The sequence below is a fragment of the Canis lupus genome, chromosome 24, assembly GCF_048164855.1.
Source record: "Canis lupus baileyi chromosome 24, mCanLup2.hap1, whole genome shotgun sequence".
In the NCBI taxonomy this organism is placed as follows: Eukaryota; Metazoa; Chordata; class Mammalia; order Carnivora; family Canidae; genus Canis; species Canis lupus.
This window is the reverse complement of record NC_132861.1, coordinates 42,876,191-43,003,131: the sequence shown is the minus strand read 5'-3', so window position 1 is coordinate 43,003,131 and position 126,941 is coordinate 42,876,191. Positions and strand designations below refer to the sequence as shown.

Below are 126,941 nucleotides of genomic sequence, written 5' to 3'. Positions count from 1 at the left end.
ACCCTGGCTGACAGTTTAAAAAGGGGAAGCCTTCATTCTACATCCATTAGGATCTGACAAATTGGGGGAGAGGACACCAAGCTCCTGATGAGATCTCAGCCCTCCAACACCTTGATTTTAGTCCTATGAGGTTCTGAGCAGAAAACTCAGTTATGTTGTGCCTCGATTTTGGACCTACAGAAACAGAGATTTTAAATAAGTGATGTCTTAAACCACAAAGTTTATGGCAATTTGTTATGAAGTGATAGAAAATCAATACAGTGTGATATTAACAGGTACCAATTTTCCTTTCCCAAAAGGCAAGCCTAACAATTTGCTAACATTCCTCACCTCTCAAGCCTCACACCTCTCAAACTTCCAGAATTTCACTTTCAAGGGAAAAGACAGAGAAGGCAGAGCAATCACAGGCTCACATGGGATATTTTTTCTATAATTGCCTTGAAGAATACCTGGCAGCCAGAAAAAGGTCCTTCACTTACACAGGGCCCTCCCCTTGCTAAACACGCCCAAGCTCACCACTTCTTGGGGATTGGGCTGGTTATCAAACACATGGAGCAAAATAATGCCACCTAGGCACTAACTCCTGACTTGAGGATGGATGAGGTAAGTTGGCTCCCTTTGTCTCAAAGCTTCTTAGAGTAATGATGTTTTATGGCCCTTTATGATAGCCCATTACCCCCCAAAAAAGGGAGGACAGCAGAAAATGAATATTTTATTGGCTCCCATACAGTGGGCATGGCCTGAAGTAAAAATAAATGTTCTATGACATTCATCTTTATAAAATGCATTTTCTATAACCATAAAAGGATTCAACGATTCATCTTTTTACATGTCTCTCAGCAGTAATGATAGTAAATAATAGTAGTCATATTCTTATGCTGGGAAAAGTTTTGCTCAGGTAGTAACAATTTTCTCCTACACAAAGAAAAATTATGAACACACTGGTTGGGGATGGACTTCGTTTCAATATTGCTGTTAGATTTTTCTCAGACAAGGATTGATTTTTGGCGAGATGACCGAGAATTTTCTACAGAATAATGACTTTGAGAGCCTCAATATTTCCCCAAACTAACAAACAACAGTTAAAAGGCCAACATGGGGGATCCCTGGGTGGCGCAGCGGTTTGGCGCCTGCCTTTGGCCCAGGGCGCGATCCTGGAGACCCGGGATCGAATCCCACGTCGGGCTCCCGGTGCATGGAGCCTGCTTCTCCCTCTGCCTATGTCTCTGCCTCTCTCTCTCTCTCTATGTCTATCATAAATAAAAATTAAAAAAAAAAAATAAAAAAATAAAAGGCCAACATGAAAAATTCACTTTTCTACAAATGAGTTGCAAATGACATTGAAAGAGTACACGTGACATAGTGTGTGCGGAGGGTACCACTGACTATCTGGCAATGGCTTTGAGATGAGTCTCCTGGAAGGCGAAAAAACAAAAAATAGAACAGTCAAATCAAGGGAGAAAAAGTGATACTTAAAAGGAATTCATGTTGCAGTTGCAGGAAGGGTTGAAATTTCAAGTAGGACAAATTTTGGTTGCTATCCTTTATCTGATCCACTTGCCAAATTCTCCTATGCATTGTATTAATTTTTACTTGTTTATCTTGGCTTTCTCTAGATGGAAAATATTAACTATTTTTATTAGCTTCTCAACATCATTTAAAATGATTAGCTACTCCTTCTTTGTTGAAAACATTCTCTTTGCTCACCTTTTCTCCCTGCCCACTCTGCTATTTTTCTTCCCCAGCATCTTCGGCTCCTCATTCTCATTTTATTTTCCAACACTTTCTTGTCTAATCAGTCAATTTTGATGTTGCTTAGGATTTGTCTTTGGACATACTTGCTTCTTGCTCTGCATTCTGCCTTTCTGTTTCTCCTACACTTTAGTCCCATCACTTCAATTAACACTTAAAGTAAGAAAGTAGTTGCAATAGAGCTGCTGTATCTCTAGTTGTATCATGGTTCCTTTGGCAGAAAGAAAGAGGAAGGACACATGGGCAAAAGGATGGTACATGTGCCATGAAAGCAAACACTTTCCTTGTAGTTCCCAGAAGAGTTCCGTTTATGTCTCATTGAACAAATCTGAGTCATGTGACCAACTCAATTTGTTAATAAGTCTGGAGCAGTGTACATTTTTAGTTGGATGTGCTATCTCTGAACAAAATCAGAGTGCGGTTAGCACTAGAGAAATGGAGAATGCATATTGGGTAGAAAATGACTCTGAAATCTGTGTCTTCAGTCTTGATCTAATTTTGGAAATCCAAACCAATATATGATATGTTTATTTAACATTCTCAGCTGGATATCTTTAACACTTCAAATGAACTAGTCCAGTGATATTTCCCACTCAACTTTTTTTCTGCCTCCATTTTCCAATGTCAGGAAATGATTGGATCAATCATCTAGTTAGTTAAAGCCAAAGTTTCTGCATTACCTTCACTTGTCTCTCACCAGTTCTCTCCACCCCCCGATTATCATGTCCTGTTTCACTTTGAATATATCTGCTTCTCACTAATGTTAATCCTCCCACCCTGGTCCAAGATACAATTCTCTCTTGCCTAAAACATTGTGGTAGTTTCCTAACTAATCTCTTTGCATCAATTTTGGCTCATTTCAATAAATTCTTCCTATTTTTGTTTTAAGTAACTTTTAAAAGTGTGAATCTGATCTTAACTCTTCCTTGGTTAATGTCAATTAATAGCTTCTAAAATTCTTAATATAGCCTAAAAATCCTGTCTAGCTTGACTCTTACTTTCCTCTGCAGATTCCATTACACCATGGCTTACTTTCTCCACTTGAACAGTATGGGACATTCCTCATTTTGGGGGGGTAACAGTGTGCACTGCTTTATTAGTCAAGTAGAGATTAGAAAAATTAAGCATAGATATTATTCTAACCATAACTAAATATTGCCGTTAATCACATATGATTATGATATTCACGTCAACCCATTTGTGACTATCCTCTGATGTGCCTTTAGTCTAAAGTTTAGCCTTTAGTCTAAAGTTGAAGCAAAACTCAACATTTTGTCATCTTAACCAACCTCTCTACAGCTACTCAAGTGTACACATACACATTTACTCACATTTCTCAAAACATAAGTGAGGAATATATATTTTGATGGCTATTTTGTGAGAAATATGAGAGGACTTCCACTCACTTCAACAAATGAAACTGCTTTAAAAATGCCCCTGGATGTACTGGTAGGTGCTCTATCACCTGCTATGCAGGAGTCCTCTTCTCCCTGACTATGAGACCACACAGCATTCATCCAACTTTCTTTCTGGCTCCTTCCTGATTGGCACTAGCCTTACCCCACTTAGGCTTATCACATCCCCACAGAAGCTTTCTCTATATGGTTTCTTTGTGTTCATAGTTTGACTTTCTCAGTTTACAGACTTTGCTCAAGTAATGTCTAAATTATTGAAGATTAGATTCCAACCCCAGGAATTAAACTTCCCTAAAGCTCCTCTGTGCACATTGCTTTAGCTGCCATTGTTCTTCAAAGCAGACTGTGAGAGGGTCCTCTACCTTTAGCACTAGCCACAAATTACATTGAAAGATCTTTACAGTTTTGATCTTCTATCTTGCCAAGGCTTATTAAATATTATTCTAAAGTAGTAGGCCAATATTTTAACAGATGTCTCTAACTTCAAATCCCTTGTTAAGCATGCTCCTGTTGCAAATCAAATAGTAATTAATGGTTGAAAGTTAAAAGATAAGTTACCACTTTCTGACAATAAAATAGGTCATGGGTTGAATATTCAGTAGAATCCATTACTAGAGTAGTTAAAAGAACTGTTGACTTTATTATTATTATTATTATTATTATTATTATATAAGAGGAACAAGCTTTAAAATAAGGTTATTTAACTTGTATGTCCTAAATGAAGTGAATAAATTACGTTTTTGAGATATGGAGGAGCATTTGGCTGTCAGTATCATGCCAAAGTGAAGGTGGAGACACTTCACTGGCTATAAATCTTAGCTTGAAGCTAAGAGTTTGAGGGGGTTGATAAAGAACCATTCAAGAATGTGTAAGCAAGGGATGCAATTGCAGATTCTAGTGTGGCAACAAAGGTATTATGAAAACAACTCTTAGAGAAAAAAAAAAACTACATAAATAAAGATACCAAAAATACTCATGTTGAAATTAATGAGGTTTTGAGATATTTAAGATGAGCTATTTTGATGAGCTAATTTGTGCTGAAAGAGGCATTGATGTTCATGATTATAAATCTCCAGAGTTTGAGCAGAGATACTATTTGCAATCCAGGCAGAACAGAGCCATTGCCCATGCTTTGGAATCTAGATCATATGACCCAGAGGACAACATGTTATCAAAATGCAAATTCAATGATCTTCTTCTGGAGCTAAATGTCAACTGGGAAATCAAAACAAGTAATATCTTATTTTAGCTATTCTCACTTTGTTATTTGCATTATTGAGAATGTTTTACTTTTTCTCCCACTTATCTCTTTTTTTTTTTTCTTAACCAAAATTCTTCATATGGAACTACAAAATAATATTTTTGGATACTTTTCTATCCGTATGCATGGCATAACTAAAACTGAGCTCCTGATATTCTGCTCCAAAGCATATCTTCTTGCAGGCTCACTCATAACTTTATTCATCTAGATGCTCAAACTGATGGCCTCATTTTCTGCACGGACCTTTCTTTTTCTTCTACAACCCACATTGTTTTCCACCACTAAATATTTTTAGTTCTGCTTTTAAAATATATCTAGAGTATGACCATTTTCCACCACCCCCACTGACACCACCCTGAAATAAGTCACCCTTCCTGTTGATTATTATAATAGCCTCCAACTAGGGCTCCTGGCCTTGCCTTCCCAAAGCAGGCAGAAGATCCTTTAAAAAAGGATTGCTCTACTCAAAACTCTATTTCATCCTCATTTCACTCAAGATAAGTTTCAGTCCTTACCATGACCTGATCTACTGCTGCCTCCTTGGCTTCATCTCTATCCCTATCCCACTTTTCAAGACTCCGGCCACATGGGCTCCTGGGTGAGTATAGTGCCTCTGAGAAGCAGACACAAAGATGGAATGAGATGAGCAAGAGATTTGCTGGTAGAAGTTGACAAAGATAAATACAGCTGGACACTAGTTAAAGCAATGAAAACAGAATTTATTCAGTAGCTGTTGACAGTAGAGGAAAGAGCCGAGCTCTATTCGGATGTGTGCAGAAGTGATTTGAATATTTTAAAGTGAGAGTGAGAGAGGCGGGGGAAGGGACATAACAGAAGCAGAGAAGTGAACAGTTAAAAAGGGTTGGTCAGTGTAAACGCCATCAGGCCCACTGTGGTGGCTAGCTGCTGGTTACCAACGTTAGGATTCTATCCTCCCAAAGATCCTGGGAGACAGAGGCTCTATCTTTGCTGATGATAACATTTTATACGACTGGCTTTCAGGTCCTTGAGGAAGATGCTTCTGAGTTGTAGGAGATACATATTCACAATTGTAATCCCTTTGTAGCAAATATACTAAGAAAGGGAGATCTGGGCCTAATTTTGGATGTTGCCTAGAACAAATAGAAAATTTCCGTGACAGACTTTAGCTTTCTCAGGCGGGCATTTTAATGGAGGGCTAGACTCATCTTAGGGACACAACCTTATGCTGCTAGACGCCATGCTAGAGTTTGGTCAAGTCTCTTCATGCATGGGTTTGGACAGAGTTGTTATGTGCCTGCTGAGAGTTCTGTTCTTTTTTTTTTTTAAGGTTTTATTTATTTATTCACTAGACCCACACACACACACACACAGAGACAGAGAGAGAGAGGCAGAGGGAGAAGCAGGCCCCATGCTGGGAGCTTGATGGGGGACTCCATCCCGGGACTTCAGGATCACACCCTGGGCCAAAGGCAGGCGCCAAACCGCTGAGCCACCTGGGATACCCCTGAGAGTTCTGTTCTTATAATGCCTGTGAACTGAGTGGGGAGGGTGTAGCAGGAATAGACAGTGTTCATATCATGATGCATGCCTCTGAACTGAGGGGGGAAGAAGGAGTAGGTAGGCAGTGTTCACATCATGATGCATGCCTTTGAACTGAGGGTGGGGAGTAAAAGTGGGTAGGCAGTGTTCACACCATGATGCATGCCTGTGAGGGTGAGCAGGAGTAAGTAGGCAGTGTTCACACCATGATACACATCCACTACAGGGACTTAACGCAGGGGACAGGAAAAGAAGGAGGATTAGGTTAGAATTATGTCTGACTGTGTGGTGAGTCGAAGAAAGCTTTTGCCAGGCTGATGGAGAATACTCAAAAGTCCTCAAAATCATGATTAGAAGAGTCCCCCCATCCCATAGGAAGGGACCTGCACTAATGCCACCACCATGATCAGACATCAGCTGGGAGAAGCCCATAGGAAGCATGACCTCAGTGTGAACATCCTGGTGAATCCAAGGGAATGGCATCTAGGGCTGTACCAACTATTGCCCCCGCCCCCGCCCACCAGGAGGAAATCCAAGCAGTGTGTTTCCGTGGCCCCCACACCTCTTACCATTGCTCAAGCACTCCAGGGCCAGTCCCATGTCAGGGCCTCTGCATTTGATGTTCCCTCTATGTGGAGCACTCTTACACTAACACCCATAGGGCTCCTTCACAGTGGTGAGATGCCTTAGGCTGTACTCTGAAGTCTCCATCCCTGTGAAGCCTCTCATTCACCCTGGTTGAAATGTTAACCCACATATGTTTGGTAATACCACTTTCCTGTTCTTTTTTCTCTTCCTTAGCACTTATTACTATTTAACATATATTATATTTCATTGTTTATTGTCTCTTTTCTCTCCTCCACTAGAATATAAGGGATTTTTTGTTTTATGACTATTCCCAGCATCTAGTATGGTATCAGAAACATAGTAGGTGCTTAATAAATGCTTGAAACTAATTTTAACAAAAACAATGTGACTACAGACTTTTTACCTCAGAACATTATCTCCTTTCTTTTTTTTTTTTTAAGATTTTATTTCTGAGTTATCTCTACACTCAACATGGGGCTCGAACTCACAACCTCCAAGAGTCACGTGCTCTACTGACTGAGCCAGCAAGGTACCCCTCTGGCCTTTCTTCTGTAGTTGGAAAAAAGTAGTCTTCTCATAGACCTCAAATAGTGTTGGCACTAGGGTTATGTATAGGCTAAAAAAATTTGACTGTGTCCATGGTGGGGCTTTTTACTTTTTATTTTGTAATCTTCAAAAGTGCCTCACCAGAAAAAAACAAAACAAACAAACAAAAAAAACAAATGCTAACCTCCCACCTAATGAAACTGTTCAGAATCCGGTAATTTCTGGAATTGAGACCTTCTTGGGAAACCACCTGAGAATCCAAAACCTATTTGTATTAGGTGTCTTATCCAAGGATTATTCTAGGATTTGTCTTCCTTGTCTGATATGGCGGAGGTGGAGGGGAAGGGGCTTGAGATGGGATGGGAAAAGGTAGTTTCCCCACTACTTGCTCAGTTTTATAATTAGTTTGCTTTCCTAGGTCTGTAGGCTTGGAACGACCTAGTTTGCTGGCTTGTTAAAACAAAAGAAAAGAAAGCAAACAAAACCTACAGGGATCTGAGCAATTTTTCCATAATGTTTTATGTCCACTGCAACTTACTTCTTTAGGTTCTGCTATATTCAGCATCGAGGTACAAATTATTGTTCTATTTGGAATTCAGAGAAAAGTCAATAGATGACTTACTAAGATAATTGATGAGAATGAAAAAAAAAAAATCCCAGGACAGTTGGAAGAATTATTTTTATTTTTCCTAATTTCTAGAATGAAAGACAGAGAGAAAATGATCCTTGCCAGATGAATGAGGATTAACCAATGACCTCTGAAGAAAATATTTCTCTTTCAAATTTCATTTTCAACATCCGAAGCAGAACTGAACCAAGACAATAAAGCAAGTTTGACATGTATATTGCCAGTCTGTTTATGGATCCCAGTTTTATCACAACACAAATAGATAAATAATAGAAGACCATAATGCTTGTCTCTGAAATAGTAGTTAAACTGAACTCAGTATGCAGGAAACAAAAGATGAATGGTCTTTCATAAACATGTTTTTATAACATAATCTGCACATATAAACAACTGGCAGTACATCCTTTTGGGATTCTTGTGAGCCAGGATTTTCAAAGCTACAGAGAATGGATTGAGTTTCGGAATTATTTCCCAATTTTGTGCTGTTTGGAGGAAACATCTGTTTACTGTATGTAAATGAACAAGACATTCTGTTCTTTTAGGGACGCAACAAAGAGCCCTTAAAGTGAGCCAATTTGGCAAATACGGAAACATAGCCTCTTGAAAAGGACAACAAATGAAGTCTAGCAAGAGATTTTGTAAAAGATAGCCGCTATTTTCTTTCTTGAAAATTTCTATATTTGGATCAAACAAGGAATGGATATTTCCTCTTTGATGAAAAACCTGTCGAGAGCCTTTTGGCCTTTTGCTCTTCTTGCTGCCCTTTTTTTTTTTTTTTTTTTTTCTTCCTCTTCTAGTCATCAGACAGACTGAAGTTAGAAAACAGATTTGCAGCGTGGAAGAAGTGTGTGGCAGACGGCGAGGCAGCTCGGCAGTAAATCTTAGCTCAGTTAATATTTCCACATGTCTGGTGGATAACCTTGGAAGGCCAAGAGTCCAGACAGTTTGAAGCAGGTGCGTTAGCATGTGCTTTCCTTTCATATTCTATTTGGCCTCCTTGCACCAAGTTGATGTGCTTGTCTTGTACATACTAATTTTACATGAGCTGAACTTGGCTTGAGGGCAAGAAATAGCCCTGATGTGCTGTTGGCTGGAGACAGCATGCATAGCTATGGGAGTCAGTCAGATACAACACATGTGCAAAGACTTTACAAAGAGCTTACGGCTGTGCCTTTGTAACTGAAGGGGACTGGTTGCTTTCTTAAATTCTAACTCTTAGAAGGGGGTGCGCCTGGGTAGCTCAGTCAGTTAAGTGTCTGCCTTCAGCTCAGGTCATGATCTCGGGGTCCTGGGATCAGGCCCCATGTCAGGTTGCTCAGCAGTGAGTCTGTCTCTCTCTCTGCCTCTGCCCCTCTGCCAGCTTGTGTTCTCTTGCTCTCACTCTCAAATAAATGAAATCCTAAACAAAAGAAAAAGTTCTAACTCTTAGGGAAAAACTAAAAATTGACATCATAATGATGCCTAAGAATATTTACCTTTTTGGGTTACACTTCAATATCTCAATTACTCTAATATTTAATATATGAATATTTATGTTTTATTATAAACACTGACATAACAAACAATGCACCATAATGAGAAATTTATGATACCTTCTTTGACAAACATGGGAATCTAACTGATACTCTTCCATTCTTTTTTTTCCCATTTAAGAAGGCATATCAGGTAGCCATATCTTAGAATAATGGGTTTCATTGAAAGTGGAGACAATACACGTTGCTGGTGTTGTGAAAATTATCTAAACATTCCTGATAAATTTCTCCTGCTCTTCTCTTCCTCCTCTCCCCAATTGTCCTGACCCTCAGGACCCTCAGGACATAAAATTATGACTAATTTTACTTAGGGGTGATCCTGTGAAGAGCCCTGTTTTTGAGCTTCTGAATCCACCCCATTTTTCAGCAATTTAGGTGTATGTTTTATAGTCGTAATGAAAACTCTTTCCAAATTATATTCTCTTCTCCATACTGATAAGCTTGAAGGAGCTTTACCTTTTTTGTGGCCACGTACCAGCACACTTGAACTGAATTTTGGTCCTGCTGTTTATAGTTCTTAGTTTCTTATTATGAATCTCCTCTGAAGGGACTCTTATCAATGATTTTAAAGTAATGCAGATATCAGTAACAAAATCTGCCACGAAGAACATCCAAAATAAAGAATACTCATGTCTCCACCAAACTCAGAGACAAAAAACTGAAATTTGGATACAGAGGGAGAAGGGCGATAGTTGCATAAGAATGTGTGTTTGTTTAGATTTTTTTGCTTCAGATTTCTGCTATGGCCACTGGCTATCCAGAAATATCGGGAAAAGAATGGTCTTTCTTTGCCCTTCAAGAAATATCTGTCAATTCTGATTACACAAGACTAAGAAAATCAGAATTAAAGGTGACCGCATCTTTGTATTGACTGTCATGGTCCTGTCCACAGGTGGTGCTCAGTCATCTGAGCCTAGCCCTAGGTCATTACCCTTGTCTCTCTATCTGGAATTTGTGTTCCTGATCATCCCATTTAGTTCCACCTGATGCCTTGAATGCAAATCCAGATGTCTTTAGAAAGAGCTAACTTCCTGCATGTTTCTACGTTATACTTAGAAACTTGACAACCTCTTTCAGCATCTACTCCCTTCCTGACATGACCTGGTTTTTATAAATGATAAGATGTTGATATCAGTCTACTTATAAATTTTCTTTCTGTCTCTTCAGTTTCTTCTTCCAACAGTATAGAACTCTGACTCGGAACCTATTGGTCTTTGGATTTTATGAACAAACCTTCGTCTAAATGAAATTGATCCATTAGCTAAGTCCATTGTCTAGCATCTTGTTTATGTGGCAGTCTCGTCAGCTCAACAGACCTTTCTGATTTTATAAAATTGCACACAGAGCAAGTCATGTTGTGTGACCTGGAAAAAGGTCAAATTACCTTTAGCAGCATGGGTGTGCTGAGGAGAAATGGTGAATGTTGTTCACGCAAATTTCATGAAATAAAATTAGGGTGAGTCTCAAATGCCAGGCTTAGGAGTCTAAATTTTAACTTGAAAGAGAGGAGGGTGAAGCCAATGTTTTTGGAAAACTGAGCTATCTGTCTGCTACAGGAGAGCAACATAGTGGAGAGATCAGATAAAATACCAGGTGCTTTATTCCATAAAATGTGATTTCAGGGAAATCATTTCTGTGGTTTCAATGCCCTAATCTCTAAATTTAAAAGTTTGAATCAGATTTATTCCTAAGATCCTTTTCAGAATCCAGAGACTACATTTTATTTTATCCTCAATAAGGTCATTAACCAAACTTGTGATTTCACCAGGATAGAAAGAAGTCTGTGTAAGTAAACAATGTGTTTGGAGCAGAATTTTTAAAAAGTTGAGAAAAACATAAAACCCACTGTGTTGAAACACTGTTGATGGATTTACCTGATGTAATAATTTCTGTATCCAAAATCATCACCTCTAAGTTGTTCTAACTTCAGGGAAATTTTATAAGCAAAGACTAGTGCATTCTTGTAGGAACAAGGACTATTCGCAATAATATTTTCAGGGATGAGTCACTGTAATTACAGGTCTCATGGGCATTCTGGCTGAATTTTAGCAGCATAGAATAAGTTTTCTTATTGATCAAAGATGTATTTTGGTGATTGCTGAGCCCTATATAATTTCTATAATAATAATTGTTTTTATTTTTTTTTAATTTTTACTTATTTATGATAGTCACACACACACAGAGAGAGAGAGAGAGAGAGAGAGAGAGAGAGGCAGAGACACAGGCAGAGGGAGAAGCAGGCTCCATGCACCGGGAGCCTGACATGGGATTTGATCCTGGGTCTCCAGGATCGCGCCCTGGCCAAAGGCAGGCGCCAAACCGCTGCGCCACCCCGGGATTCCTAATTGTTGTTTTTATAATTACAATAATACTTACTTTGTTACTATTAGCAGATGTTTTCAAAACAAATAGTTAACCATGGGACCTTAGGTGAATTATGTGTTCCTCATTTAATACATTACAGGACGCCTGGGTGGTTCAGTGGTTGGGTGTCTGTCTTCAGCTCAGGGCATGATCCTGGGATCCTGGGGTCCTGGGATCGAGTCCCACACTGGGTTCCCTGCATGGAGCCTGCTTCTCCCTCTGCCTGTGTCTCTGCCTCTCTTTCTCTCTGTGCCTCTTATGAATAAATAAAATCTTTTTAAAAAGACATTTTAGACTAAATTATTTCTTATAAATTCTAAATTGAGATCTTGTTTTCATATATCATAAAAATGTAAACTTTGCAATGAATACTTTTGATCTTTAATGTTGGCTATTCAATCTTTACTCATCCAGGAAACAGATGTATTGAAAAACTGCTCCATGTCCTATGAGGCTTTAACACTTGAGAAACAAAGATGTGCAAAGGCCACCTGCCTCCTTTTCATATCAAGAAGTGGGGGCTTTCCCTTTTCTGAATCTTATTTTTAGATATATGGATGCAATACCATTCTTGTTAGAAGGTACATTCCATTGCTTATTTGTGGAAATATCTGATTTTAAAAGGGAGCATCTGTGGAGTTTCCTTCTACATGATGAGAGTTATCTTCTAATGACTAACTTAAAACATCTCTTAAATTACTTACAAAATACATATTTCATACATACAACCCTGCACAGTGATTCTTATATACACTGTGTTTTGAGAATCATTGTGCTAAAGGACAAAACAAATCTATAAATCCAGATGTATTAGTGTTCTACAGAGAAAGAGAACCAGAAGGAACTATATATATAAGAAGAAAATTATTTATTATGGGAATTGGATCACCTGATGATGGAGTCTGAGAGTTGCTGATGTGCCATCTGCAAGCTGGAGAACCAGGAAAACTGGCAGTATAATTTAGTTCAAGCATCAACTGATGGTGTAACTCCCAGTCTGGAATGAAAATCTGAGAACCAGGGTAAGGGGAGAGGTTGGGTACTTGGATATGTCCCATAATCCAATGGCCTAAGAGCCACGTGCTCCAATTTCTAAGAGCAGGAGAAGATGGGTGTTCCAGCTCAAGAAGAGAAAGCAAGAATTTACACTTTCATTATCTTGCTGTTCTATTTGGATTGGATCATGCCCTCAATAGATTGGATCACGCCCACCTACATTGGTGAAGGAATCTCCTTTCCTCACTTACTGATCTAAATGCTAATCTCTTCCAGAGACAGTCTCACAGATACACCCAAAAATAGTTCTCCCAGCCATCTGAGCATTCTTTAGGCCAGTCAATTTGACACAAAATTAATCATCACATTGTGCCCTTAAAACAACTGTCAGGTCCCTAACAACAAATGTGAGACAGGAAAGTATTTACCACAAAGCTAATAAGATACAAAGTGCACTGCCTCTCCCTTGTACAAAGAGCTCTCCAAAGCCCTGGAAATTCATATGGTTTTGTACAAGTTGTAAATGTTAGGTATTTAATTCTGATTGGTCAAGATTGCCTCCTCTTTCCACTCTAACTTATCCTTGTCATACCTCCCCTACCACTAGGAAGTACTGGAGCAGCCAATGAAATTTGGAGGATCCACATAAGGGCAAAGTAAGTTTGGGTACATAGTGTTTGAGTTTGGTACTATGTGGTTATTATGATTCTCAGTCATTTCTTGGGTAGAGCCAAATTATTTCTAGCTATTTCAAATACAGAATGTCTTCCAGGCATTTTTCTACCATCCACTCTGCCAGCTTACCGAGCACCATGTTATGAACATGCCAGGCCAGAGGTTATTCTGCAATATGAACACCAACCCTGTATCTGGAATTCCAAAAAATGTAAATAAAGGAGGGGAAACAAGGTTTGAAGTTCCCAGAACCTGGAGCTAATCTGCATAAAATATCTTCTGGTCATTAGACATGCAAAATTTTAGTGAAGGATTTATTTCTCATTAACACTAGTCAAAATAGATTCTTTTTGTCAAGAATTTCAGCAATTTAATTATACACAGACACACATACACACACAAGTATATATATGTATATATGTGGAAATGACATGAAATCATCCATAACAGCCCAATAGGACAGAAACTTGATCGTGTCTTTCTCAAGTTCAACAATACTGATTATTTTTATCACATTGCCGATAATGAGTTGTGAAGCTAAATTATATATTTTCTAAATTCTCTATAATACAAAACAAATTTTAATCAATCTTACTAGATTAATTTCCTAGGGCTGCCATAACCAAGTAGCACAAACTGGGTGACTTAAGACAACAGAAATATATTGTTTCACAGTTCTGGAAAAGTTCCAGAAATCCAAAGTCAATGTGTTTACAGAGCCATGCTCCCTCTGGAGCCTCCAGGGCAAGATCCTTCCTTGCCTCTTCCAGCATCTGGTGACTCCAGAGATTCTTTGGCCTGTAGCAGTGTCACTGCAATCTCTGCCCACATCCCCACATGGTCTTCTCCCTATATCTCTGGGTCTTCACAGGGATACCCAACATCTTGGATTAGGGGTCCATTCTACTCTGGTATGACTTCATATTAAACTAATTACATCTGTGACAATTCTATCTCCAAGTAAGATCGCATTCTGAGATACTGGAGGTTAGAACTTCAACATCTCTTTCTGTTGGGGATACAATGCAACCCATAAAATTAAAAAAGACTAAATTATCTCCTAATTCTCTCCATTGAGAAAATGTTACTAACTTGTCATACAAAGATGTGATCAAGAGTAGTCAGTCAAAAATATTGCTCCCTCTCCAAAAAAAGTAACAGAGGTATTTCAAATACTTCATTTAAAAATAAGTATTTTTAAAACTTTTTTATGATTTTGTGTTATTTAAATACTTTGAAAGTTGTTGTGATTTATTCTCTTGTCTAACAAAATCACCGTTATACCTAATTGTTATTCATAAACACATACCCTTTTTTCTTACAGAAGTCCCACACAGCCAGAAATTGTGTAAGATTCAGAGCAAACAAAACTTGGATCTACCCCTAGGAGTCAGGTAATTTGTTTCTGTTTCATTGTGCTTCCATCATTCTAACTAATATGGGGGGGGTAGGGTGCTGGATTCTGCACTGCCTCTGCTCACAGCCCTCCCAAGGCTGCCTTCTCTACGGTGAAGAGCTGAGGTCCTAACAAAATTTTATCTACATTTTCTTACCCTTGCCCTCTCTGTTTCCACACACTTATTGTTCAGTCAAACTGGCCATCTTGCCTCTAGGTCTTCCCCACTGCTGCCATGCTTTTTCTCCTGGACTCTCTCACCTGTTACCCCAGAGGCCAATGCCTCCTTTCCTCTAGATTTGTGTTCAAGTGTCCACGCAACCGAGGGTGACATATGAGCAGCCCCACTACTGCCTCCATACCAGCACTCCTGGCCTGCCTCTACCCAACTCTATTTTAGCCATACATGTAACACCATGGACATAGCATGTGTTGACTTACCTAGCTGACAATAGTCTCTTACCCCCATTAAACTGTCAGCAGCATGAAACTGTGTCGTCTGCCACTGCCCAGAACAGTGTTAGATGCATGGTAGGGCCTTGTAAATAGTTGATGACCAAATAATAAATTTAGTTGTTGTCATTGCTGCTAATATTAAACCTGAAATAGGAGCCTTATCTCATGTGGGCGTTAAGTGTAAACTCAGAAAATGAGTTAAATTGAACTGAGATGTGAGACATAGGATGTAACCCCATTCTCCTAGTGATGCTCCATTTGATGTTGGCTGCAACTAAGCACTCCTCTTGTTTTGGACTACTTTTTTAGTAGTCTGTAGTAATATTTCGTATTATTAGTATGTATGTATGTGTGGGTTATGCCTGAGGAGAATCTGAAGAAGAAGACAGTCTTGGTCCTTCCTAGGAGGTAGGAGTTAATTACCAGAATAAATAATTGTCACTGTTTGACCCATAGACTCACACAGAGTGGGATTATAGCTCCTCCATGCTGCTCACACTCCCCAGGAGACTGCAAGAGCAGGATTTGTGGCTGAGCTACTTTAGCAGATACAGTTGTGCAAAACAACAGGGATCCTCTGAATGTGGCCCCTTGTTATTGTCCTATTGGTTTGAATCAGCATTAATTGCTTGGAAAATGAGGATTCGATTTGAAGAAACACCTGCAGAGTCTCTAATGCTCTTTTTGGTATCAATTCAAGCTGTTTTCATCCATGGTTTCCAGAGAATAGTTAAGCTTCCATGCCTGGTCAGATTTCACCATCATTCATAATTCTTGGGAAGAGATATAGTGTCTATTTTTATAAACACTTTTCATCCTGGTAGAAAGTCATCCATCTTCGAAGCACTGTGACATAAAACTGAAATGAAAATTTTTGTGTGATGAACATCCAGTCTCCCATGATTATCTAAGTTTTGCTTTTCTGTTAAAACAGCTTTCTATCAGAAGCATGGATCTTTAATGTCTGTGAAATAAAACAGGTTTCAAATATATGCATGTAAGTAGGTAGGTATGTTTGTATTTTGACTGGAGTTTTTATGATTCTTCGGAAAGTTAGTTTGTGTCAGGTTGTTGGCAGTCTGTGCTCTTATTTGTGATCACTCTGACTCCAATTCCAAATTTTAACTATCATTCATTCTAGCATATCATTCTGAGACAGAAGCATGGGAGATTGGAAGGGTGCTATACTTGCTCATGCTGACAGTGGGCTGAGCCAGATAGTAGCCTCATATGGTCCTCAGAGATTGTGGAAGGAAGCAGTGCATGAATCCTAGAATATAGATAGGCATTTTGTTGATTTTAATTTTAATTTTATTTTGATGTTCTTTTTTTTAAAGATTTTATTTATTTATTCATGAGAGACACAGAGAGAGAGAGAGGCAGAGACATAAGCAGAGGGAGAAGCAGGCTCCCTGTCAGGAGACCGATGCAGGACTTGATCCTAGGACCCCAGGATCATGCCCTGAGCTGAAGACAGACGCTTAACCACTGAACAACCCAGATGTCTCTATTTTGATCATGTTCTAGAGTAATCAGTCGTATAGTAGGAAAAAAAAAAAAAAACTTTTAAAAAGGCAGTTAGGAGTTGCTAAACAGTTTAAAAAAAAAAATCTTGACATGTTTGATGTGAAATCACTATATTCCAGGCCAACCTGACCAGTTAGGAAGTCAATAACCTGTCAATAAGACAACTGATTTGGGGGCAGGAAGTCATAACCAGATTTGTTGAGATCTAAATCTTATGAATCACATGGTTGGTTGGTTGGTTGGTTGGTTTTCCCTTTACTATTTTCTGTGCGGAAAAATAAGCACTGGAAAATATAGTGATTAGAAGAGACAAATGCTTTACACACTTTCTAGAAATTAGCAAACCTCCCATTCTCTGTTGGGAAAAAATGGCCAACCAAATTAGAAAGAATTGACAGTATCTGGCAAAGTCATAAACATCGGTGTCAACAACTAAGAAAAGACAACAGCTGACAATTCACAGCCAGGAGATCTGGGAGGGATGAGAGATTTGCCTCTACAGTGAGGCAGAAGTGAGCACCATTAGGGGGTAAGCCCTGCAAGTGAAGGGGGTGGGGAATCAGGAAGGAGAACCTTCAGGATGCCTCACCAGATGATGCTTCCCTGGGCTGACCAGTTTTAGGAAAGAACTCCTAAGGAAGAATCAAGGATCTGAACACTGATGCCATAGACCTGTCTGTGCCCATACCAGCACTACAAAGTCTTGGTGTAAACTCAGGGCACATACCCAATGTATGAACCCCTGCTCTAGAAGTGTTACGTCATCTGTTTGGTAAAAGCCCAGGCATTTATCTAGCTGGATTTGGGCTTTGATCTAGCTTCTGTCACTTTTAAGATCTGAGATGCTGAGTATTGTCCTTGAGTCCCTCTGAAATGGGAGAGGGGCAGAGGAAAGTGACATCTACCCACACCCACAGGGTTGTTGGGAAGTTTAAACTAAATGAGATAACCCATTTAATCCATTAAGGACAATGCTGGGCACAGCTCAGTGCTCAATAAATGATCGTTAGCACAAACAACAAACAAAACTGTATGTGTAGACAGAAAGATAGACACACACACATGCATGCATGCACATGTATATGTGTGTATTCTTTGCCTCAATATCCTCAAAAGCACATGTTGTCAGAGGCAGACATGATATGCATACAATTTTACATTCACTCTCATCTTTTCTAATCAAATGTTCCCAGAACAGACTGTAGGCTGGCAAAGTTACATCGATATTCTTTTGATCTGTGCCTATTTGTACAGCAAATCCTAGCAGTGACCCTGTGAATGTTTATGCAGAACCAGCACCGATTCTACCTACAGACCACTCAGAGGATACAGCATAAATGCACTCTGTCTTTCATACAGACAAAAGCGCATTCTTTGCAAATAATTACACAATGTGTAATGTCGTCAGCATTTTACTGGAAATGGTTCTCATTCCACATCGTTCAGAAAGCCAGCAATGACAATAAAAACACATATTTTAGGAAAAAAAATACATTATGTGCTAAGTCCAACTGTGTCAACCTTGCTGCATTACCCAACTGCTTCATTTTCAGGGTGATAAAAAGCCCTCCACAGTGTTGAAGGAAGGTAGACTATTCTAGTAAAACAAAGTGTCTCGAGACAAAGTCATTCTTGTTTTCTTTGTGCCTGATGTTTCCAAGTTGTGTGTCTGGCCTGAAGCCAGCCCCCTGTCAAACCCCCTGGGCTCAGGACCCTGTCCTGTTGGAGCACTGTTCCCATGTTCCCATGTTCCCATCCCTTGTCCAAAGGCACCTTGAGAGGAACATAATCCCTGCCATCATTAAGCCACGGCCAATCCCAGAGACCCCCCTGTTACCAAAAGCTTGACCCAGAATTAAATAAAAATCATAGCTTTTAATATAGGATGGGACCTCAAGGCTGTCTGCTTCCAGGCAAGTATGATATTCACAACTCCATCTCAAAGCCTAATCAACTAAGGCTCTAAGGAGACATGACAACTAAGGGTAATATGCTCTTCCTGGATGGGATCCTGAATTATAAAAAAGAAAAGATTAAAACCTAAGGAAATCTGAAAAAATATGGACTTGAGTTAATAAGAATATATCCATAGTGTTCATCAGTTGTGACAAATGTGCCACATTAATGTGAGAGGCTAATAATTGGGGAGGTTGTGTGTGGGGTGTATGGGAACTGTCTGTAGTGTCTGCACATTTTTTTTCCTGTGAATCTAAAACGTTCCTAAGGTTAAAACAAAACAAAAGTTTACTAAGAAAAACAAAAACAAAAACCAACAAACAAAAAAACAAAACAAGAAACACAAAACAAAACAAAACACAGTGGCTTAAACTCTGTTCTGTATTCCAAAGAGGAGTTATAAAAGTGACCTTTGATTCTAATTAGTTAAAGTTATGTTCCTGTTACAAATACTTGAAGTATCAAATGTGCAAATTCCTTGCTTCCTAGTCTGTAATCTTGTCCTTGCTGAAATGATGTCTGGCCAGAATGCAAACAGGACCAGTGGCAGGCTGACCACACCCAGGACAGGCATCTGTGGGGAGTGTCTTACTAAAGATCCTCACATGCTACCCACACCAGACCCAGTGCTCTTATGACATCCTGCCAATAGGTCTCCAGTAGGTGTCCCCAGAGTTTGGGCTCATGATGAGAGGTGGAAAACCCCTTGGAGAGTCATTTGGATAGCCACGCTCTTGTGTACAGGGTAACCCACAAGGCTTGTGTCATCCCCCTCTCTTCATACCACTTTACCTGCCCTTGGGATTCCCCCAATGCCAAGAAATCTCCAAACGTTACACTGTCCTAACAATTGGTTCCATGGGACAGTAGAAACTTGGATCTTCTAGTCCAGCCCTGCCATCCTGCAGCGGAGGAAACAGGGGCCAAGAGTGAGAAACCCTTAGACAACTCCGGTGTTAGAAACACTCAGGCAACCCAGAAGCTCATATTTTAAAACAAAAATAGGAAACTGATATTGACAGAAAGGAACAGAATTGTGGGCTCTTCTTGCATCTTTTATTGTTACAGATAAAATAAGGCATTACTTTTGGGGGTGCCATATTAAATCCCAAGGGAATATCGATTGGAATTTCCTCAAGTTCCCAATAATGTCTGAGAAATATTATCTAGACATTGTTAATGTTATGTTTTTCAATTTATTCGGCTGCCTGAAGCTATACAGTGCTGAAATGAAGCTACATACTTCTATATAATCCATGAGTGCTATGGGATATTATAATTGAAATCTGAAAAGATTTTGAAGTAAATGATAATGAATATTTGACACATCAAAACATATGGGACGTGGCTAACACAGTGCTCAGAGAGGAATTTATAGCTTTAAATGCTATTTTAGCAGTGTCATTTTCCTGAAATATTTTAGTGTTATTGCTCATATTTGATTTATCAATGTCTCTGTGTATCAGTCTGTTTTCCTCTCTAACATTCAATTCTCAAGTTAAATTCCCAAGGAGAATGCTCTACTCAGTTACTAATTTAATGACCAGAAGCTTAAGGGTTGGTTGAACAATGAGATACAGGTTAAAATAATATAAGTACTATTTTTTCTTACACAGTGCTCTTTGATAGTTTTTATAAGTCATACAAATAATTAAGAAACAAGATCACTATTGCCTAAAAGTAAAGAGCAAATTTGAGATAACTTGAAATAAGTTAACCTGAAATAACAGAACAAGGCAATCTATTACTTCAGTCTTATGAGGGTCTTAAGAGATTGGGGCATATTTCTTTAAATTTAATACATTTGGATTCCATGGTTGCCCCACGGATTCCAATTAAATTCTCCTAGGTATTGTGTCTATCATTTGGATATTGTCTTCAACAGTTAAAGTTGATGATATGATTCAAAGGCCCTAGCAATATTCAAATCACATACACTATTTTCTATAAATATACAACTTCAAAACATTAAACATTACTTAGGTTGTTAATATTTATTTTAGGAAATTGGAAAATATACACAAATAGAGAAAATGCCATCTATAATTCCATCACACGAAAGTAATCACCTTCAGTAATTTGCTATGCATCTCCAAGAGTTTATACATATTTTTATTAATTTTTATCAAAGGAACAGATTAACTGTTTAGTACAAAATGCTTTAAAATGACACACCAGTTAAAATGTGATTTAAAGAAACATCTAGGTACAAATTGCTACTAGGTTGCTCAACACTAAACCCAACTGTTATCAATTAAAGCTTCATGAAAGGTTTTCTCCTTTCAGCAAAAGTTTGCATATCAAGGTTCCTGGCTATAAACAGATAAGCATCAAGGTAATATATTAGAAAGCTATTAGGAACCACTGAGATGGGGAACTAGACTTGACAAATGATTCCGAACCAAAGGAAGCAAGTTAGCCAGAACTACTGCCAGGCCCTGCCCTGGGAGCACACTGGTACCAGAGCCATCGCCACCACGCATGGGTCAGCGACATGGCCACCACCACATCTGTGCCTCCAGCTCCACTGACTGCTTCTGCTCTCACTGGACATCAGATGCTCCAGATTGGATGATTAAAAGATTCCAGCAAATTCAAAGGAGATACAGGAGAATTGTTTCAGGAGGTGAAGAACCTACAAAATGGCCTGTAGAGTTTGACACAACATCATTCAATATATAAGAGCCAAAGAAATGTAACACCATATAACAAAATCAGCTATAGTCCTGGTGGAGCTTTCAGGCTTTCCCTGACAAATGGAAAAATTAGGTAACTCTAAGTTTTAAATGTGAGGACGTAAACTACATGAACTAAGAGAGTAGCCCTCTTTGGAGATTTGGACTTGGTGACCGTGGAAGGGGACCCCCGCAGGTATGATGGGAAAAAAATTTCCTGTGCATACAAAGTCTCACACCTCAAACTCAGCTGAGATCTTTGGTCAATAAATAACCCCAGTCAGGATTAGTGCCTCTCTAGTATATAAGGATCTTTTAATCCTGGGAAGATCTAATCTCCTATGAGAACATTCAGGGGAATCAGACTGATACAACTGGCGTTTTTGATCATATTGGCATTTTTGTGTTAAGGATTCTGTGCAATTTAGCATGCTCGATATTTATATCAAAGATAATATACTATGACAGAGTAATTCAAACCAAAACATGTTTAACTGGATAATTTGTCGGTTGAAATTTTAAGCAGAAATTTACTATGATGTTAGAACATGCATGTTAATTTAAGAGTCACCATCTTGAGAGAGTTGTTCCAGTCCTGAACTGAGGCAGAACTTTGTGGTGTGATACGATCAGGAGCCCCTTCTGGGAGGTATTTATTAACATACATGATAAAACGCTTGAACAATTTTCTGATAGACATTAATTAGCTTAAGAACCTCTTCTAAGAACACTCCAGCTAACTTCCTACCCTGCAAAATGCCTCAGGACCTGTAATCACTGTTTATCCAGCCTGCAGTCTCCCTAACAAGAATTTAAAAAATCCAGTCTAAAATGATTCTCTGGCCATTTTTTTCCTACTATAAAATGCCTCTACTAAGGTGAACTCTTTGAATTTCTTAGAAGGCTTATTCCCTTGCAGCAAAACTTTGACCCAAGCTCTGAATCAATTTGTCTGAGAAGTTACTTTAATAATATTTATGCTCAACCCATTAGCAAAAATTTACCATAGTACTTGATATTTTTTTTTCAGTCAGAAAATAGCACTTAAAAAGAAAATCAGCCATACTAAATTTAGAAATTCAGTTAAAATTGTTTCAAGGGCTGTGATAAAGCAAATTTGTGAATAAGACCATATATACTACTCATTACCTTAAAACCTGTCATAGTTTTATTGATTTATGCGTAAATTAATAAGAATCATAATTTGAAGTGAACGTTCAAGGGTGAATTAGGGTTTGGAATTTGGATGTTTAATCATAAAGATTAATTCTTTTATTTATTGTAAAGAGGTTCTCTTCTGAATACTCTTTTTTTGCACACAAAGGCTGCCTTCAAAAGCATTGAAAATACTCACATTGTGCCCACCGAAAACGGTGTAATGAAGAATTCTGCAAACAGAGAAAAGCTAGGATACTGAGAAGCCAAAATAATGAGTGTGATGAGAGTTTCCTTTTTGTTCCCCCCTTTATGGATGCTGTCATGGTTCTTTTTAAATGCTCCTGAAAGCTTATTCATTTCCTCAGCTCCCCCCCCCTTTTTTTAATAGTAGTACCCCAAGTGGAATCATGAGGCAAATCCTTTCTCAAAATTGGTACTTAAATCTCTCCTTTTCAAGTTAGGTCCTCCAAGGAAGAATTAACATAATCAGCTTTTTGCACCAGCCCTGTGGTTTGTTGTTTTGTGGGGAGGATTTTGTTTTGTTTTGGTTTTGGTTTTCTTTCACTATGGGTGTTTTTTGGTTTTATTTTCTATGGTTGCTCTTTCCCTCGCGAACGGAATAGAAATAATAGTTTTATAAAAATGAAGGAATGCAATGTACTGTCTTCTTCAGCTTGAATGTCTCTACCCGTGTGTGCCACAAAGACCTTTGGGTTTTTGTTTTTGTTTTTTTCCTTTTCACCATTATATTCCCAGAGCTTACAACGTTGAAGTCACCCACATAATACTTTCTGGGTCCCCCTGAATGACAAAAAGAGTAGATGATGGAAAGATTCCCTTAATGGTTTCCATCCTCCTACTTGCTCAACCTTATTTTCACCCTCCCGGGCTCAGTACATCACTTTCTTGTCTGCACTTCACTCAGAGACCCGTCATACCTACATTCACTGCTGAGATACCAAGTAGCCCGGAGGGATGTGTCGATTCCTTGAGTCCCAAAGACAAAGCTGACCTCAGATCATCAGACATAGCAGGAGAAGTTTCAAAACAAGGGTGGGCTGTGCTGAGTCAAAAGGCCAGATCTGGCATTTGGGGGGACTCTGGTGAGGGGGAAGGCGGAGAGTTTGGGCTGGCACCAGCTATCTCCGGATTTGAGTCAGGAGATTCAGCAAGGCCGGGCGCTCCGCCTAGGGCTTACTTCAGGCCAGAAGAAATAGGCAGGGGAGAAGGATGAGCCTGAGATTAAAGGAGATCTTAGAATCTGGAACAAATAAATTGCACATCCACGCAAAGGCATCGCTGGTGCATGACTGCTAGGTGTGAGCTGTCTTTCTGCTCTGGCATTAAATAAGCATTGCACCTGCTGAGGACATTTTCTGGAAATCAGATATGATGGACTCTGAGATGAAGAAGGCCTCTGTGGTTCACTTCTCTCCTGGATCCCACAGCATTTCCTTGCTTAATAATAGGAACAAAGAGAATAAGAGGCAGCATATTTTGACAATGATTGTAATGTGTTTTGAAACCACATGGCAAGGGGTGTGACATGGGAAGGGAATCAAATGAAGCACTACAGTAAATACAATTAAAAAGGCCAAATTTCAGCCTTTCAAATGAATTACCATCCTGACTATTTATTACTTAGTATGGAATTGAAACTACATTCACAACTTTTATATTATTAACTTTCTGGAAAGCAATGAAGTAGAGCCACCCGCTGTAACTGTGTGTGACGTGTTCATTGTCAGTCAGGACTGGCTACATAACTCGTAGGGTCCAGTGCAAAATATAAAAATACAGGAGCCCTTTGCTCCAAAAACAGGAAAAAGTATCATCTTTTAGGTACGAACATCTAAAGCTTTTTCCTTTCTTCTGTAATTTCTCTGTTGACTTGTCATGGTGCTTTCATTTGCTAATTAATGTCATTCAAAGTAAGGAAAATTAAAAATTTAAATTATTAGTATGAATTTTCAGCTCATCTTTATATTGAGCAAGGCCAGCTTTCGATGCATATTTTAGAGCATTTAACTGGGTGTAGAATCGTCGAAATGCCACAAAGGCTCTTTGTTAGCACGTACATGCATATGTATCACGTTCCTACCAGAATGGTTGGGGAATGCTGTGGAAAACTCACTCAGCTGTCATAGCACTTCTTGACAGGCACACATTCCACCAACATTCTCTGCCTTTGGTGTACTGGTGAGTGATGGAGGACATCAGGAAAAGGAGCCGTGGGCTGCTCCATCTATAGGCTGTTAGCTAATTCAGGGAAGTAACACAAGAAAAGATGACTAGTTAAGGTGCCTTGGCCATTTGTGTTTCTTAGAATGTATTGCCTTCTTTTTTTTATTTTTTATTTTATTATTATTTTTAATAATAAATTTATTTTTTATTGGTGTTCAATTTGCCAACATACAGAATAACATTGCCTTCTTTATGGGTTTGATATAAGTTTGGTTTGACCACAAAGTAGGCCACTTCTGGCTGTCAGTGTTTCTGTTTACTCAGTCACAGACTCCACACACTTACTGTGTGGTCTCTTTGAGTCACGCCGAACTCCCACACATTTGGAGTCCACTGGGTTTTTATGCTCAAGGCACCTTGTAAATGTAGTACTTAAAGGGGCATCAAGGATCATGGATCTGCACATTGAGCATACCTCTCCTGACCACAGTGTGCCCCGCTATCTCATCAGACTTCACTTACAAAATGCAAGTCCAAAGATAAATTATTGAGAATTTCAAGACTACCATAGCAGAGCATTAAACCAAACGTGGGGCCCTTAGGAGCACAGGTCATATAACCATGAAGGCAACTCTGTTGTTGGATTTTTTTTTTTTTTAAGATTTTATTTATTCATTCATGAGAGGCAGAGAGAGAGAGGCAGAGACATAGGCAGTGGGAAAAGTAGGCTCCCTGCAGGGAGCTTGATGTGGGACTCAGTCTTAAAACCAGGGGATCACAGTCTGAGCTGAAGGCAGACACTCAACCACTGAGCCACACAGATGTCCCCTATTGGATTTGAAGGAGAAATGAAAACTTTACTGGAAGGAAAAGCAATCAGTAATGCATCAGAGCTTGGATGGGTAGGAGTCTCAAGATGTTTGCAACATATCATGCTTGTATGCATGGAAAAATGTACTATACTCGTCAATAATTAGAAGTGAGGAGGAAAGCAAATTTCTTCAGTGGATACAAGTATCTATTTTTAATCCCAGAGGAAAATCAATAATGGTTCTTCATGATACAACTGCATTTGAAGGTCAAATTTCCAGAAAAGCAAACTTTGGATTTCAGAAAACACCAGTATAGATATATCTAAATATCTGATTTTTTTGAATATGTGATAAAACACAGATTAAGAGTAGACTCTGGTGTGAAAGTAGAGTCTGGTCAAGACATTGTGTTTTTTAAAAGTCAATTTTTCAGGAACGTCTCTGGCAAAACCACTTTTCCTTAGAAATAATATGATTAAATAATGATCGAGTCTCCAGGGTAGTCTAAAACTATAGACCTGATGTTATACTTAGAATGTAAAGTTAATAGTATGATTTACTAACCAAAACCTCATGTAGAATATTTTTTTTTATGGGAAATACATTTCAAAAACATCAGGAACACATTTCCATTCAACTTACCCCATAGAAACAGGGGGTTCTCTGAGTCCTATGATGGTGGAAGAGGAGCCTAGGAAGGTTCCCTGATCCCAAAAAGTATGTTGGCAGCTGTGGGAGGTGAAAACTTAGATTGTGCTTGGTACTGATAACTTCCTAAATTTCTACATGTATTTTTGAAGCAAGGTGTCTGTGGAAAGAAGATAATGCTTGTCTGTAAATACTCAGGAGAACATGGCTTTAGAAATACTTTGAGAATACTGGGTGGACATCCCTTTACTGATATCCTAGGATGAGTTCCTTATCCTGTATGCCTCTCTCTAAGTAGAAAAATATTACTTTCTCATGCTGTTATAGCAATATAATTTAAAAATCTGCTGCCTTGTGATTATGGGAGAGGCTGAAATGTGTCAGGCCTTCTGCATAGTTCCTTTCTGTTCATGACTAGATGATAAGCCTAGAAATATTTAAGGAAAAAAAAAAAGAACCCAATCCAACAGAATATTTTCAACAGAACAAGACTCAAAAAAGAAGAAATTAGAAAATGGTAAACATATTAGAGATTGACCTATCAATGCTTGGAACACTTATGTTAATAATAGTGGATAACATTTACTTAGAGTTCACTCAGTTCATGCAGGCACTGAGACTGCTTTTTTTTTTGTTTTTTAAAGATTTTATTTATTTATTTATTTATTTATTTATTTATTTATTTATCTACTTGAAAGAGAGAGGGAGAAAGAAAGAGAGAACAAGTGGGGAGGCGAGGCAGAGGAGAGGGAAAGAGAATCTCAAACAAACCCCCCACTCAGCTTGCAGAGTCCACTGTGGGGCTCCATCTCCTAAGCAGGAGATCATGACCTGAACTGAAATCAAAAGTTGGTCACATAACTGACTGAGCCATCCAGGAAGCCCCAGGCACTGAGATTTTTGTATGTTAATTCATTTACTTCTCACAGTAATTCACTGATGTGTTTATTTTATACAATAGTTTCACTTTACTTTTATCAACGTATGACTAACATATAATGTTATATTATTTTCAGGTGTACAATATAGTGATTCAATAATTCTATACATTACTTAGTGCTCATCATGATAAATGTCCTCTTAATTTCCTTCACCTATTTCACCCATTACCTTACCCACCACCCCTCTGGTAACCATCATTTTGTTCTCTATAGTTAAGAGTCTGTTTTTCTGTTTGTCTCTATTTTCTTTGTTCATTTGTTTTGTTTCTTAAATCCCACATATGTGTGAAATCATATACTATTTGTCTTTCTCTAACTTACTTCACTTAGCATTATACTTTCTAGGTCCATCCATGTGGTTGCAAATGATAAGATTTCGATTTTTTATGACTAATATTCCATGCATGGGCATGAGTTGCTTCCATATCTTGGCTATTGTAAATAATGTTGCAATAAATATAGGAGTGGATGCACCTTCCCTAATTAGTGGTTTTGTTTTCTTTGGGTAAATACCCAGTAGTGGAATTACTGAATCATATGGTTGCAAACAATGTTTTAAAAGTGAATTAAAGAGTCACCAGGTTAGGAAGTAAGACCAAAAGCTTCTAAGTAGTGAAAGTAAAATCCACACTTAGTGTGTCTGATTCAGGCGTAGTCTATCTCAACATTATATTTTTATGTTCTTATTTCTGATATAGTTCATACATGGTAGATGCTCAGAATTATAGATGCTTTGCTGAATATTTAATGTGGAAGTTATTATTTTAATGCCTAATTTAAATAGTGCTAAGGAATGTTAGGCAAGGATGTATGTTCACTTAAAAGTGAAATTTACTGACACATTTTTTAATAACTGGAAAACAGTTCATATCCACATGGTAGACTTAGAGATATTTGAGCCACAGTAAAACTTTGGCTTGTTAGGAAATGAGGGATTAGGTTTTTAAATTCTATTTATCTCAGATTAAAGCAATTTAACCCTTCTCTCCCCCTTTAAAGCCTTTTTATAGACAAAGAAAAAAATATAACATCAGAATTTTTGAGGTACTCTGAATCTTGCGTCATCCAAATGGTCATGCCTTAAAATTATATTTCCTCTTAGGTTTCTAAATAGCTTGCAAATGCCATGTCTTCAGAAAATGCATACTCAGCACCAAGCAAAATAGTTGGCAGGTCGTATATGTCTAAAGGTTGTTTATGAATTAAATAGATTTATTACTGGATGCTAATTATAATGCATAATAATTGCTAGAAAGAAATGCAATGAAGCCTATGTTGAATGCTTTTGTCACTACTTGTGGCAAACTAGAAGGAGAATAAAAATATCACGTTCATTTCAGCAAGAATTTGGAATGAAGAAATAGCAATACAAGCTACAAAGCACATAAAAAGTGACTACTTGGAAGAATTAAGATTTACAAACATAGAGACACAAAAATATGTAATGAAATGGAAATGAATTTCTGTTGGTGTAATGGACAGTATGGGAATGTGTACTGAGATTTAGAGTAGTTTAATCCAAAGTAAATAGAGGCTTGCTGTTGTCTTACTGAGGAAAAATGGATTTCTCAAAATAAAAGACATTTTTTATAATTATGGTATTAAACCCTAATGGAGAGTAAGGATGCTGCTCTGATGTTTTCAGAACATCACTGAGTATCTTTCTTGTCTATGCCAAGGACAGTTATTTTCTCTTCAACTAAATAAAAGATTCACTGGCAGAGAAAGAGCTTCTGAATAGATTAGATATTGATGGTATCCTCTGCATATAATGAAGATGTGTTTTATCCTGATACTGAAATATATAATATTCCAGAGTAAAGGTAAGGTTCAATTTTTAAAAGGCTATTTAAAACATGCTTTTATATTTAAAATAAGTTATGTACCATGAGGGCTTTTGTTTTTAAATTTTCACTAGATGTAAGGTATATACATGTCTATATATCAATATCCTGTTTCAATATATAAAAATTTATTCTTATCAGAAAAATATTAATGTTTTATGGATCTCAAATGCCATATACATATGCTCTTTCTTCTTTTTTGCATTCTTTTATGGTTCATATTTATGTTCACAATAGTAGCATTAAATTTATTATTCTTTATGGAATTTCATTTTTGACTATGTTAAGAAAGAACTTCAGTTAAAAACTACCACAAGTCTTTTCTTTACATTTTTTTTTATCTCACTGGTTTTTTTTGTTTTGTTTGGTCTTCATTTTTTTGGATTTTTTTTGCCACCATACCTCACCATCTCTTCCCCCTTTCTCCACTAGAACAAAATGGCCTGAAAGCTTTTAGTGAGAAAGCAGTCTTCCTTGGACCTCCATCAGCTATATGGAAAAATATTTCCTGTCCCAAACACCTATAATAGTAAAAGTACATCCTTGCCTTTCAAAGAAATTAGATTCTAGTTCTAGAAGTTTTACTTTAATTTAACATTTAGTTTAGGGTCTTAAAGACTGGGAGGATTATGTTAAAAATCTTAGTCTAAAAGGCAACTGAAGAAAGCTGAATCTTTAGAAGAAATAGCCCATTCAAAATCAGGCATGTCATTTTGTAAAACTTTCCTGTATGGAGGTACATGGAATTACAACCAACTCAGAATGCTTTCAAAATATGCTAAAAAATGTATGTATTCAATCAAAATGCAGGACATAGACAATGACATTTTTGCAACTTCTAACAGTATAAGGAAAAGATTGTATTGGGGTGGGGTTCCCAGATTCTATAATCAACACAGAAAAGATTTCACATATCCAATCCACAATTGTAGTATTGTGATACCATAAGAAATATACATTTTGGTCTTTGTCCTGGCTCCTGACTAGACCTCCTGAAGCCTTTATAATTTCTTAAATTGATCAGGTGTTAGAAGCATTTTTTGTTTTAGTATATGGTCTTTGACCCTGGTTCCTGACACAAAGTACCTAAAACTCTTTGAATTTCCTGCATGAAAGGAATATCTCCTGGTGAGCTCCTGGATAGCTTCATAACGGAGACTGGTCATCAGAAAGACCAGACCACAATTGGAAGCATGGAACTTTCAGTCCCATTCCTCATCTTCCAGGAAAGTGAGAGGTGCTAGAGATTGAGTTAATAATTAATCATGCCTATGTGATTAAGCCTTCATAAAAATATTTACAGGGTTTGGAGAACTTCTAGATTGCTGAACATCTCCATGTGCCAGGAGGGTGGTGGACTCCAGCTCCATAGGAACAGACACTCCTGTGCTTTGGACCCTTCTGGACCTCACCCTATATAACATGCCCTCTGTTATATTCTATGAACTGTTCTAGTAAACGTACTATCCATTCAATCAACCCAAAGAGGCTATGCCCAAACAATGGAATACTAATTAGCACTAAAATGACCTATTGAGCCATGAAAACATTATGTATGAAACTGAAATGCATATTACTGAGTAAAGAAGCCAATCTGAAAGACTACTTACTGTGTGTTTCAACTATATGACATTCTAGAAAAGACAAAACCATGGAAGCAGTAAAAATAACAGGGATTGCCAGGGGGTGGTGGAGAGGGGATAGATAAGTGGGATACAGAGGATTTTAAGGGTAGTAAAAATATTCTGCATGATACCATAATGGTGGATACATGTCATCATATATTTTGTCCAAACCCATAGACTGTACAACACCAAGAGTGAACCCTACTGTAAACTATGGACTTTGAGTGATCATCATGTGTCATTGTAGGCTCATCAGTTGTAACATATCTACCACTCTGGTGGGGGATATTGAAAATGGTCAAGACTCTTTAGGTATGAGGGCAAGGGGTAAATGAGAAATCTGTATTTTTAAAAAAACTATTTTATTTATTTATTCATGAGAGACACAGAGAGAGGGAGGCAGAGACATAGGCAGAGGGAGAAGCAGGCTTCCCACAGAGAGCCTAATGCAGGACTTGATTCCCAGACCCTGGGATCATGACCTGAGCCAAAGGCAGATGCTCAACCACTAAGCCACCCAGGCACCCCAAAATCTGTATCTTTTACTCAATTTTGCTGTGAACTCAAAACTGCTCTAATAAATAGTCTTTAAAATAAAGTGACATTTTAGGGAGTACCTGGATGGCTCAGTCAATCGAACATCTGACTCTTGGTTTCTGCTCAGGTCATGATCTAAGCATCCTTGGATTGAGCCCCATGTCATGTCAGGCTTCATGCTCAGCAGGGAGTCAGCTTTTCACCTTCTCTCTCTGCCCCCTCCTCACAGGCGGGCCTGTTCTCTCTCTCTCAAATAAATGAATAAATAAATCTTAAAAAAAAATAAAGGGCCATTTTGTATTGTACTTACTACAAACTACCATATACAGCTGAACTTACTTGCAATATAACAGAGTATTACGACAAATTATCATTAACCTAATCATTCCTTGTTAATATTTAATAGCCATCAATAAATATTATTTATATCATAATGCTTTATAAAAAACATTTATTACCTACATTTAATCATGGGTTTTTGTGGCAGACAGTGTTGTTGTCCGTGTAATTCCTGTGGCCCTCCTTGCAAGAGAGCCCTGAGCTAGTTCGGAGTGGTAATTGGCCAAGCCCCAGTCCTGCTCGCTTTGTCAGATGTTTAATCTCCTTCCTCTTTAGCAGCTAGGGACAGTCACATGATCCAGTTCTGGCCAATAAGTCTGAAGCAGAAGACTGTTTGGCAGAGGAGAGGATGACAGAGTGTTCTGGGAAAGTTTACTTTTAAAGGGGATGCAGGTTATCTGTCTCCTGATGGAAGACTGCACCACACCTATAAAGTATTCTTGCCAAACAGTGCTGAATGTGAATCTGTGAATTAGATCAAGCCTCTAGATCCAACTATCAATTTATAGCAAACACAGAAGAACAAGAAGCATATTAAATGACATCACAGGAAAGAAATCAGCAAAACCCAGACCATGGGAAATCACAGGAAATACAGTCTTATTTCTTCAACAAATGCACTGTAGAGAAAAGAAAAAAGAAATATTATCTATGCATCTATTTAAAAAAAGATTTAAGAACCATGTCAGGAATTTGCAGGGGATGACGTTTCAAAGAAACTAAAAAAAAAAAAAAAAAAAAAAAAAAAAAAAAAAAAAAAAAAGTATGACATCTACAAAAATATCAAATATTTTATTTTTAAATCAAATGTAAAATTTTTTAGACATGCAAAAGTGGTGTGTTTGTGTCTAAACAAAGAAACTTTTTCATATAGAGACAAATACTGAAATGTTTGCAAATGAAATGATAAAAATGACTGGGGCTTACATCAAAGTATTTCTGGAGTGTGAGAACTGGGTAGGATTATAGCTGGAGAGGCTTGGCGTTAGTTGATCATTACTGAAGTTATTTGATAAGTACATGGAGTTCCTTACACTTGATTTTCTACTTTGGTATATGTTTAAAGTTTTCCACAATAAAATGTTTTGAAACTATACACGTGAGTTTAGATTTGGCTGATCCTTTTCTTTTTTCTTCTTCTTCAAGATTTTATTTATTTTTTTCATAAGAGACACACACAGAGAGAGGCAGAGACACAAGGCAAAGGGAGAAGCTGGCTCCATGCAGGGAGCCCGACATGGGACTTGATCCTGGGTCTCCAGGATCATGCCCTGGGCTAAAGTCAGCACTAAACCACTGAGCCACCCAGGCTGCCCATCCTTTGTCCCTTCGTTACCTGACTAGGAAAAGGATGTGGTACTGGAGCTCCAGCAGCCTTCCTGCTACTGTGAGGCTTAATAGCGTGAAGATGAGAATGGCCAATCAGGAAGATGATAAAATCTTGGGTCTTTGATGACACTAATCAGCTCTAGACTTCTTATATAAATACAAATTTGTTTTTCTTTAAACTGCTATTGGAAAAATAAAAAATAAAAAAAAATAAACTGCTATTGGTAGAGTTGTCTGTTGTTATTGTTAAGGGTAGCCCTCCTAATATGATATCTATGCAATAAATTGAACTTTCTTTAAAAAAAAGGGGCCTAAAAGATGAAAAGCAATGGAATAGACTCATCTGGAAGTACAATATTAATTCTTCCTTTGTAAAACATTTTTTAACATATGTGTGATTTTATTAATTAAAATAAAAATGTAACACAGGCAAAGAAATTGATGTTGGTATCAATTATTTGTTGTCCTGGGCCGGGGATGGGGGAAGGGCAGGTGAACTTTTTTGGGGTGCTGGAGATGTGCTATATCTTGATCTGAGTAGTGGTCCCAGGGTAAAGACATTTGTTCAAATTCACGGAGCTCTCCCTTCACTGAACTGGACACTTCATGCCCATTGCTCTATTTCTTTTTTTTATTTTTTAAAAAATTTAATTAGACAACTTATAGTACATCATTAGTTTCACATGTAGTGCTCAATAATTTATCAGTTGCATATAACACTCAGTGCTCATCATATCACGTGCCCTCCTTAAAACCCATTACCCAATTATCCCATCCTTTCCCCGACCCACCTCCCCTCCAGCAACCCTCAGTTTGTTTCCTATAGTTAAAGGTCTTTCATGGTTTTTCTCCCTCTCTGATGACTTCCCATTCAATTTCCCTTCCCTTCCCCTATTATCCTTTGTACTGTTTCTTATATTCCACATATGAGTGAAACTATATGATAATTATATTTTTCTGATTGACTTATTTCGCTCAGCATAATACCTCCAGTTCCATCCATGTCTATGTAAATGGTAAATATTCAGCATTTATTCCTAGTTTATCTACTAAGATCTTGGGATTTATAAAATATTAAAATACAAAATTAATGTTTTGAATTAAATTCAGAGTTACAGTTCTAATCATGTCAAAGTAGCTTGACTTGAACTAAGCCTCCCAATGACATCAATATAAAAAGTAGACATAGCGGAAAAGACCTGTTGAAGACACTGATGAACAATTATAGCAAACAGTAACTAGATGGACTGCAATTCTTAAAAGCAAGAAAGCACAAGATATAAGGTCCACATTTATCCATATTTTCCAGCTCAGTGGAGCAGAAGGAAATGGAACCCAAGCTGCAAATACCAGTCTGACTGGTCAGAGGAAATGTAAATTAGAGGTGCAAATGTCAAAGTGGCAGGATATTGAGGGACAATGAAAAGGAGGGGGTGGGACCCAAATATACATACAAAGAAATTCCCTTCAAGCTACAGGCAGACACTTGGGGGTACTTATAGAGAAGTTAAGAGTCTAAGAAACTCCCTGGAAAACAGAATTTGGGAGGCAAAAGAACTAATCAGAGATTTCAATAGCTGCCTAATGCTGAAGAGTGAGAAACACTCCATCTGACTTTATGTAGGTCTTACTCTGCTCAGGTCACTGTAACAAAATACCATCCTTGGGGCGGCTTAAACAATATATTTTTTTCAGAGTTCTAGAGGTTGGAAGTCTGTGGACAGGTGTTAGCATGCTCAGTTCATGGGGGGGAGGCCTCTCCTAACAACTTGCAGACAGCTACCTTCTCACAGTCTTGTCACATGGCAGAGAGAGAGGGAGCAAGCCCTCTGTGTCTCTTCTCATAAGGGCACTAATCTCACCAGAGGGCACCACCATCATGTCCTCTCCTAACTACCTTGCAAAGATCATATATCTCCCAGCATTATCATAGTGGGACTTAAGGCTTCCCCACATTATTTGGGGAGTACACAACTTAATCCACAGCAATGGGCATTAATATCCTATTGCTATTGTAACAAATTACTAAAAATTTAGAGGCTTAAAACCATATGAATTTATTACCCTACAGTTTTGGAGGTCAGAAGCCTAATGGGTCTCACTGGGCTAAAATCAGACAGTGAGAAGGCAATTTGGGGGAGGAATCCATCCTCTTGCCTTTCCACTTCCAGAGGCTGGCTGCATTCTTTGGCTTATGATCTGCTTCCATCATCAAAGCATCAATGGCTGTTAAAGTCTTTTTCATGCTTCCACCTCTCTCTTCCACTGATAATAATTCTTACAATTTTGCTGGGCCCACCCAGATAATTCAAGATACTATCTTCATATCAGGGTCAGCTGATCGGTAAACTTAATTCCACTTGCAAACTTAATTTTCCTTTGTAATGGAATCTAATATATTAACAGTTCCTGGGGATTGGAACATGGATATATTTGGAGATATGTTATTTTGCTTACCACAATGAGCTTGATGAACAAATCAAGTTTTATCTTTAAACTCCAGAAGGGCCATGCCCTAGGAAAAGGCCAAAACTGAAATAGTCCATGCCTACCAAGATCTAGAACCAATCTTCAACAGGACTGAGTCTACCCTTCAACAGAAAACTACACATTATTTGAAGGAAATAATATAGTTTTTACCCATTATGTCCAGCATCTAATCAAAAATATGAAATATTCTAAAATATTGAAGAAATGTAGAAATAAAGGAAAACAGAAGTAGATAGAAACAGATCCATATATGATTCAGATATTACAGTTCTCAGAATATTTAAAATAATTATGGTCAACATATCAAGAAACTAGAGGAAAAGATAGGGAATTGCAGGAGACACTCAGAATCCATCAAAACTGTCAAATAGAAATTTGAGAACAGATAAATACAAAACTAAGACTAACAATTTATTAGATGGGTATAATAATGGGTCACAAAGTGTAGTGCAAAGGACTAGTGAACTGGAAGACATGTCCCAGAAAGGATACATACTTATGCATGAAGAAAAAAGAATAGGAAACCTCTGGAACAAAATGAAAATGTCTAACATGCATGTATTAAGAATTCTTACTGAGATCCCTGGATGGTACAACGGTTTAGCGCCTGCCTTTGGCCCAGGGCTAAACCCGGGATCGAATCCCACGTCGGGCTCCCGGTGCATGGAGCCTGCTTCTCCCTCTGCCTGTGTCTCTGCCTCTCTCTCTCTCTCTCTCTCTGTGCCTATCATAAATAAATAAAAATTAAAAAAAAAAAGAATTCTTACTATGAGAGGACAAATAGAGGTAATATTTGAATAAAGAAAATCACCAAATTAAACCCATAGAAAATAGAAGGCAATAACAAATATAAGAGAGAAAAAAATCTAAGAAATAGAAAGCAAGCATACACTAGTAAACAAAACAAAGCAACAGTTTTTGAAAGGTCAATACATTTGTTAAATCTCTTGTAAGACTGATCCAAAAAATGAAAATAAAACACAAATTAACCATTTCACATACATTCACAAAACAAATCATGAGTTTTTATTTTATTGCTGGATTATTGCAAAATAAACCATACCAAATTTCAGTGGCTTTTAACTATAATCATTTATTGTCTCTCCTATGTCTGTGGGACTGAAGGGTTTCAGCTGCACAGGCTGTGCCCAGCTAGGGGACCATGAGTGTACATTAGAGAGAAATGGAGCCACAAATGGGAGCTTCAATTCAATCTATTATAATTATCTAGAACTTTATGCCAATAAATGCTACAATATAGAAGAAATGGACAAATCACTTGAAAAATATAATGAAATGGAGAGAAACAATAAATATGAATATCCCTACACTATTAAAGACATTGTGAAATTAACCCTTTTTTTTTTTTTTTTTTTTAAACGAAGAAGTTGCTGGTATGAATAGCTTCACTGGTGAATTTTTCTAATGTTTGAGGAAAGAATAGCACAAGTGTTATATAAACTCTTCCAGAAAATGGAATAAGATATAAGATTGCCCAGTTCATTTTTGAGGTTTGCATGACCTTGATAATAAAAATGACAAGGACATTATAAGACAAATTGCCCGCTGGTATTTCTAATGAACATAGGCAAAAATCCTGAACAAAATTATAGTAAATCCAATACTATATACAAAGGACAATATATTATGATCAATTTGGTTCATAACAAGAAACCTTGCAAAGACTGGTGACTTTTTGTTTTGTTTTGATTTTTAGTTTTCCTAAAAAGAACTTTACTAAAGGGGTCCTTTACTCCCAAGTCCTTTGAAACACTGCATTTTGCTGCTCAAGTATTGTCAGCCAGAGCTGAGAGTTCTCTGCCCCAGTGTGAATTTTTTTGACTAGTTTGTAACTGAAAAACTTTGAGAATTTTTTTACCAAAAATATTAAACTACATCATTATTGGAAGGCCATCGTATACTTTCCTATTCCAGCAAATAGCCTGGTAACCTCACAGAAGCAGGAAATGAATTAAAATCATAAAATGTAATAAACATTTCAAATGAGTTCACATCTCTGTGCTCAGCTTGTGGCAGTGTGGAACCCTGGGAGCTCATGCCAGAAGAAGCTGCATGATTCCATCAGCCTCCTGGCTACCAGGCAGGAACACTGTAGGAATGAGAGACTTCATGGAGTTCAAAACAAGAGCCTTTGCAAATGGATAACCAAAGAAGCTGGGAAGCATGCAAAGAATGCAGCCCTTTAGCTAACTTACCTAAGTGGAAATTATTTACCCAGGCGCTCCATCCTACTGGAAACTCTTGGTCAACCTGTGAAGAAATTAACAGCTTAAAAAGAAAAAAACAAAACAAAACAAAACAAAACTCCAGGTTGAACACTTTTTATTTTGAAAGTTTTATGGTCATGAAACTAGCTGGCGAAGGTGGAATGGTCTTTCTAGAATCATAATGAATTTGACTTTGCTTCTTTTTTCCCCTTTTTGAAGCATTTTAACTACAAGTTTTTATAACTTCTAGAGAATACCAGTGGAATTAAGAGTCTGATTCAATCCAAAGTGTGTTGCCAGTTAGGTAGAAGCATTACCTCTATCTCTTGCATCATCTAAAGAGTGAAAAATAAAGTGTTTGTACTCCTCTTTAAAAAAAAGCAAAAATAATAAAAGCAGAACTGGTAGTCCACATATTTCAAAAGCAAGTTCTTCAAAACATATGAGTCATTATCTGCAACTTGAATCAGTTTGTCTCATAAAAAGAATGTGAAACTGTGTGAAGGTTCATAGAAGGAACAGCGCTATACTATCACCATTACATAGTTTATAGTTTAACATTTGAGAAAATGCATCCTGGGAATCTTAGTCAAGATCCTTATGTGCAAGTAACAGAAACCAGCTAGCTAGCTAAATATGAACTGGGAACTCATTAAAAGGATACAGGGTTATCTCTTGAAACTCAGGAATGCTGACTGGCTGCTTGGGAATTAGGACCAGGAACTATCTATAAAATTGTCACTGCTACACCCCTATCTCTTATCTCTGCCCCTCAGACCCAGCCAGCAGACTTTGCTGCTTTCTTTTATATGGCAGACAGCACCTGGCCATTCAATAGCTTCTGAGGCTCATTTACAACCTCTGAAGAGTCCATATCAGACTGATTCAGTGGAGCTGAATCTCATTTCTAATTCCAAATACCCACTTAATTGGTCTAGTTTCCATCTGAAGTCCAGGTGGCTCTCAGGATATCAATCCTGTGGCAAGACTTGCAGTTCTTAAAGAAATAGTCTTCAGCAGTAGAGAAATCCAAAATGAGTTTTAACACATGACATCTCAAGATGATACCACAATCCAAGATGACTCCACTGATACAATGGGTATTGGTGTTGACTATGGAGGGATATAGTTAATATGGCTCAGGGTAGGTGTGTGTAGCTACATGGATTCCTCATTATCTCTTCCAAATCACCTAAGAGAAGACACCTCTCTACAACTGTAGCTCTGCAGGTCAGCCTAGGTGTACTGAGCATAAAGCACACACAGTTGGAGTATGGGATATGGGGAGATGGTGTCAAAGGGTACAAACTTTCAGTTATCCAGGACAAAAAAAATCAGGGGATCCAATGTACAGCATGGTGATTATGGTTACTAATACTGTATTATAATCCTTTAAATTCTCTAAGAAAATAGATCTTAAGTGTTCTCACCACACACAAAAAAGAAAAAGGTTAATGATATGAGGCAACGAATATGTTAGTCAGCTTGACTATGATCATTTCACATACACACACAGATATATAGATATTATACATCTTAAATATATTCCAAATATAAATATATATATTAAATATATTTTTTATTGGTCAATCATAATAAAGCTGAAAAAAAAAAGACTAAAATGCAGTTGCCCCATAGTCATGGGAAAATCAAAATGGTTTCTGATATCACTTCTCTTGGTGTATAAGGTACAGACAAGCTCTTGTGTAGCTGGGGTCTTCTAGGCCTTTTACGAAAATCTTTTCTATATTTTCAAGCTTTATTGAGATACAGGAGTTCATTAGGTCACCACACCCATCTTACAATACCAGTAACTTTTCTGCTCACTTCATAGGATGGGAAACTGAGTCAGAGCCAATGGGGCTCTGGAGTCAGAACCAGTCAGAGCTCCAGTCAGAGCCAATGGGGCTCATGGAGAAACCCTGATGATAGATTCATGAAAGCTTGTGGTACTTCTGGGAAATCTCATGGATTCTGAGCTGGCATTTCCTTGCTTTTGTGTGATGATTTTTTTTTTTTTAAACACCACAGTGACATGAAGATGACAGTTATTACAATTTTAATATAAGGCATTTACAAAATGGACCGGGAAAGTCTCCATGTATAGGATAGCAGTAAGTAGTAAAAATCTAATGGCAAACAAAGCTGCCTGACAATATTCTCCCATTCTCTTCTGTGATCCTCACTTGAGTCTCTGTATTTTGCATGCTCCGGCCCTTAGATGTCAAGACTACACTATGATATCATCTTACCAAGGCCAGCTCTTCCCAGATTACTTTAGGTGGGAGTCCTCTTTTTTCTTTCTTTTTAAAATCTGCCTGTTATGTCCATGGCCACGTAGACAATTCTGATGTTTCCCAACATAGTTCATATGCCAGTCCATAATTGAAACCCTCAAGTATCATCTCCTGTGAGGCAATCACACCTGAACTCTTTGGACTAAAGGATTGTGTAAGCTCTTTCCAACTTCAAGTTCATGATTTTTTTTCCTAAGGTTTTATTTATTTATTCACGAGGGACACATAGAGAGAGAGGCAGAGGGAGAAGCAGACTCCCTGCAGGGAGCCCAATGTGGGACTCGATCCCGGGACTCTGGGATCACGCCCTGAGCCAAAGGCAGATCCTCAACTGCTGAGCCCACCTAGGCATTCCTCATGATTCCTTTTGATGGAATTTCTTTCTTTGACTGCAGAAGTCCCTTTTGTTTCATTTAGGAGCTTTTCCTTTAGCCATGTGGATAGTTATTATAAATAAAATTAATATCTTTTGACAGATACCTGCATTAATTTTTCTTGCACATGTACTTAGCAATGGAGTTGCTGGGTCATTAATTAGGCATCTGTTTGGCTTTCCTCAATGCTAGAAGTCTTCCAATGGACTCTTTCCATGTAACATATGACTTCCAGTTGTTATGATCTTCACTAAAAGTTGGCATTGACTTTTTCACCTTAGGCTTTCCTGTTGGTGCAAATAGTTGTCTTGTGATTTTAATTTATGTCATTAATTTAATAACTAATAACGTTGGGTACCTTTGATTTTTGGCCGATTAGATATCCTCCTTTGGGAAGTGCCTGTTCAAGTGTTTTGCCCAGGTTTTTAAATTGGGCTGTTTGTCTGTTTCTCATTTGTTTGTAATAGTTATTTATGTATTGCAGATATGAATATTTTCCCAGATATGCAATAATATCATCTGCTAGAAAGTAGCTTGCCCTTTTGCTTTCTCAGTGATGTTTTTCATTAATAGAAGTTCTTAAAATCCACTAAGTCTAATCTACTGATCTTTTCTTTTATAGTTACTACTGGCTAAAATGTGTTTGCCTGCATCAAGATCAGAATATACCCTCCATTATTTTTCTCCAGAAGTTGGACTGTTTTACTTTTCACTGTTAGGTCTACAATCCGTCTAGAACTAAAGCTTACATATGATGTGAGATAAGAGTCAAGATGGATAGTTAATCAAGAATCATCAGGAAGCTTGGGTAGAAAGAGCCATAGAGAGCTGTGTAGCTCCGAGAGTCTTAATCAGGCTGATGGGAACACCAGAGCAAAGATTGCTTACAAAGGAGTCCTCGATAAAGCAGAAATGTGTGACCAGTATACCTGCCATGTTCAGTCATTGACTCAGAGCTTTCTGGAGAGACTATGGCCTTGTTATAAATGCTGTAGAGGATCCTGAGTATAGCAGCTGAAGGCCATCTGCTAACTACATCTCTGATAGCAAGTTCTCTCTTGAAATATGATCTCAGCGTCACACTTCCCTGGCTGCCATAGTGTTAAACATTCTCAATCTCTTTTATAATTTTGAGCATATAAATCACAGTGGAGTTTTTTATTTGTTCATTTCTTTGAAGAGTTTCTGCCCAGTTAATCCAATATCTTATTCACTATGGGTTTGTTTCTAATGTCTCTTGTTTTTACTGGTTCTAATCAAGTACCTTTGTAACTGAGACTCCTATTTATTTTTATTTAATAATACACATTGTATTTTTTAAAAAATCATCTTCCTCTAAAGAGGTGGGCAGATACAGTGGCAATGGGTCACTCTGTTGTAGCCTGGTTTTCATTGCAATTACTATTTCAGAATTTCTTTTACTCCTAGGATCATACCCCTTATTCCTAAACCCTTGCTCTTATTTCTTAGGCACAGGTCCTACTTCTCTAGCATAAGCCTTCCAGGGTAAAGAAAAGCCCCTAGAGTTTTCACAGACTTTTTCAACTTGGAAAATTATAAAAACTCTGTTCTCAATTTCCCAAGAACAGGTTAACCACTGACATCTCAGATCACAACTTGAACCTCCTAGCTGCTATTGTCTTTTATGTTTTCTGGATGCTTATCTTACACATGCATAGCTTAGGAGTCGGCCAACTATTTGAGTAGATTGTACATAGGTTTTAGGGCCACTTTTCTGGGATTCTCTTTTCTAAGAATGTTAGCCTCTAAGTTTCTGTGGCTTTGACAGCCTTGAACTTTAACCTCTGTCTCACAGCTGAGTAAAATTTGTTGCTTTATGCTGGAGTTCTACTCCCTTGCCCTTCAGCAAACAAAAATCTTCATTTCTGAAAATGTATTTTTAAAAAGAAAGCCCCCCACCCCCACCCCACATGGTTTGTAGGCAAAGTGAAGTTTGAGAACCACAAACTTAGAATCTAGGTCTAGATCTATTTTGTTCTTGGTCTCATGGGAATCTCATCCTATGACACTCATCCTGTGCTCTATCTCTACCAGTGACTAAAACAAGACTAGGGTACCTGTAGTTCCATGGGTCATGACATGTATGTTGAGCATGCGGTTTCATTCCACACTGCAATTCATGGGTTTGGCCCATGTGACCAAGGTTTCATGCTTACCTTCCAATTCCCCCACAAAGTTCTGCTCTGAATTCCAGCTTGTATGGAAACCTGGACCCTAAATTTCCTTTAGCCAATATATATTTTTCCAAACATTGGTTATATTTCAAGTGTTATTTATGACCAGCCAGATAAATATGAAATTGAATCCTCTTGTGGTTTTAGTTTAAATTTTCCTGGTTACCCCTGAGGTTGAGAATCTTTCCAAATAATTATTAGCCAATCAGGGTTACCCTCACTGAATGGACTAATTATATTTCTCCCATTTTCTATGGGATGTTTTTACCTTTTACTTACTGTGTGTGTAAGATCCCCTTAAGTCTGTTAAAAATTTTTAATGGAAGTTATATGTATGTTTTTAACTTTAAATGAATTCAGTGTGAAAGGTTTTAGAGGCTATTAATGTTTGACAGCCATTCATAAAAATCTAACACTATTATCTTACCCAAGCAGACACCGAATAAATATATTATTTTTCTAAGTATATCTACAAAGTTGGTGGCAGCCAGATATAGGATCTGTGTCTCCTACAACTTACCCAGGTCTTTTCCAATTCTATCCAACAAACTCTTCAAGAACCTATGCAGGCCAACCATAGCCAGCCCTCACTGTATGACACTTTCCTGCTGTCCTCAACTTCCTAACAAAGCAGGCAATGCCAGCTACTTTATGTTCTAAAACACACGATGTCCTCTATCTTCTTGGGCTTCTGCAGATGTTTCATCTGTCTGAAGTAAGGTTTTATCATTCTTCTCCCACACTTATTTTTACTATTTCCAGACTCAATCTAATCATAGCCCCACCTGTAATGTTTTTCTTTAACTGTGTTAGGTACTCTGAGGCATTTCCTCCAGCAGACTGCATGCAGAATCTTTAGTTTCAGGTCTTTCTCTGAACACTAGATATGGAGGACAGAACCCATGTGACTTGTATTCCCAAGTACCAGATACATGGCAGGTTTGTAATGACTGTTGAATGAATAAAAGAAAAGCTGGTGGGCAGGGGGGTGGTATGTGGTCAGATCTTATTCAAAAGACTATAAAATCTAATGTGATAAATGTGATGAATGTGCTTTAAGTTACAATGCATGCCACCCTATGGGGGTTATAACATTACTAATAAAATGGTTTATTCTAATTCTAGAGCCTTTTAAACCTTTTGCTCTCCCTGGACCTGTCACCTTTTAATAGTTTTGAAGTAGATCTCTAATGACTGATCTATGATTATTTGACTTGTTGCCACAGATATAATTTAGGAAATGGTTAGCTTTGAAAGATAGGCAATTACTTAAAACTTGCTTTAAATTTTAGGACTTAGCCTAATTTGATCAGAGGTCCTTTTGAGATGCATGCTCAGTAAAAATGTTAAAGATGATCCTACCCTGGTTGAATCTATTGTCTACTGAGACTGCATCCACCAGATGTCTGAAGTGGTAAGAATAAAGTGAAATTCATCACCTAGTTTTTACAGCTGCCCTAGGTGAGAAAGTGACAAATAGACACCCGAAAAGATGTGACACTCTTGATACGTACAAACCTTTTTGATTGCTTTCCTGCTTGAGAGTCATCAAGGACATCCTGCTGTAATTTATTGTAAAATCAGGAATCACTCAAAAACTTCAAGGCCAAATTCACTTTGATTCATTTATTGCTTTTATTATATCTAGTTTAATGCTGCTAAGCATCTTAAGTAGTTTGGGTATTACAAACATTTCCACCAGAATATATTAACTAGAAACAATTTTCCCTCATGGTTTTCCTTCTCAAATTGCAGGCATCCTGTTAACACCTCACTAAAATTAAAAGAATTGACTCAAATACATCGTGCATCTTAAGTGTTAGTCAGAACATCCTACTATGATGCTACTTCCTGCTTGCAAATTAAGTCCCTTTGCCTGTTCTGTGAATAAACCTCAAACTCAGTAATGAGTAGCATGTTATATATTGTTCTCTGTTCTGTCCTTGTTATGTGGAACAGAGATCGGAACTTACGTGTACTTTTGAATGAGGCTGCAAATATCATAGAACACATTTGAGATGGAGAAAACAAAGTTCAGAGAAATTGAGTAGTGTTTTCAAAAGTTGAGTACTAATGATAACCCAGGAGTCTAACTGGAGATCAGCTGTTCTTAGTTACTACACCCTCCTCTAGCAGTGAAATGTGTTGTATTTAACCAAAGCCTGGAATTGGCAGTTATATAGTCAGTCAGATTCCCTTTCATGGCTCCTCCAGTAAGAAAGAATCTACCCTAGGGTTTTCTCTTATTATTTTATTTTTTAAGATTTATTTATCTGAGGGGGGAGGGACAGAGAATTTCAAGCAAACTCCCTGCTGGAGCACAGAGCCTGATTTGGAGCTCCATCTCAGGATCGAGATCATGACCTGAGCTGAAACCAAGAGTCAGACACTTAACCAACTGAGCTGCCCAGGTACCCCTCTTAGGAGTCGTATTTTAATGGAATATCCTTTTTCATACATCCAAATTACTTTTCATCACTAGGACAGAAAGAGTGACTGGCATTTCCCCAAGATAATGTGTCAACAAGTTAGCATGAGTGAGCTAATTATTCAGAGTAGCCACCAGACACCATGGCTCCCAGAAAAAATGAGAATCAATTTGTTCATGTCACATTACTCTTGGGTGCAGCGTAGTCATGCAGGGGTTTCCATGATGTATGTGCCGCTGGTCCTCCTCGTAAATGCTTATTGTCCTCTCAGAACTCTGCCCAACACATGCATTTTGCTCTGTTCTAGTTGAGAACCATGTAGTGCAAAACACTTGGGGCTTAATGTTAAACTTCAAATAACCAAATCTCAGAATTTTCTATTTGCAAAAGAGAGGAGATTATTCATATATTGTTTATATTCTAGACCTTTAATTTTACCCACGTAGAGACTGAAGCATGAGGAGGCAAAGTGATCCAATCAAGGCTAACAGGTAGATCACACAGGGTTTTAAACAGTGTATTAGAAGTTAATAAGATGCCCGGAAAAGAAATAAGATGAGAGAGTGGTGGTAGGTGGTAGATTTTCGGAGAAGACATTGAGAAGATAAGATTGGAGCAAAGACTTGACAGTGAGGTAGTCATCCTAGAGGTGGTGAGAGCAATGGCAGCCAGAGTTAACACAGCAAACTTTAAGGCAGGAGTACCCCAGTGTCTTTCAAAAAGAGCCAGGAGACTGGTGTGGCCAAAGTAGAGTGCCCAAGACTATGCACGGTGGCAGAGTAGGTCAGAGAGGCATGGGCTGCGGAGGAAGAACTCCTTAGAACCAAGCCAGGAACTCTGAGACTACTGGCTTTTACTCTGGGTAAAAATAGGAACCACTGCAGACTAGTGATTTGGGGCCTGGCATGATCGGATACACTTTAATGGACTAGAATTAGTCTTTTAGCATTTCTCACTTACTGGGCCATAAGGCAAACTTCAATGCATTTGTAAAAACAGATATCAACCAGATTCATGAATCAAAAAAGAAATCATAATGTAACACCTAGAACTGAATCAAAATGAGGACACATGGCAAACCCACATTTTTTTTTTTTTTTAGTGTATTGTCTTAAATACATCAGAAAAAAAAATAAACCCAGAGTAAGTGAGTTTAGCATCCAAGTTAAGTAGGTGGAAAAAGAACACTGAATATATTTAAAGAAACTGCAAGTATATAATAAAACAATGGAAAGCAATAAAATAGAACATAAAGATCCAGTTGGATCACTAAAACCAAAAGTTGATTCTTTTTATAGATGAACAACAAAATTTCTGGCAAAATTGATCAAGAAAAAAGAAAAGTTACAAATATCTGATGTTATAAATGTAATCTAGAAGAAAACGTGTGCATAAACCATACGAAAAGAATGTCATCAACAACTTAACCAACAGATATCAAAACACAAAGTAGACAAATTCCTAGAAAAGACATTTTTCCAAAATTGGTCCCACAAGAAATAGAATGTCTAAATGACCTTATAAATATTACAGTATTTGAAACATTAGTATAGTGTTTCAAGATAAATACCAGGCTCAGGTTTCCAGGAATTTTTTACTAATAGCTTTAGTTTTAGACTATTCCCTTCTGGAAATAAAAAGAAAGAACAACTCTCCATCTCATCGGTATAACATTGATTTCAAAGCCAGAAACGGTGGTTTAAGAAAAGAAAATCCTCAGCCCATACAACTCTAAGATATAAATATAAAAATCTTAAAATATTAGGAAGTCAAATCCAACGGTGTATAAAAAATATATAATACCTATAATCAAATGGGGTCTAATTGAGGAATGCAACAGTAGTTGAATCTTAGAAAGTCTAAAACTTCCATTCACCATATTAAGTCAAAAGATAACATCTCTAGTTACATGTCAAGAGCTACAGAGAAAGCCTTTTATAAGGCTCAACACAAACACATGACAAAAAAGTCTCTATAAATTAAAGATAAAAGGGAGTTTCATTTGATAAGCAGGTCTTACCTATAAGCACCACACTCATTGGGTAAACAGTAGGAGCATTGCCTTAAAAATCCATGCCATGAAAGTGTCTTGAATCAAGGATTTTTTAAGCCAGAGGTAAAGCAGAAATAATTCCCCAGAGGATCCTTTCCAGTGCTGAAACTCAGGGCACCTGAGGTTGTTGCCCTTGAAAGGCAGAGCAGGGACTATCAGTGGGAGCGGCTGATGTCAATATATTACAAAATAGATACCCTCTTCGATTTGGTAAAATCCTGTATAATTTTAGTTGCTTAAAAATTATATCTAAAGTAACAATATCTCTTTCTCTCTTTCCTCAGCCCAGTACTCTCAAACCTGTCAAGCAGAAGCAATGATTTAGACTATGGTTTGCTCCTCTAGAATTTTACGACCTCTAACTTCAAAGATTAATGTACAATTTATGGGCAGAGGAACTTGGTTTATAGGTTAAACTTTCCTTATATTTCCTTGAAATCATTCCACAGTAGAATGAAATGGTGTAGAGACAGGAAGGAAGAGGGGCCACTTAGCATGTCATTTTCTAAGGAAAAGAAGTGGGAAGTACACTCTCCATAGTGGTTATCTTGTCTCTTTCAATGGTCTATACACCCCGTCCTTCTCCTTGGAGATACTGAGTCCTCTCCTACAGGGCCGAGACTTTGGAATCAGGATGGCTTGGAATCCAGCTCTGGCTTTGTTAGTAATGACCCGACTCCTGGCAAGCTACTCGGCTGCTGTAGCAAATTACCACAAACTGGGTGATTTAAAACAACAGAAATTTACTCTCTTACCATTCTGGAGGTCAAAAGCCCAAGATCAAGGTCTCAGCAGGGCCACACTTCCTCTGAAGGCTCTAAAGCAGAATCTGTTCCTTGACTCTTCCAGCCTCTGGCAGCTGTCAGCACTCCTTGGCTTGTAGCTCCATCGCTTGGAGGCCAGCATCTTCGAATCTCTCTCTGGTCCATCTTCACATCACAGCCTCCTCTGTGGGTGCTCAGGTCTCACTCTGCCTTGCTCCTCTAAGGATGCATGTGATGGCAACTAGGGTCCACCTGAATTCTCAGGAAATCTCCCCATCCTGAGTTAAGATCCTTGACTTAATTACATCTGTTAAGACTTCATCTGGAGCATCCACAGGTTCCAAGAATTAGGATCTGATTTCTTTAGGGGCTGCCATTCAGCCCACTGTGTGTAACCCTCTTCATGTTTGTTTCCTGATCTTCAAGACAGAGATAAGAATACCAAACACATGGGATGCAGGTTTTGATGGTTAAATAAGAAACATATAAATATGAACTCAAATATTTACACACAAATTCAGCATGGCCAATAAATGGAGCTTAAAGAAGACTATAATTTGCTCTATAAAGGTTTATGAGTTATGAACATTTCTTAACTCTCTGCAGCTCTTAAATCCTTACAGATATAACTAATTTTATATTCAATTTGATTGTGTCTAGCACATAATCTTTCAACTTTTTCCTGGGTGTTTTGCTTGTCTGTCTCCAAAATTCTAAGTTATCAATAAAATATATGCTGGCCTTGTTATAAGGAGTATCTTGCCTGGAAGAGGAGATAAATATAGAAGATGATGGGAACTGTATTTTTTAATGGATCGGATGTGATAGAGGAACAGAGAAGGTGACTGTTAACTCTGCCTGGGTTATCCCAGAGGAGATGGCTACTGAGCTGGACCTGCCAACTGGCCACTAGTGCTCACACTGCCTTTAAGCCATGCTTTCTCCACCTTTGATAGTTTCACTACAAGGCAAATTTTAATCATGATGACATCATCTTTTAAAATTTTCGTCTGGGCACCAAAAGCAAAAAAACTGTATCCAAAGTCTTTTGGGTACATTCGATTGTTTCTTTAATAGATTTCTTCTGTTTTACTTTCCATAGATCACTTCTCCTGAGATGCTGGTTCCTCTGCTCAGGGCAAGAGTGACAGACAATACTTCTTGTACTTTGGGATAAAAGTTGGCACAGACTGGCCAGACATGAAGTAGGAAAACAGCAATGTGTCTACCAGGGGACCTCATTAATGCTGCTCATTTTTTACTTTGTTCAGGATTACCTAATGTGTGCCCACGTGAAGAACATGCAGGTGCAGAGATTCTAGGGGCCTGACAAGAGATGACTGCTAGAATTGCTAAGAATTGGCCCAATTGCTAGAATTGGCCCATCCACACCAGCATCTGAGCACCAAATCTGCCATCTTCTTTCTTGCAGAAGCATTTTATATGTTGTGCTCCACGCTGCTAGGATAAGAGACTATAGGAAGCTCTGGATTATTTGTAGCTTCCTAACATCCCTCCATCCTCTTCCACTAATACTACACCCTTACCTTCATGTTACCATCAGAATTCCTGAAATGATCAAAACATACTTCCCTGCACTGTAGGAGATTGCCATCTGAATTATTCTATTGATATTACCAAACCGAAATCAGTTGATGGAAATCCCCAAATTTAATGACCTTTCATAAATCCTTCATCTTTAATATTAATCTGTCATGTTTTCCACAGTTTTAACCCCTGCTTTGTGCCCTCATTCCTCACTCCCATTTTCTACACCTCTGGTACTGTTATAATTCCATTATTTGTTCTTTCATTCTTTTTTGTTTTTGATTCTTCCTTCTGGAACACTCCTTCTGTTGTGACTTTGTTATTCTCTTTTCATCTCTCATTACCCTCTACCCTTCATGTCTATTCTGGTTTCCACCATTATGGCCACTTTGATTTGAGGCTCACATCTTTCCACCACTGAAGTCCTTTGGTGAAGGGAGGCTGACACAGGCAGACATCCCTGCACATCTTTCCTTGTGTGTCCAGTTGACAGGGACACAGGCCAACTCAGTATGCTCAAAACAAAGCCTGTTATCTTGACCTTCAACCCGGTCCTTTTTCTTTCTCCATGTCTATTAATGCCACAGGTTATTAGCCTCTCAATTACCCTGGTTTAGTACCCTTTACTTATCTGTAAATTTTCCTTCAACTTGCAGTCAATTACAAAAATCTAAAGAATCTGTCTGTGCATGGACATTCAGCAAGTGACCAATTCTACTCTTGCAGACTTCTCTTCTAATGCTGAAAGACAAAACCTCACCATTATCTCATGTCTTATAATGTCAATGTGCATACTTTATTTATTTAAAAAGAAAGAGGGTGATGTTTCCATTATTCCAAATTATCAAATATGCTTTGGAAAGGTTACTTGCCAAATGCTACACCTCTAGTAAGTAACATGGGCGGGAAGAGGGCCCAGGTCATTTCATGCCAAATATCCTGGTTTGTAACAATATAAAATGATATTTTCTAGATGTTTTCCAAGCTGCAGTCTTGCTCCTCAGTATCCCCTTACAAATATCCTTAAAAATATATCCCTAAGCAAAAGCCAACACTATCCTGAGCCTTTTTTGGAATCATTCCTACCCCATCATTTCCATGCAAAATGTTCTCATCAGAAAATCCCAGGTGATTTGACAACTGCTCCATGTCTTCTTTTCTCACCGGAAGAACTACTTCCTGTTGCATATCTATAGCTCTTTGTTTATGTTGCTTCCCAGACACAGAAGACACAGGACACGTGTCAGAGTTATTTGAGCGCGTAGCTCCATTCCTCATCATGTATTCAAGTTCCAATTGTATATCTCTTCATTTCTCACAGAAAAGAAATGCCTGTTGCAGAGCCTTGGCCAATAGCCTGGACCACAGCAGGGCCATGATACATCTTTGTGGGGTGAATCATTATTTGATGGGCTTTGGGATTTCTTGTTGAAATAGTTTGAAAGTTTAAAATTTTAATGAAATCTTTCAGACATGCAAAAGGTGTAAAATGATACAGTGCATACTCTTCAGCACACTGTCGGGTTTAGAAAGGAAATATTCCTGATCAAAGTTTCTTGTGTATTCCCTATCCGTCTACCTATTCCCTGGGTCTGCATTTAATGTGTCTCAGCCTTATTCATTCGGTTTTTACTTTTTCTACTTATTTATGATTCTTCAAATATTATGAATACTCTCCCTAGCAGAAGCAAATTTGCAAGGAAGCAGAAGAAATGGGTAATACATTTCTCTAAGGCTCACTGAGTCTCTTAGATCTGCCCTTGGATTTCCCTGAGGATACGCAGACTCATGTTCAGTTGAAGAATAAAGTTCATGTTTATTTTTGGTCTAGAAAAACATATATGGTCAGCATCTCAGTTCCCTAGAGGAAAAACAGGAAAATTTCTGTGGCACAGCTGTTTCAGGGAGCCTGAGAAGGCTTCCTTAGTTAGACTCTTATGTTTCTCTTCCTCCCTAATAATCTTTTTATTCAAAAATGAAGTATCAGTTATAAATTCTTCCTGTATTAGGAAAAACTTCTTAAAATTTTTCTTTCTCTTTGTACTTTCAGAATCTCTATATATTTTTAAATATACTACTTACAAAATTAATTATGGTAATAATAAGGAATTGTGTGGCATATACAGTAAAATGTATTGAGAGGTTTTGGATTTTTATGTTTTATTTGTGTAACTCTTTTGTATTCCCCTGTAATTCAAAATGATTTAATTGTTTAAAATAATATTTTTTAAATGATAATAAAATGAATATCCATGAGCTCACCACTCAACTTAAGAACTAAAGTGTTATTAATATAGGTTATATGTTACATATGTAACATATTTCTTCCCAATTCTCGCTAGTTCCACCTCAGTTTTATGCCAGCTTTACCTATTCATTCCTCTCCTACTCCTCTGATGCCACCTGATGGTCTCCCAGTCAGGTTCTAGTAGGTAAATTATTCCTTAGATAAGGTTGATATCCCCTATGCTTATTCAGTTGAACCATGTAAAACTGCTAGTATTTGATTAGATTTGACCAGCAAAAATGACAATTTCATGTGGCTCAAAATAAAATAGAATCCCTATGATATTCATTCGAATATCTTCAGCTCTTATATCCAGTATTGATCCACAAATACAGAATTCTCTCCTCAAATTGCTCCTTAGCTTTAAATCTAAATTTTCCTCTTCTTGCTATAGACCATATACAGGTGCCCTATTGGCACTTCAAACATGTTCAGGCTTTAGACTCCTCCCCTTTTTGCCCCTCATCTGTCCTTCAGGTTTAGCAAAAACCTTTGTTCTTTTGTTTTCTCAGACTGATCTGTATCAGCACTTAACTTTTTCACCTAGGCATACTACCAGTTTTAGGATCATTCCTTACTCCACTCAACTTAAAACTTTTGCCATATCCAATTGGTTTTATATTTTTATGGTATTACAAATTTATCCAGGCTTTGCTTTCTTGGTGAAATTATCCCAGTGCAATCCCTTCATCATGATTATTGCCACATCATAGTATCTAGTTCTAATTTGTGCTACTTAAAAGTGTAGAGAGTTGGAGGAGTCAATCAGATAGTGATCAAGGAGTCTGCTTTTAATATGGTCAAGTAAGTTCTTACCAGAATGACTCTACCACAGATAACAACTATAAAACCTGGAGAAGACATGAAAAAAATAAAAACTACTTGAAAGTTGTAGACAGTGCACAAAAGTAGGCCAATTCCAGGGGGAATTAACATTTGAAAGGAGGGAACAGTATGGGATGTGTTTCTCATGTTACAGCTTTACTATTAGTATGGAAGCAGCTGCAACCAGTGACATGTGGAGTAAAAAATACTTTCCTTTAAAAAAAAAGAAAAACTTTAAGTTTTTTAAAATCTGAAAAACCAGAGGATAGAATTTAGGGCTACAACAGCTACTTGTGAATGAGGTAGAGATAATAGCAGGCAGCAAGCCAAAGAGAGGGAGCCTCAAATCTGGTTTATAAACTCTAGCAAAATTTGTGGGTGATCTCTGAATCATGCATATGTGAAGAAGATTCAACACAGTCCAGCTCAGAACTGGGATTTTAACTTCTATTTAACTAACTGCCATGTAATTTGAATTTGACTTTGATAGAATAAATTTCCTGATCAAACAAACAAGACAAAGATCAAAACTCTTGGAGATTATAACAAAATCCATTCCCTAGATATGTTCCAAAAATATGTTACTAAGAATGTGGAAAATGTGAGCCATTGTCAAGAGGAGAGACAATTAACAGAAGTAACTCCAAAATCACCAAATATTGGAATGAACATTCAAATGTTTTACAGCAGCCATTAGAATTATGCTCAATGAGTGGGGGGAAAAAGGTTGCAATGAATGAAAGAAGAAAAGCTTTGCTAGAAACAATGAAACTACAAAAAGAAAAAGATGGAAATTCCAGAACTGAAAAATAACGTATCAGTTATCAGAACTTTACCCAATGCTTATTATCAGAATGGAATCAAAAGAGAAAAGATAAAGTGAACCTGAAGCTGAGCTAATAGAAGTGATCAAATCTGAAGATGACACAAAGAAAAGATTGGAAAAAAAATTTAAAGAAGGAGTGGACAGATCCTCATGGACCTTTAGGACAACATCAAGATCTAATATACATGTATAATTGAAGTTTCAGAAGGAGAGAAGAGAAAATGGTGCAAAAATTATTTAAAAATCTACAGGTGACAATTTTTCCATATTTGGTAAATGTAATAAACACACAGATTCAAAGAATTCAGTAAAAACAAAGGAAGATAAAGAAAATCAAGCTAGTCATGTCCTATTTAAATTGCTAAAAAACAATGATAAAGAAAATATCTTGCAAGAAGCCAGAGAAAAATGACACACTACATACAGAACAGCTTTTCAAATGAATGCTGACTTGGCACAAAAACTATAGTACTGACATAGGGTGGAACATATCTTTATGTGCAGAAAGAACAACCTGTCAACTCAAAATTCTATATGAAGCAAAAACATCTTTCACTAATGAAGTTGAAATGAAAACATTTTTAGATGAAATAAAACTAGTGAAATTTTCTCCAGCAGACATACGCTATAAGAATATGCTAAAGCAAATTCTCTGGGATGAAAGAAAACTGCTACCAAATGCATACTTGGATATTCAGGAAAAGTGAATACCAGCTGAAATATAAAATTCTGGATAAATATAAAAGGCTATTTTTCCTTTTAATTTCTTTAAAGTAAAATAAAAAATCACAATATTGTTACATAGAGTTTTTACGGTATACACGTCAATACATATGACAAACAGCGTGAAGGATATGGGGACACATGGGTTAGTACTTGTGTCAGATTTCTACAACTAACATGAAACGGTGGAATATTAAGTTTAAATAGACTGAAAAAGAGGATTAAACAAAAAATAATGCAAGGGACTGCAACTGAAGAACAAATAGATGAATGTACAATTCTAGAAAGAGTCAAGTAATTTCGAAAGGAAATTAAATCAAAGAACAGAAAATCAAGAAACAGAGAGAGAAATAGGAAACAATAAAATGGTAGACCTGTATCCAACCACATCAAAAATTGTAATAACTGGCAGCCTCCGTGGCTCAGTGGTTTAGCACTGCCTTCAGCCCAGGGCCTGATCTTGGAGAGCCTGGATTGAGTCCCATGTCAGGCTCCCTGCATGGAGCCTGCTTCTCGCTCTGCCTGTGTCTCTGCCTCTCTCTCTCCCTCTCTCTCTCTCATGAATAAATAAATAAATGAATAAATAAATAAATAAATAAATAAATAAATAAATAAATAAATCTTTAAAAAAATCATAATAACTGTAATGGTCAGAGCATGATGATTAAAAGACAGGAATTACCATAACTATATGCTGCCTATAAAAATGCCCTTCAAGCACAGAGAGTTGCAAAGCAAATGAATGACAGAAGATGTAGCAGGCAAAGAGCCTCAGAAGGCTGAAGTGTCCATATTAATCAGAAATGGACTTAAAGAAGTTTGCTATTTCCAGGGATAGAGATGATCACAATGATAAAAAGCTTAATTCTTCAGGAATACATAATAATCATAAATATGTGCGAATCTAAGAACAGTGCCCCAAAAGAATATTGTTAGAAGGTGGAGAAGGGTCAGTAAATTATCTTCCAGACTGAGAAGTCACTTTAAGACTGAAAAACACAGCAAGCCACTCCATGCCATTTCCACAGTATTATTCACGGTAACTTACTGACAGGAGGGAATCAGACAAATGCAGAATCCAAGCACTAACCAGCTGCTCTCCACGGAGTCCAGAGTTGACCCACAGCTTTTATAGAGCTAGGGGCATTGCAGTGAGGTCAAAGGGTAGTTATCTAAAGTGGCACCATCTGTGCAGCAGAGAATCTCTTCTAGTTAGATAAAGTGGGGGCTTCCATGTGCCACTTTAGGCAAGATCAGAATAAGCCTTCCTGGATTTCCATGGGGGCTTACATTAATCTCCATAGCACCTGCAACACATAGCCCCAAGGGAGGCCATTGCTCCAGCATGAACCAGATGGAGGGTCAAAGATAGAGGCAGTGTTGTCAGCAGTCCTACAAATATGAAGCAAAAATTGACATAATTCTGGGCACCTGGGTGGTTCAGTTGTTGCGCATCTGCTTTTGGTTCAGGTTGTAATCCTGGGGTCCCAGGATAGAGTCCTGCATCAGGCACCCCACAGAGAGTCTGCTTTTCTCTCTGCCACTGTCTCTGTGTCTCTCATGAATAAATAAATAAAATATTTTTTTAAAAACTGACATAATTCGACAGAGAAATAGCATGATTAAAGATTTTAACTCTTCTATCTTGGCAAATGATAGAACAAGTAGACAATATTAGGGGGGAACTAAGGTAATCTAGGTGACGCTATCCACTGTCTTACCATTGTTATTTACACACTGACAATTATAGGGTGTAGAAGTGCCAAGGGAATCCAAAAAAGAAAGAAAGAAAAAAGACTTTTTAACAAGCAATGCTGGAATAATTGGATATCAACATGGAAAAAAAATAAAGTCCTATTTTCTACCACACATAAAAGTAGTTAGAGATGGAATTAGAATGGAATTAGAGATGGAATATTGACCTGCATGTAAAAGCTAAAACTATAAAAGTTTTATAAGAAAACTTTATGGAATACCTTCACGACTTCAACGTAGAAAAATATTCTTGGATCACAAAAAGCAATAAAAGAAACATTGATGTTAGGTTTCATTGAATTAAAAATAAATATTTTTATCAAAATCACCATTAAGAAAATTAATATGCAAGTAATAGACTTGGAGAGAATACTTAAAAAACATATCTGACAAAGTACTGGCATCAAGGATATATAAACTTTTACAACTTAGTGACAAAAATACAAGAAACTCCAGAAGATATGGGCAAAGTTTAAACAGACATTCCCAAAAGAAGTTACTCAAATGGTCAATAAGCTCATGAGAAAAGTTGAAGTCATTAGAGGTGTTCAAATTAAATCCACAATGAAATGATACTCAATAGTCAACAGAATAGCTAAACATACAAAGGTGAGTAACATTAGTTGTTGTTGAGGATGTAGAACAGCTGAAATTTTCATATGTTTTTGGTTGGAAAGTAAAATGGTACAACTAGTTTGGATAAAGATCTGGCATTTTCTTTTCTTTTTTTTTTTTAAAGATTTTATTTATTTATTCATGAGAGACAGAAAGGCAGAGACACAGGCAGAGGGAGAAGCAGCTCCATGCAGGGAGCCCTATGTGGGACTCGATCCCAGGTCCCCAAGATCAGGCCCTGGGCTGAAGGCGGGGCTAAACCGCTGAGCCATCTGGGCTGCCCAGCATTTTCTTATAAAAATAAGCACACACCTACTCAACAATTCTAATCCTACATAGTTACTCAAAATAAATGAAAATGTATGCCCACCATAAGATTTTTACAAGATTGGTTATAGTGTATTTACCGAAATAGCCCTGACTTGGAAAGTCTAGGTGTCTATCAATGGGAGAATGGATAAACTGGCATATTCATACAATGGAATATTCCTCAGCCATAACATAATATATGAGATGAATAAATGAGTTTTGCAAACATTACGCTGAGTGAAAGAACCTTTCCATAAAAGAGTCCATACTGCGTGTATGGTTTATATAAGGTTCCAGAAATGGCAGAGTTAGTCTATAAGTTAGTCTGTAATATGAAAAAAAAAAATCTGAGCAGAAGTTGCTTTTGAAGTATGGGGGTAAGAATTTGCTGGAAAATGAGATTAGACAGCTCTCTTTGGCATTAGTAATGCTCTCAATGGGGTTTGGGTTATCTTAGTGTATGCATTTGTCAAAACTCAACATATGTACACTTAAAATTTGTGCACTTCTGTAATGTTTAGTTTATATTGAAATAAAAACTGTAATGAAATGTCTGCTGAAGCATTTTGGGGGAAATTCTGCATGGTCTTATTTTAAGGCATTATAATGTTTCTCAAAATACATGATGGATCAATTGGTGGGCACAGTGATGGATACACGGATAGTTATGTGTCAAACATATTTAGTAAAATGTGAATGGTATATGGGTATTCACTAGAAAAAAAATTTAAATTTGTGGTGTTTGAAAATTTTCACTATAAAATGTTGAAAAAGGGGGGCACCTGGGTGGCTCGGTTGATTAAGACTCTGACTCTTGATTTCAACTCAGCTCATGATCTCAGGGTTGTGAGATCGAGCCTCATGTTGGACTCTTTGTGCTCAGTGCAGAGTCTGCTTGGGATTCTCTCTCTCCCTCTCTCTGCACCCCCCACCCCAGGAAAAGTTGAAAAAGGAAATGAGCAACAAATAAAAATAGAGATGAGAATGATATCTAAAATATACAATTAAGGATGATAATAAATCAGCTGACATAGGTGATGGAAAACAAGACTTCAGAGTGTTCACCAAATGAGATTACCACCAGCAACTCTAGATTTAGACATTGCTGCAGCCATTTGAAGTTCTCAGTACCACTGGGGGTGAGGGGCTTCTCCTCCAGAATCTGATGTGTAGCTGGGAGATAGCCAGGCATCTCCTGAATGAAAAGAAGGGTGGCAACTGAGATGTGTGTTCACTATTGTTCAACCTAAATTCATATCTTCCTACTCCACGGCAGAGGCATATTGAGGAGGTGAAAACAAACTGGGAGACTGCTCAAGGTCATCTTCCTCCAGGTCAAAGGACATAGCAGGAAAGAGGACAAGAGCTTGCAATGACACTTTGACCTTGGAAAGGGATCAAACTTGTCAGTAGTTGGTTTCATGCCCCATTCCTGAGTGGCTTGTGTCCACCCAAATTACTCTTTGTTTTTGAATAGATAGCAAGATATCTCAAATACAATCAAATAGGCAATTCTGCAGCATAAGTTTAAAATCACATGTTCAGGGGATCCCTGGGTGGCGCAGCGGTTTGGCGCCTGCCTTTGGCCCAGGGCACGATCCTGGAGACCCGGGATCGAGTCCCACGTCGGGCTCCCGGGGCATGGAGCCTGCTTCTCCCTCTGCCTGTGTCTCTGCCTCTCTCTCTCTCTCTGTGACTATCATAAATAAAAAAAAAAAAAAATTAAAAAAAATAAAATAAAATAAAATCACATGTTCAGTTTATGCAATATGCATTGGGAAGCCATGAGAGTAAATTCCTGATAACAGAATAATTATCCCCAAATTAAGACTTAGGGGATACTTATCCTTAGATGGTAGAAAGTGGGGCAGCCCCAGTGGCGCAGCGGTTTAGCGCCGCCTGCAGCCCAGGGTGTGATCCTGGAGACCCTGGATCGAGTCCCACGTCAGGCTCTCTGTATGATGCCTGCTTCTCCTTCTGCCTGTGTCTCTGCCTCTCTCTCTGTCTCTATGAATAAATAAATAAAATCTTAAAAAAAAAAAAAAAAAGATGGTAGAAAGTGTGAAAGTATTCAGGAGCAAGGAGGGTAAATCAGGAGAATATCAAAATAGAAAAGGTGGGAGAGACTTAGGGATAAATATTAAGAGAGATCACTAGAAAGTGGAAACATTGGTGGACTGTGTGACTAAATGGTCCCTGGTTGCTAACAGTTCCCACTGGAGAGGCAGGAGTAAAAAACGTGACTGGTAAAGTCTCAGTCCATTTGAGCTGCTGTGACAACATATTACAGATTGGGAAGCTCATCACCAACAGGGCTCATATGAGGGTTCCACCCTCATGGATTAGGCAATTCCCAAAGATCCTGCCTACTAAAAACCTTTGGCGGTTGGGACTTCAACATGAGTCTGGGGGACACATTCAGACTGTAACAGGTAAACAGGATATGGGGGAGGCAGATGTTAATCACCTGGAGGTTTTGCCTCAGAAAGAGGAAGACTAGGCTAATCTCCCAATCCCTAACCCTATCACCCAACAGCCTCCTAATGATCCGCAAGGGAGCACATTTTCCTTATAAGAAAAATGCCCTCCTGTCACCATAAATGTCCCACCGAGGACACCTTAGAGTATGTGGCTAACCCCAAAACAATCCTTTTGTGAATGAAAATCTCAGGGACTCACATGTCACTCACTAGATTGCACATGCCCTGAAATAGCACAGACGTGTCCCCTTACTGTTTCAGCAAGTTGTGTTCAAAGGGAGAGCAGCCTACGCCTAATCTCTGTTTGCCGTAGCTGCCAAAACATATTACAACATATAAAGGAGGCAGTCAGCTGAATTATAAGCGAATCCCTTTCTTAGAAAATGACATCTCAGGATAGCCTGCCAAAAGAGCGGCAGAGATACTAAGTCAAGCCAAGAAAGGAAAGCTGAAGAACAGAGCGGGCCGTCTTTCCTGCCCTGTGGAAGACAGGAGGGTTTTGGCAATTGAGAAGTTAACCTGAATTTACCTGGAGAGGGGAGTGGATTTTTAATCATGCCCAAGCGTTGGAAGTGTAGACCTTCAGGGTAAGGGTAAAAAGTCTATGCTAATAAAGAACACAAATGTAGCCAAAAGTGAATTCTGGAAAATGGAATTCAATGAGCAGAAGGCTATTGTAAGCAATCCCTGTGTGTGATGAAGAAGACTTGAACCCTTCTTATAATCACTTACCATTTAATCACGATGTTGGGGCCCCAACATAGGTGTCCCCCTCTTCAATTAAGGACTTATTTAATTAATTGAGTAGGTAATTTAATTTAATTTAATTAATTGGGTAGGTAATACCTGATACAGCAAGTGGATGCAGAGGTAGAATTAGGAGGACAATAGGCTTGTTGGGGACACCTATGTGAGAAAAGGACAGGAACAGGATTGGGAGGAGGAAGCCATCCCACCATAATGCAGACTGCAATACCTCTGCCGGCCCCAGGGGGTGTTCTGGAGCAAAGCACGCCTGATTGCATGACCTGCCCTGGGGCAGAAATGAGATTAGGCCTTTGCTCAAGGACTAGGGGGATTCTTAAACATAACCTGGGGCAGATCTTAAAGGAACACACAGCTCAAGGCTGTCAGCCAACCACAGTCCTCACAAAGAGAAATCTGAGAGACACATCTCTGTGTATTCATAATCCCACAGCACAGGTAAGGACCATCTGCATCAAATATAGGAACTGAGCCCAATGAGAGAGAATAGGCAACCATAGAGCTTTCTTCAGCTGTTCACTCCAGAGACAGAAGCAGACTATGACTAGTCCTCAGGAATCATAAATGAACATGAACCAGAAAATCCTGGAAGGTTATCACAGAACACTGGTTCACCACCACTGAGATGGTGGAGGTGTTAAGGATGACCACTGAGCATCGTCCAACTGGAGAAGGACGAAACAGACTCACTCTTCACCCTGAGTGTGGATTCAGGGATACCAGGAACTGGGGGCTTATAGTCATAAGACATGTAGTACTCATTCCTATCTATTGTGTGAGCAATCTGCTTGTGCCTTTTCCTCAGGAGGGGAGGCTGTAAGCATAATGCTGCTCTGAAATACACAGAGTTCTGGTAACTCTGGGGGAATCGAGGATGCCAGCACACAACATCAAAAGAGTTCCCATGCTTCTCCTCAAGGTAAATTCCCAGGAGTGATGACCACTGGGAAACCTTAGGACCAGGAGGTGTGGAACCACCTGTTTACCTGTGTAAACTCAGAGAAGCAACACTTTCCTTGGAAAACATTATCTAGATACATTGGACATGTAGTCCTATGACATTTCTTACGTTTAAACAATTTCTCACTAGAAAACTGTAATGTAATTGGCAGGTACATTAGTACCTTCACTTAGTATGTCCGCCATTGATTTAAAATATTCAACAGTATTTAAGAAGATGAATAGTATCACTTTGAAATGTCTCTAAAGATGGGGCTGACAGGAAATCAGAAAAAAAAAGGGTGTTAGGGTTGAAATAGCTAAAATATTATATTTTATATACATTTTAATTCTACAATGGCAAAACAAATTCTTGATTTTTATATTTATTTTTAGAATTATTAGGGAAGTGAAATAGGCATTAAATATTGTGCCTGTTCTATCAACTTTGAGAAATGATCATCAAAAAAAAAAAAATCACCTAGGTTCCAACAGCCAAGGGGACTTTCTGAAAGGTAAACATTTTTCTATTTCACACCCTTCAGGAGGATTTCAGATCCTGCTGATGGACCTGGTTCTCAGAAACAACCTCTACTTTGCTTGGGTCACAGCAAACTCTGCTCCTTTCTCCAACTCCTTTGTGTAATGTTTCCTCATCTCTCTGTCTTCCTGCTTGTCTTCTACTTCTTGTCTGCTTCCTTCACTGTCATTGAGTGCCATCCATATAAATCACATGGAACATATGTGACATCCTCGAGAACAACTTGAAACAGTAACAATATCCCCTCCTTGTAGAGATGGAGAAACTGAGGCTGAGCAAGTCAGAGAGGTATGCTTACATTTCTTCTCCTCACATCATCACCTGCTCTCTTATTTGCCTTTAATTATCTATTTATAACAGGAGAACCACCAAGTAAATTTTAAAGTGTCACTCTGGCAATTGATTTAAATATTTCCTCATGTAGTTTTTGAGTTTTGTTTTAGTTTGTTTTGTTTTGTTTTTGGTAACTGATGATGGACATTAATAATATGACATGTGAGGAGTGAAAAAAATCAAAATTAAAGCAGGAAGAAGTTGGTCTACAATGAAGGGTGTACTCAGGGTAATTAAAAGCTGGTACATGTATGTTGCTAAGTGAAAAAAAAATGATCTGGGAAAACTACATAGTGTATGACTCTAACTCTATGACATTTTGGAAAAACAGAAAACTATAGAGACAGTAAAACCCATCAGTGGTGGTTGGGCTTGGGGTGGGAGGATGAATAGATGGAATGTGGGATTTTAGGCCATTGAAATTATTCTGTGTGATAATGTAATGGTGAATGCATGGTTTTATGCATTTGGCAAAACCCATAGAACCGTAGAACACAAAGAGTGAACCCTAATGCAAACTACGACTTCAGTTAATGACAGTGCACCAATATTGGTTCATCAATTGTAACAAACGTGCCTTACCACTGAAAGATGTTGATCACAGGGGAGACTATGGAGCCTGGTGGTGGGGATGACGGGGAAGAGCAAGGATATGGTGATATGGGAAGTCTGTACTTTCTCACTGATTTTCTTTAAACCTAAACTTCCCTAGAAAATAAAGTCTACTGTTATTTTTTTTTAAAAGCACTGCCTTAAAAAATAGCTGGTACAAGAAGAAGGTTGGCTAATGCCCAGATATCAAAATATACCCCAATTTTAGGACATAGTTTAAAGTTGTTAGATATGCTGCCTGCTAAATGTCTGAGCCCTGAAGAATAATGCCAAGTGGCTTTAAATCATGAACAAAGAACAAAGAGAAACGATTCTAATACAAATTTCCATTTTTCTCTATTCACTACAGACAGCATGCTCATGCCTTTAAGTCATGGGCAGATGGCTCAGTGACAGGCGGTGGGTATTCATATGTGCAGGACTGAATCTCATTACACTCTAACAAGAAGATCATAATGGAGACAATCAAAACCAAGTCTGGCTAATCATATGCAAGAGGCACTGATTTTTTTTTTTTTTTTTTTAAACTCAGGGCAGGGACATTTTCATGCAATCTGAGAAATCTGATGATGAATGTTACTTTCATTATCTTTTATTTCCCTTTGTCCTTTAAAGATCTAAGTGAACCAATGTAATTTAAAAACTAATATCCAATTACATTACAGTTATTTTTATTATTGTGTTTCCCCTCAATGTTACATAAAGGAGACCATCTCTTTTTCTTGCTTATTATTATTATTATCCTGCCAGAAGTCCTTTAAAAATCTCCATTGTAAAGCACATTCTATCCCTTAAAATATGTGCAGTTGATAACGAAAAGAGTCTCAGCATAACCCGCCAGTATCATCATCAACAAACTCACTGAATTTCAATACATAGCAAATTACACAGGCCTCTATTTCAGTTTATAATGTAAACTACATAGCATGGAGTAGACTTATTTTAAAATGCATTGAAAATACTAGCAATCTCATATATTTTGTGGACCTCATTTAATTAAGAATATGCATCCATGCAAGACCGGTTTGGGAGTAGAAGTAGTGAAATATGTATTTTTTCAAAATTATTAATAACTTTAAAAATCCATGTCAATTTTAAAATGATAACTCTGTGGCCTGTAAGCATCCTGGGACAGGCACGATTTTAAGAAACTCTTTCATCCATAATAGGAAACAAGCTTAGTAAACCTGAAAATGCCAGCACACCAAGTGCTCTGAATATACATGAAAGAAATTGAGTTAATAAACCACAAGAGAGGTAAAAGGATGATGGGTGCTTCTCAGGGAACTGAGCACTCCTGCAAGATGTCAGGGGCTGATGCAGTAAGTGAGACTATGTGGACAGTGAAATCAGAAGACATTATTGAGCATCCATTATGCACAATGTGTTGAGGTGGGGTGGGGATGAGATAGGGGTTGGCTTATGCAAGCAGACAGACAATTCAGCAAATTATCTTGAGATAAACTCCAGAAATGCCAGGTAAAGTGATACAAGCATTATTTTCTATGCATAGCTGAAGTGTTGAGAAAGAAGAGAAAGAATGTGAACAAAGGCATAGCTTTCGGGAAGGTGTGTCAGGGAGGGACAATGCCCAAAGTTGGAGACTGAGCTGTCATTTCTTTATGAAGCCAGCAATGGAGGCCAGTAGCCTGAATGAAGTGGATCATGATTAAGAAAGCCTCTGTACCCTCAAGGAAAAGAATGCAGCTAAAGAATTCATTTATCTACATGAAAAGACAGGGAGCAATCTTGTCTATCCTAGCCCTGTCCATTACGGTGGTTTGGAGTAGGAGAATTCAAATATCTGATCCAAGCATCAGGAATTAACATAAAATAGGTTTTCTAGGACTGCGGAGATATTAGTAGGCATTCAGCAAAACAAAAAGCAAAACTGCCTTGGATCTCACGAGGATTCCCAGATAGAGCTCTTTTAAGTTAGGTTTCCGATCCAATATTATAAAACATGCAAGAGAACAAGCCTCCATAGCAAGAGATAGCACACGCCAAAAAGCAGGAGTAGAATCCTGAGAACTTCCAGGGAAATAATCATGCAGAAGAAGCTATAAAATAAATAGATTTCGAATGTTTAAAAGATTTTTTTTAAAAAAGATGCTGAGACCATAAGAAAATGGCACCATAATAAAAGAGCAGATCAATTAAAATAGTAATAGATGTCTCAGAGTTTAAATAAAAGCATAGTCATTCAAATTCAGATCTTAATGAATGAATAAAATTGTAGATTAGATACAGCTGAAGAAAGAATTGGTAGGAAGGAAAATTAATCCAGACAGCCATTCTCAATCTTGGCAGCATATTCGAATCTCCTGAAAAATTTTAAAATCCCAGTGTCCAGACAACACCAACTAGATTAAAATCTTTGAAGAAAAGATTTAGGCATCAGGTTTTTTCAAAGTTCCATAAGTAAGTACAGTGTGAGGCTGTTCTAGCAAGAGCTGCCTCAGAAATAGCATGTAAGAAATTTGTTAATGGAAGTAGCATGATCCAGAGAGAAAACACATACACCCCACGTAAGCCTTTGTTGTAGTTCTATATTTTTGGGGTGTCTTCTCTATGCCAGACACCATAGATAGATGAGACACAAAAATTAAGGGTTCCCAAGCGCATCATTAAGCACAGTTACCACAAAAGCCAAACCTACCGACGTGCTACTGCTACTAAGAAGTTAGATGGCAGCTAAAATTTTGCTATAACATGGAGACAGTTGCATTGCAATCAAGGAAAATTCAGAAATCTTAATCCATTGGGGTATTCCAGTAAAACTATTGCTTATTTTCCCCAATACCTGCTCCCAACTGTGCTGTACTAAACACAATATTTGCTCCTTCTGCTCTGGGGGTCCCAGCAGGACCTGAGGTCCCCCCTCAACTATGGCCAGCTCTCCAGAGTCTTTCATGAGTAGGCTTTTAGGTCTCCACTTGCCTAGGGCATCTCAGGCTCTTTCCCACTGGGAAAGGAAGGAATAGTCTCTCCATGAGCGGTGAACTCACTGCTTTGATCCTGTCCCTCCTAACGTGCCTGGTGATGGCAGGAAAATGTGGAGCAGGGACATCTGTGGGAAGGTGGCTGAGCCCCAGTGGTGATGATTCCATGATTCCAGAAGGTGCTGCCCTATGTGTTAAACCATCACCTGAGTCTGGGGTCACTGGAAACATCTCACTTCACCCCCATGCATGGGAATAACATGAAAGATATTTCACGAGCCCAACCTTAAAAGGAAAACACAGCCTTAGAAATAAATTTAAAATGAAAAAAATTAATAAGCCTTTTCCCTTGGCCTTATCCTTTTCTTAATAATTCATAAAGCCTATTTTTTAAAAATAAGCATTGTACTTGATTGTTACACTTTTTCAATAAACCTTTAAAATTCTTGAAATGTTGAGAAATCCCAAATACTTCAGAACTATTTCTTGGAATGAATTCCATCATAAAGTTTAAAATGTTGCCCATATTTAAAGACAGTCAGACAGTGATATTAATATCTTTCAATTCATTTGTTTGCTATAGTTTATATTGATTAAATAATTCTCATTAAAGACGATGGAACAAAGCACATTTCCTTGGGGATACAGATATAGAGCCCTGTTTCCTACCGTTTTCTGCATTGTATTGCCACCTACTGGCAAATTTTATTATGACACATTAGCTAGAACCATCTATTTGCCGTTACCAGAATTGCCATTAAAAAAAAAAAAAAAAAATCAGAGCAATGACAATCCAGACATTAGCACATGCCCACTATTGTACCCCACTGTTCATCTACCTTGACAAATGAAAGACATACAATTATTTTTTGAAATAGCAATAAAAGAGAACAATCTCCATAATTTTATTGACCCTGTTGGGTTATTTAGTAAAACCAAGCAGTATTATATTTTTTAAGATATTTTGATTAAATATTTTTAGATTCAGAGTATTCCTAGAAATAATTTTTATGTTGTTTATTTATTTTTTTAAAGATCTTATTTTAATTACTCTCTACACCCAACATGGACCTTGAACCCACAACCCCAAGATTAAGCGTCACACACTCCAACTGATCCAGCCAGACGCCCCAGAAATAATAACTTTACATTTGTCATTCTACATCTGAGAAAACATAGGCCCAGAAAGAAAAACATATTAAGTGTTTGTTGAAGGCCTAGCTAGCTGGTAAATTCAGATGAAAACCCCAGGAATTATGACTCACGGCTAGAGGTTTTTCTGCCATTTGGCTTTATTAGCTAAGAAAACTGTCTCACTACTTTATTGGAGAAAGCGTCAGGAAGTCATGGAAATAATTAGATGAGAGATGAGGGAAGCTCAATCATCATTTAATGGAATAAAATTAAAGGTCCCATGAAATAAAACTATGTGGACAATGAAGTTTGCTGTGTGGAGAGCAGAAGAGAGCCTTGGAGGGACAGAATTCAAACTAGTGCATCAGCTCAAAGTGAGGTTCATTAATGTCATATAACCAATATTTCCATTATGACAAAAGATATATATCATTGTTGCTGTATTTTCAGCTATGTGAAAGAAAAATACTCCATAAGCCCCAAGAATTATATAGGAAAACCAGAGCTAGGCTGAACTATCTTTGATCTTAGTACCCGATCCTACATTAGAAAAAAAAAAAAGAAAGAAAAAAGACTGCCAAATCCAGTTTTTCCTTTTATTTTTTTCAAATCTTTGTTCAATTTCATTACAATTCCTCAATATAAAAACCTGCTACAGTTTCTTGAGGTTTTTAGAGTTTATCTTTTTAATGTTGAATCAGGTGAGCATTCAACAATTCCAAATCCTATTCACAGAATGATCTGGGTAGTTCTTTTAATAGAATAATTGAGAAAATATTACAGAAGTTATTATTTTTCTTTAACCAGTTCGAAAAACATCCTAAATTTAAAGATGTAAGAGTTTTTAAAAGCAATCAAATATACAATTGCATGGGAATGATCTTGTTTTTAAAAATTCCAAATATGTACTTTAAAAAGATGAAGGTTTTCTGCTGTTCGCATGTGATAACTAAATTAGAAATGAACAGGTGATTAATACAAAGTACTTTAACTGTGGTCCTGGTCCTAAAACAAAGTGTTAAAGATAGGATGCTCTTCAGTAGAAATAAAGCACCTAAAGATAAAAGAAGAAAACTCTTGGAACTGACATCATCAGCATCACCAGGGAATTGGTAACAAAGGTAAATGATCAGGCCTAATGGAAACTTCCTGAATCAGAAGTGCCCAGAACGGGGCCCAGAAAGTGTGTTTAAACATGTCCTCCAGTGGGGTGCCTGGGTGGCTCAGTAGGTTGAGGGTCTGATTCTTGATTTCGGGTCAGGTCATGATCTCATGGGTTGTGGGATGGAGCCTTGCATCAGGCTCTGTTCTCAGCATGGAATCGGCTTGAGATTCTCTCTCTGCCTCTCCCTCTGTCCCTCCTCCCACTTTCTCTCTCTCTCTCAAATGAATAACTAAATCTTTACAAAGGAAAAACGACAACAAAACTCAAAATATGTCCTTCAGCTGATTCATGTGTACGCCAGAGCTTTAGAAGTCATAGTCGGTGCTTCAATAGACCTTGGTCCTTTTTGTCTTCAAATAGTTTACCCCTAAAAAGCAAAACCTCGCTGTTAATGCCCCTGGTGGCAGCTATCAATTTATTGCCAGTCGTTTCCAAATCACATCTTTTGTTCAAATTACTGGTTTCTGTCTCTCTGATTGGACCTCAGATCATTCATTTAGCTTTTTCATCAGATCCTCCTAGAATATAGGATCAATTCATGGGTTGTATCGAGTGGTGGTTCACGAAGACCCTACACACATCTAAATTGCATAGACAAATAATTTCGTTTTTCTTGAGAAAAAACTCTCATCGGGCTGTGCATATTGAATAATTTTTAACTTCATGCAGAATGATCCATGCTGAACCTCTACGTGCAATTAGTAGTAATAATAAATCTAATGTGAATAGTTTTCTAAGCAGTTTTTCTTTTATTACATATGATTTTGAATATAATTCCTGCAGTAGAATAAACTTAAAGTAGTACCTGTAACAGTTATAACAGCCATGTGAGGCGCCTCAGTTGGGGCCATACTACACCTTGCGTGGCGCCAACAGTGGATGACACTCATGGAAGTCCCCTCTGTCAAAACTTCTCTGAGTGACTGGTATAGCAGAGAGGTCTGTATTATGAGGTCATGGGACCCTGAGCCCTGAATGAACAATTCTAGTGTTTATGATGTGTTTTTAGGAGAAAACAGAGAAGGGTTACATTCATAGCATCTGGATCCTTTTGACAGAATCCTTGACTCGATGGAAACTAATATCAAATGAAAACATAAAAGACATGATGGGCCCACACTGCAGAATGCTTGGGAGACCTAACTTACTTCCCTATGTTTGCTTCGTGTTATTGGAATTTTAGGATTCCAGATTTCTAGACTAGATCACCAACAACATTTCTGAAGTTTTCTTTCAGCTAAAGAGAAATCACATCTCCCTTGACAACTTTCCACAGCCTCTGATAATTTCAGAACACCGTCCCCTTCCCACAACATAAGCATCTGCCCTTGGAATAAGGGGTGAGGACGTAAGGTTGGACATCAGGAGAGCCCAGTGCATGGCTGGTATTTAGGCCCATAACATGAAGATGGTGCTTTCTTTCTTTTTTTAAAAATGGAAAACCTGTGTTTTTCTCAACAGCACTTATCACCATGTGAGCCACTCTATAGGTCTTATTGTGATTTTTGCATTATATGTCTCTTTACCCACCCCCACCCCCAAGCTGCCAGGTAAAATTCAGTTCCCCAATTAAATTAGAATATTAGAGAATGAATGAATAACTCTTTAGCCCAAGTATGTCCCATGCAATATTTGGAACATGCTTACGTTAGGAAAACAACGCTGTTTAGTATCAGTATCTTCCATGCAATATTTGACATATACTTGCACGGAACAACAAATACTTTTGCATGACCTAAATATTTTACGAGACATAGTTACACTAAAAAAATATTTGTTGATTATCTGAAATTTAAATGTAATTGGGTTTTCGCATTGCTCCTCCCCCACTCCTCGCCCTCCGTTCCCCCAGTGGTTATGACAGAAGTTTCTGGAGAACACTTGCTTCATGTTTTCTTCTTCCCTCCTACATCCTAGAGGAACTTTGTAGGAACCTGATAGACATTTGGAAAGGAGAGGCTTAGGTTTCCTGGTGAATTTGCTTCCTGACAAAGTCGATCTCACAAAAGTAGAGAAGGGTACAGATTCCAGTGTTACACTCACCCCAACAGGATGGCCAAACACCTGCGGGACACTCAGTAGGTCTACCACAGAATTTTTGGAGCAGACAGTCCAGTATTTTTATAAACAGGTATTAGTGTATACCTGAATAGGTAAGTGCGGGAATTAACCATAGGAATCAAGGATAAGAAGTCATTAAAAAGAAGGCAGTGGAGCCACTATATATAGAAAGTATTGGGAATCCAGAACATTGAAATGTTCTAGATGGCCACCGCCTACAAGCAAATGACTCAGCTGACTCTGGAACACTTCCAGGGTTCCTCTCCTTTGGAAATAAAATGGTTCTTTCTCTATCTGTCCTAGGCTGGGCATCATCAGGTCGCTGCTACAGCTCCTGCCTCAGCTTTCAACACCACCTTTTCTTTCTTTCTTCCTTTTTTTTTTTTTTTTTTAATATTTCACTTACCTATTTGTGAAAGAGAGAGTGAGTGAAAGAGCACAAGCAGAGGGAGAGGGAGAAGCAGGCTCCTGGCTGAGCAGGGAGCCTGATGTGGGGCTCAATCCCAGGACCCTGGGATTAGGACCTGAGCCAAAGGCAGACACTTAACCCACTGAGCCACCCAGGCATCCCGACAACTGCCTTTTCTGTTTCTGCTTCAGCAAAATCAAGCGTGTGAGAGTTCAGGGAGCACACTGTGCCTCTTCTCCTTTCATTCCTAAGGGAATCCTACTCTCCTGGCTCTTTTCCTCCTTGCTCTCCATGCTGGGAGTGGAGTGTAGGGGTTACAGGCTACTTCTCCATACTCTCCCACTAGAGGCTGGGTGAACTTGGACGAAACTCTGAACCCTTTTTTGTGCCTCACTCTCCCCATCTGACAAAAGGGGACCAGGAGAGTGTCACGGGCCTTCCATGGAGGTTTCCAGTGATCTTACACAGAGAACACAGCACAGTGCCTCGTAAATGTGAAAATCTAGACAAACATATCAATTAACTATTTTAAATATGGTTCATTTTATTCTAATGCTAGCAGTATGTGCAATCACTCCTGTGACAATCCTGTGGCCTGGCACAAAGGGAGCCTAAAAGCAGAAGCCTTCCCCATTAAGGTGACCTGTTAGCCACAGAGGTGGGGAGGGTCTAGGGAGGAGGCGGGGATGGCAAGATTAATGGGCTCAGCTCGCCCTCTGGTGGCAACAACGGGGAAGTGCGAGGGGGGAAGGAACCATCGTTCTGGCTCACCTGCCAACACCCACTCAAGCTCCACCCCAGGCCAGGGTCTCTGGAGGGCCCTGGGCTCTGTGAAAATATCAGGATATGGACACAGAGCGCTCGCTGTGCTAGGTAAGACTTCGAGCTTCTCCCCCCTCAACTCCCCCGCACTGATACCTACTCATTGGTTTATGACTGAGTTAAGAGTCTCCTCTGACCTTGCCTTCCCAAGCTGAATTAGACAAATCTCCATGTTCCCAAACTGGGGACACTGGGGATGCAGTTGTGGAAGCTCATGCATATTGACAGAGCCCTCCGCTCCTGCGAGATTTTGCCCCCAAAATCCTGGGGACAAAGCATGTTGCCCTTACACTCCGTTGATAAGGGGGTCAAACACATCTGGACACCAACAACTGGATTGCTCAGGTTGTGACAGGTAAGGGGGCCGGAGAGCCCAGAAGAAGTATCGGGATTCCTGAAGCTGGGGCAGAGGTGCGGTGGGGTCAGTGGAGTCGTCTCTGAGGACAGAGGTTTTGAGGGGACATCTGTAACATGAGGAAGAGCTGGTTAGAAGAGAGTTTACAGTATAAGTGGATTTGAAGACAAAAGTGTGATCCAACGGGGACTCCTCCATGGCTCAGTGGTTGAGCATCTATCTGCCTTCGGCTCAGGTTGTGATCCTGGGCCCTGGGATTGAGTCCCACAGCAGGCTCCCCTTCAGGAAACTTGCTTCTCCGTCTACCTATGTCTCTGCCCCTCTCTCTCTCTCTCTCAATCTCTGTGTCTTTCATGAATAAATAAATTCTTTTTTTTTAAAGGGTCATCCAACAAACCCAAGAAGAAATGTGTAAATTTGCTGAAGACTGTGAGGCATTTGAGGTGATGCTGATAATGTCGCTTGGTTTAACAGATGCCTAGAGCCCAAGATGATGAGTGGTGTGTCTAGACTCTTACCCATGAACATTCTATCACAACAGGCTTTACCTAAAGTAGACTGCAATTGCCTCTCTTTTGAGAAGTCCACCCTTCTCTTCCCTCCCTTCCCTTCCTTTCCCTTCCCTTCCCTTCTTTCCTTCTTTCCAGAACTACCCATGTAGGAATACTTGAAGGAAGAACATTCCAGAAGGAAGGAAAAACAAAGACAAATGCCCAAAGAGCAAGCATGCCTTGCTTGCTCTAGGAAAAACTCAGAGCCACGTGGCTGGAACAGGGCTCTTTGATCAGATACAGAAAAACTTATCTGTGGGTCTCCCAACTCCCACACCGATGTTTCCATGATACTAATGCAATCAGTGCGGGGATACAAGAGAAATTACTCAGAAGCAAGACATAATTCCTGTGGTTATTGTCGGGTCGTAACCATAACAAGAGAGCGTTTGTGAGAGAGGATATTTATTTGTTTGTTTGCTTGTTTTTAATAAGGTCATTTATTTCTCTGGCTCGCTGTGACTGGACACTAGATCATTGCCGAAGAACATTCTGGCGCTGAATGTAATGCCTGTGGGAGCTCCGAGTGTGGGTGGTTTCATGGGCAGGAAGTAGGGGAGAGCCGTATTCTATTGCAAAAACAGTCGAACCCCACAGAAACATTTTCAGATGTCAGGTACTCGGGGAGGAGACTGTGCCATCTTCAGGCCTGCACGTCCAGAGCCCAGCATCGTGTCTGGCACCAAAGAGGTTCAGTAAATTGGAACCAAAGTTGGTTGAAGCAAACGGGAACATTTTGTTCCTCCAAGATGAGATAGACAATCCAGCTGTGGGTTGGGTTCCCAGCTAGTATTTCTAGGCAGGAGTGTTGAAGGAGCTTGTTTGTGCTGTGAGCCCTGCCTCTTCACTGAAGCTTTCAAGAAGGCGCACAGTCGTTCTCAAAGCAGAGCAGCTGGGGCTGGGGCCTGGAATTCTTGCTCTGCCCACACCTTGCCCACAGCCCGTAGCTCAACTGGATTCGACTCCCAGATCGTTCCGGTCCCTGCAGGTAACCCCCAGCAGACGCCTCAAGAAGAGAGGGCTTGTTTGGCTTGGCGGTCAACTCAACTGGTTTCTGTGGTTTCCCATTGCTTCCCTCCACTGCCCCCCCCCCAACTCCCCTCCCACGCGAAACCTGATCATCCAGCTACGTATTGGAGAAAACCAACTGCTCAGAGATCTCTGAGCTCTGGTCTGAGCTACCACAGAAAAACTCACAGCAACCCAATGAGTTGCAAACACGCTGAGAACCGGACTCTCTGCAAGTGTGGTTATATAAATGCCAGATCTGGTGCAGATACTCACTTCTGGAATGACTGGCGAATGTCACCACACAGAAGGTTTTAGGTGTTTTTCTGCCGTTCACTGTTCTTTAACCATGGCAGGTCATTAAACCTCTTTAGACCCACTTTCCTTGTCTAGAAAATGGGCATCATAAGCGTCCCTCCCAAGGCAATATTAAGGATACACATGGCCATCGGAACATGTTTTAAAGGTAAATTAAAATAAAGGTTTTTACATTTCTGACATGGTACATGCTTGTTCATCATTTTTCTGCCTTGCTGCCCTGTTTCTCTTCAATCTTTCTTGATTTTAGACTCTTGGTCATATTTCATCACTCCGTAATGACCAGATGCTTTTTTTTAAAAAAAATATTTTATTTGTTTATTCATGAGAGACACAGAGAGAGAGGCAGAGACACAGGCAGAGGGAGAAGCAGGCTCCATGCAGGGAGCCCGATGTGCGACTCGATCCGGGGTCTCCAGGATCACACCCTGGGCTGAAGGCGGCACTAAACAGCTGAGCCACCTGGGCTGCCCCACCACCCCCCTTTTTTTTTGAGAGAGAGTGAGAGAGAGCATGTGCAAGGGGGAGGTTGGGAAGGGGCAGACAAAGAGGGAGAGAGGGGCATAAGCAGGCTCCATGCTCAGTGCTTAGCCCTACATGGGGCTTGATCTCAGGACTCTGAGATCATGACCTGAGTGCAAATCAAACGTCCCACGCTGAGCCAACTGAGCCACCCAGGTGCCCCTGGAGATTAGATGCTTAACTAAACAAACCAATGAAAACAACAGAAAAAGACAAAGATCCCCAGTCACTGATTTTGGAGGAGACAAATGATAATTTTGTGGTCCTACCCTCTTTGGAGTCATACCCTTCCTGCTTCCCAGGACAGAGAAAACCCTCCCCAACTATATGAACGACAGGCATTAAAATACAAACTTTAAATAAGACTCTCAAATGGTGTTTTAAGGATGCCTGGGTGGCTCAGTGGTTGAGCGTCTGCCTTCAGCTCAGGGCGTGATCCCAGGGTCCTGGGATCGAGTCCCATGTCGGGCTCCTTGCATGGAGCCTGCTTCTCCCTCTGCCTGTGTCTCTGCCTCTCTCTCTGTGCCTCTCATGAATAAATAAGAAATTCTAGCAGGCAACTGTGTCTGATTTTGCATTTCCCGGGAAATTTTAAGATCTTCCCTGTGCACAGTTAGCAGACCGCCAGGCAGCACAGAGAAAAGGGCGCACTCTGTCACTAACACACTTTGGGCAGTGTACCGAAATCCCAGGCCTCAGTTCTGCCGTGAGTACAACGGAGATGGGAATCATTCTCTCAGGTTCCAAGAATTATATGAGATAAGGGTGTTTCTCAGATATGAACTGAATCATGAAACCTAGAGAGTTCATTTCAGTGACTTTTTTTTTTATTAAAAATATATATATATATAGCTTTTACGTGGTATTCATAAGCCACAGTGTAAGTTAGGACATTAAAGACAGAGCTGAAGTTTCTCGTGACTCTTTCCCTGCTTACTCCTGGCCCTCCACTTAGATTTAAGGGAAAGAGAATCCAGTTTTGAAATCCAGGCACCACGTTTGCTCAAAGTGCAGTGTTTTCTCTGCGAGTTACTGGGTTTGGAAAAATGGGTGGAAAAATGGCTCTTTTGGCCACACCATGCAGCTGCCAGACACCACTGTTGCTCTGGTGTCAGGACACCCTCACAGTGGCCCCCTCCGCCAGGGGACCTGGGGCAGGTCCACACACAGGCTCCCACGATCCTGGGACGTCGTTGCCAGCCCTCACCCTTCTCTGGTGCTGTCACCTCAGAGGGCAGAGCTGGTCCAAGACTGGGGGTGTCTGTCTGTGTCTGGAGAAGCTCAACCTGTCCCTGTGGGGCTATTTCAGTGGAGCACTGCTCTCTTCAACCCTCAAAGACACGCAACTCCCAAACCACCCCTCCTGCCCCTGGATCACGCTCTTCCTCACTGTCTGGCCCAAACATCCTGAACAAAGGCGTGAGCAGGTTTCTAGAAGAACAAAAAACATTGTTTTTTTTTTGTCAGTGACTCCTGCAAGGGAGCCTAGGAAGAGAACAGAACAAGGAGCAGAGCTGGGCTGTCATCCCACCTGCAGGGCGATTTGACAGATTCATCTGTTCTACAAAACTCATACACAACCAACGGCGCAAGGGGTAGTGTCTGTAGTGAATTCCTCATCGCTGCCTTTGTCCAGAAATAATAGGTGGTGAGAAGGAGGCTGCTGGCTACAGAGACTGCTCAACACACCAGAACCACTATTTTTTGCTATTATCTGGAACCTTCCAGGATTGTGCTTGTGGCTGAACCAAAAGGCATGTCTTCATAATGCGAGACTGACTGCCTTCCCTTCACTCCTGTATTACAGCTGGTGGAGCCCACAGGCCTCCCCATTTTCTTTGTTTCTCCTCCCTCTAGTGTTTGCAGTCAGGGACTGCACCCTCGTCCTTCCTAGCATTAAAGGCACTGGACAATCGCAAACCTGAAAAAGCTAAAATATGACCTTTGCAGTAATATGCTTACTTACATTTCCTCATTTTAAGATGTCCAAATGTCAGGTGACCTGTTTGGGAGACAGGTGTCACGGGGAAGAGAACAAAGAATTTAGAGTCTTATAAAAAAAAAATGTCCCCATCTCGTGACATTCCCTTGCCTCTGTCCAGTTTTCTTAATTCCATTTCAATTCGATATAACAGAGGATTGTTGGTGCTTTTCCTCCTGGGTTGGCACTTCATGTTACTTGTCAACCCTGATCCTTTTATATTTAGTAATTTGGCAATTTAAATGGGTGCCTTAATTTTGTTGACGTTTTAGATTATTTTCACATTTTGAAGGATGAAGGCTGAATGCACTTTTTTAAAAAGAAGAATGGCACAACATGGTAACAGTGTATCCCTGAGTTCAGCCTTGGTCATGACCTTTGAATCTTTCCAGGAGTCGTACATGACAGTCCGCCAAGTAGAGAGAGGCCTTTTTCATCTATAATCCATATTTCTGATTTATATATATTCACTGTGATAAAACTTCTATTTCTGTCACACTGTGGTGAAAGTATGTGGCGTGAACATCTGACAATTTGGAACTTCCGAGGACTTGCTTGCAGTCTAATGTCTCCTATGAACCACTTGAAAATGTTAAAAACTAGTCTGTGATGAGAGTCTATGTTCTGTTGACAAAATCCAATGGTGATTCCTAATGAATCTACTTTATAATTTACATAGTACATATATTCCAAGTGCTTGTTTATCTTTGCTCAACTTGAGTTCATAAGGACTAATACTTGGGAATTATTTTCTATTATTTTGTTTTTGCTCATTTATGTTCCTATATTACAAAAATAATCAGTGTTCATTTTGGAAAACTTGGAAGCTATAGAGAAACGTAAAGAATAAATAAATTGCCTTGAATACAAAAAGAAAAAAAAGTTGGCCATTCCGAAGTTTGTGTATTTCTGTTTCCATGATCCAATATGTGTAACACATATGTATGTGTTAGTAAATGATGGACAGTGTGATGCTTTGCAACCTGGATTTATGCTTAATAGTCATAGGTGAAATTTTTTCTCATGCTTTTCAGTAGTCTTTAACTAGAGGGCCAAATAATATGAATATTTTCTGGCTCCTTAAATATATTGCTAAACTGCCTTCCATCAAAGTTGCATGGTTTATACTTCCACACATTATGCATTGTGTCCATTTCCCCACATCTTTGGTTCCAAAGGATATCATAATTTTTAAAACCTTACCAACGTAAGTGATGAAAATTGTTCCCATTAACATTTTTAGAGGCGAACATTTGGTTAGTAGAGAGCTTTATTGTTTTTCATCTATTTATTGTGTGTTTTTATTTTTTCATATTTGTAGAACCAATGTAGTTTTTTTTGTCAATTTTTATATTAGTGTATTTTTGTTTTCTTGTGAATTTGTAGGTGCTCTTTATGTATAAAATGCAGTATGCAAATAAGAGCAAGGAAATCTATCAGGCCAAAACAGAAATAAAAATCAAAAGGACCAAAGTCTCAGCCAAGGTGTGTGAGTGAACTGTATCCCATTCAGTTTTCAACATTTCATAGTGGATTTAAATATTATGCCTAATGAAGTTGTTTTTTCCCCCTTGTTCCTTCTCCAGAACCATCAGTTATCGGCATACCAGATCTCTGTTGCCTAATCACAATATCCACTTTTTCCCTCTTTTTGGTTTTCTTTTTTTTTTTCTTCTCCTCTTCCTCCTCTTCCTTCTTCTTCACCTTTATTTTATTATTATTTTTTCTTTTTCTTTTTTAAATTTTTTAAAATTATTATCTTATAAACAGTAATTTTTAATGTAATCTCTATACCCAACATGAGGTTCAACTCGCAACCCTAAGATCAAGAGTCTCCTGCTCTCACTGCCTGAACCAGCCATGAAGGCCTTCATCTTCATTTTAAAACAACCTTCCAGCCTTGTCTTGCATCTCATTGTTTGGGTTTTCTGCAGTTGGTCCTTGTCTTTGAAGCATCTACTTCTGTTTCTAATGAAATTATACTACTATTTAGATCAAGTTATTTTCTTCCTTTTTAAAACTTTTTAGTGTGCTATCTTATTTCATTTTTTTGTATTTTGATTGATAAAAAACCTTTTTGATTTCACTTCTCTAGATACCAAGAAATGCTATCGGAAAGTGTTTCTGCTTCTCTATGGGAATTTTTATGTTTTTTTTCTGTCTTGTTCATGCTAAGTCCCTCTCCTTTTATGTTGTAGGGTATTTTGAAGTTCTCTCCCATTGTGGGTGGCATTTGTCCCCAAATAAAGTCAGCTATTTTCCTGCGACTTAACCCAAAGATAGTATGATCCTGTCTCTGTTTTGTAGATCCTTTTTTTTAAAAGGATTTTATTTATTTATTCATGAGAGGCACAGAAAGAGAGGCAGAGACATAGGCAGAGGGAGAAGCTCCCCAGTGGGGAGCCTGATGCAGGACTCGATCCCAGGACCCCAGGATCACAACCTGAGCCAAAGGCAGACACTCAACCACTGAGCTACCCAGGCACCCTGTAGATCCTGTTAAGTCATCTTACAGCTTACGTTAAAGAACCAGATGATGCAGGCTGATGCTATCAATCCATTGCTCATGTGTATTGGAGGCAGGAAATTCATCTCTGTGCAGAAACATCAGCATACATGACTAGTTTCCCCAGATGTGGACTTTTGTTTGGGCCCACCTTCTCCAAATATTGATTTAGCTGTATCTGGTCTCCCTTTGCTATTGCTACCAGCCATGTTATCAGTGTCCTGCTCCATCAGGGAAGTCCCATTAAGTCTAGGAAATGCATGTCTCATCATGTAGATAAATAAGGCTACAGCCATGAGGACAAAGTTTGATTTATGCACAGATGCTCTCAGCTTTGTTCCAGATGCCTCTGCATGCTGTTAGACTCTGGCCATCAAGGGCTCTGACAGGAATGGCATCTCCTGCCACAGTCTTCCATCCCTTGGTGATTGTACTGACTTCTTTTTCTCATCTTTGAGCTCTTCATGCCTTTGCCTTATGCTACAGTATCTCTTCATAAGAGACTTGCTTTTCTTGTTGAGGTTACTGGTTATTTTTTCCATTTGTCTATTCATCTGTGGATGGAAGAGACACATGCAGATGGCATTGTCACTTTGTTTCCTTATCAATCCTATAGTTCCTTTGGATGCTAGCAGTTCCCTTAGTAGGATCTTAACCTGAAGGGTCACATTGATAATAGCCCTTAACTTAGTTTATGTTTTAAGGTACAAAAGCCTTTTGTTCCTCTAGGGCAGGTCTTTTACTCCAACAGATCTTCTCCTGCACTGACTCTGAGGTTTTCTGATGGCACCAGGGGACTCACTCTGAAGAGCACTATAGTGCATAGACGTGCAGTGGCTGTCTCCTTCTCTTAAAATGAGTTCAGACATTAGTCCAACACTACAGGTCCTGCAGGATCAGGGCTCTCCCAAATCTCTATCCTAACTCAGCACATGCTCCCACCCACTCCAGACACACTGGTGTTCTTCCCATACTTTTCTACCTTATAGCCTTTCATGTGACATTTTAATTGTCTTGAGCACCAAAGGAGGTCAGGAGGAAAAACATTTCCCCTCACTTTTCACTATTAGCTCTTCCTCATTCTTAAGATCTGCTCTGAAACATCACCCCATTGGAGAGGAGTCTTCTTACCACTCTTTCTAAATAAGCCCTTCCATCTTGTTATCAATCACAATGCCTTGTTTTTCATTTTATGGCATCTATCACAATTTGCAAGCACAGGCACACTATGGTACTTGATTTTTTCTTATTCTAGTTCTTGATACTAAAACTCAAAACTCAAATACATTTGAATAAATTTTCATATATAGTGCTTACATCTAAACAGTCCCATCTCACTATTCAAAAGCTAGAAACCAATTATATTCAGATAAAGTACTATCTCTCACTAGAAAAACTCATGAATAGAATAGATTTGATACTAAAAGATACTTGTAGGTACTGTTTTTTATTGGCCTTTTTATTTTATATCTCCACTGTAAGGGCAGGATCTATATCATTTACTCCTATGTGCCCAGTGCCTTGAAAAACAAATGCATGGATCACTGAATGATGCTCACCCAGCCTACACCTGTCCTGCCATTCTATCTTTTTTCAGAACTTTTCTTCATGTAACCAACAAGACTTGATTGCATTGTGCTCATAGTCCTTAATTTTTGTGTGTGTTGATTCATCAATTTTAGTGTTGTACTTTGGTTTCTGAATGGACGTATTGAGATAGAAACTAATAGGAATATGGATGGAGGTAAGTTCCTGGTTTCCGAATGAATTTAATGTATCTTTATGTGAGAGCTACCCATTTCCTGATTAAGGCATGCTGCAGGGAGAACAGGCACTGGGGAGGACAGTGCTGTAGCAACTTCCTTTTACTCTCTATTTTGGGGACTATTTTCTCTGCTTTAGGGTTTGATGCATGTGACATGTTGCTCATTTTTCTCCTCCTACTCCATCAATATTTCAATTAGTAGAAATTTCCCCTGGAATTTAGCATATGGTCTTCTCTTAACTTTATAATACTGCCAGAATTTGGTGTTTTGGTTGTCAGAACGAGCTAACCAGGAAGCGCCTAAGACAGAGATAAGGCACATCCAATCAGCAATCACTGCAGCTCCAAACCCCACACTTAGGCCTGCATTTCACTGGGTCAGGTATGTCTTTAATTGTGAGCTTGGAAGTTATGTGGCTTTTCTTATTATTCAGCTGAACTTAAATAATTTCCTAGATCAAATGTGAAAGATGAGATGACATGATTCACTGCCAAGGGACACAGTCTGACCACACAGATCAGAACTGACTTTCTATGGTGTAAAGGTCAAAATGCAGAGGGAGCTTCCACACAGCTGCAGAAAAGGGAATGCAGGCCAGCTGGCTTGTCCCAAGAACCCAGAAAGTGGCCAATTGTTTTCCCTCATTAAAGTTTCTAGAGGCAGAGGTCATTTTGGGGTTTCTTTAGAAAATAGTGCTAGGTAGAAAAAGGAATCCAAACTTTTGGATCTTAGCAGGGAGTGAATAGGGTCGGTGAAGAATAGACTAAACCCTGAGAGAAAGGACTCTTGGGATCTTTGTAGTCATGAAATAGTGTTCTGGAGTTAGGTCCAGGTCCCAGAGCCTAAAATCTATTCAAGCAGAAAGGCCAATTGTGAAAGCAGTGGCTTTCATTTGGGTAAATACACATTTTAGAGAAGTGTTGGGTGGAACTCACTAGATGCTCTTCCAAATAGCCGTGGTGGTGGAATGAGGCAGCTCTGCAAATCTCCTCATGTGGCTTGACGTGGGACAATGGGCCATGTTACAAAGATTGGAAAATTTGCAGGCCACCAAGGCTTTCCAAGAAATATTACAACACAGCAAGAAGCTGAGTAATAAGATAGCCTCAGGAGAGAAAAGAGGAAGACAAAAGAACCCAGATTGGTATCTACTTAACCATGAACAATTTTAAGAATTTTATGGTTCCCAGAAGGTAATCTAAGACAGTCAAGTCAGAATGCGCAAGTTTGGCTGTACAAAAGTCCCCTGAGAAGATCATTTAAAAAATACAGATTTCTAGGTTCCATCCAGACTAACTGAATCAGAGCTGTCTGGTGTGTGGCCTTAGCTATTAGTAGGTTTTTTTTTTGTTTGTTTGTTTGTTTGTTTGTTTGTTTTTAAAGCTCTCCACTGATTCTGATTCCTAGCCAAGCATGGGGATCTCTGATATAGGACATAAGAACACACAAGAAATTTTTTAAAATTGAAAGACTGTGTTTTCCTGATACATTGTAGTAGAGGGATTTTGAAATGTTCATATAAATAGTGCATTCCTTGATGTCAGGGATTAGCTTACACATCTTTGTATTTTTCCATCACTTTCAAACCCATCTTCTTAAACTATTGCTTTCACCATTTGACTCCCCTCCTTAGAAGCTTATGATGATTTCATTTCAGGCCACAATGCAGTAGAATAGACTAGACTTATACTTTACTGTAAACAGCTAAAACCCACAACAGAATATATGAAATAATTATTTCCAGATGTTGGATAACAGGTATCAAAGAACTATACCCTCTGGGAAATAAAACAGATGAGGTGAGCCTTATCATAGTCATGGCTTCCTGTCTGTACCCATACTTCTGGTTGGTGGGGCACAGGAGTGATGCCAAGCAGAGCAGTGTTGTGAAGCTGAGGGGACTGGAAATTATGGGGTAGAGTTTAGGATAAGAGGGAGTTAGACAGGAAAATAATCTCAGAAATGTCCACAGAGCTCCCCTTGGGCCTCCATTTTGAGCCGCCCATGCACAAGGTGATATTCCATGAGCCCAGGCAAAGAAGGACCAAGATGCTATAAGACAAGCAATTCCAAGCTTACACAGAGTGGGCATATCCTGCAGACCTTAAGCTAAAAGAGACAGATTTTGCTAATCTCTGAAGCATTCAGTAAACATCTCAGATGAATCACATTTTAGCAGTAGGATTAAATTATCCCCAGAGTAAAGGTTACTCCAGACCCTACGTAGGAAAACTTATGCTTAATCCTCAAAATATTCCAGCTATTGGGTGACTTAATTATCTTCCAGGAAGAAGGTCAATATCTTGTCAAAAAAAAATTTAAATTCTTAAACATATAATATTTGGAATGCCTAATGTATAATACCAAGTTTAAGACATGCAAAAAAAACAAAAAACAGCAGAAAAGTCAGGAAAATGTGAACCATAACAGGGAGAAAAATCAATATTTGATAAATAATTTAATGGTAAAATATCAATCTGGCTTCTAGTTGTTCTGAGGTTAACTTTGATAATTTATGTATTTTTCTGAATAAAAGAAAATCTCTTATTTTAGAATTTTAAAAAAATTTATTTAAGTATAATTAATGTACAATATCATATTAGGTTCAGGTGTACAACATAATGATTCAGCAACTCTATATGATCTTCAGTGCTCATCACAATAAGTATGCTCTTAATCCCCTTATCTCTATATCTTTATGCTTTTCTAGGACTTTTACTTTTCCCTACATTTCAAAGGACTAGTAGATATTTTATATTTTTCATTTAGGTTTTTTTTTCAATTCCCTTTACCTTAGATATATTCTTATATTTATCCCTAACATTGCCTAATTTTGTGTTTATTCCTGACCAATATAACCAAAGATTTTACTTATTCAAAGCAAATAATTATTTTGTTGCTGACCTCAATTCTTTTCTTTATTTAATTTCTGTTCTTTTTCTTTTAATTTTTTCTACTTTGTTCTCATTTTCCTCTTAATTTGAATGTCACATTCATATATCTTTAATCTAGAAAGTGAAATAAAGGTATGACCATGGAGAAATGTTTAGTACAGTGTGTTCTAGAGACTTCAGAATTTCAACTCTTTTGGATTTATCCACAGTAAATCTTTGGTTCTTTCATGCCTACCTTACTTTTTATAGATACAGATGCAAATCCTTAAATGAAAATCACAATCATCATTTCCAGGTAGGGCCAGAAAAAACTGCATCTGTGTGATTCCATGTTAGTTTTATAAATGGAGAAAAAATGAATTATTGTGACAAGATTTTCTCTGGCTTGTATTTTCTTCTGATATATTGGCAAAATTTTTTTTTCTTTAACCAAATATTTGTCATCCAAATATTAGCAAAAGGAAACAAATCATTTTTAAGATTATATTACTTCTAAACAGTGTATATTTTTGGTTAAGTGGTGCTGACAATTCAAAGCCAAAATCTCACAGAAAACTTTCTTTGCTATGCTAATTTCTTGATTATTTTGCAGGAAATGGCACAGAAAATTGGTCTACTAAGGAAATAAGATGGTTGGTGGTTGGTATAAAACTTTCTTTTTGGGCAGCCTGGGTGGCTCAGCAGTTTAGCACCGCCTTCAGCCCAGGGCGTGATCCTGGAGACCCAGGATCGAGTCCCACATCAGGCTCCCTGCATGGAGACTGCTTCTCCTTCTGCCTGTGTCTCTGCCTCTCTCTCTCTCTCTCTCTCTCTCTCTTTTTCTGTGTCTCTCATGAATAAATAAAATAAAATCTTAAAAAAAAACAACTTTCTTTTCACAAAGTCTTTTTAATAGTTGCAAGGCACTTTCTTATTAGGGAAGTCATCTTTTAAAGTAACTTAGAATATGTCCTGATCCTTAAAGAGCCTTATGTCTTCTGAATTATTAAAATATTATATTTAGATAGTTGAGTAGACTGATTCTTGGTCCAACTGATGATAAAATGCAGGGAGACAGGAAAGGGAAGGCGTACATATAGCTAGTGTCTGGATACTACTTCTATGGCAAAGCTCACCAGGTGTTTGGAGATTGCTACAAGTTCCAAATACTTTGTAAAAAATTTGCTTCCAAATTAGAACTGGAAAAGAACACCTGTATGGAGGCAGAGAGAACTAGGATTTATTCAAGTTTCAAGTTTGCCATTGCATAAAAGGTGTCCTGGCCAAAATACCCCTACCCTACACTAGCTGTATATACAAGAATCTTAACACTTAATCCTTGTAGTGCTGGGTTTCTTAATATGTTACTATTGATGATGTATTAAATGCTTTAAAATAAAGCTCATAAGCTCCAAGCTGCTGATCACCAAAATTAGAATTTTCCAAAAGAAAATAAAACCTGGTTTTTGGAAATCTGTGTAAAGCAGCATGACTCACTAAGAAGATATGGATTCTGGAGGTATCTAGATAATATTAGTGCTTTTATCTCTGCCAAGTCATCCTTTTTTCCATATTTCAGGTTTCTCATCTCTAAAATGGAAGTAAAGTTTTTTAATTTGACAAATTTATTCATAAATTGCTCTGCAAATCTCATCCAAATATTAGCAAAAGGAAACAAATCATTTTCGAGATTATATTACTTCTAAACAGTGTATATTTTTGGTTAAGTGGTGCTGACAATTCAAAGCCAAAATCTCAGAAAACTTTCTTTGCTGTGTTAATTTCTTGATATAGTTTTCTCAATGCAAGAAAGCTCTCTTCCTTTAGTCTGTGTCATCTTTTCTCAGCATATGTCCTTTCTTTCTTTCTTAAAAAAAAAAAAAAAGATTTATTTATTTATTTTAGAGAGGGAATGTATGTGCACATGAAGGAGAGGGACAGCGAGAGAGAATCTCAAGCAGGCACTCCACTGAGCATGGAGCCCAATGAGGGGCTTGATCTCAGGACTCTAAGATCATGACCTGAGCTGAAATCAAGTTCAGTTGTTTAACCAACTGAGCCAGCCAGGTGGTCCATGTATGCCTTTCCTCTTAAAGTCCTCTCCATCATACAGCAGTTACTGTTAATTATAGTATCTGTGCCTTACCTAAGGACCCCAGGAAAATCAGTCACAGATGTTTCATTGACTAAGATTAAAGATAAGGTGCTCACCCATTTTACTTTCACTCAAATTTCTGCCTACCTTTTCCTGGTCCTTCTTCTACAACACTGCATTTATGACTTGGTTTTGTCTTCACATGCAATTCAAACAGCATTTGTAACACTTGTAAGTTTAGCTTACAAGCCAATGAAGTCAAAATAGCACTGTGGTATTGTCATCTTCTTCATATTTTTTACCCAGCAAATAGAATATCCCCAAATTGCTTTTCTAATCAAAGCAGTGGTCCTAAGTAGAAGCTCTGACATTGTGATCTTTCCAGGCCAAAACATTTTTTATATTACTTTCAAAGGCAATATTTGATTCATTTTTTAAAATTATGAATGTAGAATAAATACCACAAAAGACCAAGATGTTCTGAGAGATCTTGATATGCTACTGATAACCAGATGGTATGTTTCTTTTTTCCAAAGCATCCCAGAGTTTTGGACTTCCACAAATTATATTTTTATAAAATGATGAAAATGTCAGATTCCAGTGTTTTCTTCTATTAAGATATTAATTACCCAACTAAAAGTTCAGATTTAAATCTTAAGGGGACAAAATATTTTCTTTTAAATAGCCTTGGAATAATGTATTTTAACTTCTAGTCACATCCTATGGTCAGAGGACTGGGTGAACATGCCACTTTTTACTGCTAGAAAAGACACTGATTCTATTCTCATTCAGACAGTGATGAAGAACCTTTAGTAGAGACCTGCATGTTGTAGCTTATAGCCTTGCTCTTCAAAGTATAGTCCAAGTTCTGACACCATCAGCATGAGCTGGGAGTTTGTCAGAAATACAGATGGCAAAGCCCCACCCCTGGCCCCAAAAACCAGAATCTTACACACATTCAAGTCTGACACCTACCTACTTGGAGGACATGTTTGCAAGGGAGATACTACAGAAAATTCTCAGAAATTTGATAGTAGAAAGGGATGCTTTGTAACAGTTAAGTGTTCTGAGATAGCTGGTGATGTCAAATATCATTGAATATGTGTTTTTCATCTAATGCTCATTTTTAATCCCAAGTGCCCAGATTTCATATCTCTGGTTGGGCAAACAACCATATGGGCATATACCATTCAAGTATTTCCCAACTCAAATCTTGGTAATTTACTTCCTAATTATTTACTTTTCAAAAAAGGAAGCTGTGATAAACCTGAAAGAACAATATGATAGAAATGGAATTTATTCATTTATTAATAAATTTTTGGAGCTCTTTTTATGTGCCATGTCTAACATTAAACACTGAAAATGAAAAGACGAATAAAATATGGACCTTGTGCATATTAAACTCATAATTTAGTTAGGAAGTCAGAAAAGTGAACAGATAACTAAAATATCTTAAGTGCACTTCTAAAGAGAATTGCAGGTACATGGGACCATGTTGGAGGGGCCCTTACATAGGTCACGTTAGGATGGGGAGCTAGTTTGGAGTGGTCCACATGAATAGGAGAAATTTTCAGCATTCATAATGAAGACCACAAGGACTTTAGAACTGTGGTGATTTTATTGATTGATTGATTGATTTAATTTTTTTTTTTAATTTAATAGAGAGGGAGAGAGAGAGCAAGAAGGAGGGGCAGAGAGAGAGAGACACACAGAGAAAATCCTAAACAGGCTCCATGCTCAGTGTATGAGACTTGATCCCATGACCCTGAGATCATGACCTGAGCCAAAATCAAAAGTTGGATGTCTAACTGAGACACCCCGGCACTCCAATTTTTTTAAAATAAAAAAATCAAGACACATCATTTGTTATGTACCATTTTATGTCTGGAGACAAAGGAATAGTGAATTTTCAAAAATGCTGCCCCAGAATATCAAAGTATATTTGCCCTATATTGAATTTGGCCCAGTTATAGTTATGTTTTATAGGTCTGAGTCTAGAAAATTGGGAAGAAGCGTGGTGATTTTCTATGCAAAGAGAGGACCTTAGTTAAAGACAAGGGGCTTGAAAGAATATTCATCGTTTCATTCATTTCATTGAATTAGCACAGCACTTATTGATTGAGCTGCTATACATTAGGCACAATCATTAGCAAAATAGTGTCTCTGCTTTCATGAGGCTTATAGGAGGAAAGATGTACAGTAAATTAGCAAATATATAATATGAATGCTAGTAATCTGTGCTATAAATGTTTAAAAGACCAAGGGAGTACATTATGGAGGAAACAGCACTATTTTTTGAATGGGAGTCGGAGAAGACCTCTAGAAAGGAAGTGATCTTTGAGCTGAAAAGGAAGCGAAGGGGTGGGACATAGAGAAATCTAAGAAAAGCTCATGAACTTGAGGTCTTGCACAAAAGGCCTGGAGTGTGGAGTGATCAAGGTGGAGAGGGTCTGGGTTAGAGAGTAGAAGCGTGATGGGGTGGGAACTGAAGAGTGCATCACAAAGGGCCTGGCTGGTCATGGTAAAGCCTTAACATTTTTTTTCTGAATGAGACAGGCAGCCAAGGGATGGTTTGAGCAAAGGAATGAAATATGTCATGTTCTCAAAGGATAACTGATTGCTGTGTGAGGAACAGAATGTGGAGGGGACACACATGCAAGCAGCAAGACTCAGTCTGGTACAAAAAGGGCATGAACTTACATACCCCCAGTGCCATGCTATAGTTGCGTATGAGGTTCATTGGGATAACACGTGGGCAGAGGGACCTCAGAGTGCATAGTCTTGGGCTTCTTACTGCTCTGCAGAGAGGCCTGCTCAGGTGGAATATAGTTAGATCCCTCTGGAAAGGATTCTAATAGAATGGCCCATGTCCTGTATTGTTCTACATTTATATGGGGTAAGAAAGAGTGGTCAGTTATAGTCAAGTGTGTAGCACTGGGAGTTTCCTGGATAATTAAATAGCCTGCTAGAAAAGGTGATTCTTTGGGGGCTCCCTGGTAGCTCTTGGTTAAGTGTCTGACTCTTGATTTGGGCTCAGGTCATGATCTCAGGGTCTTGAGATCAAGCCCCGCATCTATGCATGGAGCCTGCTTACAAGTCTCTCTTCCTCTCCCTCTGCCCCTTGGCCACCACCTGTGCATATGTGCGCTCTCTCTCTCTCTCTCTCTCTTTCTCAAAAAAAAAAAAAAAAAATTCTTCAGAGCTGTTTCTGGAATCATCCTATTTTTGCACTGAGTTAACTCCGACCTGCTACTAAAAAAGGAAGAAATGTGCTTCCAGAACTATTTGTGTCTCGCCTCAACCAAGCCTAAGTAGACTATAAATCCCATCCTGAACAGGTTGTGATTATATCTCCAGCTTAATAATCTCCTTGTTCATTTCTTATATGCACAAGTGGTTATAAATCTGGATTGTCTAAAAAGGATTTTAAGGAGATCATAGTGAAACAAGGAAATTCCTTGATAAGTACACAACAGTCATGAGTTTCAACTTCTTCTGGGATGAGGAAGTGTGGAGGGCAGTAATGAATGGGAATATGTGTTGGTCAGAGTAGTCAAGCCATTCTAGAAGCCAAGGAAGGGTAGTTGTCCTTAGTATTCCCCTCCTTACGATATCAACAGATGTCTTTGCCTAGACTAGATAAAGAGGTGCTGTTCTTAAATTAATCTAAATGCTTAATACAAAGAGATAGTAATTTGATTTGTAAATTTTCTCTTCAAATTGTTCAGCAAGCTCCTACACTCACTCCTGGGAGTATGTCTGTCAGCTTGTCTAAGACCATTAACAAAGAATGAAGTAGTAATTGGGATATCACTGCCTTACTGAGCCAAATTATTCCTGGAATGTGGCAGTTAATCAGTTTCATTTTTCCCCCTAAACTTTTAATCTTTTTTAAATGTCTAAGCTCCACAAGGAGATGAACAAATTGACAGAGATCAGGACCTTCTGCACTCTTATCTGAGATTCTGAATTCTTACAAGAGTTTAGAAAGTCCTAAATTAGATGGTCAAATCTGAACTTGACCTTGGTTTAAAGGTATAATGAAGCCATTAGCTTCATTCATGTCTCCATCCATGTCTTTTATACATGAATCCAAAGATTCATCCAGAATCTTTGAGAGGGTATTGTCTGATGAGAGAGGTATGTATCGGTAGAAGAGGTGAAGGAAAGGGGTAGGACATGGTTTAGGAGAAGGAAGAGATCAAGTTGCAAATCAAGGAGAGAAGGGAGGTGAAAGATAGGTTCCAGGAGGGACCCCAAACTGAAACTGAGTCAGGAGAAGGAGAGGAGAGTTTCAGTTTCAATTTTCGATCCTCTGCATTTTTGTCAGTCTTTTCTAAGAAGAATTTAAGAGAAGAAATTTTAAAATGTCACTATCTTTCAGAGGCCTCTTATGCCAGTCAAAATTACTGATCATTGAATATTTGTAATATTTGAGCACTTAGATTCTACGGCAACCCACAAATAGTTTAACTTATTTATGTCCCAAATCATCCAGAGAGGCTACTGACAATCAAAATTGTCCCTGGTAATTGCCAGAGATTACAAAGCCAGACACATCTGGAGGTTTGTTGAATGACTGGGGCTGTCTATATTCAAATATTGAAAACAAATAAGAGGCAAGTCATCAGGCCCTGATGATCTTGGCGAGTGCACACATATCCCATCAGTGAGGGTTTTGAGTACTGAAAGGGATCAAAACAAATATTTTCCAGCAAAAACTATTAAGAGGGAAAAATAAAGCCTTATTTTAAGGTAACTTAAATACAACGCCAAATGCCCTGAACAATACAAGTAAATACAAAAGATTTTTCAATATGGAAAAAAAAAAAATCGAAGTATGAGTTGTTTACAAGAAAGCCACATTTGAATGCAGCAGGCATTTAGACAGGCTAAAAGTAAAAAGTTAAGAGAGATACCATGGCAACACTCAGCATAATAAAGCTAGTGTGGGTATATTAGTAGGAGTAAGTCACATGCCTTCAGGAAGTATGCTGGAGAGAAGGAGGGGTACTTTAGAGCAGTAGAAATGTTAATTCAGCAACAGGGTATAATGATAATAATATACCTGGCAACATAACTTCAAAATATATGAAGCAAAAATAAATCAAAATAAATGGATAAATATACAAACCCACAAATGTAGTTGGAGATTTTCTTTTTTCTTTCTTTTTTTTTTTGTAGTTGGAGATTTTCATACTTCTTGATCGAAACTAAGGAAAATTTGTTAAGAAGCTAGTAGAGATGTAAAATACTTGAACTACACTATCAAACCTCTTTTTCTAAATGACAAGGATGTAATGCCATAACCACAATTGCAGAATTCTTTTCAAGTGCACAAAACCCCAATATATTCTACAAGCTGGGCCATATAACAATCCCCATTAGTTATTAAGGCATCAAAATCAGAGTATATTATTGAATCACAGGGAAAATAAATTAGATAGCAACTTAACAGAAATATATGTGAAAATTCCAAAATATTTGGAAATTAAACATCACATTCCTAGATAACCAAAGGGTCAAAGAAAAAAAAAAGGAAATTAAAATAACTAATCTAGGAGTTAAAACTAAAATACCATGCATCAAAAAGTCTGTGGGATGCTCTGGAAAAGTCATTATAGGGGAAATTATAGCCATATGCCTGTATCAGAAACAAAGTGTGTATGATAAATGATCTAAGCTTTTCCTTGAGAAGCTAGAAACAGAAGAGCAAATTATGTTCAATGTAAAGAGAAGAGTAAAAATAATACAAATAAGAGGAATTAGTGAAATAAAAGGCAGATAACAATAGGAAAAAAAATCCATAAAGTAAGAGTTGGATTTTAGAAAATCTAGCAAAACTGATCAATGCCTCACTAGTTTGACTTAGTAATAGAAAACGGGGCCTCTGGGTGGCTCAGTCAGCTAAGCATCTGTCTCCAGCTCAGGTCATGATTCAAGGGTCCTAGAATCAAGTCCTGGTTGTGGGGCGGGATGGTGGTGGTGGTGGTGGGGGGGGGGGGTCCCTGCTCAGCGGGGAGTCTGCTTCTCCTTCTCCCTTTGCCCCTCCCCCCACTCCTGCTCTCTTTTTCAGATAAATAAAATCTTAAAAAAATAAATAGAAAGCAGAAATTATAGTATCAATAATAAAATTGGAAACCTTTTAACATAATCTGTAATTACTGAAAGGACACAAAAATTATTTAAAACCTTATGCCAATGAACTCAACAACTTCAGTGAAGTGGGTAAATAAATTTCTTGAAGAACTCAATCTACAAAACTAATAGAAGAAGACATAAGAAATCTGAATGGCCTGTCTGTTGAAGAAGTTGAATCCAGGGATGCCTGATTGGCTCAACGGTTGAGCGTCTGCCGTTGGCTCAAGGTGTGATCCCAGTTTAGAGATTGAGTCCCGCATCAGGATTCCTGTGAGGAGCCTGGGTCTCCCTCTGCCTATGTCTCTGCCTCTCTCTGTGACTCTCATGAATAAATAAATAAAATCTTAAAAAAAAAAAAAAAAGAAGTTGAATCCATAGCTCGAAAACCTTCCCCAAAGAAAACTCCAAGCCCTGAGGGCTTCACCTGTGAATTCAATCAAACATTTAGGTAAAAAACAATAACAGTCTTATAGTAACCTTAAAAGAAAAGTAGTGTATATGTTTGGCTTCAACGAAATTTAAAGGTCACACTCATCAAAGGACACAAAGTGAGCAGGCAAGCCAAAGGCTGCAGAATGTTCTCAGTGGTACGTCTGTCTACCTGACAGAGGACTGGCATCCTGAATGTGCATAGAACACCTACGAAATGGCTTACAGATTTCACCTGGGCCTGGAGCCTTCCTGTAGCAAGCTTTTTAGGAGCTTCTTACAAAGTTAAACACATCCTTAGCATGCAAATCAGCAATTCCATTTCTATGAATTTACTGCAGCAAAATGAATACATAGCCACACACACAAAATAGTCACACACACACACACACACACACAATTTTGTACAGGATTGTTCACAGCACCATTAAACACACACACACACACACACACACACACACACACACCCCAATCCCATTTTGGGAGCAACCCAAATGTCCAGAAAGAGAATAGATACACAAATGGTGGCCTATTCATAGAATGGAATCCTACTCAGGAATAAAAAAGAATGCCTTCCATATGTCAATATGGAACAGCAGGGATGAAACCCAAGACACCACAGTGAGCCTAAGAAGCCTGACACATAAAAGTAAATAGTGTAAGAGTCCATTTATCCGAAGTCCAAAAACAGGCAAGGCTAATCTCTGGTCTAGACAGCTGGACAGTGACAGCCTAGGGCAAGACGGGGATTCCTGGAAAAGGAGAAGGAAAGGAATTTCTGGATTGATGGAAATGTCCATTGCCTAGTTTCGACTGGTGGTTGCTTATTTTTGCACCACTGTCAAAACTCGTCTAGATGAATACTTCAGAGCAATTCACTTTCTTTTATGTAGATTAAGCCCCAATAAAGAAAACCAATTTCCTTTTGCCTGATATGGAATCCATGTTTCTTCCTTCAACTTCCTTCCTATATTCTCTAGTAGAATTATAAGATGATAGATAGATGATAGATAGATAGATAGATGATAGATAACAACGTGACGTAATCCATGTGCAGAATAGAGTTGTCAAACTCCTATGTATTGTTGTTAATAGGTTCTGAGAATTTAATGATTTTACTCTCTTTACAGAGTGAGATGCACGCTGTGAATCGTCTCAAGGTAATAGCCCCCTTCAAAGGCTCCCTCTGGGCTGCCTCTGAGGTAAGGGCCAGTGAGGTTGCCTGTCACTCCCTGAAGTGCCACATCCAAAATCCTCAGCTGAAATACAGGCCAGGGTATCACACACGGATTCTGTCCACTAACACGGACTCCAGTGAGGACCTGTGTTCGAAGTGGCCAATTTAGGTTCTGGAAGGTTGGCACAAGTAGGGCCTTCCTGTGAAGACTCCAGGAAGAAGCAGAAACGTGATGAGGAAATTAGTGTAGTTCTCATTTACTCTGCTGCTTCCAGTGCCTCCTTCCCTGAAATGTTATCAGCAAACCTCAAGGAGGAGCTAGCATCACACAGTTTCTCACTGGCTCTTCCGTGGACCAAAACATTGCACTTTTCCTGTAAGCTGCTCCTTTCTTTGCTTCACTCTTCACACTAATTATTTCATCAACCGCATAGGGCAGAGGTCAGTGAATCACACAAAACACATTTTCTACCATAACCTGGTTGGTACTAATTTTCTCTCCCCTCATATAAAAATTTCTTGGCTGCATGAGGAACTTTGGTGTTATCTATATCGTCTTCACTCTCTTTTAAAAATGCTGGCATTAAAGTGTTTTCCATTTGAACAACGTGCTCTAAGGCTTTCCTATCCAATATAGCGCCCACTAGTCACACATGGCTACTGACATTTAAACTTAAATTCATTACAATGAAATAAAGTTACACATTCAGTTCTGGAGCCCTGCACTGTGTGCATCCAAATACCCAGTGGCCACATGTGGCTAGCAGCAACTGTACCCGAAAGCACAGACACAATACATTTTTGTCCAGGAGTTCCTATCCCAGAGTTCTTCTCTAACTAACTACAGTGATATGTTCACTTTTCAATAATAAAAGAGAACAAATTGATCCTAAGGATAATTCAGACAGAAAGCAAAGTCCCTGGTTAGACAATCATTTTTCCTGTTCCACTTAACACTGTGGAACAACAATTTTGCTGACTTTTAACCTTATCTCTATATTTAACGTTTCCCTATTTCTTCATGGTACTGTACACGTACAAATGTAACTGAAGGAGCATTCTGAGGAGCAGGAGCCAGATTCTGTGGTTAGACAACTTCCTCTGTGATTCCATAATGCAGAAATTCATGGGCTCAGGAAGGTCCGTTAACAGTAAAACATAATTGGCTTAAACATCCAAATGCGATAATTCTTAAAGGGTGAGGCTCCAATACTTACATTTATTTATTTATTTATTTATTTATTTATTTATTTATTTATTTGTTTTTTAAGTAAAAGGAGTAGTTATTAGAAATGTAGCATGGTCTGGGACATCTATTTTTCTGCAGGATCCAAATGATTCTTTTTTTTTTTAATTTTTATTTATTTATGATAGTCACACAGAGAGAGAGAGAGAGAGAGGCAGAGACACAGGCAGAGGGAGAAGCAGACTCCATGCACCGGGAGCCCGACGTGGGATTCGATCCCGGATCTCCAGGATCGTGCCCTGGGCCCAAGGCAGGCGCTAAACAGCTGTGCCACCCAGGGATCCCAGGATCCAGATGATTCCTATCTGCCCTATGGTTTAACCACCAGTGATGAGCTATATTTATGTCAGAGTATATAAAGTGATTTTAAGACAAAAGTTCTGTGTAGCTATTCATGTTAGAAGAGAATGATTCTGGCCTATTACTTATGTTCCCTAAAGGGGAAGGAACTTCTATTCCTTTGGAGGATAATGAATGGGAGGAACACATCTATTCTCTTTCTTTTTACTCACCCTGTGGGAGGAGGAATGACTTTTCTGATCGATCACATTGAAAATAAAAAAATCACTTCATACATCTCAGCCCTATAAGATTTTCTATGGCTCTGCAAGAGGCTGGCCTCTACAGACACAGGTATTCTGGGATGAGGATCAGTCTGGGAGTTTCATAAGAGCATGTCAGGGAACCCCGTTGTGACCAACATGTGGGATACAGTCTCCAATTCAGCCTTATCAACGATAGGGATGGTAATTTCCTCTTCATCCAATTGGTTCCAAACCCAGGAGTTTGACTTTCTCAAGCCCTAACTGACAATTCAGTAGGATTCCTGAATCAAATCCAGTTCAACTACTTGGAAGGGCAGTATTCTCATAGTTTGTCTATTTTCTATCCACCTCTGTGCACACACATCACCACCACTTTGATACTCCATTGCTTCCTACACACAGACAAAAATGTTTCTCCCTTTCTGTCTCATTGAATTAAAGAAATGTGCTTGAGGGATAGAAGTGTGTGCCTTATCGTCAAGGGAGAGGCCATGCTTAGGAGTGAGGAATGGCTGTCAGTGAGGAGTTGTGAAGGTGCCTCCCTAGATAGCCCTGGGTCAGACGCTCATTTCGTTTATCATGAAAGAAGTGTTTGTCTCTCATTGGCTCTCAGGTGATGGAGTGCGTTTGTCATGTTGCTCGACAGTATTTTCTCTCTCTCTTTTTCTTTTGTAGGAGAATATACAAACAAAGGACAAATGTGGGAGGAGGTTACTGGTAAGTCCACTTGGCCTGTTGGTTTGTCATCAAATGGCATCCAAAGGCACTGTGGTTATTTTTCTTTGTTCAAATGTATGTTGGCCTTTATAAGGTTTATGTTTATTTTTATGAGTAGGATGAGGCAGATGCAGAGAAGAGAGAGTGAGCCAGGTTGCTTTGGAATAAGAAAGAGCCATAATAAGCACATGAGGGATGATGAGCCCTTTTTAATCATACACAACAATTGCATAGAATGACACTAGATTTAAGATGATAGATGAGACCACTAGCTCAATATAATAGGCAACTAGTCAGCCTCAACTTTTGAATCATGGGAAGTAAAATGTCTGGATGCTTCTGCCAGTTATAAAGTGGTGGCAATGAGTCACAATTACCAAATAGCAAAATAAGGAGGGGCATTCTATGACCAAGGTGTGATGGACAAGGGACCAGAGAGGGATTTTAGAATAGAGGTCAGTGCTCCTGGTTTTGGTCTTATTTACTATAGAGGTGCTCTTTTGGAATAGAGGTTTAATCCTTCTTAAAATTGAAATTCACTTCCAAAGGTGGGAGCCATAGGTGGCAATATTGGGTCTCATGGCTGGTGGGGACCTCTGAAAGTCTTTCACACACGTTTGTGCTCACTAACTCAGCACAAGTTCATTACAACTACCAGAGGGAAGCAGCTTTGGGTTTTCACTTATATGTACTTGTTTCATACTTCAATAGGTTGCCAGGGTTGGAGGGTTGGAGAAGTTTATAATAAACTGGAGTTCATTTGGAAGAGGGTGGATAGGATGCTAAGGAAATTCAAAATTAACATTTTGAATTTTCTCAAGGATCTCAGTGTATTTTGCCTGCAGAGAAGACTCATGAGGGAGTGTGCCTGCAGAGAAGAGTTGTCTTCAGATATTTGAAGAACTGTCAAATGAAAGAGCCTATATTTGTCTTCTGTGGTCCTGGCAGGTGAGTTAAAACCTGTGGTGGAGATTACAAGGAAGTAGGTATCAGGAGAGATTTTTCTGATGGTTAGTTCTAGACTCTTCAAACAGCATCTGGCCCTGGTGAACATGTTTACAACCTTTATACTTGGCTTTGATAAATTCACTTTTTGTTCTTCTTACAGACTGCTCATGCCTTTGGTCACAACAAGAGTTTACTCATGGAGCAGTCTGATTTTATAACTTTTCATAGCAACATCATACAATTCAGGACTAGATACCTAAATGGATCAGGTGGGGATCTGACATCAAATATTATTATTATTTTTTTTATCACTAAGGCAGGAGTCTGGTACCAACCTGATGGACTTCTACCATACAGTGAAAAATGCAGAAATTTTTAAAATGTCAAAGGCTCCTTTCTGGTACTCCTCTTCCTGGAGTGATATTCTTTGAGGCCTTAAATAACCTTTTAGTTAAAAACGTGAATCCAGAATGGTGTTTTATTTTTTTTATTATTTTTAAAGATTTTATTTATTTATTCGTGAGAGAGAGAGAGAGAGAGGCAGAGACACAGGCAGAGGGAGAAGCAGGCTCCATGCAGTGGGCCTAACATGGAATTTGATCCTGGGTCTCGAGGATCACGCCCTGGGCTGAAGGCAGGCACTTAACCGCTGAGCCACACAGGAATCCCCAGAATGGTGTTTTAATACAAATTTAACATTGAGTAATTGTTAAAACCATGTGTGTTACAGTTTTTTTTTTCCCCCAAGGGTAGAAATGTATTTTCAAATGTTAATTAATTCAACTTACTAGAAATCCTGACCAAAAAAATTAAATACATAAAAATCAGTACTGAAAAAAAAAAAAAATTCTCCCTCCACCTTATCTTCCCTGGCCCCATAAAGGTTTTCCTATGGGAAATACTGAAAAATTTCATTTTATTCCTCATCACTCATTGTCCATTCCTTTTGGCAGGGCTGTTTTGATGTCAAATTCACATCATGGGTATTTTTAACAGCAGCTCAAAGAGAGTCCAAATGCTTTACATGACAGCCCTGATAAGACAATGCCCAGAAGGTAAACACAATGCTTCTCATTTCTCCTGCTCTCTGCAAAAGTTTATCAGATGAGAGTCAAAGACCTTCCACCAAGACCTTGTGTACTTTTTCCTTTTCAGCAAAAAGAGTCAGTCTACAGCAGCAGAAAGTTTTACAAAGCTTATCTGATTTCTGGTTCAGAAACCCATTATTAAAAAAAAAAAAAAAAAAGGAAAAGGGCATTGATCAATCTGCTTTGAATAAGGTCACCACAGAACCCTGACAAGGAGATGTTGGGTACAGAAATGAGACTTGAAAATTAAATCAAAAGCTTCTTCTAGGAAATCACAGAACATGTACATATGTACACTTAATTATCATAGAGTTGCAAATCATAGCTATATGACACATATACAAGCTATAAATAATTCTGGATGTCTATTCTATTCAGAGGCCTAATATATACAGCAATTTTGAGTCCAATTAAAAAAAAATCAATGCTTTTCTTTTTTAAAATTCCCCTGGCTATTCAGGGTCTTTTCTGATTCCACACAAATCTTAAAATAATTTGTTCCAACTCTATGAAGAAAGTCCATGGTATTTTGATAGGGATTGCATTAAACGTGTAAATTGCCCTGGGTAACATTGACATTTTCACAATATTAATTCTGCCAATCCATGAGCATGGAATATTTTTCCATCTCTTTGTGTCTTCCTCATTTTCTTTCAGAAGTGTTCTATAGTTTTTAGGGTATAGATCCTTTACCTCTTTGGTTAGGTTTATTCCTAGGTATCTTTTGCTTTTGGGTGCAATTGTAAATGGGATTGACTCCTTAATTTCTCTTTCTTTAGTCTCATTGTTAGTGTATAGAAATGCCACTGACTTCTGGGCATTGATTTGTGTCCTGCAACACTGCCAAATTGTTGTATGAGTTCTAGCAATCTTGGGGTGGAGTCTTTTGGGTTTTCTATGTAGAGTATCCTGTCATCGGCAACGAGGGAGAGTTTGACTTCTTCTTTGCCAATTTGAATGCCTTTTATTTCTTTTTGTTGTCTGATTGCTGAGGCTAGGACTTCCAGTACTATGTTGAATAGAAGTGGTGAGAGTGGACATCCCTGTCTTGTTCCTGATCTTAGGGGAAAGGCTCCCAGTGCTTCCCCATTGAGAATGATATTTGCTGTGGGCTTTCCGTAGATGGCTTTTAAGATGTTGAGGAATGTTCCCTCTATCTCTACACTTTGAAGAGTTTTGATCAGGAATGGATGCTGTATTTTGTCAAATGCTTTCTCTGCATCCAATGAGAGGATCACATGGTTCTTGTTTTTTCTCTTGCTGATATGATGAATCACATTGATTGTTTTACAAGTGTTGAACCAGCCTTGCATCCGAGGATAAATCCCACTCGGTCATGGTGAATAATCTTCTTAATGTATTGTTGTATCCTATTGGCTAGTATCTTGTTGAGAATTTTTGCATCCATGTTCATCATGGATATTGGTCTATAATTCTCCTTTTGGTGGGGTCTTTGTCTGGTTTTGGAATTAAGGTGATGCTGGCCTCATAGAATGAGTTTGGAAGTACTCCATCTCTTTCTGTCTTTCCGAAAACCATAGCTGGGGGCATCACAATGCCAGATTTCAGGTTGTACTCTAAAGCTGTGGTCATCAAGACAGTGTGGTACTGGCACAAAAAAAGACACATAGATCAATGGAACAGAATAGAGAATCCAGAAGTGTACACTCAACTTTATGGTCAACTAATATTTGACAAAGGAGGAAAGACTATCCACTGGAAAAAAAGACAGTCTCTTCAATAAATGATGCTGGGAAAATTGGACAGCCACATGCAGAAGAATGAAACTAGACCACTCTCTTGCACCATACACAAAGATAAACTCAAAATGGATGAAAGATCTTTTTTTTTTTTTTTGGATGAAAGATCTTAATGTGAGACAAGATTCCATCAAAATTCTAGAGGAGAACACAGGCAACACCCTTTTTGAACTTGGCCACAGTAACTTCTTGCAAGATTCATCCATGAAGGCAAGAGAAACAAAAGCAAAAATGAACTATTGGGACTTCAGCAAGATAAGAAGCTTTTGCACAGCAAAGGATACAGTCAACAAAACTAAAAGACAACCTACAGAATGGGAGAAGATATTTGCAAATGACGTATCAACTAAAGTGCTAGTTTCCAAGATCTATAAAGAACTTCTTAAACTCAACACCAAAGAAACAAGCAATCCAATCATGAAATGGGCAAAAGACATGAACAGAAATCTCACAGAGGAAGACATAGACATGGCCAGCAAGCACATGAGAAAATACTCCGCATTGCTTGCCATCAGGGAAATACAAATCAAAACCACAACGAGATACCACCTCACACCAGTGAGAATGGGGAAAATTAACAAAGCAGGAAACCACAAATGTTGGAGAGGATGTGCAGAAAGGGGAACCCTCTTACACTGTTGGTGGGAATGTGAACTGGTGCAGCCACTCTGGAAAACTGTGTGGAGGTTCCTCAAAGAGTTAAAAATAGATCTGCCCTATGACCCAGCAATTGCACTGCTGAGAATTTACCCCAAAGATTCAGATGCAATTAAACACCGGGACACCTGACCCCGATGTTTATAGCAGCAATGTCCACAATACCCAAACTGTGAAAGGAGCCTCAGTGTCCATTGAAAGATGAATGGATAAAGAAGATGTAGTTTATGTATACAATGGAATATTCCTCAGCCATTAGAAATGACAAATACTCACCATTTGCTTCGACGTAGATGGAACTGGAGGATATTATGCTGAGTGAAATAAGTCAATCGGAGAAGGACAAACATTATATGGTCTCATTCATTTGGGGAATATAAAAAATAGTGAAAGGGAATAAAGGGGAAAGGAGAAAAAATAAATGAGTGCTAAATATCAGAAAGGGAGACAGAACATGAGAGACTCATAACTCTGGGAAATGAACTAGGGGTGGAGGAAGGGGAGGAGGGCGGGGGGTGGGGGTGACGGGCACTGAGGTGGGCACTTGAAGGGATGAGCACTGGGTGTTATTCTAAATGTTGGCAAATTGAACGCCAATAAAAAATAAATTTATAAAAAAATCAATGCCAAAAGTAAGCTTGAGGGTTTTTCTTTTCAGTTCAAGCCCAATCCCTTCACTGACATCCTTTCCCTCACCTCCTCCCCACACCAAAATCTCAAAAAATAATCCAACTTGAAAAAAATTCTGTAAAGATTATATCAAGGTAAAGATGTAAAATGCTGAATAAAGTTGAATTAATATCTCACACACAGTAGCCATGCAATAATTTTACATTTTTTTTTTTAACATTAAGGGGTATCTAAGGCCAACAGGAAATCTTTATTAGGCTACCTGGATAAAAAAGAATATTTTTTATTTAAAAATGTCTTTGAATCAGCTATACTTAAATAATAATAAAAATAAAATAAGAATGAGAAATTTTTTAAAAATAGTCTTTGTATTTGGGCTTCTGAAAAATAATCTCTTAAAGTTTTTGTTTGTACTCTAAAAGCCCAAAGTTGTCTGCAGTTTCATGATTTATATTAATAATTTTCTCTATTATTAGACAATGCCCTTCCTGTTCTAAGGATCTCATAATTCAATAATGTTATACCCATTACTTTTTAAATCTTCAATTGAAAAATTATGAACTCAAACTTTAGAAATGGTTCAAATCTAATGAATACAGTTTTTAGCCACCTCTAATATAGATCTGAAACATTTTGTTCTAAAACCTATTTGAATTCTATATTAAAAGTAATTTGTTTTCATTGCCACTAACATTTTCAATTTTAAAAATTTACACAGGAGTTGAAAATTGTCGTTTATAATTTTAAAACGTTAATAAAATTCATGAATATCAAATAGAGCCATAACCCAAAGGATATCTAATGAATACAGTTTAGGGCATTCTGTTTTGACATCTGAAAAGTAGACTCCAATCACTGATATTAATCAATATTAAATTATGATTCAGCTATAACCTCAAACAGGGCAGCTCAAAGGGAAGCACTGGAGGACACAATGGTTCCATTTAATATCTTAATAATCTGTGTCATTTTTCAATTCAAATGACCTGGTCTCTTTTAAGTTCCTCCTATGTTTATATCTCGCCCTTCCAGCTCTCAAATCTGCTCTTGGTAAAGGATATATAATAAATACCTATCAACTGAGGTGCACATTTCATTTTAAAAGCATATCTGGAGTGATGTATTGCTCTGGATTTAAAAATATTTAATAACCTGGAATTTCCACTTATTAGCTAAGCCACGATGTCTTCAGATTATTGAAAGGATTCCCTGAACTCCTTAAAGCCTACTCAATGCCAAGCTATAATAATGAAAATGCCATAAAACAATAATGAGCTGCTTTTAACACCAGATAGTTTGTTTCATCAGGTTAATTCAATTGTACAAACCATTCCCATCCATTGGCAGTCCTCTGGTGTGGTAGGATGGGTGGTAAAGTAGATAATAAGTTCACTGTGTATGAAGTTTTGTGACCCATTACTGTTGAGCAATTGCAGAAGAATAGTTTCCTTGACTGAGTGACATCCAAACAGGAGGCCCCAAATGAAACAAAAGTTCTGTTTTAATTTTGATGATATTTCATACATTTTTTACTATTACAGGGAATGCAAATCCAAATTCAGAATAAATATCTATCCAGTGAAAGCCACTCAGTACCCTTCTGGGCACACAGGCAATGGGCCAATGTTATTTACTTGCCACCTATGAGTGGGTTCAAATCCTCTAGATATGCAGCCCCTGGTATCCTTAAGTCTTTGATGTCTCTCCACGAAGTCTCCAAAGAATGAATGATGACATCTACATGTTGGTTCCTGTTCTTCTTTTAATACTCCCTTCCTATTCTAGTCTGTGTTCTATAACATAGCACTAAAACATCGGTGCTTATTACTAATTACTTAAGGCTTCCAGGTAATATGTTCCAGGACGTATTACCAGTCTTTTATGGCTCAATAATTGGCATTTCATTCAGTATATTTATCTTTTTTTCTTTTCAGGCAGAATGTGATCATCAACCAGTCACAATTAGTGACCTTCCATATCAAGTATCCACTCTTTACCCATGAGCTACCATCAATAAACCATACTTAATTTGTTTTCATCCTTTGATACTTGACTAAAAATAGCTTTCCATTCACGAATGAGATTAGGTGGATCAGAAGTACTTAAGGCAGGATTTTAAAGCATAGTTACCACTGTTTTATGTATACAGTAAATTCCTCAGGTGGTTACCTCATGTGTTTACATGTTCCTGAATATACCAATCTACCAATATAATACAATTTAATTATTCATGTTTTTGCATTGCTCTCCTTTTTTGAAGTATTGTGCTGTGAAAACCCATGGCTACATCAGTATTTTAAGTCTCAAAAGATTTTTAGGTTTTTATGTCAAAAAATACAGTTTCAATTAAGGCTCAATAATAAGCCAATAATTATCTCTCAAAGAGCATATAATTGGTAGATGTCTTAGGCAACTTCATAATCTGAAATCCTAGTGGCCATTGCTAGCTAATAGTCAAGGACATGCCAGTAGATGTAAGTGGGCATTGTTGACACCAAAAATGTCATCTGAGCATGGGTATTTGAGGCTCTCAATGTGATTGATTGAGGTCTTCAGAGTTCTAATAAAGACTGTTCAGAACACCATGTAATTAAGTTTTCTTCTGTGTGACTTTATGAATGGAGTTGAACAGAATCATTAAATGTAGGAAATGACACCACAGCAGCCAATTAAGTTTTGATTTCAATTTTGGACCTAGCAGGGAAAACGATTTAATGTTGGTTTTGGGGTGAAATGTCTCTAGTAGCTCCAACCCAAATTATTTATAAGAATTTCTTCATTTGTGTTGGAACCTCATTTTGTTTTGTTTTAAAGCAGAATTAGTCATTCATCCCCAATGGTACTCATGTAACCAAACAGAATTGTTTTTCAGTTTTAACTTGATCTTTAGATCTAAACATTATATTGTCAATATAACAATTAACAATGCTTTCCAATAGCTTCTTATCTAAGTCTCTTTTCACTAAGCTATACAATAAGAAGGAAATTTTAAATATAGTTATGGGATAATAGCAACCTTGTATTGGTGTTTATCCCACTTCTTGGAAACAGGTATTGGCTTCTCCAAAATAAGAATTGTAAAGAAAGACTTTGCTAAATAGATCACCAAAGAGCATCCTCTCTTAGCTCGTGACATGGCTGGTATTGTTAATCTGTCAAGTACAGCTGACACTACTGTAGGCACCACTTTGTATAGTTCTCTATAATCCACTATTGACCTCCAGAATCACCAGCTTTCTTCCAGATCATGGGAGAATATTAAACACAGACTCTGTAGGCATTAGGTTAATTGCGCTTAAGATATTTGCAATTAGAATCGAAATCTTTTTATAGCCCTTGGTATCCAATATATTTAACTAACTACTTGAGTTGGCTTTAAAGTTCTCATCATGTGATGTCTTTACCAATAACATATGCAGGGCAGGGTGACTCAATTATCACACCTAAATTCTCTTCATAAATCTCATTTATAGCCACAAATTTCTTTTAAGTCTTCCAATCATATGACCATATTTCCCTAGTTTAGTCATATCAATCTTTAATTTTATTTATTTTTTCATGAAAGACAGAGAGAGAGAGAGAGAGAGAGAGGCAGAGACATAGGCAGAGGGAGAAGCAGGCTCCATTCAGGATGCCTGATGTGGGACTCGATCCCAGGACCCCAGGATCACGACCTGAGCCAAAGGCGGATGCTCAACCACGAGCCACCCAGGTGCCCTGATCTTTAATTTTTTTATTGGAAACTTTATTATAATAGTACATTGTACATCACTGTCTAGCAAACACACTAGAATCTTTTTATTAACTCCAGATAATTAAACCACACAACAGTGAAGGTCCCTGGTCCCTGGTGTGAGGTTGTGCTAAGAAACCACAATCATTGCTACTCAAAATTGTAGCTGTATTCTTCATTTTATATTATCTGGTTCTAAAGGTATTATGAATTCTGCATATTTCCTTCAGATTTTTTTTAAATATATTTTTTAAGACTTTATTTATTTATTCATAGAGATGCAGAGAGAGAGAGAGGCAGAGGCACAGGCAGAGGGAGAAGCAGGCTCCATGCAGAAAGCCCGACGTGGGACTCGATCCCAGGACTCCAGGATCATGCCCTGGGCTGCACGCGGCGCTAAACCGCTGCGCCACCGGGGCTGCCCTCCTTCAGATTTTTAAAATTCAGCAAACCTAGGAGAAATCGAGTTGATATGCCACAGTGCCCAAATGCCTGAGAAGTCCACTCATTCTTCAGTAGTTGTCTATCAATATCTTGGTAGGTACTCTCTCCATATCCTCATTTTTCATTACATCTTTCCTTCCTTTCAATGTATTCTAGGTAGTGCATTGTTTCTTGTTTAAAAATTTATTCTTCCTTCTGTTCTGAAATCTTGAGTCTTTTGTTTTTTTGTTTTTGTAAATCTTGAGACTTTTGTGCATAAATCCATCCCCTTTCTGTAACTTAACTGGTAAGACCATAAGAGCTCCCTTCACAGAAGTTTTCTCTTTCATAGGAAGGTAACATTTGGAGCCAACCCCATACCAGAGAAGTACCCTTTTATTACAAACTAAGTGAAAGCGGAAATTTATGTGAGGCTTTGTCATCATCATATAGCTAACCCAATGTGGCTTATATTCTCAACATATTAGCATCCTCAGTAAGGTATTCCACTTTTAAAATCAACATGAAGGAGGAGAAGGGAAATTTTCTTTCATGCTAAAGATTGCTTGAATTCTCATTTTAATCCAGGTCAAACAAACAAGGGGTAGGACTGGAGCAATTTCTATTCACATGCATAATGGTAAAGGTAGACACCACCTGAAGGTCTTATAGAATAATTTTTATATTTCCTTCAGATTTCTTGAATGTATGTAGAATAATTTGACATCAAACATTCCCTCCTATCCATTGTGCTCAGAGATAATAAAATAGGAAATATTATACATAAAAATTAATGCTGTTAAGGTTCTTTTGGGAGCTGCCTATACCTGTCCAAAAAATTAGTCACCTTCTTGATAGGATATCCTCTAGTTTACTAGTCTTCTGTTTGGAAATCTTACTTTTATAGTTGTTCTGACAATGAGGAGTTAAATAAGGGTCACAACTGTGGGCCACTGGCATTTTTCGGTCTCTTGCTGGGACCATCTCTTATTTTCTAATCCAAGCAACAACCAGTTGCAATTTGATTCTGCACTTTGGATTGCTCTGGAATTGATTCTGTATTTACTAATCACTGCTGATTTATCCTCAGCTTATGTTTTGTTCCTTAACCACTTCCCTATCCCTCCCTCTGGATATATCACATCTAAATTCCATTGAAGAGACTTACTAGTTAATTATTTCAACAGTTGTATGACCTCAAAGTAAGACTGCTCAGGAATGAGCTGCGCACCAAATGTTCTCTATCCTTCTCTCCTTATCTCCTTTACTCCAGAATAAGGTTTTAGTCACTTGACTCAAATATGGAGCCATTTCAATAATACAACATCATTCGTACTAATCATGCTTTTTTTGGATTATTGAAAAGACTCATAAGGCTCTACAAAGTAGATTCCCATGAGCCTTGAATAAATATAAAGGATATGATCTGCAGGAGAGAGAAGTCACAATAAATCCTCAGGAAATTCCAAGGCATCGAAGTACGGCTTCCAAATTTCTTTCTCAGTCACGCAGGATATTCTTTGTGTCTACATGGTGAGCTGCCAAGCCACACACACAGTGACTTTGTCTCAGCAAAACTGAGACAATCTCCTCATTCAAGGAAATTTTATTTGCATATAACCAAGGAGGAAGTGTGTGTGTGTGTGTGTGTGTGTACACTCTTCCTCATGTTTCTGAATCCTAATATGAAAACACATTAATCGTTAGATAGTACATGTCATTCTGGTATGGATATGGGTTAAGACTATGGTTCCAGGCGTTCCCCAGAGATAAGCACAGGTTAGAAACAAACTAGTTGAGATTAACTGTGCAATTACACATTAGTTTTGTGGCCTGTGGCCAATTGCCCAGGTTCTTTGTGACTCAATTTTCTCCTATATGAAAAAAAATTAATACCTAAAAATAATATCATATTGTACCTAAATGCAGTAAAGCATGCAAATTGCTGTATTCAGCAATTGTTGGGCAAATAGTAAAAACAAACAAACAAAAAAACCACCTAAAAATAAAAGCTGTGCCCCAATAGGTATCGTGTATTGGCCATGATCAAAGCACTATGTTAGGCTGGTGGTGTCACACTGACACCTTAATTTGACACAGTGAGGCATCACAGTCCCTCATGGAGATCAATCTCTGAATGAAATCAGGAAGAAAATATAGAAGTCCCACCTGTTATTACCAGTCCATTCCTTTCCCTTCCCCTGTTTTTCCTAATTGTGATTTTATTTTTTTGCTGAATTTAATCCCTTATGTACATAGAATTCTGCTTGCCACAGGGTTGGGAACTCTGTGGAGAGACAAGATATGTGTGGGTATATGGTAGCTCTGTTAAAAGCAAGAAATTCAGATTACAAAATAATATAGAATTTCTTTTACTCAGGAATAAGGGACACTATCCAAGGCCTGCCCTCCAAAAGTAATCAAATTTGATGTTTTTACAAGGTATGTGGGCAAGGATAATTTCTAAGACCCACTCCACTCATTTGTTCGTAATTCATAATTCATATTGAATTATGCACAAATGCTATTTGGCCATAAAATGGTATATACTTTGTCTGGGTATCCTCCCCTCTCCTTCTCCTGTTTTTCAGATGTGGCCATAGTCCACACTTACATTTAGAGAGAAGTCTTGTGAACAGATGGCTTAGTGGACTTTGTGAGCTAATGGGATGTGAAATGGGAGCACAGTGAACTGAACTTCCTTCCATGTCAAGCATGGCAGACCAAACCACACGTAAATAATATGATGAAGGAAAAACTGTACTGGTTTTAAACATTCAGAGCAATTATTTTCAAAACATTATTGCTGTGAACCCCCTTTCTGACTTGAAAATTTACAAGGAACCCCAATATGTAAAACATACCGATGAGGGGTGCCTGCGTGGGTTAGTCGATTAAGTGCCCAACTCTTGACTTTGGCTCAAGTCATGATCTTAAGGTTGTGAGATGGAGCCCTGGGTTGGGATCTGTGCTCAGCAGAGTCTGCTTTGAGGTTCTCTGCCTCCGCACCAACCCCAACTCATACGCACGAACATGCGCACACTCATGTATGCTCTCGCTCTCTCTCTGTCTCTCTCTCTCTCTCTCGATCTCTCCCTCAAAAATAAATAAATCTTAAAAACAAAACCAACAGGAAACAAAAAAAAAAAGGAAAGCAATTTATACAAATGAAATGCTTTCATTAACTCAGGGATGGGAGGCCTGGTACTGGCTGCTAAAACCCACCCCCACTCAGGGCTTTATTTTGGAAAACTTTAGAATGAAAGCTGTCCTGTGGAGTCATAGAAAGGAAATAATGGCAATAGTAGTGTCATAGTATCTTATGTCCTGCTCTCAAGCATAGAGCTACAAGAAAGCCTAATAGTCACAGCCTGGAGGTCATAAGCTTGCACACCTTAAACACCACATGTGTGTTATAAACCCATCCCACTGTGAAAAGCAGAACCTGGGTCCCCAGGGATGAACACAACCCCTGACAAACTGCCCCCCTCATTTTTGTGACCCTAACCCGGTAGCCAGTTTCAACCTTTAATTTAAGATCCATCTTTTCACTGAGAAGATAAGAAACAGAACTTGAGAGAAACTGAATAGTGTATTTAAAATCTCTCATGTTCAAAACGACTCCTAATTTCTTCATCTCGTAACTAGAGAAAGGAATATATCAAATGGCTTGTGGAGAGGAAATATTTAAAAAAAATTTTTTCTTTTTTCAATCTGTTGGAGTTTCAGTATTTGTCAAATGAAAAAAGAAATGCATCTGGAAACATTGTTAGAGAAATTACTTCCTGTGTTGTTTTCTAGGATTTTTATGATTTCACGTCTCACCTTTAGGTATTTAATCCATTTTTAATGTATTTTTCTGTGTGGTCTTAAAGTGGTCCAGCTTCATTCTTCTGCATGTAGCTGTTCAGTTTTCCCAGCATCATTTATTAAAGAGACTGTCTTTTCCCCATTGTATATTCTGATCTGCTTTATCGTAAAATAATTGGCCATAGAATCATGGATTTATTTCTGGGTTTTCTATTCTATTACATTGATCTATGTGTCTATTTTTGTGCCAGTACCAAACTGTTTTGATCACTATAGTCTTGTAGTATAGTTTGAAATCTAGAATTGTGGTATCTCCAGCTTTGTTCTTTTTCAAGATTACTTTGGCTATTTGGAGTTTTTTTGCGGTATGTGCAAATTTTAAGTTTATTAGTTCTAGTTTTGTGAAAAATGTTGGTATTTTGATAGGGATTGCATTGAATCTTAGATTACCATAGATAGTATGGGCATTTCAACAATATGAGTTCTTCCAATCCATGAGTGCAGAATCTCTTTCCATTTGTTTGTGTCATCTTCAATTTCTTTCATCAGTATTTTAAAGTTTTCAGAGTTCAGGTTTTTTACCTCTTTGGTTAAGTTTATTTCTAAGTATTGTATTATTTTTGGTGCATTAGAATGACTAAAATAAAAAAGATAAGAAATAACAAGTGTTGGCAAGGATGTGAGAAAGGAACCTCCATGCACTGTTGGTGGGAATGTAAAACAGGTGCAGCCACTCTGGAAAACAATGTGGAGGTTCTCCAAAAAATAAAAAAAATAAGAATACCATATGATCCAGTAATTCTACTACTGGACATTTATCCATAGAAAATGAAAACTGTAATTCAAAAACATATATGCACTCCTATGTTTGTTGCAACATTATTTATAATAGCCAAGATATGGAAACAATCTAAGTGTCCATCATCAATAGACTAATGCATAAGAAAAATGCAGTATGTATGTATATACACATACATATGTACAAATGGAATATTCTGCAACCATAAAAACAAAGGATGGGATCATGAGGCAACATAGGTGAACCTAGAGGATATTATGCTAAGTGAAATAAGATAGACCGAGAAAACAAATACTATATGATTCAGTCATAAGTGGAATCTAGAAACCAAAGCAAAATAAAGCAAATGAGTAAACATACAAAAAGCAGCAGCAGACTCACAGATAACAGAAAACAAACTGATAGTTGCCAGAGGAGAGGGGTTGGCAAAATGGGTGAAGGGGAATGAGTGATGCAGGCCTCTAGCTATGGAATGAGTAAGTTATGGAAATAAAGGCATAGCATAAGGAATATAGTCAACAATGTTGTAATAGTGATGTATGGTGACAGATGGTAGCCACACTAGTGGTAAGCACAGCATAATGTATAAAACAGTTGAATCACTATGTTGTACATCTGAAATTAATAAATTAACATTGAGTGTCAATTACTCAAAAAAAAAAGAAATCAATTAAAAAATGAAATAATAAAAAAAGACAATGTGGAAACCCCAATTTTTAAAAATTATTAGAATCAATACACATAAAATCCCTCCTTCAAATTGTTCTGGAAGTTCCTAAATATCTGCTCCTAATTGCTTCATTTTTCTCCTTACTATTCTAGAAGAAATACATGGGGACTGGCCCTGGTCCAAGGGTCACACTTTATAGCATTGCCATAGGGAATCTGGGCTTCTTGAACCATAGAGTCAATTTAGAATTCCTAGGCAGGCCTTTGCCTACACATATCAACCATGTCCTTTAAACAATGATCACTGACTTTCGTTTTTTATCTGGAAGTGTCTATGTTGTACCATAGCTGGCTTTAGAACTCTATTTTTTAAGAATGTCAGCCACAGGCTTCTATTTTTAAAATTGTTAAAAATAGACAACAGGTATAAGGCTGTGATCTACCCTGACCTTAGAAGTAATTACAGAAATTAGAATGCAGAAACATTTAATTGGAGCTTTGTTGCTGTGCTCTCTTCTCATTGTATATAGAAATAACTTCAGTTGGGCCAAAGGTTCTTGCTTAATTAGTTGGTATACAGACAGGATAGAATAATAGCTTAGAGAGATTTTCAAAATTGCAAAGTAACACAATCGCAGTTAGTTTCATAATTGTGAAAATTTATCAGTCCCTCTTCTTACATTCAGAGTTAATTTCAGAACTTTCTTCATGGTTAGCCAGCAATGACATTATTAAAGTGAAGAGAAAAATAACCCCCCAAAAATCCTTAATGAGATTCTCTTAACTTAAAATTAGTTTTTTTTTTTTTAAATTTCAGTTTCTGTATTTTAATGAAATGTTGAAACATTGGAGATGTTTGAATTAAAGAAGAAGTAATGAATGTTGGGAAAGAAGAAGAAACCGGGGCTTAAATATTCAGCAATTGCTTTATTGCTTTTATTTGAACAAGAGCATATTAACTTGGCTTCTTCTGAAGGGTATTGTGGGAAAATCAAGTTTCTGATGCTTGGAAGAGCATTAAACTCTTCCTATTTTGCAGAACTTGTGGTTTCTTTCATGACACCCACACCTACAAATGTCCTTCCTCCGAAATAAGTCATTTTCTTGCTTTCCACTAAGAAATGATTCTTTCGAAAAGATTTGTTATTCAGCAAATCGGAGTGACATTCAAATAGCATCATTAGGAATTCCTTAATATGGATATAAAACATTATCTTAACTCCTTAAATAAGTGTAAATATTTTAGATATTTGTTCAAAGACAGTGACTATAATGTGTGTTAATGTCCCACTCCATATATTGTAGTTACTCCTCTTAGGAAGCAAAAATCTTGGGGCAACTTGGTGGCTCAGACAGTTAAGCATCTACCTTTGGCTCAGGCCATGATCCTTAGGGTCCTGAGATCAAGCCCCATGTCCACCTCCCTTCTCAGTGGAGAGCCTGCTTCATCCTCTCCCTCTGCAGCTCCCTCTACTTGCTCTCTTTCTCTGTCAAATAAATATATGAAGTCTTTAAAAAAAAATAAAAATCTTGAAGTCAACGCATGTAATTGGTGCTGCCTGCCTTCCCCACCAGCACCCAGGTGTAGATGTGAAAGACTGGAGGTTTGTAGGGTCATGTCTTCTAGGAACTCAGTCAAACTGGTTTGAACAAAACTGCAAGTATTTCTGAGGCTCACTGTTATCGGTGCACAGAAATTTGGAGTTAGTCATGTTGCCATAAGCCTGGCATATGGTATGCTGTATCTCTCATAGGTCATTTTTACTTGAATGTCTCATCAGTTATCTCAAACCCAACACATTAGGAAAAAAAATGTTACCTTCCACCATCTCTGCATTAAGACCTCTGTCCACATTCCTTGTAGACATCTAGTGAAGGTCTTCCCCCAAACCCAGTTATTCAAGTCATATTATTGCCCTTTCCCCAACTCCAGTGCAATCAACATTGACTCCAATTAATTCTCTTTCCTTTATTCTTTCCATATATTCTATTTTTCCATGCCTTTACTTGCAGCTTATCCTCTTTGTGTCTCTCCTGAAGTACTTTCAAAACATACCTCCTGGACTCATTGCCTGTACAGTCAATTCTCACATCATTGCCACATCAATCTCTCATTTATTTTTTATTTTTTGATTTTATTTATTTATTCATGAGACACACACACACACACACAGGCAGAGACACAGGCAGAGGGAGAAGCAGGCTCCCTGCGGGGAGTGTCCTGATACAGGACTAGATCCCAGGACCCTGAGATCATGACCTGAGCCAAAGGCAGAAGCTCAACGACTGAGCCACCCAGATGCCCCTCAATCTCTCATTTATATTCTTTAAAAGATAAGTCTACAGATTCTTATCTGAGAAACATTGCAAAAGCAAATAAGTTTCTAAATGTTTATCCTGCCTTTATAGCTTAATCCTTTCTCCCTACGAAGTCAATAACTGCATGCCCAGTCAAGTTTGTTAGGAGAGACAAGTCAGTACATATTTCAGTTTAACATCCCAAGTAGTCAGGAGGGCATCTCTAATGGATAGCCTCAAGGTCTTCCAAAGGGCAAACAATTAACTTCATACTGAGCCAGCCTTTTGAATTGTGAATGATAGAGTCTTAACACTCACATAAGACTTTAGGAGTCATCTATGTCAACCCACTTGGATTATAATCCCCGAAATCCACTCCTCAGACTATACCAGAATGTCCTCAGGGATGGTAAATACTTTATCCTAAAAATAATTCTCAGCTCTAGCTTTTAAAGATCCCCTAAACCTTTTGTTCCTTTGGGGAACTAAATATGAAACTATTACAGTGAAATTATAGCTTATATTCATATCAGTCTTATTATTTGCTGGGCATTGGCATAAATGCTTTACATAAATTAATTTTGTTCAAGAGCAACACGTGATGAGGCAAAAGCAAATGTAAAATAAAGTAAAACAAAAATTCTAACTTTACTCTGTTTTTACTGTCTCTTTAAATCTTCTAAGTGGGCTATTTATGACCTCCTGGAAGGCATACTGGATAAGTCCCATCTATTTTTATGTCACTCTTAGAGAATGTGGAATCCTCCAGTAAGTTTTAGTTTCAGGAATATCTCAATTTAGTAATTAAAATGCTCAACCCTGTTTATAATGGTCATGCTCCATTTGGACTTCTATAACAGAGCATCATACACTAAGTGGCTTATAAGAAATTTAGTTCTGGAGGATGGGAAATCCAGGATCAAGATCTGGTGAGGGCCCACCTTCTTGTTTCTAGATGGCCATCTTTTCACTGTGTCCTCATATGAGAGAAGGGACAAAGAAGCTCTTGTAGTCCTTTTTATTTTTTAAAAAAAGATTTTATTTATTTAATCATGAGAGACACCGAGAGTGAGAGAGAGAGAGAGAGAGACAGGTAGAGGGAGAAGCAGGCTCCATGCAGGGAGCCTGACATGGGACTTGATCCCAGGTCTTCAGGATCACGCCCGGGCTGAAGGCTAAATTGCTGAGCAACCCAGGCTGCCCTGTAGTTCATTTTATAATGGCATTAATGCCATTCATGATGGCTCCATCCTCATGATCTAATCCCACCCCTTGTCCCCAAAGCTCCTACTTTTTAGTACCATCATACTGGGGTTGTATTTCCACATATACATTTAGGAGGACACAAAAACTCAATTTATAGCAATGATTAAAACATTTAATTTCATTTAGAGTTAACTCTCTCTTTCATTAGCTTTAGTCTAAAAAGCCCACATAGGTACAAATAGTATGACCAGCCTCTCCTCTTTTTTCTCACCTAGCATTCCCCTTTCTCTTTCTTCCCCTCTTAGTTCTCAACCATATAGCTGAAACTCTTTCTAGCCTACAGTACAGTAAGTGTGGGATAGGAGGAGGACAGTTACAAGCAAGGCAGAGTGTTTCTCATCTGTGCAGGATAACCATGAACTAGAGTTGGTGTTCTCTGAGCAGGAGAGTTTCTGGTCAGTGTCTACGTTAAATTCATCCTATGGCCAACTCTCCATCAAGGTGGCTCATTCAGTTGTGAAATTCAGGGAATAAGTGTGGAGATGTTCAGCTGATAACACCTGTCCTACCTCCCCCAAATAGTCATATCTTCACATTTTTTTCCTGATGTGAGAGAACATACAAGATGATTTTCTTTCCTTCAGTCTTATCTCCGAAATCAAAGAGGGGCAAAAATGGATATTTCCAAAGAGTAATGCATGGGTTTTATCCATGTTTCCCTTTTTGTTTTTTACATCTATGCCTGTGGCAGCCCAATTTAGATGTCTGGATTTCCAGACAATACACGAGAATAATTGTGTATTTTCTATGACTTGTGGTAATATTTTGTTTTTCTCTAGAAGTAACACAAGTCTATAAAGAGTATGTTGCTTCATGATGAATTCCTCTGGCCTATTATTATTAAATTATGTTCGGAAATTTCACATTGACTGTAGAGATTTCTTGTTACTTTATCTAGGTAAGGCCTGAGACTTGCTTTTGTATTAAACCTATTATCTGTCTTCTGTGACTTATGAGCTATTGGTCCTATGACCAACTGCAGAATCTGAAGACTGCATTTGCTACTAGCACTAAATTATGGTTCTGAATCTCTTAAGTAATGAAGTCCTGCCTTGCTAACTGAACTCTGTGGAAGACTGTAAGACAAAAGGGTACTAAATTTCAGGGTTAAGTCCTTCATAGAAAAGTTATAATTTCTTTATTCCTCAACTGCCGTAACTCCATCTTCAACAGCTCTGCTTTGATTATCCACTGCTGTACCAGCAAGGCCAGTGGAAAGGTTTTAGACTTTGCTCTAAAATTCCTGGCACTAACGTTCCTGAATCAAAGTTCCCAAATAGTATGAGTTAGATATATGTTTGTCTCCAATTTTACATGCAATACTAATATTCCTTAGTATTATGAGAGGACTGCATCTCCCTTGGCTTTTTATTGGACCGAGAAAGAAAAGAAAGTTTAAAAATGTGATATTTACCCCAAGCTAATTTATAACTATTCATTATTAGAAATGTATCCCTTCTGATTTGCTAATTACAGTTAACTTGGTTTAAATATTGAGTATGATAATAATTTTCAATTAGATGTCTGTTTAGCTTTGAGAAAATTGTGAGAAGCATATAACTCATAATTTCTTTTTATAAAACAATAATGCTGTGTACTTTTTAGAGAACTTCAGATTGCTTTCCTACTTTCCAGTTCTCAAAGTGAATAGTTGGTATAGGACCTGCTATTTATTCTCTGAAATTTATAAAATAAATTTATCAATTTATTTTTAGGAGATACCAAGATACTTACAATGCATGAACCACTAAAAAACAAAATAATCTATATGATGATGATTCCACACCAAATAAATATTTCTGGATTGCTATTTAGTTCCAAAAACTAGACCATGTAATGGCGATTTAAAAAAGAAAGATACATAGGCACCTGGGTGGCTCAGTAGGTTAACTATCCAACTCTTGATTTGAGTTCAGGTCATGATCTCAGTCAGGGTCGTGAGATTGAGCCCTGCAATGGTTGGGTGTGGGGCTGGCTTAAGATTCTCTCTCTCCCTCTCCTCTGCCCCTCTCTCACCCCATGCATGCTCTCTTCCCTCTCCTAAAAAAAAAAAAAAAATGCATTTCCTTATCCCTTTTTCCTCCAGAGAACAAAGCTAAAGTTTTCATACAGTAAATTGTTCATTGTAATTATACATTATATTATGGTGATGTTTTTATAGACTTATCTTGTATGTGAGACTGAAGGCCTAAAGGCAATAATTAATCCTTATTATTTCTTTCTGCCTATATATACATATGGGGATATACACACACATATATAGATATACATATTCATGACAAATTTTAAAAATAATAAACTTTTTAAATTTTTTCATAATTTCAGAATATTAAAAATATTATTACTAGTTTACTGGGTAACTATATATTTCTGGAGGTCAGACCATAAATATAGAGAGTAAAAGTTGAATGTTAATGGGGGAGATAGGGGAAATATGTGATGGGGATTAGGAGGACATTTGTGCTGAGCACCTGGTGATGCATAGAATTGTTGAATCACTATATTGTACACTTGAAACTAGTATAACACTGTGTATTAACTGAAAATAAAATAAAAAATTAAAAATCCAAAAAAGTTGCATGTTAATTGAGCTACTATAAGAAAAAACAAAAAGTTCAAAATTATTTTTCATAGGATAACATAATTTTTCCAAAATATGCTATAACATAATTTCTATGAATAGCACACTCTGTCTAAGAGTTTATTAAAACATGTTTCAAAAATATTTTAAATTATGTAGTAAGTATATACAATTATTTGCAATAATTGGAATAGATAAAGATTCATTCAGAGGTGGTAGGCCATGATGGGTATAAGTATTTGTTTTGGAGCTACAGTACTTTGGATTGACTCCTGACTCTCCCATCTCCAAGCTGTTGGATCTTGAAAAAGTTACTCAACTTCTCTTTGCCTCCATTTTACAACTGAAATATGACCATTATAGTAGCATCAAACTCCATGCAGTCATTGTGAAGACACAATGCTCAAAGGTTTAGGTGTGATTATTGTCATAATCAACAGTGATAGTGGAAGTAATAGTACAAGAGTAGTAGTAGTACCAGTACTAGGAGTAATAGATTAGCCTTAGGGCAGTAGAAGGAGCAGCATTCACGAGTATAGAGTACAGCTGGAAGGAGGGAAAAAAAGATTATTCAGTATCTTCACTTTTTGCATGCAATGCTCAACTTCCACACAAATAGGCCAAAGAAATGAACTCCTGCTGCCTCACAAGAGACTTGTATACCATTTATAGAAATGCCTTGATGATAAACTTCTAAAAGAGGTAACTGTGGCAATTTATGGAGAAAGAGCATCTCTAAATATCTGAGTGTTGATTTTCAGTCATGTGAAAGATCTCCCGTAAGAGAGTGGCAGTGCTGCTTTCGTAGGACCAGCACAGCAATAATGATCATCTGCTAAGTACTTCTAGTTCCCTTGTCAGAAACAGTGTGAGACTGAATTCCTTCTAGGAGGACAACTCATATTTTCCTATCTCATAGATATTCATTTCTACTTTGAACAAGAAGTTTAGCTTTGCTAGCATTATATCATTTAACTGAAGTTTTAAAAAAAGGTATCCAAATAAAACTATTTCATGTTGTGAAACCAAAACAGTCAAATGATATTTTTCATGTCATTGGTGTCTTTGGTGTCATGAAGACCTAGATAAACTCCACTATGAGGATATGACTTTCAATATAACAGCATATTTCAGGAAATTAAGGGATATTAGTTGCTAGTTCTACTTTCAAAAGGAGGTTGTGTTATTGAATCTAATGGTAATGAAGGAGGGAGACATGCCCTTTGTATAACTTGCAGTCGTAGACATTTTTGAGTCTATAAAATAAGAAGAGTCATTTTCTATAAAATATAGTTCCTAATTAAAGCTAAAATTGGTCTTTATTATCTTACAGTTTACTTATATGCTTGCCTCCATTGCTAGAAAATGAGTTCCCTCAAATAAAGACCCTGAATTCATTCTTATCTTGCAATAGTCTAGTGCCTGACAAATACTATGCCTCCCCCAGGGGTGCCAGGATGGCTCAGTTGGTTAGGTGTCTGACTTTTGGTCTTGGCTTGAGTAATGATCTTGGGGTCCTGAGGTCGGGCTCCATATTCAGTCTGCTTGTCCCTCTTCTTCTGCTCCTTCCTACCCCCGTCTGTCTCATAAATTAATAAAACCTTTTAAAAAAATAATATGTCTCTTCCAAACACCTCAGTAAAGAAGTTTACTTAATGGAGAAACACATGGACAAATTATATAATCAGACATGGAATCTTCCCAATTTTTGTTCTGCCATATAATGCCATTTCAATGTACTTCGAAGAAAAGTAAAGAGGAAAGCTAGACAATAATTCTGAGCAAAACGGCTTAACAGATTGGTCTCATTGACTCAATTGAAAGTGAGTTTCTGAAACGTGTGAGTCCCTATATATGCTGTCAAAAGCTAAGTGCATACCTGGTGGTCTTTAAAAAGCAATAATATCTACTTGCTTCACTGAGTCCTTGTAGGATTCACCACAAATCTCCCCAGTTTGCTGAAGTGATTGTAGAATGGACAAGAGTAAAGAAGAAGCTATTCCAGTGAGATCATGTAGGACGCATGGAAAATTAGGAAAAATCTGCTCGTTCCTTTATGAAAACATCAATCCAGCTCCAAGGAACTTCTAACATGTTCTAGACATGAATAATCTTGTTTTTCTGCTCTCTTCCTCAGTAATTTTTCTCAACACCCCATATTTTCCTGGCAGAACATTATGAGAAAATGAAAAGCATGCTTTTCAAATTTGCATTGTATAAAACTGTCAAAGATCAATCGGGATTTCAGAATTGGGCTCCAAAGAAATATTGACAGATAAATGAGAGATTAACTCTAACAAGACTAAATTCAGTGATGATAACTGTAAACTTTTCCATTCAAGTTCAAAGTGAAATCAGCTCCATAATTTTGGAATGATGAAGAATTGACTTAAAAGCTGTGCATTGAAGGTTACTTGGAGGTCCAGCTCTCTCTCATCTAATAAGGAAGGTATAATCTAACTAATCAGCATGGGCAAATGTGAAAGAATGGAGCTGGAGGTGAGTTCCATCATTATAGGCATATTATTTGAAACCAAAAAGATAGAGCCTTTAGTTGAATGTTGATCATCCATGAGTGAAGAATATGTATTCACTTTTAATATAAAGACTAGAAGGGATGTACTGAGAAATGATTTTTTTTTTAAGACAGAAAGAGAGAGAGAGAGAGAGACCAGAATGTGGGAAAGGGAGAGAGAATCTTAAGCAGGCTCCATGCCCTGCACAGAGCCAGATGAGATGCTCAATCTCACCACCTGAGATCATGACCTGAGGCAAAATTGAAAGTCAGTTGCTCAACTGACTGAACCACCCAGATGCCCCGTGAAATGAATTTTTTATGTTGTGAGCTCTCTGTATTAGAATAAGAGATGAACAACAGGAAAATGACATATAACAATTGATAAAGGAAGTGGGAAGGCTTAGTCTGGTGAGGAAAAGATTTGGGAAGAACTGAAAAAAAAGATTTGGGAAGAACTAGTTCTATTTAAAAATATTTGTGGAAAGACTCAGTCTTACTCAGAATGGTCCCAAAAGGAAGAAATAGAACCAATGGGAAGTTGATTTTGTCACAAATATGGAGGTTGATTTTGTCTCAGTTGACATAAATGGCGATTGGTTTGGTAATAGAATGAACCCTTGGTGGTGGGTGAGTCATGAATTCATCCATAAGCATATTTGTATGCTTTGAAGGAGGGTTTTTTTTTTAAGTTTTTATTTATTTATTTGATATAGAGAGAGAAAGAGAGCACAAGTAGGGGGAGCAGCAGGCATAGGCAGAGGGAGAAGCAGAGTCCCTGCTGAGCAAGGAATCCGATGTGGGGCTCCACCCCAGGGCCCCGGGATCATGACCTAAGCTGAAGGCAGATACTTAACTAACTGAGTCACCCAGGTGCCCCTGTGGAGGAGTTTTAAATATCCAATGTGCCATTAGCTTAGTTTATCATCCCTAAGACATAGCTACTTTAGAAAGTCCATGACGGCCAGTATTAGTAGTTACACCAGGACAACAGATATTAATGTGACTCTCTGAGGCAACTGTGGATCAATGGCCATCCTGCCCTTGAGATCTTATCCATTTCTACTGTTCTGGGAGAATGTTGTTAAGGAGTTTCTCTTCATAGACCTTCCTGATCTTCCAATGGAAATGGTTTGCAAATGTGACTTGGTCTCCTAAGAAAGAGGGGAATGAGAAAGAAAAACCCAAAACATATTTGTAAGCAGAAAGATTTGGCTTTTGTCAATCCTCTCAATTCTGTACTAGTTGAACTCCACACAACCTCTGACCCTCTGCCACCATGTTACTTCCCACCCCACACCTTGCCTCTCTACTTCTCAGGGGTTAAGGTCCTAATTCTTCTTGTCCAGAAACTCCTGCAGCAGTATAGCATCCACATTTAAGTTTTGGGACAGTTCTCTTTACCCCCCAAATATCTCATATTCGAACACCCATTATTAAATTAACTATGATTTAAGGAGCAAGTTTATACTCACCATCAGCTGATAAATACTGCTATCTCCCTAAACTTCAAGAGGTCCTTGCATCTTTATCCTGATACAATTACAAAAGTTTGTATTCTAGCATATTCTATAGCAGTGCAACAAAACAGGGATGAAAAAACTGCAACTCACTAGGGGAGAGAAGCTAATTGGGGAACAGTTAGGCACCAAAGCCAAGCAAGTGGACAGTCAGCATCAAAGGTGTTGGCCAGGAGGTTGCTGGAATGTGGCCCTAGGAAATACGGCTTTGGGACTGGATCCCAGAGAAGCCAGCTCACTGAACATAGAAACTAACCAAGAAAAAAACACAGAACTCAGCCTCTAGAGTTAGAAGACTAGATGAGAATGCATTTATCAGAAAACAAAGAATCAAGACCATAGAATTACAAAAAATAAATAAATAAATAAATAAATAAATAAACCAAAACAAAGTCAGAGGGGGACAGACAACAAAGCTAATGCTAAGTGGGCCAAGGAGCCCTTGTTCTGGGGACACTGATGTCCCCACTCCCTGAAGTGTGTGCTGGTGCCACTGTCCAGACAGGGCTGCCCTTTCCAAGCTTCCAGGAAGGGGCAATGTAGAAGAGAGTAGGGCACTGACTAGTCTTATTCCTTAGGCTTGATCTCCTAGTCCCTAGAATTTAGGAGGCAGCTCCAGAAGGTTGAAAAACCTTTCTTAATATTTTTTTTATTTTTTTATTTTTTATTTTATTTATTTATTTATGATAGTCACACAGAGAGAGAGAGAGAGAGAGAGAGAGAGAGGCAGAGACACAGGCAGAGGGAGAAGCAGGCTCCATGCACCGGGAGCCCGATGTGGGATTCGATCCCGGGTCTCCAGGATCGTGCCCTGGGCCAAAGGCAGGCACTAAACCGCTGGGCCACCCAGGGTTCCCGAAGCTTTCTTAATATTAGCTCATTGCACAGATAATCTGAGACCTGAAATATTTGTGGAATTTACCAAACAATGACCCACTTGAAATAGTTGGGATGTTATTTACTTGATGAGGACAGATATAAATGAAGTATTTTCTTTAAGGACAAGCATGCATGAATTTTGTAATTAGTAAGTCTTACATCAGCTGCCCCCTCCAGCCCGAGCCCCAGACATTAATTGTCAGGAGCATCAAGATTTAAGGAAGCAAGTCATAGAGGAAACTGGTGGGTTTTTTCATCATTAGTTTTTAATATTTCCATTTGGCTTAATTTTGGCTGCTCCTGTCTCTGTTTTGTTTTGTTTTTGTTTTTGCCACTCTTTTGTGCCAAACAATAGTCTTTTTGCTGCTTGAAGAGCCCAAGAGGTCTCTGAAGCAGAACACTTGAGATGTCAGAAGCTTTTTAACCGCTGTGCAATCCAGGGCATTCTAGGCATAGTTATGGGAATGGAGTACTTTTACATCTGTGCTTTTTGCAATGTTCTGTGAAATAAAACACACCTAAATGTAGAAAACAGGTGAGAATATAGAGTCTCTTTGCCCAATGATACTTGTAACTCGGACTCATACTGGTGGCTCTTATTATAAGTCTACTATTTGACACTTTCTAGTTATTTTATGTGATCTTCATGACAACATGGTGAAGAAAATATTCTTACCCTCTTTGTACAGTAGAGGAAACTGAGAACATCCCACAGAGAGTTTATGGCTGAGTTAGCATTTGAAGCCTACCTGCGCTGCTTCGACTGTCTTTCCCCAAATCTGTAACTTCCTTGTTGCTTGGTGTCCTAGTGTCCTATAGCTGCTGTAACAAACATGGCTCAAACAACACAAATTTGTTATCTTACAGTTCTAGAGATCAAAGTTCTGAAATGCGTCTCATTTGGCTAAAGTCACATTGTCAGCAGGGGCTCGCTCCCTCCAGAGGCACTTGACTTTCCCAGGGCCTGCTGTCTGCCAGCAATCTTGAATTTATGGCTGTATCGCCACAATCTCTGCTTCCTTCTTCACATTGCTTCTCCTCTATTTGTCAGATCTCCCTCTGCCTCAGTCTTATGACAACTCTCACTTGTCATTGGAGTTCTAGCCTACCTGGATAGGCCAGGGTAAGCTCCCCCTCTCAAAATCTTAATGAATCCCATCTTTTGCTATAAAGGAATAAATAAATATTCATAGGTGCTGCGGATTAGGATTAGGACGTATCTTGTTGGGGATCACCATTCAACCATACCATTGGCAATTCTGTAACCTATTTAAATATAGAGAATTTTCAAATATTCCCTCCATTTCCATCTTGTCAGTGTAAGTGAGATTTGGAATTTGAAGGGCAATTTTCTGCTGATGCACCTGAAAGTCCCCACCATTTCAATGATGAGCCTATCGTTTATGGGGTCGAAACAAATCTTGCCCAGTGTCAAGATGCTTCAGGAGCCTGTGGATGACTGACCATTCTCCTAAGGACTCGGTGTGGCATTTCCTAAATGTCTTTTCCCTCTGGAGCATTCTTGTCTTTTTGATTCAGGAACCTGGAAGCAAAGTGAAGCAGTCTCCCTCCTTATCCCAGCAAGTCTGCCAGGTTTTGTGTTCTGTGTTTTAAATGCCATATTTGAGGAGAGTAACACATCTCGTATTGTCGAGCCAAAAGTAGGGTTGCCAGGCACTGGGAGTGTGGCCCCCATCCAGAATGTTGTTTTTCTTTTCTTTTCTTTTCTTTTTTTTTTTTTAAAGGCCTTGGCTGTGACAAATTGCAGTGCCTTAATCCAGGGTGGAGAGAGGCTTAGGAAAGTTTCCCAAAAGGTGGTGAGAATGGAGGTTTTCAGGTACAAGTGTGAGCATGTGTCTGAGTGTGAACGTGTATGTGCATTTCTCTGCCCAGTGGCAGAGGAGTTTATCCCCAAGGGTGGCATTCTGGGCATGTCTGCGCAGTGGCTAACATTTCAGGTTTCTAGGTCTTTAGGCAAACATATTAAATCAGGATCTTTGGTAATGGTTTCCAGGACTCTGAGTCTTTATCAGTTTTATAAAACTTCACAGTCAAAATAGACACAAGATGCTCTGGGATGGAGAAGGCAAGATAATGAACTTGGAGGGTGTTTGCTTTTGGAAATCCAAGACATGGGATGCAGAATGGAGCAGCATGGGCACCAGGTGTCCCTTTACTATCAGTTGTTTATTTTGTATTATACATATATATATATATAATAAAATATGTAGTATTTATTATGTATATAATATAAATATATACATATATATAGGCGTTTTTTTAAAGATTCCATTAATTTATTTGAGAGAGAATGAGTGGTAGGGGGGTCAGAGGGGGAGAGACAGAGAGAAAGAGAGAGAGAGAGAGAGAGAGAGAAGCGCACCTCTTACTGAGCAAGAATCCATATGTGGGACTTGATCCAAGGACCTGGAGATAATGAAGGCAGACACTTAACTGACTGAGCCATCCAGAGTCCCCTGCAGTTTTATTTTCTGTATATTATGATGTTTTGGCATTTTAAGATACCTTTCTGTTCAGGAAGCACTGGCCCTTGAGGCTAGCCAATTCTTCATGATAACAAAGGGCTCATCCGGAGCATGGCTTTCATCTGCAAACTACCAGCCCACAGCCACATCTCCTCTATCTGCCCACACACCCATGAGGCAATATTCCCCCATCTAAGTCATCCCAGGGCCAAGGTACCAGCAATTAGAGACTCCTCCTGCAGCTCAAAGCTTGCTGAAATTATTCAAACTAGGCAGTTCTAAACCCTTTCCCCTGCCCTGCTTTGCCTTTCCCTGGAAACCCCAATAAATGTTATAGCCCAGGCACCCCTCTGGAGCCTGGCTTCTGGCTCCTGATCACCCTGATGCCTTTCTCATGTGACCCTGCAAGCTGATGTGCAGGATCTCTTGATTCTAGGACCTGTGAGTATAACCAACTTGGCTTCTTTCCTGAGCTTCTCCTGTGTTTTCTCTTGTGGCCCAACTTGACTGACCACTGCATAAAGAAAATACAGAACAATTTTCAAGGCAGCAAATCTTTCTTCTTGTCTTTACAAATCTGATTTATTTTGGAAGATGATCGATGTAGACAATGGAATTTTTTTACCGAGGGAAGATTTCCAGCTCAATAGGTTAGATGCCATCGGAATCAGAATCCACCTAAGCCTTTTCCTTCTGTAATTTCCCTGAGCAAGTACAACCACTTCTCCACTGGTCTGAAGGATTAAGCCACCCCACTTTGGGACTTGATATTACACTGCCAGAAAACCAGGGGTGCCATCAGAGCATTTGGCCTTAAGGTCTGGATGATCTCATGATCAGAAGGCCATGAGCAAACTTGTTCCACTGCTCACTTGGCTGACCTTGGCTTCCCACAATCTTAAATTCCTTCTTGTTCCTTAGATGGAAGTCTACTCACTGACCTGGGTTGCAGAACTCCCTGACAGATCTCGGAACGTCATCATACATTCATAGAAGCATCAGATTAAATGCTACCGATGCCGCTGGACAACATACAAGCTATGTGCCTGTGGGCAAGTTATCCAGTCCTTTCAAGGTTTCCTATTCAGAAAGGGAGATGGAGATTGCATTAATATCACGGGGAAGAGTGGAAGTGCATACAAAGTGTCTATTAGAAAGACTGGCACAGACAGGTGTTTGATAGCTGTCACCTTTGTGGTTCATTTTCCTTGTTACTCATTGGCCTGAGGATGCAGAGGTACAGGCACAGAAGTGGAGCTGAGATGTGTTCTGACTCCAACACCCACACTCTCTATGCTCACCTAATGGGGAGGAGAGATGGGCTCCCCTCCATTTCATACTACACTCTGATCACCTGCCTGTTTGTGAGGCCTGGACACTCCGTAAAGGGGAGTCTGTTTGGTGTGAAGATCGATTTCTAAACTGCAGGATGTGGGAGGAAGCATAGTGGCATTGCTGTGGGCTAGTAGGAGTCTTAGGTTCCTGGCTTTAAATGACTACCACCCTTTTAGTTGTCCCTGTTTACCTCACTTAAAGTTAATATTTTGTCAAATAAACTACCGGTGGTTATCACTTCCCTCATGTCATCATCTCTTTTATAGAAGAAAAAAAAGGCAATACTATTAAAATACCTCGCACTAAAATCTTCTTTAAATTGATACTTCCTTAGGAAAAAAAAATGGCTAAAACCTTTCAAGAAAACATGTAATGAAGGAAAAAAAAAATACACTCCTGTGTTTATTATACTCCAGTCCTAAGGGAACTGTTGAAACCAGCTCCCAGTTGAGCAATGATTCTGCAGAGCTTGAAAATTTCTTCTGGGGCAAAAATCTACAGAAATATCTCTCAATAAACAACAAGGGTGGACATTTTTTTAAAAAAAACTCCATATTAAACAACCTATTAAAATTTCATTGCAGCATTTTTTCCCCAATGCAATTTAATCTATTCAAAGTATCTCATGATACAGAAATGTCTTTTCTTTTAGTATAAGAATAAAAGTTAACATTCACCAACTGATGACTCGTTCCAAAAATTATCAGAGGCAAAAATAATAATAATCATTCTTTTCATGCAAAAACCATTTGGAAGAAAAAGACAATGTGCTTAATGCTTCTAGCATTTCAAACAGAGAAGAGTTTTATATTTTATTTCCCTCACCTAAGAAACGTGTACTAAGTGTTGTAGAAGAATGTGAATCACTGTCCCCTGATATTAAGCACTCCTCTCTTTGTTGGTGGATGGGGGAAGAGATGAGCAGGGCCAGATATGGACATGTCTTTACCTCAATATGGCATCCCCTTATCTCCCACTAGAAAACAAGAGCTTACCATTTTGGTGGAAACTTAGTCAGAGCTTGCCAAACCAGGATGGCTCGGTAGATGAAATGTCATATGGACCCAGCACATGCAAAGGACACTTCTTTCTGAGCCAGGCAACAAAACAGGTTTCCATGTTTACCGTCTTTTTCAGAGCTCTGTCCAGCCTGTCTTAAGGTACCCCTGTAAACCTGGGTCTCATGGGTAAAGGGGTTCTTAGTATATCTGCCCCCCCCTCCACTATCCCCCAACTCTGCCTTTCCTGACCTCTATAGAAATTGATAAGAAGAAAGTTCAGTTAGAAAGAACTTGGAAGGCTAGAAAGGGAAGTTCTCATGGCCTACCACTCATTGTAAATTGTGGACCCCAACAGGAAGAGATGGGCCTTGCAAATGGATACTTTACTATCCAGCAGGAGGAAGAAAGTCTTTCCTCCTCCCCAGCCAATGAGAGCCAGACACAGCTCAGCCAATGAAAAGTAGCTGTAGTTTTTTTTTTTGTTTTTGTTTTTTTTTTTAGATTTTATGTATTTATTCATGAGAGACACAGAAAAAGGCAGAGACATAGGCAGAGGGAGAAGCAGGCTCCCCACAGGGAGCCCGATGTGGGACTCGATCCCAGTAACCCCAGGATCACGACCTGAGCCGAAGGCAGATGCTCAACCACTGAGCCACCCAGGTGCCCCAGCAGCTATACTTTAAACTCCCAGGTTACTCCAAGGTTTTTTTTTTTTTTTTTTTTTTTATAACAGCCTCTCCCGACATCCCCTTTTTCTCTATTAAAAAAAAAAAAATGTTTCTCTCCTTCACTCCACAGAGTGGCCTATGGTTTTGTTGTAACTTGTTCATCCCAGATTGCAATTCTCTGCTATTCCTGAATAAATCCATTTTTGTTAATAAAATAACTGGCAGTTGTTTTTTTTTTTTTTTTTTTCTGGCAGTTTTAATTTTAAAGTTAACACCTCCCTTAGGCTTTACATTGGTGCTGTATTCTGTGTCCAAGAGGGCTTTTCGGCTTCCTTCATAGACAGATGACTTTAGCTCCTACCCTTTCCACAAAAGTAGTGGATCTTTTCCTGAGCGTTGGGAGTGGGAACATTCTCTGCCCCTCTCTCGGTGGCTCCTGGCTTTTGTGGTAAGAGAGAAAGGTCTGGGGAAGAAAGAAGCTCTGTCCTGTCTCTGGGTAGCAACTTCCTGCAGCCTAAGCAGAAGCAGAAGTGCCCCGTGTTAGTTTTTTTCTTTTTTAACAGCTTTATCAAATGCATATATCAATGCACATATTTAAAGTACACACTTTGATACATTTGACTATGTGTATACACTTGGGAAACCATCATCACAGTCAAGGTAATGAATGCTCCCGCCACCCCTAAGGTCCTTTTGAAAACTTTCTAGTGTTTTGTATTTTGTCCATATAGATTCATTTGCACTTTCTAGAGCTTTTATATACATGGAATCATACAATATGTACTTTTAAGAAGGAGCTCTGGCTCTTTTTACTTGTCCTAATCATTTCAAGATTTACCCATATTGAATATATTGACTTCATTCATTTATGATATACATCATTGTATGAATATACTACAATTTGTAGACCCGCACATCTGTTGATGGACATTTGGGTTGTTTCCAGTTTGGGGCCATTACTCTACTGCTCCTGTAAGTATCCCTGTGCAAGATTTTGCATGGCTACTTGCTGTCTTTCC

The 126,941-nt window shown here is 38.4% G+C and overlaps 4 long non-coding RNA genes across 4 annotated transcripts; 2 read left to right on the top strand and 2 right to left on the bottom strand.

The window, feature by feature from the left end:
- The first annotated feature begins 6,975 nt into the window (after positions 1 to 6,975).
- On the top strand, positions 6,976 to 7,926 carry LOC140616127 (uncharacterized). Its single transcript, XR_012016652.1, has 2 exons — positions 6,976 to 7,066; positions 7,784 to 7,926. It is a non-coding gene; the product is annotated as an uncharacterized lncRNA (long non-coding RNA).
- Positions 7,927 to 8,020: 94 nt separating this feature from the next.
- On the top strand, positions 8,021 to 32,110 carry LOC140616125 (uncharacterized). The gene is made up of 5 exons (XR_012016650.1): positions 8,021 to 8,665; positions 12,422 to 12,629; positions 13,211 to 13,259; positions 14,603 to 14,672; positions 30,179 to 32,110. It is a non-coding gene; the product is annotated as an uncharacterized lncRNA (long non-coding RNA).
- Positions 31,464 to 35,831, bottom strand: LOC140616126 (uncharacterized). Its single transcript, XR_012016651.1, has 3 exons — positions 35,771 to 35,831; positions 32,713 to 32,887; positions 31,464 to 31,996 (listed from the first exon to the last, which is right to left on the bottom strand). It is a non-coding gene; the product is annotated as an uncharacterized lncRNA (long non-coding RNA).
- LOC140616124 (uncharacterized) lies at positions 35,824 to 68,262 on the bottom strand. The gene is made up of 3 exons (XR_012016649.1): positions 68,140 to 68,262; positions 37,412 to 37,466; positions 35,824 to 35,919 (listed from the first exon to the last, which is right to left on the bottom strand). It is a non-coding gene; the product is annotated as an uncharacterized lncRNA (long non-coding RNA).
- Positions 68,263 to 126,941: the final 58,679 nt, after the last annotated feature.